Here is a 144,179-nt window from a genome sequence, read left to right on the forward strand (position 1 = left end):
ACGTTTTCATGGAAGCAATCAAACTAACAAAAAAAGTCTGCCATACCACGAGCAGAAAATTCCAACAACCTAACAAAATTTTGTGGTATTCCTTACGCTTCTCAAATGTTCAGCGCGCAACTAAGCTGAATACATAATGGATACAAAAGAACAAAACAATTTGCAACGCATATTCCTGATTTTCTTTCCGGGCATCAAACGAATTCTTTCACACAAGCTCGAGAGGATCGCGCATTCCGAGATTCTCGGAAGGGGAGTGGAGACAAAGGGGAGGAAAGACAGGGAGGTTAGCCAGTGTAAGTACCGGCTGGCTACCCTGTGCTGAGGAAAGGGGTAAAGGGAATAAAAGGAGAAAGAAGAAGAAGAGGGAAAAAAGTAAACCGGAAAATTCACACAGTTACGCGATACTACGCCCTACAACACTCAAAGACGGTCGCACAATTCGCATGTCCTTCAAAACGTCAGCAAAGCCCTTAATGCCTTCAGTGCCGAAGCCCGTCCGGACCAGTGTCCTAGAGCTTTTTCTTCTGTAAAGGAGCGATTGTCCAGTTTTTCGAGCGTGGTCACGAGCACTTTTCTTGCCACTTTGTAAAGGTGCGATCGCGAAGAAGGAAAAATCCGCTAATTTGCCTGACGCACCTCGTAGCTGCAACTTTAGGACAGCAGCCTCCAAGTACTGAGAGAAGGGTACATTCACGGACGGGCGCGCGCACCGTTCGCTTAGGTGCTAGGCAGTTGCCTTTCTTTGCCCTCGCGAGTGATCAGCTCTTGTAGCAGCCTACAGGACGCTTCCTTTTGTCCCTCTGCTTACGAGACGTCCGTAATGCGGTTAAGCGGCGGTTATTACGCCTGAATCTTCGCAAAACTCTCCTTTTCGCGACGTGCGTCACGCCGATCCCCGATCTATGCAAACGCTTAAGCTTGGGATCTACCGTCCTTCGCTTTTTCACAGGCTTCGGCTGGATCCTGACCATCGCGCATTTGCCTCTGTCGTCTTGCCGCTTCGCAAGTTTGATGCTTGACGCCTTGACCGCTTCCGCCTCTCTCTTCCTGGGCCTGTGCCTTTTCTTCACCATCTGTTCTGACCTATTCGAACAGCCATTGGTGGCATTTCCTGGCAGGCTGGCCGAACTTGCCGCCTCCGTACAAACGTGGCCTAATGGGCCCTCCGTTTCTTGTGCTTTTTCTGGCAGGCTGGCTGAACTTGCCATCTCCGTACAAACTTGGTCTAACGGGCACTCCGTTTCTTCTGCGGGAAAACCATCGCTCTCTACTGCCTTCCCCTCGCTTCGGGCTACTAACACGTTTGACTCATCACTGCGGGCAGCTGCCTCGGTAATCGTTCTGTGGTCCTCTGACCGCTGCTCAATAAGGGACACGCCAGTTAGTCTCCGAGTCTCCTCCTGTGTTTATGCCTTGAAGGCTCCCATATTGGAGAAGGGTTCTCCTTGCTCCGTCAGCGCTTGCTCCGACCCATTCGAAGAGCCATAGCTGACTTGCTCTTGCAAGCTGGCCGAAATTGCCACCTCCGTACACACCATGGTTGTTCACTGAAAGCTGTCCCATATACGGCTTCAACAGCTTCAGCTTGTTATTGGAGTCCTCAATTGTGGCAACTACCACCCGCTTCTCACAGCTCCTGGCCATGTGGCCTTTCTCTCAGCAGTTGCAACAAACTCTCTTCCGCGCATCCAACGCGCGTGCACTGTCCGCGGGCGCCTTCGTTTCTTGGGCTACTTTAGGTGCGCCACCCTCTTTATCCTGAGGCGTGCCGGGGGGATTTCAAGTCTCCGGTTTAACATTCCTACGGACAGACTTGTTACACTTTTGCTTCCCGGGAACAACTATAGTTGCGACGATCAGAGAGAGGCACAAGGCGGTATACCGGTTTGTCGCTTTTCTCTGATCGTTGCGGCGTACTGTGGAGACTTCGGCGCGTGCAGAAGTCCTCGGCGAGTTCTACCGCTCTCTCCTTTTGGCCTTCGAAGTCGGCGTGAAATGCTATACCTAAGTGTCTGAACAAAGCCTTCTTAGCCCTATTGTAGTCTCGCGCTTTCTCCTCGGACAAGCAGTTCATGAAGCACTTAGCGACACTAAGCGGGATTAGCGCTGGTAATCTCTCGGTTCACAAATCCCGCCTGACATCCTCTTTCTCACACACTCGTTCAAAACCGGCGAGGAAATTAACGATATTCTCGTCTGCCCGGAAGCTGTGGAGTTGGCATCGCGCTATCTGCCATCTAAGTATCTGACTTTTGCGTTGAAGATCTGCTATCCTATAAGAGCGCGCCGCTGCGCTGCCTTCTGCTCGTACCTCTCGTGCTCCTCTGAGAGAGAAAAGTGGTTCTTGAGAGGGAAAAGGAAAGGTTGACGCTATCTTCTGCAAGACTTGCGGGAGCACGGCTCACTCCTCTGATCCCCGCTTGCGCCTTTCTGCCTGTTCACGTTCGCGTCTCTACTTCTTCACGCTCGCGCCTCTCGCACTCCTCTGCCTATTGCTTTCTTTCAAAGATGGTTTTCCAAGCCTCGCCAGCTTCGACCGTCACATCTTCTGCGTGTATGACGTTGAGAACTGCTTCCTTTGTTTTTGCGCAGCCGGCGGAAATGCCCAACTCCTCTCAAGTTAGAAGGAGGTCCTGCACTTTTAATTTCAACATAACGAATTTGTTTGCTTTCAAAATTCACCCTTCCATAAAACTGATATTCGCTATTTAAAGAAGGTGAATTTCCAAAACAGAGCCCACCTGAAAACACAAACGTACTTTCCCAGCATCTGCTTTCTTGTACTAGCGGGAGTTCTGGCGACATGAAGGGCAAACAATAGGCACTAGCTAGCCCGTCCTTGTCGCTATCATCAGGAAATTACTTACAAAATGATTTTGTCTGGCCTCAGGGGCCTCCCCCAACTCCTCTCCTTATTCTGTAAAAGCTCTAATTGTTGCCTTTTGCCTTTCGCAGGGCCAACCGAAATGTCCGTCTGCTCATGACTTTCAGGGAGTTCTTGGATTTGAAACTTATACGTGCTCACAGCGCACCCTGTGCTTCTTCCCCATTAGTAATCTAGCCCGCAAGACACCCAATTCTTGGTCTATGAGACAAAATCACTAACAACACCGAACATCATTACCAACTGCCTGCGCTAATCAGTCTGGCGAAAAGGGAAATAAACACGTAGAACTCACCCCACCGATGTTGCCAACGCCGACCGATCCCACCGCTGCCACCACTGTTGTGAAAGTCGGGGGTCCGTTCGGGCACGAAAGTTCCATGGATGGCGCCGTGCCAGGTGCCGGGAGAAAGAAGGCTTCTGAGCGACGTTCAAAGAATGAGAAAAGGGATTATATTTTTTTTAAAAAAGCAGACGGTTCAGTTTTAGAAACATGGCTCCAACTATCGGCTCCAACTATCACTACATGCTAACGTCTTTGCATGTCCACCGTCCCCCTCTTCATAGCCGTCCGGATCCGCTTTTTATTGCGTTTATTTCCCTCTTTCCCTTGTCGAGGGAATTCACTGGCCAATCCCAAACGCCGAATCGTTCATCGCCTCCCGTTCCCTATCGCCCACACCATTGCCCAACCTCAACATCCCACTGTAGCCCGCTCTTAAAGGACCACTCTGGCGATTTTTCGAAGCCCACTGATGCTAATAAAATTTCTCTTTCTCTTCTCTTTTGCATTCTGATTATTTGTGCTAAACTATGTGGCTGCAAGTTATTTAGTTTTCCTGAAAATGAATTTAAAAAATTGGTTGCGTTCCGGACTCATGACTTTCTACCCACCCTCTGTTTGCGACGTCAGAGTCTACACCCCACTCTCGCTGAAATCGTCGCTTAAAAAGCCGCTGTCTAGTTCTGAAACTAGACAGCTCCCTGTGTTTCCAGGGAGCTCTGCGACACAGGGTCCCTGGGTCGTCGGGAGACATCATCAGCTTCGCTTGCTTGGTGTTAGCGCCACGTGTACAGCGTGTTTAGCACGCGTTCGGCGTGTTTACATTACGGTAGTGTAGGACCTGACGTCATTCACTCATTGTGACGTCAGACGAAGCAGATACTTGTTTCGGTTTCGGTATCTCGTTTATTTGTTATTTAATATTATTGATGAAGTTTTAAGCAAATTGAAACACCCTGCAGGTGACAGGACCATCAATACCATTTGAAAATGACCGTATCCTAATATGGTGTAAAAAAGAGCCGGAGTTGCCTTTTAACGACCCCCCCCCCTCTTTCCCAATCTCAACATCTCACCGTTGCCCAATACGAGGAACCAGGTGGCAAACTATGAACCCGCTGCTGACGTCCTTTCCCCGGGAGTCCTTAACAATGACCTTGTCATCAATCAGTGGCCTCTTCTGTCAGGATCAGGAGACGGGCCTTCGTGGTAGTCGGAAGGCGACGTTGTTGTATTGAGGTGAATGATGAGTCGTGAACAGCACCCGTGACAGCGGCATGTCTGCCGGTGAAACATCCTTTGCGTCCTGGGATCGCCAGTCAAAACAGCACCCCGAATAAGTGGCCTCTTCGTGACGGTCAGGAGGGGCGACGTTGCTGTCTTGAAGCGAGCTGCCTTGAGTGAACGATGAGGCGTGATCGGCAACAGTGACAGCCTCAGGTCTGCCGGTGAAGCATCCTTTGCTCCGAGAGATCGCCAGGAACAACACTACCAATAATAGAAACAATTCTTTTCTGTGACAGACAGGAAGTGCCGCTTCGCGACACAGATGACTCTGGTCCAATAATTATGTCTCAAGTGCTGCTATTGACAAACAAAAGAAATTTCCGCGCACTGCTAAGGATGAGAGCCAAATATGGAGATGCCACCTTGAGAGTTCATATTGGAACATCTCCGGCCAATGCCCTGTACACGAGCCCAAACATTCAAGATGGGCTGATCACCCTCTGTAGTAAAAGCATATACAAAGAAAGAAAGTTGACAACTTGCACTCAGGTTCATCTTTTTAAATTCTGGCTGACGAGGCCACTGATATATCTCGCAATGTCCACATTTCCCTTTCTGAGGTACGTCGAACACGACGCTTTGCAACTACCCGTCCTTTAAGATTTCGTAAATTTTATTCCCGTGTACTATTTCACTGGCAAAGCACTGGCGAGCACATTCCTGAACAGCCTTAGGGACGATGGCTTTGACCTGCACTTACTTTGCGGGCAAGGATACGACGGCGAGGCGTAAATGAGCGACCACCTAAACGGAGTTCAAGCCTTCATTCGTCAAACCGCTCCCAAAACATTGTACGTGCATTGTAGCGCCCACTCGTTAAACCTTTATCTGCTTCACGCATGCGCACTTCCCATCATTCGCAACTGTTTGGGAACTGTATCCGCAACCTGTGCGTTTGTGAGGCCTTCGCCACAGAGGACGAACCAGCTGCAAGACAAAGTAGAAAACTTAACATAAGCAAGAAAATCACTTCTCTCCTTTTGCCAGACATGTGGAGAGTCATGATGCCCTTCAGCGTTTTCTTGAGCTGTACACACCCATTGTCCGATTTCTCGAATATTTGGAAGAAGAGAGTGTGTCATCTGATACTTTATCCAAGGCTTTTCAACTGCTCAGCGCCATCACGAAGCCTGAGTGTGTTGTTTCGCTTCAGATCAGTAGTGGCCTTTTTTCTTTAACACTGCCACTTTGCAAGTTTCTGCAACAAGTTGACTGGGACTTGTATCAAGCATGCGGTCACGTAAAGAATGTTATAGACAATCTTTTCAGAAAAATGGCGACTTCGGAAACAGAATTGAATAATATTATTCCGAACTCGCTATCTTTTCTGGAAATCACAAATGTTGAGATAGCCTTACCATGCATCACCGGAAGGCAGATGCAAAGAAGCAATGTACCTTCTGCTGTTCCCGAAGAATACTACTGGAGGAATGTGTATATGCCTTTGCTGGTGCACTTAGAAAATCAATTAAGAGACCGGTTTGATGCCCATAGGAAAGTTTTGGTTGGGCTTAACATGCTACTGCCGAAATTCTGCGCATCGGCTAGCCTTCTTGCTATTGATGACTCAGTGAAATTTTGGCTTGACGACATTCCTTCGGCTGATGCCATCGAAACAGAGTTGACGCTGTCAAAACGAAAAAAAAAAGGATCGCCCAGCTTGCGCTTTGCAGGCCTTTGGGATGTGTAACAGCAACTTTTTTCCTAACATCCACAGCCTGCTTTCTATCCTGGCGACGTTACCGACGTCGACCCCGGAACGGACTTTCTCGACACTGAGAAGGTTGAAGAGCTTCCTCCGGAATCGTATGAACGAAGACAGATTAATAATAATAATAATAATATTCGGGGTTTTACGTGCCAAAACCACTTTCTGATTATGAGGCACGCCGTAGTGGAGGACTCCGGAAATTTTGACCACCTGGGGTTCTTTAACGTGCGCCTAAATCTAAGCACACGGGTGTTTTCGCATTTCGCCCCCATCGAAATGCGGCCGCCGTGGCCGGGATTCGATCCCGCGACCTCGTGCTCAGCAGCCCAACACCATAGCCACTAAGCAACCACGGCGGGTGAAGACAGATTGATCGGACCATCACTGCTCAGCGACCATCGAGAAATTCAAGTGACCCCGTAACAGGCCCTCACAGACTTTTGCAAGTTGCTGAGAAAGAACTTCCTCGCTTCAACTGCTCTCAATGTTTCAAAAGTCTATTACAAGCTAGACCCAAATAGCTCAAGCTGCAACCCTTCTACGTTGTCCGCGATTCCGAAGAAACTTCTCAGCAAGCAGCATTTGCGAACGGCAACAAAAGGATCTGAGCGTAGGGCAACTTATTTGTTTGCTTCTAAAGATTCATACCTTTCTTGTATCGCGGGGCATTGTGTTATCATGTCAGGAGCCGTCGGTACACAGGGGCGTATCTCGTCAAAAACAAACAGAACCTTGTGAAACACTTAACATATGCGCAAATAATGGGTCCGCACGCCCTTGCAAAGGGCAAACATGTATCATCACCATTTGCGATAAGTACATGCATTCCTCTACAAAGAAATTGCAACTAGCGTTCGGAACTGCAGCAAAAAAACACATTTCGCTGACGCTGGAAAACTATTTTGCTCAACTTCCAGTATAATAGGCACGGTACACGGTAATCGCAGGGAAAAGGCAGTTAGTTTTCGTTCATGAAACATAGGCTGCGATGTCCCTGGCTTCGGTGGTGTTATATTCCAAACTTATTTCTTGCCTTAACGAGAAATTAATTTTAACACACGAGTTTTCTTTCACTTATTTAGGTACAACTAATTTAAAAGTGCCCTGCAATTATTATACGTAAACAATGTGCCTGATTCATAAGAGAAAATAAGCCAGTATAAATATTTCAAAATGGCAGCCATTCTACACACAACAACCCCCTCAGTGGCTATGGTGTTGGGCTGCTGAGCACGAGGTCGCGGGATCGAATCCCGGCCACGGTGGCCGCACTTCAATGGGGCGAAATGCGAAAACACCCGTGTACTTAGATTTATGTGCACGTTAAAGAACCCCAGGTGGTCGAAATTTGCGGAGTCCCCCACTACGGCTTGCCTCATAATCAGAAAGTGGTTTTGGCACGTAAAACCCCATAATATAATCTAACAACAACCCCCCCCCCCCGCCCCGAAAAAATTCCTGGGTACGACCATGCTGGGCTGCAATGATTTTAGGTTTTTATGTTTTGTGCGCACATTGTTTTTTTCCTGTGCATGGCAACTGATACGCAATAAATACTGGTGTTTAGTCGGCACTCTGTTCGTCGTCAACATTTCGTCTCGTCTTTTGGGCCCTGATCGATCCCCTTCCACAAACCATTTCCTTCAGGAAACTCCTATAGTCATCAGCTTTTCCGAAGCACGCGCCTATGAATTGAATTCTGGGGTTTTACGTGCCAAAACCACGATTTGATTACGGGGCACGCCGTAGTAGGGGACTCCGCATTAATTTTTACCACCAGGAAATCTTCAACATGCCCTCATTGCCCGGGACACGGTCGTTTTTGCCCTTCGCCCCCATCGAAATGCGGCCGCCGCGGCCGGGATTTGAAACCGCGACCTCGTGCTTAGCAGCGCAACACCATATCCGCTAAGCCACCACGGCGGGTGACACGCCTGTGGCAGTCACCTGTGGCAGTCTCCTGTGGCACGCGGCCAAGCCTAACCAGCCCGGCTGTGTTGGTACTTATCGCAGTAGTTCCTTGCAGCGCTGTAGAATATGCAGGAATTCAAGATGTGTCCATCCGCGCCACGTCGTCTGCTCGCCATCCTGCCGATCAGCGCTTCCCGAATCGACCTATGCGTTCATGTAATTAGATTAAGGTGCATATGTCAAAGAAGCTCAGGTGGTCAAAATTAATCCGGAGTCTCCCACTACTGCGCGCCTCTTAAACAGATCGTGGTTCTGGCACGTAAAACCTCAGAAGCTTGTGAGACGAAAATATAATCAACAAGAGTATAGGTTTAAAGCTAAGTTACAACCTGCTTCATTACGACTTAATTAGACCAAGTCCGGAAGTGGGTCAACACGGCGTCTCAAAGCAGCCACGAGGGAAGAGTGACAAAATATGTCACGCTCTTGCTTTTTATCATCAACTTGTTGATATGCGTCGTGCGTGACGCACGTGAAATACTATCGTAAGATTGACTATCACTCGTGCGTTTCGTTCCCAAGTCTGTGGCCGAATGGAAACTTACACGCGTTATGCGACGCGCAGCACACACCACTAGCTCGTGTTGGAACGCGAGAAGCATGCATGCGATCTTGGCCAAATCGATATTTGTATTTTAAAAAAGAAAAAAAGAAAAGAAAGCGAAAAAGATCGTGGCTCAATGGTTAGAGCATCGATTTGTTTTGCTGGGAGGCCGAAGTTCGACCCGACCGTATATTTTTTTATTTATTTCAGTGGCCCTCAACGATACGACACAGAAACCGATATATACTTACCTACCGTAAAGTGTCTGGGATGAGCCAAAGAATGTTTCGCATTAAAAACAGCATGCTGGTGAATCGTTTCCTGACATGTTGTGCTACCATGAACACGCCAAACAAAAGCCCAAAACCACTCAGTATTTTTGCCCCTTTTTCCATTCTACTTATCATAGGTTAGCCACGCGTATCCATGGGAGCCGGAAGCACCCTCACCTCGAAAAGTAAAAATAAACTATGGGGTTTAACGTGCGAAAACCACTTTCTAATTGTGAGGCACGCCGTAGTGGGGGACTCCGGAAATTTGGATTAACTGGGGTTCTTTTTATAACGCGCACTTAACTCTAAGTACACGGGTGTTTTCGCATTTCGCCCCCATCGAAACAGGGCAGCTGTAGCCGGATTTCGATCCCGCGACCGCGTGCTTAGCAGCCCAACACCATAGCCACTAAGCAACCACGGCGGGTGACGACAGAAAGAGAGGAAGGAAAGGCAGGAATGTTAACTAAACTTTGTCTGGTTGGATATCCCATGCGTGGGGAGAGGGATGCGTGAAAGGGAGAAGACAAGAAACCAGATCAATCACGTCCCCTAGACAAGGCGCAGTGTGTCTACAGTGCTGCACTCAAAGACTGTTGCCTTCAGGTACGTACGTATATAGAAGCGCTCGTATGGCTTTCTGGGCTGATCACGCACTTCAGTAAAAGGCCGATTGTTCCGCTCAGTAGGGAGTGTTATAAATAGCGCACCCAACCGTCTTTGGTTACCCAAAGTCCCAAGCCCTGCTTGCGTTATTTTGTATACCCTTTTTGCGTTCTTTTGTACTTCGGGTGGTCTGCGCCCCCTAACTACTATATGGTGTACCAGGAAAACTGGTTTTCGGTGACACCAGTGTTGCTATAATTCTTTGAAGCGTGTCGCTAAAGGGAGCCGAAAAAGTCGCAAAATTTTGCTGCACGGTTAGTGAAATGGTCGCTAAAGCTATGAGTGACATAGGCATTTTTGGAACACTATAATATACCGTAGCATGGCGCAAATCATTTACTGGAACGTCTCACGTTTGTATAGGATCCATCTGAGTGAGGAATAAGCACAGAATTTACCGGTGGTGCGTAGTGGGGCTTTTACTTTACCATTTTACTTTTACGCAACCACGGAAGATGACAGCTGGAATCCGGAATTTATCCTGAGATTGGGAGATTCCAAATGCAGCACGATTAAAAAAAGCACAAACAATCTGATTTTCCTAGCACGCAAAGACACTTAATTTGTCCACATTATCCTTGAAAATGTTCCGCTTCTCGGCGTTCCTGAAAGGATAGCAATATTCTCCAAGACGTACAAAGTCGTATATCAACACTGCGATGACGACGTGACCTTTACGCAAGCCAAATACTACACTTCCGCCTCTTTGTCTACCTGAAGGCTCTTCGCAGTTGACTTCAGTACTGAGTACAGACGCAGTACTGATTTGTCCAAAACCAATGCAATAAGAACGCTGAGTGTTCAGGCACGCGTGCTTGAGCCCAGCCGCACCTATGTATATGCTTTTCAGTAGCCGATCTGTCTTATGATTCATTTCTGCATTTTAAATCTCATAATAAAATTTGTAAGTGTCCACCAGTCGAACCTATTTATCAAACTGCACAACCCGAAACTTTAAAGGGGCCCTGAAACACCTTTTTATACATAGTGAGGCAACGTAGCCGATCTGTCGTGGAGCATGCCGTGAACATGTGAGCCAAATAGTATTGCACTACATAAAGAAGGTAATTCACTATCTCCTGTCAAACAGCGCCAAAAGTCGACTGCTCTCGCTTCCGCAATACCGTCATGAGGTGTCATCGAAAGCAGCTGGACCCGCCATCGCTGCTGGCTGATTTCGTGATCGCGAGGGCATTCTCAGTAAAATATTATTTTTAATTTCGAGTGAAATAAATGAAAAAATATGTATGTCTGCGATCTCAAAAAGACAGAAAAATAATTTCATCTTTGCGCTACGCGTAGCTGCGACTGCTACGCGTGGGCTCTGACATGGCAGCGGCGCGCTGCGTAGCGTTACATAGTAGTAGCGTAGTGTTTCAGCGCCCTTTTAAGACCTATTCAAAACGGTTTCTTAAATATTATAAAAAGAACACGCAAGTTGTGAACGCATCTGTGAATCCTATGAAGGCAACCCTTACTTCATCATGGTGACAGAGCCTACGCGTGATACAGCCAATTTCAGTCGCTCACATGTAGTTTTTTAATATTAAAGGGCGTTCTAGAAGGCTATTTTCGAAGCAACCTTCCTCGTTTCACTAAACTGAAAATTTTGTCGCTAAACCTAGCGACAAAATCTCTAAAATGGCAACACTGGTTGGCACAATGGCTTGTTCGCGGTAGTAAAATAAGTCTGGAAGTGAGATGGAGGCATCATTAGGGAGACCCTAGCATCATAAAGTATAATCTCGGTAAACGAAAATCGTTTAATCGAAACTCCCATTTAAATGGAACAGCCGGCTCGCAATTGGTTGGTGCTGTATTTGAACAATGTAGCAAAAACTTTTTTCAAACGGAACCAAAATGTTTGCAACTCCCTACCACCGCAACTAGAGACAACCTCTAAAAGATTTTTTTACAAAAAAGACAGCTAAACAAAATATGATTTTTTTCAGCAACACGTTTTATGTGACGAAAGTGAGCCTTGCTGGACGCGCGACATGGGCCGAGCGTCTAGTTTTCCTTCACATGTTAAATAACGACACAGTCAGTTACGGGTGACTTCTTTGGCTGCCGTTACGAATGTTCGTCGCTCATAATCAAGCAGCTACAAACAGCGCCAATTCCACGCTCGATTTTAGCGCCAATTAAATGAGGTAATTAAGTGCGGAAGATGACTAGCGAAAACAATTTCTGCTATTATTCGGCTATCGGAGCAGGGCACACATCCCTCTAAGTTGACAGGATGCCGATTTGTTGCATGTCAACCGTACTGTAACGATAGCACGACAACGGTCGAAGCACAGATTGACCAGTTCGCGTGCAAGCATTATGTGCGTGCAGCTACGCGATTCGACATCCTTATTTCTTAATTTCTTCTTTTTTTTCATTGCCACTTGGCGAATAATTAGTGTCACCTAATTTTCTGGCAAGTACGCTATATCTACTCGTCTTTATCGGAACATGTATATCCGGTCCCTTGAGCTTCCTTTTGACGATCGCTTCGTCGGTATTTTTGTTAAACGCTGTCCAACTTCGTAACATTGCGACATAACAAAGTTCCAATGGCGCGTCAGGTTTTTCATAGCCTATGAGATTGTGCTGTTCCGCCGCTTTGCTGCCTTTAATTTTGAAGGCCATGCTTTTGACGTACTTTGATATCGCTGTTCGTCCTCAGGTAAGTGGAACTATCCGCACGCGAGCCTAAATGTCCGGGAAAAGCTGAGCCAATTCTACTGAATTGAATGTACGGTTTAAAAGATGTGGATAGTCAAATGCAGGCCAACTTCCAAACACCCGTTGGTATCCCCAGGTATAAAATACACTTGAACCACAGTGACATCAAAGTAGTTTTAACCTTTCACAGGTGAGATCAAAATTTTAGAAGCAGCAGGTGGTGTTCAAAAATGGCGGTCAGACGTCAGCGGTCCTTTCAGCCACCCACAGTACGGCAAAAGCATGGCCTTCGAGATTCACATTTATTACTTGAGGAAGCTGTTGCTAGTAGTAGAAGAAAAACTATTCTGTCATGCACGCAAATGAAAAACAAAACAGCTGTTTTATAGACAAGAAAGCTTAGAAGGTATCAAGTGGCGCCTAAATTACATATTTTTTTAACAATAACATACCACTTGCACAACACATCCCCCAGCGACGGCTTTCTCATAGGCAATAATTTTGTGTATTTCAGGCAACAAAATGAACGTCATAGACGACATGTATTTAACGCCATCTTTAGGTTTCAGGCACACCTCCAATGTTTTCAGGAAACGTCGTTGGCTTTGCTTCGTTGGTTGGCTTGCATCGGATAGTTTCAGGAAGTGCGGCTTTGCCTTTTAGTTTCGACGGCAAATACAAGGAGGATACACTAGGTTACTCAGCACTAGAAACTGGCTGCTTAGGGAGGCGAAAGTTTTCCTTCGTGTTATAGGGCTCGTTGCGTTCTTTTTCTGCTCTGCCAATGGCTTTTACAGCGTGACTAGCTTCATCTAACCTGAGGTAAGAGCAATTGATGTGCCTGAGCTCTGTTATCGAACGAAGAAACGGCGGCGCCCATTGCTTCGCTGACTGGAATGGAACAGCGACCATTCAGGCCCTGAAAACGGTGTCGAGGAATATCATAGCAACACCACGAATTCGTCCCGAGAAACTAGTGCAGCGCCATTCCGACGTTAAGACATTTGTGCAGCAGTCGCACGTGTGGGGTTCTAGTTGCACCGGCGTTTCTTTTTCTTTAAGCGAAAGTGCGGTTCTCTCTCAAAGGGCACGAGCCCGTGTCTGCTCTTAACATCTCTCGGTGTTCGAATTTGTCTTGACCCGCTCAATTAGTAAAGAGAGAGAGAGAGAGAACTGCATTATTTGCTGCTGGTATGACGGGGCGTGCGTTGTAAATATTTCCTGCGTCGAAGAAATAATGTGCAGTGGTCGGCTTTCCTTGTTTTGCAGCGCGTCTACCTGGTTGATTATCGTTCCATAAAGCCTACGGAGCCTCCGCTGAAAAAAAGAAGAAAAAAAGGTATGCATGAGGTTCATTTTTTCTGTTTCATTTGCATGAAATTTTGACCATTTCTCCTGCTCTTCCTCAATGATTAGCGCGCCGCGTCCTTGGGTAGTAACGGCATTCGCACGACAGGAGGCCTTCACTGAGCTGACGCTGAACGTCTTCTGTCTGTCCGTCATGCGCCCCGATCGTGTATAAACAACAGAAGAAGAAAAATGAAGTGCGATTGCAACTGACAGATTGTTTATCATTTATTCATTGTTGAGGCCACTTTCTCCGAATGACATTGAAGTCTAACGAGTGCTTACATGAACACGCGGAGAAGATAACTTCATTTAGCCTATTAATTACGCTTATAGCGTTGCTACTTAAAACTTCAGAATAATATTTATAGGCTCAATATGTGCATACTTAGTAATATTTTATTAACTGTCGGTAGTGTTGTTTGTCTCCGTATACAGAAGTGCACATGTGATATTGCTTCATTCATTCGCAAGTATGCATATGCACTAAGTGGCAATATCAGCAAACGGTAGGGTGAGTTTTACTCCTTTTTCCTAATTCACAGTGGCTAGGCACTTGTTTTGTCTGTTCCATAAACTTTATTGCTGCTATAAAATCTACGAATGAGAAATTGAAATGCTGGAGTATAGTACTCTTGCGAAATATATAATGTTGGCCCATCATCAGTTGTGGTTGTATACATCTATATGAACTTTATTTATGTAGAGTTATGTGGTAGCACAGAGCTAGTTATTTGTTGTAAAATCATAGTAAACTGGCACACCAAAGTTGCAGTGGCCTAGTTCACACAATTTTTCTTTGTCACAGTGTTGCACTACTGAATGATTTAAACAACAGAACTTTGACATGTCTGGTATATTGAGCAAACAACCTCATAGCTGCATTTTATTTGTATAATTGCTATACTTACCAAATAAAAGCCATATTGACATATAGTTACATAAGCCAGACATGCTACTATACATACAATATGTGAGGACATGGAAAGTGTATGCCTTATACAGGTGCCACATGGTGCACTTTTGATCGTGATCAAGCCTGATCCGGATCTAACTTCAGCCACAATTGGTTCCTTTGCTTAAGCTCTGCAAGGGAGCCAATCGCGGTCGAGAATATCTATCCGTATCAGGCTTGATCACGATCGATAGTGGTCATGTGACACCGGTATTAGTCTGACGCCTAACTGAACACATGATTGAGGTGTCCTCAATTTCCTGATTGTTCCATCTAAATGTCGCTTCATCTGCCTTGAACATGCACAATTAGAGCGTGTTCTACTGCATACAAAAGACTTGGCATATTAAAGCAAAGCATTCTTTACCTCTTCCTTCGACTTTTGCGCTGCTGCTGCTGTTTCCTTGCATGCGGCGGCGGGGGTGGTGGTTCAGAGTGTGCATATGCATAGCATGAGCGTGGCAGAGAAGATAAGGGACGTGCACCACATCGAATGTGCATAATGCCCTCTGAAGCTTCCTGGGGATCGCCAAAATACCCTCTTGACAGCCGAGATTATCTGTGAGCTCCCCCTCCCCCCCTCCCGCAGAAGCATTTGGGTAGAACCAACATGAAACTTTTGGCACTCTTCACCTGCAATTCGCATACATGGGGGGAGGGCAGGAGAGGGAAAAGGCAATGTGAGGAGGAGCGGTAATGCGACTACTTAAGTGCCTCTATGCGTGTGCCCCCGAGGCACCTTAGCTACTACTAGACATCGCAGCGGTTGCGGACGAACTGGATAAATTTAATTTCAAGGTACGGTATGGTATGTTTATGCTGTTTCTGTAAAATAAACACCATGCAAATTTAAGGGACATCTGATGCACGACGTGCAGACTCAAAGCCGCATTAAATGCAACGTAGTGTCTAGGTGATATCGTAGCGCCGTTGTGTCTAGACGTCACACTTCAGTTCAACACTTCTGTGCCCACCATGTTACCCTTGCAGCTATGGTATTGCTCAAGGTCATGCGTACAAACCCAACAGCGGCAGCCATATTTCAACGGGAGCGAAATACAAAAACGCTCGTGTACTAAGGTTTAGGTGCCCGTTAAAGAATTCCAGAGGTCAAAATTAATCTGTAGTCTGCCACTGTGGTGCGCCTTATAATGTGATTGCTGCTTAAGCACATACAGTCCCATAATTCAAGTAAAGTTTAGCACTTCTGCCCCAATACTATGTGCAGTGTGAGGCAATGACAGTACAACCTTCTCGGAGGCTATGAACAGTGGTGCACGACGACGCCTCAAGCAAACGCATCTCACTGTGTGTTCTGTGTACTATGAAGACAGACAGCAGGGATCCATGCTAAGTAACATTTACCATCAACTCGCCACTCTAATATTGTACTAAATGCTGAAGAAATGAAACAGTCATCATCATCATCACTAATTATTATCAAAGCAAACAACACAGAAAACTTTGCCTACATCGGTTCCCGCAGTGTGTGGGATGCGCATAATTTTTTATATTTCCTTTAACATCCTACATTTGTGCACAATGCAGTGGCTGCAGTTTGACTACTGGTAGAAGTCTGCTGATATTCACTACTTCATCCATGCTAATAACGGCAAATTTGCTAGCCTAATTTAACTAATCAGTTTTACGAGCCATGAATCAGTTATGCAAGCTTTTCAACACAACCCTTTCATTTCCTTAGCTTGCTCTTTAACTCAGTAGCAAGCGTAATAGCATCAGCTACATTGAAAATATGTAAATGGCAATAACTTTACGGTTCTTGTTAACTCACACATTTCCTTAAGTGTTACATTTATGCAGAGTTTTTAACTAGAAACTCTTCAACTGAAATAAAGCACCTAATCATACAATTTCTAGAAGAATGTTTTTACCTTAGGGACATTTTTTTGCACTGTGAACAAAATATTTAAACAGTTGAAGGAAAGGAAGATTGGTTGCACAGCACGCAACTACAAGCGCATGAAATAATATGCAACTTCCCTGTGTGCAATAGGATTTTTTATCTTCTAGAATTTATTGTGGCACACCTCAATGAGTCACTTGTGGAATGCTTGATTCTCAGATTATTTTCATGTTTTTTGAGAGAAAACTTCAACAATTACTTTATTTGGTTCCTCCACATGTCATTCATGTAAGCTTGACATTCAACTGGTATCTCTCTAAACCTCATATTGAATAAAAATTTGGCATATTGGTTGCTTAATTGCAAAATGCATAATGTGATTTCTTTGTAGATCTGTTCGTATTTGTCAAAATGTTTATTTGGCTGGGTATACTCATAAAGCACTTCTCGTTTATGCAGCCAAAATTATGTTCACAAGTTCACAAATATGAGTTAACATGCACATAATATTCTGGAACCTCTGGCATGTTTTTGCAATTCCTTCTCAGTACTTGAAGGGCTTAGAAAAAGCATTGTCTTGTCTCTAGTTTGCAGTGATGCAGCTGGACATCAGGTGCAGACCTTGAGGCTGCTGGAGAGACATCATGGCAGCCCCACTCAGTGCGTGTCCGCATGTCACCACTGTTGGGGACTTTACCAAGGAGGATATTGCACGCAAGCAGGAGGTAAGCGTTAAGCTCTTGCTTGCTGGGCAGAACTGGTCTGCTACTTAGTGCTAGCTGATGCTACGTGCTAACTGTGAAATTCTATCTCAGTTCTAGTTCTTAAAACAAGCAGCTGAATCACCATAGTAGCAAGCTGGGATGTGTCATTTCAGCATTTGCCTGTGTAGTGCATGGAAAGGAGAGTACTACTTCAGAAATCCCTAACCGACATTACTTTGCATGTGCAGCAATGGCGCTGTGAATCATGCGGAGCCAGTGGGCCCAGTCTGTGGGCCTGCCTGTACCGGGACTGCTTATATGTGGGTTGTGGCGAGGCATTTAAGGACCACAGCACTCAACATTTCCAGGTGGGCTTTTGCATATGTAGTGCTATTTAGAATGTGTTGAAATCCTTGCATCTGTCTGTAGGGCCAAGCATGCTTTCTAGCACAAGCTTAAGGTTGACTGCTGATAGCACTTTTGTAATGTTATATTTCTAATTGTAGCTGCAGCTGCTGTGTAATAGTGGCAAATTGAAATCACTTGCATTAGCTGAAACAGCTGTGCAGTCCAGGTTTCATTCAAAAAGGCCTGATAGTGCCTGCACAAAACCTCTGCCACATCTTGTGCAAAGAAAAAGTGCCATAAATTGTCTCCATGGCATTGCACTCTTTTCAAGTTAATGGCTCTGTGTAGTTCATGAATTCTGTGCTGAGGAATAGGGTGGCAAAATGCAGGTAGACTTGATAAGTCTGTATGTACTATGCAAGTACAGCCAATAGTTTAGTTCCACTTATGATATGAAAGCAGCAAGTGCATATTAGTCAGCTTTTCCTTGTTCTATTGACATATGCCAAATGCACAGAATTGAGACTTTATCTAATTTAGTGTTTCCACATCCACTCAATGCTAGCACTTCTAGCCCCATATCTAAAACATAATTTAGGCAAAAGATGATCTCAGTGGCAATCTCTGTGCCAAATTATAGTGCAAACAAAGCAATATATCGCAAAGAAACATTCGTTTATATGTGAACAGGCTGCATCATTCTAAGCTTTTTCTGACCACTCTCCTTAATGCTCCTATGTTCTACCATCAGTGAAGCTGGAAGATTTGCATAGATTGTGGTCATTTTTTAGTTGCCAATTAAACCTTAAATACCTTTATGTGTACACAGGTCAAAGCCTGACCTTTTTAGTATGTAAGCTTCATATCTTCTGCCAGAAGTAATTGTAGGGCTGACCACAATAAATTTGATCTATTGCTCAACATGTATCTGTATGTATATTGTGGCTTCTTTATTTCCATAACAACTGCTTTGGCATGACTAGTTGTGGTGTGTCAAATAATTAGTAAGGATGTTCACCTTTGACTTCAACAGGGCTGCTGTGAGCACTCAGTGACACTGAACTTGAGTACGCTGAGGGTTTGGTGCTACCTCTGTGAAAGTGAAGTCTTCCTGGAGAACAATCGACCTCCACTGCTGGGAGCATCACCTCGCATTAGCAATCAACCAGCCGGCCACACACGCAGAGCAGCTGCTGCTACTGCCTGTACCACTGCCGACTCTGATGACGAAGCAGACCGGGAAAACAGCCTCAAACCAAGAGGTCAGCCTCAATTACCTTTGTCACATACTTAAGGCATATTGTACTTGTCATTTCAGAGTGCTCTGGTAGTGCCACAAGAGCTCTCTGAAATAGCAACTAAGCTTTAGAGCAAGCACCAGTGGTGATAATTAGGCCTTATTATTGCTACTATACATGCTTACTCTTGTAATGCAGCTTTAGAACAGTCTCACTACTTTTGTAGCACGGTCAGAGCACCCTGAAACAATCAGTCGAATTTTTAAGCACATCATCAAAACTGTGCATCAGATTAACCTTTACATTTTGCTTTGGTTGTTCTAGTTGTGTGTATGTTATACAGGCTTGGTGAAGAAAAAGTCGGACATTATAGAGGCAGTTTCACGTCGTGGACGTGCCTGCAGTCAAAAATGCAATCTGATAACAAGTGCATGTATGCACATTCATATAGCAGGGCAGGACAGGGCATACAGTGGGCACCTGTCAGCCTTGTTCTTCCACTTCCTGGCAGGAGAGTAGGTCCACATTCGGGTAGATAGCCTAGCATGGGCCAAGCAGTGTGCAGGCAGTGCATGCACTTTGTCAAAAGTATACAGGCTACATTGCCTATTATCACCAGGCTGAGTATAGGCTTTGTTAGGGAGTTCCTGTGGTGTGCCAAAAGTTCTAAGGTCCTGGGGAATGAAAAGAACTCTTGTACTCACCATCCAGAAGTATGGAGTGTCAAGACACATCAGGAACAACACAACGCAGCCAAATGGTGTGTATTGTGAATGCACAGAGTATCTTGTATACGTGTCACAAAGGCTGTATATGCTGTCTAGTAAAATTTTTTTACTTTTACTTTTCCCTTTGTTTTTTTTCCACAAAGACACCAGTATTATGTAAATATTTACCAGCTCCTGGCCCTTTGTGGTAATTATACAGTCTACCCGCTATGGGTGACTCTGTGATATGGCATTCGGCTGCACATGCTTTAAAAAAAAATGAGTCGCGTGCCACACTTCTTCGTCGTCCTCTGTTCCTGCTCTAAACCAACAAATGATGCTTGCAGCCTGTCATTGTTGGATGAAGGCATTTAACCACAAAGTGTGTGCTCATTGCTGAAACTCTGCTCCTTCACCCCCTCCCCTCCCAGGTATGTTGGGTGTCTGTAGACCAGAGTTTAAGAACTGTTGCACTAGAGAGTTGAGTTAAGGCTTTGCATCAAACAAGTGTGCTGCAGTTTTTGCTTATGTTGGCTTATCTACTAGTATGTTTACTAGTAATTATTGTTTTTGAGAGTGAAGTCTCAGTGCTTTGCATATTCTTGAATGCAATTAAGTCACTGAAAAGTGTTCTTTCCTGTAGGACTTACTGGCCTGCAGAACCTGGGCAATACCTGTTATATGAATGCAGCACTTCAAGCTCTTTCAAACTGGTGAGTCTTGGAAGGCGACACTCAAGTGATGTCCCACTAATTTACAGTTTAATTAAGTGGACTTGTAGGGGCTTGTAGTAATGCAAACTGCATCCAGCTAGCTGGGGGGAATCGAGGTGTGTAACTAGCCCTTCTCATAGATGAGGTTGTCATCTCATAGATAAGGGCAAATATGCCCTAAGTGAAGTTATCAGTGAATTCAGTATGTTGTCTGAACATAGGTACCAGCCTTGTGACAGTCATTACCCTAGGCAACAGGCTCATCGAAACATTGCAAAGCCTCATGTGGCTGTAGGCAGAATTGACGTTAGTGATTTGCCTTTCAAAACCACATATGGCAAAAAGTACCAGGTAGGTTGTAGGTGATAGGGCATGCCCGTCATGCTTTACCTATCTTTTTTAGGGAATGGGCTTCCCTTTGGGAGTAATAGAATGTGAAAGGACACTGCGTGGGAAATGAGTCTGCAATTCAGGGCAGCGCAAACTGGATTTCAAAGCAAGTCTATCATGCCATGGCACAGTCTAGTGCCATGGCACAGACTGCCATGCCTCGTGCTGTAATTCACAAGGATTCTCATCATGCTTTATCACAGTGTGTATTTGGATTTTCACATTATGGATGTGCATGGATGCAGTGTGCATGTGTACCTGAATTCACACCACATTTCCTTGTGTCAATGGGAATATCTGTGATGTAAGCATGAGGCTCTTGATTATGTTAACATCAGTAATAGTTGCAAGGCATTCATCTTATACTCACTGCTTATACTGTAGCAGATTGAAGGAGCCCTACAACACTTCTTTAGCATTGCCAAATGAACTTGCTTTTTTTTTTAAACCACCAGCTTCGAAACCTCTTGGTTTTGAGTAACCACACCACTTTCAACAGAGTGCCAAGGAACCCCTGCCCTCTTCCTTAATTGACGTGCGTCTGCACAGCCTCTCAAATGTGTCAATTGAGGGATTACGGTAGGTCCTCACTTGTGGAAATAAGCATGCACAAGGCGCCACGCTTAAGAACATGCACCGCGTTCCAAAGGCTACACCATAATCGCCCTGCAGAGAATTCTTGCCACGAAAGCGCCTTTCACGGCGCATGTATTTAAGAGCGCCACCTTGCACACACCTATTTCTGCAAATGAGGATGTACCTTTACATGCAGTATGCTGTATCCCCTTCAGGCACTGTGTCCACAATTGTACGCACCAAGGTAATGCATCAAAAGCACTAATGAAAATATTTAAGATTCCACGTATATCTTGAAACACTTCTGATTGGACCTGTGCGGCACGCTTGTATATTTGAAGGAAGGTTAAAACTGTGCAAAAAAAAGATGAGAACAAGTGGAAGGCACAGACAACACACCACGAGCACAGACTGCAAACTGTTTACAGTATTCTTGATAATCAAAGCATAGGCTATTTCAAGCAAAATTCCAGGCACGTGACCACATCATCACTCGCACTTGTGCAGATAACATAAAAGTGAATTCTGCAGACTGTGTAACACTGCTTGCACCAAATAAACATGAGGGAAAAGAATGTGAACCAATCTATACTACGCACAAAAAATTGAGCAGACAAAAGAAACGAAGACGGCACATGTCTTAACAGTAACCAAAGTGTAAGTGATAAGCAAGGGAATGAAAAGGCGCGATGTCACCTATAAAACATGGTTAAAACAAGGTCAACATGTGTGACGTAAAAAAGGAGATGAAAGACAATAAAGATGTCAGAATGAAAAAAAAAAAACTATCAACTGAAGTAAAGACAGAAGGTAACATTACTGAAGGCCTGAAAACTTCTGAAAATGGCATGAGGGAAGAGTAATAAAACAATAAGATATGATGCTCAGCCTGAACTTGTAAGCAAATATATTTAGGGAAAAACTGAACAAACTGCATATGAAGGTTACAGATTTTTTCAAGTGGCTTCCCAGAAAAGCAATTTCTTCCTGTAAAAGCGAAACATACTGCATACTGACACACTTGTCGTTAGATTTTATTACGTGAAATGCTTCAACAATCTCCCTTCCAGTCTGGTCTCTTAACCTGAACAAAAAGATTGTGTTTACCAAGATCGGTTTGCCAGGAGTTTTTTGCATACCCTCACCTTTACCTTTGCATCCTGGGCTAAGGTGCCTCCTGCGTTCTTTACATTCCAGTTATATCCACGTGCCCTTTCATTGAAACACCTACCTGTTTGTCCGATATAGAACCTGTCGCAGGTGAGGGGAATTAGATAAACAACTTCCCAAATACACACGGTGAACTGCTTATCATGCTTCGTTGTGCACTGAGGCCTACTCTTACTTTCTTGTGTCACTAAAGGGCACACTCTGCTAAGTTACGCGGAACTGAGAAGACGACCTTAACTCCATAATGGCTCGCCACTTTCTTAATGTTGTGCGAAATGTAGGGCATAACCTGCAGTTTATCTTTCTTGAAAGTCTCTTTGTTTTTTGCAATCTTTAAGTTCCTAATGTTATGTAAAATGCAATGAATGTGTGACATAACCTGCAATTTATCTTTCTTGAAGGTCACTTTCTGTTTTTTGCAGCCTTTAAAGGAGTACTGACACAAAATTTTGATGCGGAGATTACACATGAGACCGATTTATGTGGGCACACATACATCATCTGCAAAATATCAACGGCAAATATAGCTTAGAACATATTTCAAATCAATTTTAAAGTGCATGCATGCAGCCAACCGCAAAACGCAGCACCTCATGGCATCGACATCAAGGAAGGATTGTAAACAACCAAGAAAACGCTACTTCACGAATTTTCATTGGCTGCCATGCTGCTTGCTTGTGCTCTTCTTCTCAGTTGTTGCTTATAGTGGGATGCTCTCCGTGTCTTTTCACCGGCAGAATATACCGTATACACGCTGCTGCTAAATAACATGCAGGCCACGATGTTCAATGCCAATTTGTCGCGTCTTACCATTGAACGTGGCTGATGCGAGGGTCTTGAGGTTCGTCATCGCTGTCGCCAGCCACGATATCCGAGTCTCTGCTTTCTAGTGAGTCGAATTGAAAGTGATTGGCCATGTCTAATACGGCGGCGACTACCGCCTGCAGGAAATCATTGCTGCTGGACGACGAAAACGAGGACGACAATGGTGGTGAGGACATCGCAAAGAGTGCAGCTGTAGCAGACAAACTAGCAACACAAAGCTCACGCGCCAGTGTGCATGCTGGCTTGTGTGTCACAGCATATGTCAGAGGTTTTTGCGATCACGTGCCCAGCTGTGTTTACATTCCCTCTCTGGCACATCTCGTTGCTCTCTGAAACCGAAACTCTGACTGGTAACTACCTGTCGCACTCTGAAGTAAATGAGGTTTCGTGCCGTGATTACTGGGTCATTAGCTACTTCAAGTACTAAAGCAAAAAAAAAACCAGATCGAAATTTTTTGTGTCAGTACTTCATTAAGATTCTTTGTTGTCTTTTGTCCCCCATTTTTACGTCACTCGTGTTGGCCTTGTTTAACCCACATTTTATAGGTGCCATCGCACTTTTTCATTGCCTTATCAGCTACACTTCGGTTACTTTTAAGACATGTGCCATCTTTGCTTCTTTTGTCTGCTCAATTTTTTGTCGGTAACATAAATTGGTTCACGTTTTTTTCCCTCATGTTTATTCGGCGCAAGCAATGTTACACAGTTAGTCTGCAGAATTCAATCTTATGTTATTTGTGCAAGTGTGAGTGACAGTGTGGCCACGTGCCTCGGATCTTGCTTGAAATAGCCTATGCTTTGATTTTCAAGAAAAAACTGTTTGCAGTCTGTGCTTGTGGCGTGTTTTGTGTTCCTTCCGCTTGTCCTAGCTTTTACGTGCAGTTTTAACATTCCTTCAAGTATGAACCTGCCAGTCAGCAAGAACATCCTACGCTTGTCTAATACTAGATGTCTTCCTTTAGCTGCACAAAATTGTTAAAAATCGCCTCTGGCAGGATAGCACGATTGTAACCCTTGAACTAAATTACTTGATGGGGGGCCATTACTTCTATGAAAAATAAAAATTCATTATTTAATAATTCACATAATTACACAAACTCTTTAATTAGCTTACGGCGCATATTTCAATTTAGGAATTGTGGCCGGGGAGTTCTCAGTGCATATCTCCTTGGAACAAATTGTCAGGGCTACAACGGTTTCAGGATATTAATTTTCAAATTGTCCAACAAAATTCACTAGCTTTCCACTTACTTTCATGCTTCAATGCATAAAACATTTTCTTAAAAAATTAAGTGGAACAACAATGCAACAATGCCGCATATTTCGAAACTTGTGCCATCCTCATGATTCGTTCCAAGTGGATATGCCTTGCAAACTCGCTAGCTATGATTTGTAGATTGAAATATGTGCCATAATGTAAATAATTGAAATGTTAATTTATGTTATTATATTAACTAAGTATTTTGATTTTGCATATAAGTAATGCCCGTGTCATTGAGTAATATTGCTCAAGGGCTACAGTTGTGCTATCTGCCTTAGGCAATTTTGAAAAATTTGGTGCAGCTAAAAAACAAATACCCATATATGCGAAGTGATTAAGTAAAATGAGATGGATGGTTGACGTCAGTTGGATGGTTGGCGTCAGTATTGCTTTATTTAAAGGGTTCACTTCATTCATTGTTTTGAACGATTCTTTACATTGGGTATATTCTTCAAGTTGCTGGATAGCTGCTTTCCAAGTATGCTAGATAGCTGTTTTCCAAATAGTTGTTCTTATCTGACATTCCTGCAGAGATTTTTCTGTAATCTTTACAAAAACTGGCCGTCGCCCTGTAGAGCCACTCAGGATTTTTCTTCTTCTGAACACAATAGCCTTGGCCAGATTTCTTTACGTCATAACTAAACAGTGCCATCTGGTAGAACCCATGCCCTATCATATATTGTAAGCAAAAAGCTTTTAGGTTATTGCCTGCACTACATTTATTCAGTCCAAAGATGAATTATGCATCATTTGTATATTAAACAAAAAAGTTATTCTTCATTGAGAAACTACTCAAAGGAAAGCTGTTCAACTTTTTGGCAAATGCAAACCGTTTGACTCCCCTACCCAACTTATGAAAGCAAATGTCACTCCACACTAGAGTTATGAAGGAAACAAAGTTGTACAGTAAAACCTCATTAAGCCGTACCCGCTTAAACAGTAGTTTCGTGTTAAAAGTAGTAAAGTAAAATCCCCGACTCAGCGGCCATTGAACATAATGTGTTCTGTATCCGCATAAACCGTACCAGTTTATTGCATACATATCGGTTAACACATAGTGTTTCCACTTTTCGTCGCACAAACACGGCGTTGCGTCGTCTCCATCGGGTGGCCTGGCAGAACAGCAAGCCTCAGAGATCAGAACGGCCTCCAAGCGCCCTCTGCATTTGCGCGTGAAGCCACATCAACATCATTTCGGAGCCGGGGCAGAGAGCATTGTGGCATCTTGCAAGCGAGAACTCGCGTCATACCGAAACTCGAATAAAAGAGACGCGGGGTGCTCAGCATAAAAGAAAAATTAGACATCGTTCGTGCTATCAAACGTCACATGAAAAGTCGCCGCTGGCACACGACATGGGTCTACTGTTGACTATGGTGTGTGGCATTTGGAATGTGAAGAATTTGCTCGGCAGCGCTGCTGCAACCGCGAAGAGATGTCGGCTACGTGGTTCGACTTTTCGCCATCGTTGTCTCTGTTGTTGTCGAAGTGTCGCCTAGCGACAGTGATAAGGATGACACGGAAAGCGACAGTATGGGCGATTCAGGCCCAACAGTGGCAAAAGCTGCGCGTTACGTCAGCCTCATGAATGCAATCGTCGTGACGAGAACAGCACTCTGCAATGAAAAGGTGCCCCGCGACTTCTGCAGCGCTACCGCGCCTGTTCGTGGAGGTTATGCAACGCCAACGAGGAATCTGCCATGCGAGTGTTTGCCGAGAAGAGGGGGCTGGCTGAAAAGCTGGCTCACAGCTTCAGCAAGTTTGAGGTCACTGTCGTTGCTGCTAGTCCGCCGTGGCATCAAACGAAAATAACATGTTTGTCGCGCTAAGCAAATAAGTACTGCATGTTTTTTCCCCTTTCATCACACTCTCTCAGTTCCATTTTTTGCAGGTAAGTGGGCGATCTCATGCTATTTCAGTTGAGCAATACTACCGTTTAGTACTTATTTTCTGCGCTCCAGCCAACTACGGTTTAACAAGGTTTCACTGTATTTTATTCCAGCATTAGATCTTGAATCGGAAGGTAAATGTATAACTGTGCCTGTGTGTCTAAAAGTCATTAAGCACACGACAACTAGACAAACTCATAAACACTCTTTGCTGCCAACATTCACAAAAACTAATGTTTTTACGCAGCAATTTTTATTTCCATGAACTGTCTCACGACTTCAACCTTAACTCTGTGTATTTTATCTCAAGCTCACTTGGGCCTTAACTGACCTGCAGTATACTGAAATAAATAAAAAGAAAGATACCACGATCACTGCCAATACCAAGGCCTCTGAGATGGGGTGGCAGAACAGAGAGTTGCGCTGCACAATTTTGAGTTCTTGCTTATACAAAACCTTGGCACGATGATGGGCAGAGTATGCTGGGCGTTGTTCCACATGGGCACAGCAGCACTGCTTCCATCATTTGATTGTTTATTGCATTTGAAACGAGTAAAACAAGAAGGGCCACAAGGCCCTTCGCAGTGCCTATACCTATTGCTAATAACTACATTCAAACAAGACATATCCAACATTTTATTCGGAGTGATTCATAGATGACCTTTATTAACCTTCATATTCCACACCTTTCAGAAAGTATCTCATTATGTCTTGCCTGCACAGTACCTGTGGACACCTTGAAATAAGTTTACTTCTCTCTCTCTCTCTCTCTCTCTCCTGTGGTAGCCCCCAACTGACCAACTTTTTCTTGGATTGTGGCTCACTGGTGCAATGTGACAAGAAACCAGGCCTTTCGAAAAGCTACATGCGTCTTGTACGGGAAATGTGGCACAAGCGCAGGTGAGTGCTTCTCTACCATCTTGCTTTCACCCACCAAATAATTCACCAAATAATTCAGTGCCAAATTGAGATTGAACTGTAAGCTGTGCGTCACTTTGACGCACAACCTACGACTTGTGCTTGTTCTTTAAAGAATTTGAAATTTGTTTTCAATTGCTCTAGAGTGTGCTTGCCTTTATTTGTTTTTGTTAAGTTGTAGGATGTTTATTCAATGGCAAAGTGAAGTGACTTACTATAGTCTGCTTCCATTAGGCATAGTTGATTCTTGAGATTAATTTATGCTTAGGAAGTGTTCTAACACTATTTTTTTTTGCTTTACCTAGGCCTAGCTATGTAGTTCCATCTGGGATTGCATATGGAATAAAGATGGTCTACCCGGTGTTTCGTGGCTACAGCCAACAGGTAATTTGTACTTGAACTTTGCCTGGCTAAGCCAGCTTTAGATCCTAGTTACGCACTTCTATTGCATTTGTGGGATACAGTATGGTTAATGCGGGCACTGACTGTTTTTTCAGGCCTAGGGGGGATAAAACAGGACCTGAAAAAAGAAACAGTACAAAAAGTAAATATGCTGGTAAAAGTAATTTTGTGGGACTCAATCCAGTAGCCGGAAATCTTTTGTGCACAAAGGGCTCCAATAGTTTACTGAAATGTTTTAGTAATTGTGAGCTTCACATTTGGTTGACAGTTCAATATGTGTCACAATGATGCAGTTATGTCTGGAGTGATGTGAGCAGCCTCACTTTGTAATGCCAGCAGTTACTCAAAAGGAGGCTTTGTTCACTGCTGGCTTGTGGAAATGTGTGAGCTTTTTCTGTTACACTCTAGGCTCACAGGTATGCTTGCTCCTGCCACTTTTCACCAGCTCCAAACCAGCATGTGGATTTTTTTATAATCTGCCATAAGTCAAGCACGCATGCATAATCTCCCTTGGTATTTGGCACAATCCACAGTATGGCACAGTGGCAACTGTTGTGCTTACAATCATAAAACTGCTGTTGCCCCCTGCAAAGTTTTCAATAAGACAACTGGAAAGGTTTTGCTACTTTTTCCAGTGAGGGACCAAAACTTGCTCCTCTGGTTTAGTGTTAGTTCAATTAATGAGCTTCCAAAAATGGGGAAAATATACCACCTACAACAGCTACATGCGTGCAACACATGACATCCAGAGTTTCAGTTGATGTACATTGGTCCTGCGGAGCATTGGCAGTGCCATTGTGTCCAAATAATTGCGTACCTCTCATAAAATCAGTCAGCCAATGGTATTGATCATTGCCACATAAGCTTTTAGGGCCAAAGTGCAACAAAATTTCACTTTGACCAAATTAGTTCTGAATGAGTAGTATACACCACTGAAGAAATATGGACAAAGTCGCTAGGCTGGTAATCGTATAATTTTCTTACTAGCAGCCTGCAAACAGCCCCTAAGCAGACTGCACATGCACCTGGTGGTTAGCGGTTATGACGCAAGTCCCACCATGCCCCCTCCAAGATTTTTTAGCGCAATCCAGACGTGGACAGCCCAGCAAGCCCGTGAGGCAACCTGAGCCCGGGTCCCGTTAAACCTTGCCGGACGTACAAGAAAGTTGTATCCATCCATCCAGGGAGCCAGCCGCAGGTGCCACCTATCTTGCGGGTCATGTCGAGGAGCCATGCATTCTAGGTTATCCATCACTTCCAGCAAGCAGTAATGGTAGCATTTCAGTTTCGGCAACAGAAACAGCTATTTTTTCTAGCTTTTTGACGCTGTTCCACTCGTATTTCAAATGTCAAATTTTGCACTAGGCTCCTCTATATCTACACTATTTTAAATTAAGCTTTTTACACAGCCGAAATTTCATTCCAGTTGGCCTGAAATAGCGCATAATTGCTGTGACAGTGAGCCAGGTGTCTGCTGCAGATAATTGCTATCAAATTTGTGGTTGGCCATCTCAAGTAATGTTGTGAACACTTGCTGAGCTGTACTAAAAAAGAGGTTATGAATGTTGAACTTAGTGTACGCTAGTATCAGGACATCTGTTTGACATATTTACAGTCTAACATATTTGCAGTTCTGAAAAAATGGAAATGCACACATGAAGATCACACAGTGGGCACTGTCTAGCTTCCTATTGCATGTTTTTGTTTTTTCAGCTCTGTAGATGTGTCGAACTACTCAAACCAACTAGCCCAGCTTTTTGCCTTTCCATGCCAAGGATGAGTCTCACTCATTCAGGCGTTTTTTTCTAATATATATGCCAGTGACATGTCTCACTCGTTCCAAGGATTTCCTTTTGTCTACTAACTGCCACTGATGAGTAACAGTCAGTTTATCATTTTGGTGTGAATGCTGCGCTACTAATAGCATAATAAAAAACTGATATTTTCATATATATATATTTTTTTTGGGTGCAGTTGGCAGAAATGCAGTGTTAGTCTGGCTCTCCTGGGTTTTAAATGTGGGGACATGGAGCTGGGCAGCTGGAGCGACAACCGCCTTTTTCAATGCCGGAATCATCCCGCTTTTGGATGTTCCTTCACATCAAGTAAACGATTAGACTTGGACAACTCTAGTGAGTTGTGTTCAGATATTCAACTTAGTACTGATGATTTCGACGAAGAGTTTATGCCTCTGGCAGCCTCTTTCGTGTGGACGCAGCTCGACAAAAATGCTGTTCCACTGGCAAAGATTTTATTTTATATATATATATATATATATATATATATATATATATAGTATATTTATTTTCCTCACAGCACCAGCTTCTGTTCTACAAAATGTGAAGCTTCATTTAAACTGCTTCTGTGGCCATGCCTATGTGCAGCTCAAAAATATGAAATTGAGAGCATCAGACAACAAATGTACTGCTGCTATTGCAGTAACAAAAGCTGTTCACAATGAATCAGTCAGTAAAAAATTTGGGATATTTTAGTGGTTTCCCGGAAAGGGAAGTTGGCACCGAAAGGGTTAACTAAAAGTACCTGATATCTGCTTGTCAACCTGTAGTGTTTTCTTTCTTTTTTTCTCTCAAGTCCTTTAACAGAATGGAATGGCTTTCTGAGTCATGCTATAAAACCATTAAGCATTGACACAACTGTTTATTTCCAGTTATTGAGAAGGGAATAAATGACATGGATAATGGCAAATGCACTCTTAGTATGGTCCTCACATTCCTATATTTCTTTTCTGTCTCCTACCTAGTTTGGTTCTGGTGTGCACACTTCCATGATAGCGCCACCATGTGATGGCCAAAAAAAGAAACTGCTATAAACATACACCAAATGGCAGAAACATGTGAGAGTGGTCCTTGCACTACAGCGTAAATATTTGAATGTGGAATCGCCGCAGTAGCAGTGCACAAAGTCTGGGAGCCACCCCTCCTATAGGTGGATGTGCACTCCACAGGGCGCTGACAAAAACCCAGACTGAGCAAACCCAGAGAGATGAGAAAATATGCTTCTAAAAATATACAACAGATGGCATACTGTATTTACACGATTCTAAGTCTACTCGAATCTAAGTCGACGCCCCCAAATCGCGTGACAGGAAAAAAAAGAAAAGAGAGAGCATACCCGAGGGCGCATTCGATAACGAAAATTTATTAGTAGCTGACATGGTCACTGGACTACTCGTCTTCACTAGTGCTCCCATCGTCATCGTTGCTGCGGTCCCACAGCACGTCATGGTCCAGCGAAATTTCACATTTGGCAAACGACCGCACCAGGACATCTTGTGGAACAGCAGCCCACGCCGAATGCACCCAACCACACGCAGTCGTCAGGGGGGCTCTTTTGACAGGTCTGGTTGGCGTAATTTCGCGGTCTTCTGCCGCCAGCCGCTCATTGTACTCACGGCGGAGCAGGGCCTTAAAATTAAGGCGAAGGTCCGGGCTTGTTTCATGACCAGGTCGCACTTCACTAGCAGGGACCGATCACGCATTTCAGCGACGTACGCCGCAAGCTTTGCCTGCAGCTCCGGAAAGCATCCAGACTTCGGCACGTGGGAACTTTCTCACTTGCCGTCACAGGTGAAAAATTCGCTTCGCTGCAGTCGCCACTCTCGCACCACCTGTTCAGAAACATCGAAATTGCGGCCTGCTGCGCAGTGATTTGTTTCTTCGGCATAAAGGATGGCAGCCCTCTTGAACGCTGCTGTGAACGAGTGCCGAACGATTAGTGGGCCTGGAGCACTCATGACGACTGTGGAAGCATAGAAGTAGCATGTAGCCGGCAGTCAAGTGGAACACGTCAAACCAATGCCAATGCCTTTCAACAGAGAAAGAGAAACTCGCGAGCAGTGTCAGCTCTTCCATGAACTGCCGATACTCCCCGCAAGCGCCGCCGTTCTGAGGGTGCTGCCGCCATAGAGTTTCTCACTATAACACTTAGAGGGTAATCTGGCGCCACTGTCTGTGGGAGTTTCTTAAGTGGGCCCCGTGCCGTCATAGGAATGATGGTATATGTGTCTGCGAGGCTCGTGTTGGCTAGTGTTGTAAGAGGCTTCGTCTAAAATGTGGATATGGCTATGCAAATAACGCATTCTCAAAGTAAAATCTTCATAAAATGTTTCCATTCACGCATATTACATCTTTACTCACCCACAATGCATGACCAAGCGAAGAAAAGCAAGAACAGACGACCAACTGTTTCAAAGCGAGCGCGAACCTTGTCGTCTGTCCTCCAACTTTAGCGGCCCGCTGATACTTTTTACGTAACATGTAGTCGTACACACAATAACAAATTCTCATAGTTAAACAAAACATGTTTTCGCATAATAATAAAGCTAAAACAGCTTTTCACGTGCTGTTTTAGTAGAAAATGAATCATTGTGACAGACGGAACGGTACTTGCCAAGCGCGTCTTCATGGTGTCCGGTCTCTACGAGAACGATGCCAATCCGAATCCACAATATACCGGCATTCCCATGCATACCACAGCGCAGCAGCGCCAGATTTCCCTCTAGGTAATGTAGTGAGAAACTCTATGGCTGCCGCAAATGGGAACAGCGGCACTTCCATCAACTATCGATCTCCCCCTCCCCATGAGTGATGCAGGCACTGTAAAACTCTCAAAAATGTTGAAAGACCCTTCCGAAAAGCGAACAAACACGCGGGATAGTGAAAAGATACGGGTAGGGCCATAGAGCAAACATAAAATTGTAACTACATTGTTGCTCCCGTTGGTCTCGCTTTTTTGGCGGTGCCATGTTTTGGTTTCGATTGTAAGTTGGCCCCCCAACTTCAGACTTTCAAATTTTAAAAAAGTGGTTGACTTACAATTGTGTAAATACGGTAACTACCTCATAGTTTGCTATATTTGTGTTACTGTGTACATCAAACTGGAGAGAGTGGAGAACATACCGGTACATCAGTGGCACTAAAAGGGTTAAAAGCAAAATAGCTTTTCTATTTCTCTCTCCTTTTTGAGGAGAGGTTTCCGTCATCATCACTTATAAGTGCATAGGCACGAAACCGAAAAGAGTCATTCATAAAGTAACTTTCAAGTTATCGTACTACATATTTTCTGAGGCATTTTATTATTAAAGTAAAATTCTGTATTCCACATTCGTGCACTCTCCTGTGAATAGTTGCTGCTGTGGAATGTGGAATTTGCTGGCTGTTGTTCCCAACCCGTTTTAATAAAACCTTGTTGTATAGGATGCACAGGAATTTCTGCGGTGTTTCTTGGACCAACTTCACGAGGAGTTGAAGGCACCCGTAGGGGCATTTGCACGGTTGCCTCTTGGGCGGCCACGGTCACCAACAGCAGAATCTTCAGAGTCAAGCCTATCGGAGGATGAGGAGGACTTTGAGACTTGCGACTCTGGCCTGAGCAGCGAGAAAAGCTCCTGTGGTGATGATCAAGATCTTCTGCTGCGAACCCATGGTGGACAGGTAGCATACTTGTTCTCATTTCCATTGCGTAAAGTTCTGAGGACAAGGCGAGCGGTAGAAGGATGGGTACCAAGTGTTGTTCTTATTTATGCTCCTTGAGTTGATCCTTGCGCATATAAGCTTATGGCAGCCCTGCATACAATGATTTGTGAATTGGAACCCTGTATGTTCCACAATGTCAACTCTTGGCTTAGTAAATGATCTCAATCCTTGCAATGTTGTGGCTACATGTATTTTAACACGATAGTGTGAAGGACCCCTTGTCGCAGAAAATCTGGCGTCAGTGGCGGCGACGTCTCCGGCCGAGAAAATCGTCTCAAACCATGCATATTGATCCACGCAGACCCTCTGTGTGGCGCATAGGCATTACTGAACCAATTGAATTTCTCAAAGTAAAATGCGTCAGAAAATTTGTAAGGTATGACTTGCACACAACCTACAGACATCATAGCGTTGGATTGTAATTTTGAATATACAAGAAAACACGACTCTGTTACGTGGAAACTCAAACACAAACCCCTTTTAAGGCAATAGCATTCTTCAGCTGCCATTTGAGGTCTGTCTTAGTAGGAGTGGCATGACCCATTCGGTTCCTTGCAACACCATCAAAAAAAGAACCACAAAGCTCACCTTCGAGCATAGCGTTCGCCGCCAGCGTTTCCAGGAAACATTACGGTCACATAAGCTGTAGTTGCCAGGAAGCATGAGAAACAGTCGGGGATCTTTGAATACTATTGTGTTTCACTCCTAAAGGCGAAGCTTGAGCATCCTTCAAAATTTTCTTCACATTATGCATGCCTCAACAGTGCAAGAGCACCACCAAACTGTATAAGGTGGCACTTCTGGCATTACTAGTCAGGCTTGCTGCGCTACGTGAGCACAGCTTCACTGAAAGTACGCAGATTGTGACATGCCATATAAGGCAAAAATAGTGTTGTGAGGATCTTGTGCCACCACTGTGCCACAGCACTGCTGTTCAGAGGTAGCAGCAAAGAGTCAAGCTTCAGTGTTTGCAAACTCTGCTTAAGTAAAGAAAACAATAAAAGACAATCACTCAGTAAAATGGCTGTTGTGTGGAAGCATGCAGTGGCCATTGCATCACCTGGTGGTTGCTGATTTTTCAACCAATACCCACTATTTTTCTTGCTACTTCATATATGCTGAAATGCAGAGCCTCTGGATACCTGCACATAGCTATTTTGCTGACTTTTGGGCTGTTTGCAAGCTACAGCTGCTTGTATTGCTGAGCTTGAATAAGAAAACAGACTCCAGAGCACTCATCACATCATTATCATGTAATGTTTGCAGAAGTCTGAAGTGTTGTCTTCACCAATTTTCTGGCAGTCTTATCATGTTTTCTATTCTAGGCACTTCTAAGTGTCTCGCATGTTTTGTGTAGGGGTTCTTGCTTGTGCAGTAATGTTTTCTTTTTAATTAAGATTCAGTTCTTTAGTGTTACAGTCGAAACCCGCAATAACAACATTCCACCACAACAAAATTCTCGTGACAACGTAACATGTTCATATCCCTGGCGAGTGCCTATAGGATTCAATGCATTTCGTACCTCTCGGCAACAAAATGTTGCTGTACTTCAATCCCGCATCAACGAAATTTGCCGGAACGTAACTCCACATATTACCTACTCTCGTAAGGCTAGCAGGCTCCAAAATGTACTCAAATGCAATTGTTTTGCTCTAAAATTGCGTAAAATACCAGCACATTGCACTTGTATGGCCGCCGCCATTTTTGTTCACAAAAACAACCAAGCGCTGGAAGCGATCAGTGCGCTGGAAACACGTCATGGCCACCATCTTGTTTGTTGATCACCCATTCGAAGCGGCACGCATGTTGCTACCGACATGTGACGACGGTTTTTCCACGCCTACTAGGCGAGATCGTAGACCATTGTTCAAAACGCGCGTTCAGTTTGCGTTCCCCGTGGCTGACGACTCGGCGAGGCCTAGGCTAATTGCGTGACGCAAAATTAAATGCAAACTGAACGCGCGTTTCGAACAACAATTGCCGATCGCGGCAGTGCACTGTGTGATGTGCGCCTAGGTGAGAAAAATGCAGCAAAAACAAAGAAATCCACATCTCACAGACATAGAATGGCTTATGGCACTTGAGATGGCGGTCGCAGCATATAGTGTGTCACACATCGGGCCATGATTGAGCTATCGTCCGGAACTGCGCATCCCTTGCTTCAAGAACACTGGTTTTGGTGCCATCCGAAAGGCATTGCATGTGAATTCGGCAACGGACGTAGATTTGCGCGACAGGGCCGTTGTCTCTATCGTTTGCTTTCGGGTACAAGAGATACAATCACTTTTTGCGCTCGGCACCGGACGCTTTGGCGCCTACGGGCAACAGCGTGCGCTGGAGAAATGCTGCTGTATGCGCTGTTGCTCTGAATCTGGTGCTGAGTTAAGCAAAATCTTGCAAAAGTGATTGCATCTCCGAAAGTAATTGACCGAGAATATTGTGCCATGGCAGTACTGCCACTGCTGATCGCCGCATGTGGCACACTTAGTACTGTCGGCAATGCGGTTCTATATCCTCGAGCAAAGTTTGCCAAAGTAGACTAACGGAACTTCGGCAGTAAAGTATTTTTCTGCGATGCATGACCTATCTGGGCTGTTTCTTTTCGCAACAACGAAATTCTCATGAAAGCGAATTTTATAGCATTTCCCGCTGATTTCGTTATTGTGAGGTTCAACTGTATTACAATACTTAGCTGTGGCATGGTGCTGATGTGCTAGGTAACCTCTGTAGCTGCTGCTGCCTGTAAACATTAACAATGAGGAACAGGGGAATGTTTTTATTCAGCTGTCTCATTATAGAAACATAGAAGCAACAATCCATCAGTTCATATCATCAAGAACATGAATTCATCTTCATTATGTGATAAGATAGAAATTATTGATTGTTATATTTCATTTACTTTTGTGCTGGTCTTACAAGGTACTATGTTCAGAGAATCTAAGTAAATGTTATAGTTTTTGTATCTGCCATTGAGAATTTGAATTGAGATTCCATACACCACCTTTTGTATATTATTACACTTATATGTAGCACATCTTTCTCAAAAACAGATGTCAAAAAAAGCCTGTTTGTACTTGCCTTGCTCTCGATTGCATATATTAACATATCGAGATGTGAAGTGGAGTCCTAACTATATTTATGACAGTTGGTCTGTTGGAGTCATGGGATGCTTTTGGTTTATTTTTCAGCTTCATTATGTTGGCTTAGCTTCTCCAAAATGGACGTTGACAAGGAGACCTGTGCACATACCCTTGGCACATAGCTCTTTCCCTGAGGGAAGCCTCTCCTGAGTGCATACAGGAGGCTGCTGTTTGAGATAGAGTGTTGTTTCTGCACGCCAAGAAAGATGCCAGCTCTAAAACATTCCTCTAAAATGCACGAGTGCAGGCTACCATGTGCATACCTTCACACTGGGGCTAGTTATGTGGTTTCGAATTCACTTCCCAGTGCGAAGTCAAGGTGACAACTATGCTCTGGAGTGTATGTGTCATCTAGTGTCTTTCAATTCAATTTAGTATTCCTTAGGCCAGAAATTCCTTTACTCTCGCCTCAATGATTGGGCACTGTACTGTGCTTGTACTGTATATTCTTGTAGCTTTTCTCATATCTGCTTTGTAGTCCATGCTCAGCATATTTTGTCCAAGACATTCTGCCCTAGAGGCAGCATGCATTTTCTTGGTAACTTTTACTGTAATTATATATTTGCTCTTACATTTCAAGAGAGCACTGTTGGCTTTAAAGGGCCCCTCACCAGGCGACGTAACAAATTTTGGTTATATGCTGGAAGTTTTTACATGCCCTCTAAGGAGTCTTCTACCACAATAATTTTTCAAGCTAGCTCATTAATAGTAGATAGAAATATTTGAAGTGCTGCAAACCCATGATTTTGGGAGGTGAGTGTTACCGCCAAGGTAGACACTCTCTTCGCTTGTCGCCATCTAGCCTACGCAGGTGAAATTCCCTCCCTGTGCCCTCTCATACTGGAGCCATAGGATCGCATGACAGATGTGTCATGGGCACTGCCTTCTTTTCCTATTTTCTCTCTTTCGTGTTTTTGCTGAGTGGCGTACTTCCAGTGAGGGTGTTGCATGCAATCTGTTGCATTTGTCTCAATTCACACAGTGCACAATTTTGAGTGCTCAGCACGAGAACACTGGATTAGTGGTATAAGTCAGTGCCACAATCATGAGCACTGAGGCAGACACAAGTGGATCAAAGAGCATGATCGCGCATGGTAGAAAATGATTAAGATGAAAATGGCAGATAGTTTCATTTTCTGTGCGCACAACCGCATGACATGGGAACAAGCAGATGAAACAGAAATACAATGCGTCCCTCTTGCTACGGCACGGAGTAAAAGAGACTTGCAGACATTCAGTTTGTAGGTTTTATTATTTCTCTAAGCTTTAAGTCTTCTGTTGAAACAACAGGTCAAACAATTAACTAATGTTGCCTTGAATAATCCTCGAAGTCGCATGTCACTGTGAGTGACATCACAGTACTAGAAATTGCCTAGGCGCACTTGTGCGATTGATGTCGGCTCTCTGGCTGGGAGTGCAGCAACCATGAGGAGAAGGCCGTATGGAGTTTGGATTGAAATTTCAGCTCTTTTCACATCACTTAGCGGTGTAATACCTTGCAGACAGCCCATGCAGACGGCCCATGCAGACATGGGCCGGGATCGGCCCATGTATGAAAAATTGTTGGTCTATGTCCATGGAGACGAGATCCGCCAGAACCTAGCCATAAACAGCTTATAGAAAAATTGACATCAGCACACTTAGCTCTGCATGCACTATAGCCTCTTCGTGCACAAGTGGGGAGGGGAGCAGCAAACTTTGTGCCACCTTAATCATGATTCTGGTTGGTATCTGCATCTGACACAAGACCACTCTTTGGCATGCAGTTACATTTTAATGCTATAAGCTTTCTTAGGATACTTTGCCCACTTTCCAGCCTGCGGGTCGATGTGTAACCGTTTTCCCCGGCCTCCAATTTTTAAAAAGATGCTGGGGAAATTTATGCAGTGTAGGACGGAATTCCATCACACGGGTTCCATAAGCAAAGCAACTAGGTGTGCTTTAGTGCACTGCACCAGGTATGCTTGTGGAGAGGGAGAGATTAGCTTCTTTCTAACCGTTATAGACTTGCTGTGAGCACCCTATACAAGTGCATGCCTGACTGACAATGAATAAAAGTTTTACACCTGAAATAGATGCATATGCATTGGTGCCATAGTTCATTTAAAGTCCGATATGCTGAACCCCAATTCTACAGTGCCAGTGCAACAAAACTGGCTGCGGTTGGGAGGCCATATTTAGTGAAGCTTTCTTTGTAGCACCTGACGCTGTTGTCTGTCGGGGCCAGTGGGATAAAACTGGATGCAATTGGGAAGCAGCGTTTAGTGAAGCTTCATTTGTGACACCCAACAGTCTGCATGCTGTGGTCTATGGTGGTGCTGTGGCACATGCATGTGTTAATGGGATTGACATTCTTAGCCTGCTTGCCCCACGACAGATAGTAAATAAAGGCGTCTTGAGCCATATGGTTTGTTGCTACATTGCTTGAATGCTAATCGCATTAATGTCAACACTTGTCATGAGATTGGTTCTGCCCAAATTTTTTTTTTACGGGTCATACTGAATAAGATAGTTCTTCAGAGCTTTGTGGTCATACAATTTTTTGGCAATATGCTTTGCTATTTACAGCAGGAAGGTATTCGATTGATGGCCGCAGTGGAGGAAAAGGCTGGTGGAGACTGGCCGCCTATAGATTCTGCTGCCTCTGGAGGAAGTAAAGGTCACCGGGCGCGCAAGATTGCTGCTGCTCAGCGTCTCTGCAGCATTGTCTCCGATGTCTTTGACGGCCGCATCCTGAGCTCAGTACAGTGCCTCACATGTGACACTGTAAGTGCAATGCTTAATTTTTGCGAGTTTTTTATTCAATGCGTGAAAGTGGATTTTCAGATGATATTCACTACCTGTGTATCTGTAATGAAGAACATGCCTGTATAAGTCTTATTGAATTGTCTTTGCAATATCTAAGCATTGGGGTTCTACCTAGAAATTAAAATTTTTAAAAATAGCTATCCTGCAGTGGGACACAAGTTTTGCACTCTTTCTAGAGCTGTTATATTCTGCCCTGCATTGACGACTGCATCTTTGGACAAAAAGTTGGCTCCCTGCAAGTGGTGCTTCAGACTTGAGAAAAGTTAGGAGTCCAGTGGTGCTAAGCACAGCAAGTATAATGGATATGGCTGTTCAGTTTGCCTCATCCAAAGCATATGTGTGACAGGGCATTGCTGAGAGGAAAAATGACCTTCCTCCAATTTTCCCCATTCCTCTTCCTGTAATTAGCATCTCGCAGTTTCCTTATCAAATTTCCATGATACCCTCCTGTAATAGTGCTACTTTTGGGAAGAAAGTTAACAAGCAGAATGCTTCTTTCGTCCCAGAAAACAGTTGCCATTACTTTTACAGTGGAAGCCTGCACACTGAATTTCTTGAGACATGGTGACTGCTGGTGTTTCCACTGCTTCAACTTTCGTTGTTATGTTTATTTGCATTGTTTTCATGTTCCAATGACATTAGATGTGGTGCCTGCACCATGTCTTCGTGGAGGGCTTTTCTGAATACATAAAGTTCTTTTTTTCACAGCTCTCAAATGATAGCACATTTGAGTTATTATTGTGTTCGCATAGTCATGGTACCATATTTCTATAGTGCCTGTATAGGGAAGTAAATTATCATACGAGGTTTGGCTGAAGAGAAATGCACAGTAATGTTATACCAGGTGTTTCAGCTAACTTTAGCCAGAGTTTAAAAATATGCCGATGCACTCTAAGACAACACGACCAAATGCATGTTGCTCACTTCTGTATGTAGTGTGTCGTGCTATTTTTTTATTTTGCTTAATTAGATAATTAGTCAAGGTTAATTAACCAACTTCTGAAGCAACTAAGTTAGGCAAAAAATTCCAATTTGAAAGTTGTAGAGCACCTTGCAAAACGTCCGATTAAGCAATTTTGAACTTTCTGTCTATGAAGTAGTAGTGTTGTTCAGCTTACTGCGGATGGCTGCGAAATACAAAAGAATACCACATGACATACTCACTTGCACGCTGTGGTTGCTGTGCTCCCAAACTGTCTGCGTACAAACAGAGATAGCATTTAGCAGGGCGTGCTGCCGCTTAAAAGGCGACAGGGCAGTGACAAAGGCAGTGGCTATGTGATTTACGCCTGCGACGTGTTTCGCTCGCGGCGGTTCATGATAGCGATAAGCAGACGCAGAGGCACAATGCGTTGGCGGGCTAGTTGGTGCGAATCCATGAATACTTTGTTAAGCGCAAAAAGACAGACACAAGAAAGACGACAAGACGACATTGAGACGACATTGAGAGTAGCGCCTTGTCTTGTCGTCTTTCTTGTGTCTGTCTTTTTGCGCTTAACAAAGTATTCATAGACGCAGAGGCAGCATACCCGGCTAAATGCTATGTTCGTTTGTGCGCGGAACATTTGGGAGCTGTGCAATCACGACTCGCAAACGGGCACGTCACGTGGTGTTTTTCTGTATTTCACGGGCATCTGCAGTAAGCTGAAAAACACTAATACTTAATAGATAGAAAGACAGAAACTGTTTATTTGGACGTTTTACAAACCGCTCTGCAACTTTCTAATTTGAATTTTTTTCCTAGCGTTGTTGCTTCAAAAGTTTGTTAATTAATCTTGACTAATGATGTAATTAAGCACAATACAAAAATAGTGTGACACACTACATACAAAATTGAGCAGCATGCATTTGGTCACGTCGTCTTAGAGTGCATCAGCATATTTTAAACTCTGGCAAAAGTTTCCTGAAGCACCCTGTATGTAATATTAATAAGACAGACGTCTCAATTCTTTTCAGAATTATGATTATACTGACTCATACTCCATTACAGTGTTTTCATCATCATCATCAGCCTGGTTAAGCCCACTGCAGGGCAAAGGCCTCTCCCATACTTCTCCAACTACCCTGGTCATGTACCAATTGTGGCCATGTTGTCCCTGCAAACTTCTTAAACTCATCCGCCCACCTAACTTTCTGCTGCCCTCTGCTACGCTTCCCTTCCCTTGGAATCCATTCCGTAACTCTTAATGACCATCGGTTATCTTCCCTCCTCATTACGTGTCCTGCCCATGCCCCATTTCTTTTTCTTGATTTCAACTAAGATATCATTAACTCGCGTTTGTTCCCTCACCCAATCTGCTCTTTTCTTATCCCTTAACGTTACACCTATCATTCTTCTTTGCATAGCTCGTTGCGTCGTCCTCAATTTAAGTAGAACCCTTTTCGTAAGCCTTCAGGTTTCTGCCCCGTACGTGAGTATGGTAAGACACAGCTGGGGGGGGGGGGGGGTATAAACTTTTCTCTTGAGGGATAATGGCAACCTGCTGTTCATGATCTGAGAATGCCTGCCAAACGCACCCCAGCCCATTCTTATTCTTCTGATTATTTCAGTCTCATGATCCAGATCTGCAGTCATTATCTGTCCTAAGTAGATGCATTCCCTTACCACTTCCAGTGCCTCACTACCTATCGTAAACTGCTGTTCTCTTCCCAGGCTGTTAAACATTACTTTAGTTTTCTGCAGATTAATTTTTAGACCCACCCTTCGGCTTTGCCTCTCCAGATCAGTGAGCATGCATTGCAGTTGGTCCCCTGAGTTACTAAGCAAGGCAATATCATCAACGAATCTCAAGTTACTAAGGTATTCTCCATTAACTCTTATCCCCAATTCTTCCCAATCCAGGTCTCTGAATACTTCCTGTAAACACGCTGTGAATAGCATTAGAGAGATCGTATCTCCCTGCCTGATGCCTTTCTTTATTGGGATTTTGTTGCTTTCTTTATGGAGGACTACGGTGGCTGTGGAGCCGCTATAGATATCTTTCAGTATTTTTACATACGGCTCATCTACACCCTGATTCCGCAAGGCCTACAGTGTTTTGGTTGGATGCTATTGCCACTTTCGCCTCGCACTACAGGGTGATCATTTTGAAGTTTCATGAAATTTTTCAGAATAGCCTTTTGCAGATAACACAATTCTAGTCCTTGAGCTGGATTCTTCAGAGAGGCAGACATTACTTGCAGGATAAATTGAAAAACATTCAACTAATTAATAAAAGTCCACTAATTATCCTTCGAATTAATTACTTTATGGCACATATTACAATTTATGAATTGTGGTCGGTGAGTTTGCAAGGCGTGTTCACTTGTAATGAATTTTGAGAATGGTGCCACTTTCGAGATATGCGCCATCAAACTTGTCCTAAAAATTCACTGTTCCACTTTTTTAACAAAATGCTCTTTCATGCATTGAAGCACAAAAGTAACTGTAACGCCTATGTATTTTGTTCACACTTCGCGAAGTATCTCGAAACTGATGTCCTCCTGGAAATTCATTTCAAGTGGATACATCTTGCAAGTTCACTGGCTATAATTCGTAAGTTGAGATATGTGCCGTAATGTAATTACGTTAATTAGTACATTTGTTTAATTAGTAGAATATGTGTTCCAATTTCTTATGCTAGCAATGTCCGCTCTTCGAATAATCCAGCTCAAGTGCAAGAATTATGCTATCTGCCACAGGCGATATTTAAAAATGCTAGAAAGCTTAAAAATGGTCACCCTATATATTGTAATGCTCAGTGCCCACCACGCTTAGAGAGTTGAGTTAGCCTGTGTACAATCAAGTGCCCCTGAGTTAAATGGACTAACAACCACGGGGAATGTGTCATGAGATTTTGGTGGTAATGAAATGGCATTGGTTTATGGTGACAGAATTGAACACGCTATTTCTGGTTTAAGAAGTAACTACAATTTTAAATTTGCACAGAAAGTCGAAAGTTGTAAAAAACGGTATGTTGTGCAACACCTTACAGTTGCTGTGGTACTAGGGCCGGATTGTTGGCACGTGACCCCAGATTACTGTACATAAGTTGGCTGTTATTGAGTGCACCATACATATTGTTTAAAATCACATTCTTTATTTTTTTAGACGTTTACGCTTTATTCTATGGACATTACAATCTACAGAAAGTTCACGCTTACAAGTGATGCTGCTTATGCGGCAAGAAGTGCAACAGCACAACCTTGGCATCACTCATTGCATGGTGGCACACATGCTGTTTCACACACCAGTTTGTATGGATCTAAGTTCTGATTGCGGCATTCAAGCACAAATTCCTCACTTCTAGCTCACTTAGTTTTTCAAGAAATGACATGCTTCCGAATGGCAACAAGCTGAACTGTGCATCATGTAAAAATACAGTTCACTATTATGGAAGTGCTGTTTTAAGTTCAAAAATATGGCTTGGCTAAAATGAACTTGGCTTGACTTGTAATGACCAAGGCAGTTGGACAGGAAAGCACAAAAGCATGTAGATATGATTGCACAAAGAATGCAACAGTTCAGGAAGCATGAACCGCATGACCATCAGCTTGATAAACAAAAGATTGATTCTTATGACTAGGGCTACACTTGTTGGTGGCTTCCCACCAAAGCCAGCATACAATCACTGTCGTGTTCACCTCTCACTCTTTCCAGCATAGGGATTCATAAGCGCGATCGTTAGTTTAGATCTAAAAATTGATACAAAATGTTCCGCATTGTTTTCCAAGTTATCACTGCAGTACGACCAGTAAGCTCTCTCTAGCACTAAAAAAAATATGGGTACCATAAATACAGTGGAACCTCATAATGAAGTTGCATTGGACATAAAAATATGTTCATTATATCCTATATGCATCATATAAGCATACACACAGATCGTCGTTTAAAAAAATGTGCAATCAGGCCTATGTGAAATAAACGCAAGTGGGGTGCCTCTGACAGGCCAGGATATGGATTTTGATGACCCGCTGGCATCTTGTTGTGCCAATACAAGGCATGGGAACAACAAATTACATGCACACACTCTGCCCCACCACAAATACGCAACAGTGCGACCGCTGCCAATGCGTAAAATCGGCACGTTGGCTTGCCGACAGAGCCAAGCTGCTGACCAAAATGTTCACACTGCTGACAGACTTTTCGGACATGGAGAGGACTGCATGTAGATTCATGCTGCACCTGACTCTGCTGCTGCAACCATCAGTCTAGCCTGTACACCTTACCTTGTGCTTAACTGCCGACATCTATGAGTGCAAACATATTCTCAGCGAGCTTGCCACGATGGCTTGTCACCAGCCACTTCGCTGGCCACAGTGCTTAGGCCGCTAAGCCTAACCAGTGTCACTTCATCGGGAGTTGGCAACCAAAGTTGAGGTTTTGACAAGAGCGTCTTTCTCTTATTTGCACGAGCATCGTGCGCATGTGTGAGTTACGAGAGAGACATCTGGGGGCTTTTGCTGGAGACTTCTGCGAGATCTAGGGACTCCTTGGATGGGACTTGCTTGTAATGTGTGTTTGCCTGGGTACCTCGAACTCTTGCTTCTAATGTGTGTTTGTCTAGGTACTACGGAGAATGGCGCACTTTACTCCTGTGTAAGTGCTGCTTAAACTTTCATCCTTACGGGATAATAACGGCCGATAAAGAGTCCGTAATGGCAAAGCGGCAGTTGTTTGTTGTCTGTGGTTGGCCAATGTCACTGTGACGCTCATAGTACAATGTTTGCCACTTCGTAGTGCGTCTTTGGTGCTCTGCCAGTGCCACAGCCATCAGCAACAGGAGTACACATAGGCACACTCTGTGTGTTCACCAAGCAGCCGTGAACAAGAACTTAAGTACAACCTGCAAATGAATATTTTACAATAAAGTAATTTGCAGCAACACGTCATTATCCATTGATCTGTGGCTGCTAAAGTGGTATTTACCCAAGTACCTAGAAAAAGGCAGATTCTGGAAAGCGAAAGTCCCTAGCTTGATGCCCATATGATACCCTTGCAACTCACACATGCACATGATGCTCAGGTAAATATGAAAAAGGAGGTCTCCAGAGGGTTTGTGCCAGTCGAAATGGTAACATTATTCATGGCCGCCATGTCTGCAATATCACACATGCGGTGCATGCCTAAAACACCGTGCGGCATCCAAAATTTCGGTTATTATGTTTATACATTGGTGCTAAGGGTATGTGGCAGTGTGGCAGGAATCGTGCAAGTTCAAAAAAATTTGGCATATAAAAAATCGGTCGGCGACTCTTTGACATTTTTGATTCTGGATTATATATATTTTGAGGCACATGCAAATAAAGCTTGCTTCTTTAAAAATGATACCATGTCGGATCTGGCATTTTAGATTTCATTATAGTGGGAGAATGTTTCTTATATCAAAGTCCAATTGTATTGGTTTTTGGTTCCCTTAACTAGTGTACTATGCCATAGAATACAGCATGTGCTTGCATAAGTGGAGCTGCAAGTCTGAATTTTCTAATTTCTAAAATTAACGAGGGGACTCAAATTGGTAATATTTTACTTTACAATGTGCATTTTAAAAATGCAACACAGAGACATCACTACAGAACATCACCACATGTACACTGCATCAAAGTTTCCAACGTGGTCATGCAAAGTCTTAATGCATGATGCTTTTGAATACAATGGCACTTCCGCTAGTGTCTGCATCATGCTTTCATGGAGGTTACTCCCAGATGAACTGTTTGAAAACTCCTTTAGAACAGGTGCAGACAACCAAAGTAAGTGAATTTCCGTGTTACAGGAGAGTGAGCTGAAAAGTAATTACATGCATGTAAAGTCTAGAGCAAAGTAATGTATAAAGTAGTCCATGGTCAATCTTGCAGCCTAATTCTTCCTTTTTGAGCATGCCAAAATTTATTTAAATCTACTTTGCTTGATCTTGGTCAGTAGCCATTGCAATGTAGTGCATGCCCACACTGTCAGTACACTGTGATTAAGTTTTTAGCAGTACAAATAGTGAATCCTGATGACAGCCATGTCATTCTCAAGCAGCTAATGATGATGAAACTGTTGAGTATATTATATCAGTGGGCTATAAAACTTTTTGCCTTGCCTAAGTTCAAGAAATTCTTGGCACAGCCCTCTTCAGAATCTCTACAATGTTCTGGGGTATGAAATCTGTGACAAAGTACCTGGCAGCTGGCCATGACATTAGACTTTGTGCAGTACATTTTCACCTCTTCCCAAATTTATAGACACACCTAAGGGCATTCACTTCTCGATGGATGATAAAGTGAAGGATGCAGTGAGGCCGTGGATCAAGAAAGCACACCAGCATTCTTCTTTGACGGAATAAGACAACCCATTCAACCGTTGGGAGAAATGTCTTGCCTGAAACGGTGACTATGTTGAAAAATAAATGTGTCCTCTTGTTGCCCACATGATGCCTTTTTCATTTCATTCGAATATCCCTTTTCATTTATAAGCTACTGGCAAGTGTGCATTACCTTTCAGCCAACCCTCATAATTTTTGTAAGCTACAATGACGGTCCGAAGTATACTTGTTACAGCACAAACTCAGTTTTGTTCGTAGGCTTGCTATGTGTCAGTCTGCCTTCAAACACTGGTCTATTTACACTGCAGCAAGAGCAAAGCCATTCCTTAAAGGGACACTAAAGAGAAAAATTATTTCACCTGCATTAATTAGTAAATTACCTATCTACAATACCAAGAACGCCACTCTTGCCGTGAGATGAGGCTTGGTAAGCCAGAAAAGGCACAAAACAAAGACTGGTGGCGATGCTACCTTTAGCTCCCACAGCAGCTCACCGTGACATCATGGATTTTGATGGCATCTGCTAGGTCGTAGTTAATTGTTCACCATTAAAGATGGACTACATTGGGTTCAAAAGAAACCATATATTGAACATTGCAAGTTTCAGAAACTTTTAAAATATGACAAAGGACTTTGAAATCCGTGACATCCACTGACGTACCGGTGCTTAGGTTTTGGCATGAAATGCAAGAAATGGAACTCTGACCTTCATATTCTCTTGCAGTAACAAACACAGCACAAAATCAACAAAAAGAAAGTTTTAAAAGAATACTTTAGCAGTCTAAATTGATTTAGTGTTTCCCTTTAGTGGTGCATTTAAGCTTTTTTTACACTTTGGTCATTGTTACAGAGTTCGCCATTTCCATGGCACTGACTTATTTTTCATGCCTTCAGTTCGCATTATGCAAGGCAAATCATTAACTTGGCTGGAAACCATTAAATTGGGTGGTTACCAATATAGTAGATCAAAGCAATTTTCTATAAAACTTGTGGCATTTTCGACTGGTTGCCTCCATGCCCAGACTCAGATTCAGCTGGATCCAGCATTCCTCAAACACAGAGGCAGAGGACAAGTACGCAAGCTGAACATGCGACTCACTCTTGAGCAAAGAAATGGCAGAGGTGAAACCACGTGACTGCAGTAAAAGTGATTTTGCGTAAAAGCCTAGACAAAGGTCCCGGCGCTGCAAGAAAAAAAATGCGGATCCGCCAATGGGGCGGGAATTTGTTGAGACGCCAACATGCCTTGGTCTGGGTTGTGGTGGACCGTTGCCAAGAGCAACGACGACACTACACTAGGTTGGAATCACGCGGAATTGCTCTCAATCTCGACAACTTGTTCGATGACAAGGCTCGTAGTGCCAGAGAGCACTCAATGCAGAAGGAGAGCGATCGAAAAGAACCTGCCGAACACAATTCGTGCACTCTCTTTCAACCAGTCGAAGACCATGCTGCTCACAGAAGCACTCTAGAGTGCTCCAAAATGCCCAGCCGAAGATGCCATTAGCTTCTTGCGAAATTTCCAATTAAATATGTTTGCCAGGTAACAGTATCAACTGATATAAAGTCCTACAGTTGATCTTCTCCGTGTTTTGATATGTACGCCCCTCAATAGCTCTTGCCAATTCATGTTTGTTGCTATGCCTGTATTTGTAGGTCTGCTTGTGTTATGGGGTCCTTTACTTTGTTGCCAGCTCCCCCCATATTATACCCATGTGGAGCTCTGCAGTGAATAAGAAGTAAGATATTTCTGCTGATGTTTTTATTATGGCAACTTAATTTATGGTCAGCCAGGAATGAGACATCAGTAAATTCTAGCAGGCTGTTATAAGTACTTCTGTTCATCATTTGTTTTTGGTGTGATGCTACAATAGTAAATGCATAATGTTCATAATGTCAAAAAAAGGACACCAACCTCTGATTTCTCGACAAGGCATGTTTAGTGTTTTGTATGCACATATAGTGAATTGTTGTCCCTGAATTGTTTTGGGATAATGAACTATCACTTTATTTATTTATTTATTTATTTATTTGTTTGTTTGTTTGTTTATTTTTTGTTTGTTTGTTTGTTTTTATTATTATAATATTTACTTGCTTACTATCAGCACGTTAATTTAAAGCACTCATCAGGAAAAAGTGGATGTAGTGGTGTCCCTCTCCAATGAAAAAAAAAAGCAGAAGTTTTTTCAGCAATGTTTTAGTACAGTTCCACCAACAAAATGAAAACGTATCCTAACAAGTTAATTTTGAATGCACTGATGCTCCTTGACAGAAGAGCATTTTCAGGCATTGAAGCCTACATAAAGATGAGATTACTTAAAAAAAGCCAATCTGTGCATAGTATAGCATTATCTATTTGCACCTTGTCTATCCCTGGTCAGTTCCTGCAAGTTGGGAATCAAATATGCATTAGAACTGACACCTAACTGGTTACTGGAAAGAGGTAAATTTCAGTGTGGCCTCTCCTTGTGCTTAATGAAGAAATGGTGTTGCCAGTCAATAGAGCAGTGTTGCTGGCGGTCTGCAGGTGTCAACAACACGGGAGACATTCCAGGACCTATCGCTACCCATCCCAAACAGGGACCACCTGGCTGTGCTGCATGCAGCTCAAGGCAGTGGCACTACGGGTGTTCCAGGGGCCCACTTACGTGGTGCACTTGAGCCCCAGCAGGGCTGGCTTTCCTGGATCCTGGGGCGCATGTTTTCCTGGGTTTTTGGGCAAGTATTGTTGCTTTTGCCTTTTATTGTTTACATGATATACCGTATTTACCCTTGTAACACTCTCCCTTTCTTTTTCCAAATTTTGCTAGGTGCGGGCCTTACTTGAGGCAGGCTTATGGCTACTCACTAAAGCCTTGAACTGTGCTCAGTCTGATGTACAAAATAATGCAACCGCTGGCGGCCAACAATAAGGTTGCCAATAGATTTTTCAGACAAGGACAGTGGCATGATAACGTCCGAATAATCGCAAGACAATGGCATGATAATGTCCGAATAATCGCGCAATCCGCCCCCAAAAAAAGAAATTGTGGCGGTAAAATCAACTTCATTGTTTTTTAGAGCATTAGTACACCAGAAAATTTCTTTGCAGGCTTTTGTTCAGTGTTGTGTTCCATTAAAATAAAAATTTGGGATAGCCTGCAGCGGTGGCTTAGCAGCTAAGATGTTGCACTGCTAAGTGCAAGGTTGCGGGTTCGATTCCCGGCCGCAGTAACCACATTTCAATGGGGGCAAAATGCAGAAGTGCTTGTATACCGTGCAATGGGTGCATGCTACAGATGTCTAGATGGTCAGAAAGAATATGGGGCCCCCATTATTGTGTGCCTCATAATCATGTCGTGGTTTTGGCACGTAATACCACCAAATATAATTTTTAATTAAATTTTGTGATGGCTTAAGTCGCGGGTATATTTTGTGTTCAGGTTTTGCGCTGCAAATTCAATTCGGAGCTTTATTGGCTTATGCCCACACGCGAGCTTCCTGTCCAGTAAGCGCATACACCAACTTGATGGATCTTCACAATATTTGCCAGCTGATCACTCCTCTGACCCAAACTCCACGTCATGCACAGTTCTCGCACCTGATCTCTGATGTGGTCTACTGGTACAAACATTTTAAGGATGAACTTCCTGCAACAGATACACTTACTGGCCAGGCCTAATCAGCACTGCTTCATTGGAGTCTGCAACCAAAGTTAGTTTGGGGAACAGTGATGATAATGCCATCGTTGGCAGGACTGCTGCCATCTAGTAGCGGCTTGCGGAAATTAACCAGCATGCAGGTATGCGCGTAACATTTAGCAAGACTTTTTCCCAAATTTTCTAACTCCAAAGTGGGGGTACGGACCTTATACAAAGGCAGGCCCTCCACGAGTAACTGCAGTATTGCCTGTGCTTTGTCTGCCTTTTAATATCTTCACCAATGTGCATTGCCAAATTTGTAGCAATGAAATACTGCAATTATTGTTTATGTAATATATTGGATTGTAACTCGTATGAGGTCTCTCTAACAGCTGCAACTCAGACCTCCTCCTTTACCTGCACTTGTTTGAAATGAATAAAGAAGATGAATGACAAAAAATCATTGCTTCAGTCGTGGCAGCTGCATTCCGATGGGGGCAGAATGCAAGAGCATGTGTCCCATACTTTGGGTCCACATTGAAGAACCCCAGGTGGTCATAATTAATCCAAAGCCACCCCTATAGTGTCCCCGATGACCCACTGTGCAGTTTTAGGACATTAAACCCACAATTAAACTTTCTTTTAGGATTGTTACCTTACAACAGTTCTGCTTTCTTTTCTGCAGCACGTTATGAGGCCTAGGGGAAAATCTTTCAGTTGATCTGCTAATTGGTTAGCTTCTTTATTTTGTCATTCTCTTCATAGCCTGCACCACAGTTGTACCATGAAACAATTGTAATATCCCAAGGGACGACCCGTCCCCAAAACATCCCCCAACCACACTTTTCTCGTAAAATATTGCACAAGACATGCTGAAATATCATGCCCACTCACAAAAGCCTTGCAGATCACCTACTACCACAGCTAACTCGTGAAAATTATTGAAGGTTTGCAGTGGCTGTAGCAAAAATTTCTGACCAACGTGTGGTTATCACAGACCATTGGCAAAGGCTCACAAAGCATGGCAGCTTTCCCACCCTTCTTTTTCTGATGAATTGCGTCTACTAGAGGGGAGGGCAACAACTCTGGATATTGTGGTACGCTCATTTAATAAACTTGAAGTATGTTAATACAGTCAACGACTGATTTTTGATCTACAAACGAAATTTTCAGACGCTCAATTTTTCTGACATGCCCGACAATCCACATGCCTTCATGGTACTGCCATTAAGCCAATATTTAACGATGTCTGAAATTTCAGACCCTGAAACCCTTGCCGTACGACTTTCCAGACTTTTTACCGTGACTACAGGTCTGAAACCATAATAATCGAAGCCACCACTACCACTGTTTTATCTTGCAGCATTGAACCAGCGCTCTTGCATGCCAACCTGCTAGCAGCTGCAGCCACCGTGGCAATGCAAAGCCTAGCTGCTTCAATGTTCGCCGCCAAGCTTCCGACTGTTTAGTGCACTGTTTTTCATTTAAAGAATTCATCACTGTCAGCAACGACGCCAACTCCACTGGAAGTACAGCAAGGGTCCAGCATTGCATAATGCCAGTTCCCAAAAGTCAGTTTTGTTGCAATACAGCGATGTTGCTATGCACTCAAGCATATGCACTGTATTGTGGTGAAGCATACCAAGAGTGGAAATGTGCCACTGTCCTAGTACAAAGTATATATTCTTTAATTATACACACATGCACCCGCCATCTCCTGTGACAGTATGTGCACCGATACGCCTAATAAGTATACTGACAGGACTCTGAGCTCTTTTGGACATGCTTGTGGTGACTTAAGCCCTTAGGGGCAGTAAATAACATGCATTCATAATTTCGTACTGCACAATTTTTCGGACGTTTCTGCGGCCACTAGGGAGTCCTAAAAATCAGTGCGTTGATGGTGTTTCAAGTAGTCTACGTTGCTGCTGCGCGTGACTGCCCCCAAATAAATATTTTCTCTAAATGAAGACCATTAAATATGCTGTTTGCATTGCATTTCTAAGGGCCTATTTTGTCTTATGCCCAGGTGGTTATGGGGCCCAGGTGTTGCCTTGCAAGATTGTTTAGCAGCCTTCTTCTCTGCTGATGAGCTGAAGGGTGATAACATGTACAGCTGTGACAAGTGTTGCAAGCTTCGCAATGGCATAAAGTATTCACGGGTGCTTCAGCTGCCAGAGGTGAGTGCAGACTTTCATTATCCTGTTTTTGGTACTTAAAAGGAAAAGGTTTTGTGTATTTTATCACTTTGCCTTATTTGTCTTTGTGTTGATAACATGTATCAACGGTGTAGTATCAGTAACTTTGGAAAAACCTGCGAAGGTTGCAGGAGAGAGTACAGGCTGTAATATTATTTCTTGGGACAATATTGAGTTGTGCAAGCAGTTTAATTGTTATCTTGGTAAGTATCTTCTGAGCAGTGCTGTGATGTCAAATAATCCATAGTGATTGAGACTTGTGTGGTCTTTGCAGGTGCTGTGTATTCATCTAAAGCGGTTTCGGCACGAGGTGATGTTCTCGAGCAAGATCAGCAGTTACGTCTCCTTTCCACTGGAGGGTCTCGAAATGGCGCCATTCTTGCATTCTGGTTAGTAACATCTTGGTGTATAAAGTACTAAAAATCTTGCTTTCTTTTCACATTGTTCCTGTGTCATCTTATGTTTGTGGCTGTTTATTCTAGAATGTTTCGTTTGCTGCACAATTTTTTTTTCTGTGACTCATGCTCTGCCAAATTTACCACACAAATAGCAGGTTAATATTTCTACATTATATATTTAAAAGAATAATAATGTGCTCAGGTGCAGAAACTGCAAATAGTTACAGCACAGTGACCAGGCATATCCACTTATGGCGTGCAACTGACCTTGCCAGTTGTGAAGATGCAGCAGTGCTGCCTTCAATTTTAGTGTAGGCAAGAGAGATAGCCATCCCTGTTAAATGACATGCATGCGTGACCTTGTGGCTATAATTAGCACAATTTCAGCAAGCTCTACTAGTTCAACTTTCTCAAAAGACAAGATTAACACTTGGAAATGTTTCCAAAGGTTATCTCTGAAATTTGTTCAAATTCGCTAGTAGGGAAAGGAAATTGGAGATTCAGTGTATTTGCTTGCACTTTTTTTGCCTACACTGCTGCTGCATCCAACTCGGTACTTTTCTACACTAAATGACGGAGAAATAATAATGCATGCTATGGAAAAAATTGGCTGTTAGCTATTTGTTTACAAACATTAGCTTGTCTGTAAAAAAAGATGTTCAGAGTTCAGCTTTCATAACTTTTGTAAAAGGAGAACTGAACATCAAGAATGAGAGCACATCTCTCTCATGGCTCAAGCCACATGCCAATGCACAGCGCTGATGATTATGAAGACTTGCTGTGATGAAGATGACGCTACAACTGCAAGCTGCGTTGGTGCTGCTGTATTTGGCCAGGCATGTACAATATGCAAGTAGAATAAATACCACCCAAAAGCATACTTAAATAGGAGAAATCAGTAATGTAACCTTTAATCACTGACTTTGCAGACTGTGTTCCTTTGTAAAGTCAAAGATGACTAAAGTCCAAAGCAAACCTATTTTGTGAAATTCTGATAAGCATGTGCTTCAGACTGTCAAATATCATAATTTGCCTTCATTTATTATGCATTTCAGTGAGAAAACCGTGCCACAAACCAGTGTCCATTTTTACCTGGTTCAATAATAAGCAAATATCAGCTCTAGCATATCACCATGTAGCGCCGCCCACTGTCTGTATGCTTACATCATGTTACTGATAAGGCCAGCTGTTTTTCCCTTTTACGAAACAAAACAGATGAACGTGAATTTTTATACCCACTATTTCAAAGTACATAGTACTCATTGAGAGAATAAAGCAGCAACATTTGCCTCAGATAATAGTTGGCGTCGGTGTTCTAGAGTAAATGTAATCGGATATTCATATTGAAAATCTGTTAAGAAGTATTATTATAGTACCCTTGCAACTTTCATAGCTTTAATAGTGTCCACATTTCCAAGTACAGTTAAACCTCGATATAACGAAGTCGGTCAGATCGGCAATTTGCTTTGTTGTATTGAAATTCGACCTTTTATGCAAATAATTAGTCCCCGATAAATTTTTCTTGCAAAGAAAGGGATTGCAGAATTTTCCAAATTATCGGGCAATTGGAAAAAGTAAATTTGAATGAAAAAACAATTCATGTTGATAAATTTCGGAGTAGGCGATAAATGATATGGTTTCAAACGACGTACATCGATGATATCTTCTCGGCACTATGAATTAAAGGGACACTAAAGGCAAATGCTAAGTCGACGTGGATTGTTTAAATACCATTCCAGAAACCTGGCGACGCTTGTTTCGTGCCAAGAAAAGACTTAGTTTACAAGGAATTTGTATCTGAAGGGTCCGAATACCATTTTCAAAATTAAAATCTCCCGCCACCCAAACAGGGGAGTGGTGATGTTGCATACGCCATCACCGCCCCTTGCTGCCGCCGGTGAGTAAAACAGCGCCCGACAGACGGTGGCACCGAGCCAAGACTGAGCAGAGGATTCACCGCTGCAGCTGCTTTTTGGTCAAGTGGCGTAGACCGTTCAGGCATCCCGCAACATCACATGGAAGCTGAATTGTTTGCTACTTGCAGTTTGTGCGAGTTTCGCGAACCAGCAAAACCAGTGCAGCAATACGCGATCAGGAAAGTACTGAAACACGAAAGCGTTTCAGTACTTTTTCAATTTCAGTTTCAGGCGCAGAGTCAAGCGAAAATGAAAGCTTTCGACCACCTGCGTCATTGTCAACGGTATATCAATAAGTTCTTTTTTCTAAACATGAAATATAACTGGACAAGTAGAATTTTATTTCATTTTATAATCCAATGCGAGGATGTTTTTTGCAACGAGTAGTTGAGTACTAGTGACAGATTTTAACTGAGGAGTGCTTTCGTCATCGGGCAAGTGCTTGAATGTCCCGGGGAAGTCTCTAATCAGGTCCTGCATTTACCTCGATTTCTCGAATATTAAGGCTCTGTTCGCTATAATATTGACGCCTTAGAGATTCTCGAGCAGTAATATATCACTTTAGCTTGACTTAGTATTTTCCTTTAGTGTCCCTATAAGCAAAGCCAGCCGCTTTTGCATGCATTCTAGCCCGGTGGCTGATAACATAGTCCGCACTGGGACAACCCTATCAGGAAAAGCACTGGCAGTGGGGAGCAAATGCTTTGTCTGCCTCTCGCTCCAACAGGCCACCGAAACTTGAGTTTATTCAACCTCCAATACTAAACGCACCGCAAGACAGTTTACGTGGTGCCACGCCGACTCAGCATGCCCACTCTTGCACATGCAGCAGATTACTTCTAAAGCAGGGTGCATGGCTGCGCATACACAGCTACGGCCGGCCGAGGCACATGCCGACTTACCCCCCATTCCACCCCCCTCTCCCGTCCCCTCGCGTGCGCTTGATCGAGTTGCTGTGAGTTCGCTCCCTTCCCCCTCTTTCCTTGGCTCACGCGGGAAAGCAGCACTCATGAAGCCACCATCTTTCTTGTCTCTCCATCACACACTTTCATTCGCACCTGGAGCATCCAGTGCACGATAAGATCTTATTGCACTTGTACTTTATACACTTTATACGGAACATGATTCAGCTCCACTTCGGGCGCTCTTGGGCAGTCTTGCCTGGAGGCGGAGAATGATTAGAGAGGTACGTTGGCAAGGAGCCGCTTGTAATTCAGTCATGTGACCATCTGGGTTCGTCTGGAAGTTTCTATTTATTGTCTCGGCATACCTTTGTAGCGGCAGTAAAATTTCGTTATATTGAAATCGCATACAACCACACTTCGTTATATTGAAGTTGAAATCGAGGCAGAAAGGAAAAAGTACTTCCCCTCTGCTTATCTCCTACACATACCATTACACCCAGCATTCTTTCTGAGCAATGAACCCCTTTTTACTTTTCAAACAGTATTAAACTTTTTACCTGAAACTGACACCTTAAATGTAGTTTGGCTAGGCTACTTGTAGCACGGCCTCCAACTGGAGGTCATAGCTGCAATGAAACCATTTTCTAGAGCACATGCCTCCCAGCCCTTGCTTTCAAGGCCTTGCTGAGGCACTAGTGCTACAGCCATTACATATTTTACTGATCATCCATACCTCGTGAAACATCTATTGTCATCGCAGACACGATCAATCACTGTCATTTTTTTTAATATGTATATACTTGCATTTTACGCACTTTAGAGCAAATACACTTAAGGACCTTTTACAGCCACATTGCACCACATGTATATTTTGCACTTTTAGCGTATATTTTTAGGCCTCTATACAGCCGTGTTTCATATACTCCCCGCAACTAACACTCATATATCATTGAGAAGCACAAATCATCGGCTTGGTGCTCTTTGGCCACATCTGGCCCTTGCGCCAATAAACGCTACAAATCAATCAGTCAATCGTTATATTGAAGTTCTAAATACATGTTGTTCTATGGACAAGAGGTTATAAAAAGTTAAATACATACTTTGTTGTATCAATAATTTCGTTATATCAATGCTTAACTGTAATATGGCTGCATTGGTGTAGTTTGCATAGTTTCCATAACTTGGAAAATTTATGTAGTACACTATAGTAGAGCGCACTTTCGCTTGTGTTTCAAGTAACCTGTATGCTTCTCTTGTGTTTCAGAGTGCCCACGATCTGCCACAACATATGACCTAATGGCTGTCATCTGCCACCATGGAACTGCAGGCTGTGAGTATCAGTTTGAGTACTTTGGTTCCCGTTTTATAAAAATATACCTTTGCAGTAACATTCACTGAATATTTAGTGCGAAGCGTCAAAAGAAGCAAATTAGAAAGAGCATCACAGCTGAATGGGTTCCCTTTCATTGCATATTATACTTAGGGTCCTTCATTTTTGGGTTTTAACTTTTTTGAAATTCAGGTGGTAAAAGTTGCGTGTTATTTTTACAAAGGAAAACTAAGAAATCGGCCATTTTGGTAAAAACTGAGGAGAAATTAAGAGTTTTGTGTTGTAACCTAAAATTTCTGGATTTTTTTGGTGACCTTTACAATTATTACAAGAAATGGTTTCCTTTTGGACAGTGTTTAATCAAGCAAAATCACTCACAGGAACATGTAATGGCAAATGAGCTTCTCGCAAATGATACGGTGCGCTCATGTCTACAAATCCCCATTCTCAGGCATTACTATTAAAAAAAATAACCACATTACCAAAACAACAAATAGAAACAGGTTTGGCAAATCCCTTCTTTATTTTGTTCTCTGCACTGTATCAACAAATGAAAAAAAGTACAAAAAGTAGTGCCCACCGGCATGCTTTGCCAGAGGTGTGATGCTTTCCTTCTCTCACAATCCCATGTTAATGTATATTATCATATGCATTGGGAGCGTTTCTGTGCCCAAGCTAGGCCTATCAGGGCTGTCATTCTTGTCTATTGTCGACTTGTCGTCCTGTTTTACTTGCTTCCGATATACACTTTTCTGATAAAATGGATAAAATATACAAACTAGATAAATGAGCCACCCTTTGAGCGTAACGTAGGTGGGTAAACATCCTCTCAGCATCACAGCTATAGTTCACAATGCAGAGGAACATAATTGTGCATTAATTCACTTCATAGTGCATTACCACCGTCTACATGTATGCGACGTGCGGGCAATGCAATGCAATGCACCACTGTCGTATTCTTATAAACGCAGCTACTGAAACAAGCAACAAGCTTGAATTCACTTAACGCTGGCAGTCGCTGAATATTTTATATATTTATATATATGCTGTTGCTTGCTTTAGTGTTAGACAAAAACAAGGCATATACTATATTCGTATAAGTATTATTAATAATATGATATATTGTGATCATTTGCTCACAACAGGTGGGCAGTGTTCGTTAGTTTTGTAACATGTGCATTTATTATTATCCTTTACGACAGGGCAAACTTCGGGTAGGTAACGGGTTTAAGCTGAGTTTTGTCAATTTTGTTTGGGCAGCAAAAATAAGGCGTTATATGGATTTACCCAAAAATTAAGGACCCTAAATATACTTATCTGATGTCCTCTACGTTGATTGGCACTGCTGACAACCTATGGCAGTGTTTTATGGTTATCAAACACACCTTCAGCAGCATTAAACCACCATAAAAACTTCGTTTAACAAAATACAGTTGACTTCCACTGATTTGACTCTTGTTAATTCAATCCCAGTCGAAGGTGTCAGCTGGCACCCATGCTTTTCTGTGGGCCCAAGCTTTCGTTATTTCAATCTTAAAATTGGCCTTCGCCAGATAATTCAAACTTCACCAGTCAGCACACGCGCACCTGACCCCGATGGTGATCCCTTTAGTGGCAGCACCTGTCTAGACAGAGCTTAGGGGGCAGTGAATGTGCTCAACACACATTGTCTCCCATTGAAATTGCCTATTTCTGGAGCTGCAATAACTGCAGCTCACAATGTCTGATTATAGTATTTACCCGATTCTAACACGCGCCTCCTATTTTTTTTTCCTCCTAAGAAAATTGTGCCAAAAATTGTCTGTGCGCTGCAACCAGACCACATACCAAAACCGCCTTTGCGACGTTTGTATGCTTTACCGCATAACAAAAATGTATTGCGGTGAAGCTGACTTTAGGAAACCGGCCGCCATTGTGCAACACATATTGAACCCTCACTCATTTTTCTTGCTAAAAGGTAATGTGCACGTTATATTTCTACTTTATTTAGGAACTTGAATGTCATTTCTACGTTAGTTTTTTACTTTGGACACATAGAAAGTGGCCGTGCGTCTGATTTGGGCGATTGTTAGAATCGGGAAAACACTACCAAATGAATCGGCAGTGTGTTTTGGTGTTCTTTCTGCATCTTGTTTAATTTGATGTGCTGGATAATTCAATTAATTTCGTCAATCCTGTCAGGTTCGAATTAACAGGAGTCGACTGTAGTGCCACTTTTCCTTGGTTTCAGTCATCATGGTCGTGTCATGGTTGTGCTACGGTAACACATTGTCATATATATATATATATAATCTAAAAGACATTACTGTCTACTTTTGTTAATTTTACCTACGTGAGTCCAAGGCATTCGTGAAATTAACCGGCAGGTCATAGTAAAAGGAAAGTCAGAAAAAATGTCCAAACACACCGTTGCTTATTTTTTGGCAGTATTTACCTGATCCTAACGCACTCCCTAAGTTAATGTGCACTGTTTTTTATGGGTTCAAAGTGAAGACATTGTGCCCCCAAATCTGCTGCAGGCACGCTATAAGAATGTAGCGTGTCACCAGTTCTGGGAATCGGGGAAAAAAAAAATATTTGCAGTTTACCTTAAAGAGGGCCCCTCACCAGGCCCAATAGCAAATTTGGTTATACACTGGAAGTTGTTACGTGTCATCTAGGGAGCGTTCTGCTGCAAAAATTTTTTTAATCGGCTCATTAATAGCCGAGATAAAAATATTTCAGTGCCGTGAACCCATGATTTCAGCAGGCAAGCTCCACTGCCAAGCGAGACTTTCCATTCGCCCTGTCTAGCTTCTGCAAGCAAAATTTCTTCCCTTCGTTCTCCCATACCGGACCTTGAGGATCGCGTGACACATATGTCATGGGCCCCGCCTTCATTTTTTTTTTTTCTCCTCGCTTTTATTTATTTATTTTTTTTTTTTTTTTTTGGTGCTGCGCACGAGCTGTTGTGATTGTCTCGTTTCGTGCAGCACACGATTTTGTGCGCTCTGCACAAGGACACATGACTACCAGTATAATTCAGTGCTACACGAATAATGAGGCAGAACAAGCAGGTAGCAGAGCATGATCACGCGCTGGAGCACAGTAGAAAATGGCACAGTTTCAGTCGTGCATGTGACTGCACGACTGTGGGAACGAGCAGACGAAGCGGAAGTACATCTCTCTTGCTTCGGTGCGAAGTAAAACAAAAAATACATAGACATTCCATTTGGGTGTTTTATTATTTCTCTAAACTTCAATTTGTCAATTCAAGCAACAGATCCCACAAATAACAGATGTTTCCTTGAATAATTCTCGAACTCGCGTGTCACCACGAGCGACGTCACACTTCGGACACAAGTACGTAGGCGCAGGGACACTAGTACGTCACTTGGAGCGCAGTCGCTGCTAGGGAAAGGGAAACCGGCATTCGGATTGAAATTTCAGACCTTTCCGCGGCGCATAGCGATGTAATTCTTTGCAAACACGATCGTTAGCGGACATTGTATGCTCTGCGCTTGTTAGCTCAACATGGCCAGACCTGATAAGGAGTCCTTTAAGAGAAGGGAAGTTGATTTACACTTAAACCCTTCCGTGCCGCACTGTTCTGAATTTTGACCAAAAATTGCCAAATTATTTTACCACAGAATCCTTTGTGAAAAACAGTGTAGACAATATTTTAAGCGTTTAGTTATACAAAATTTTAGCAATTTACAGTAAAACCTCGTTAAACCGTACCCACTTACACAGTAGTTTTGTTTTAAAAGTAGTAAAGTCAACCCCGACTCAGCGGCCATTGAACATAATGTGTTCTGTATCCACATAAACCGTACCAGCTTATTGTGTACATATCGGTTAACACGTAGTGTTTTCACTTTTCGTCGCACAAACACGGCGGTGTGTTGTCTCCATCGGGCGGCCCAGCAGAACAACAAGCCTCAGAGATCAAAACAACGGCCTCCAAGCGCCCTGTGCGCTTGTGCATGAAGCCACATCAACATCAACATCATTCTGGCACCCTGCGTGCCACCGTGCCAGAGAGCGTTGTGGTGTCGGGCAAGCGAGCACTCGCATCATGACAAAGCTCGGATAAAAAAGGTGCCAGGTGCTCAGCATAGAAGAAAAATTAGACATCGTTCGTGCAATAATCTACCCATTTCTTGGCCAATCCCACATTGTGGGTAGGAGCCACACACGTGATAGGCAGCAACAACAACAATATCGAACGTGACGCGAAGTCGGTGCTGGCACACGACATGGGTCTACTGTTGACTACGGTGTGTGGCATTTAGAATGCGAAGAAGTTGCTCGGCAGCGCTGCTGCGACCACGAAGAGATGTCGACAGAGTTCGACTTTTCGCCACATTGCCTCTGTTGTTGCTGAAGTGTCGCCTAGCGACAGTGATAAGGATGACACAGAAAGCGACAGCATGGGCGATTCAGGCCTAACAGTGGCAGAAGCTGCACGTTACGTCAGCCTCATGAATGCAATCGTCGTGACGAGAACAGCAATCGTCGTGACGAAGACAGCAATCGTCGTGACGAGAACAGCACCCCGCAATGAAAAGGTGCCCCACGACTTCTGCAACACTACCGCGCCTGTGCACGGAGAATATGCAATGCCAACAAGGAATCTGCCATGCAAGTGTTTGCCAAGAAGATGGGGCTGGCTGAAAAGTTGGCTCGCAGGTTCAGTAAGTTTGAGACCACTGTTGTCGCTGCTAGGCCGCCGTGGCATCAAACAAAAATAACACTTTTGTCGCGCGAAGTGAATAAATACTGCATGTTTTTTTTCCCCTTTCATCACACTCTCTCTGAGTTCCGTTTTTGACTGGTAAGTGGGCGATCTCATGCTATTTCAGTTAAGCAATACTACCCTTTAGTACGTGCTTTTTTCAAGCTCTGGCCAACTACAGTTTAACAAGGTTTCACTGTATTGTAAAAGTGAAGCTTAACAGGTGTATACAAGAAAATTGCAAGAAAATTAATTGTATGAAGCTGAGCTCTTCTTTTACCATTTTTTACCAGAAACTCGTGGACGAGTGCAGTTCATTCTTGGCACAGAAGGGATAATGTTCATTATTGCTTTCGGACTGCTTTTTATGGCTGTGGCCTACGACATGTCGTCCTCTGTGCAGTTCACTGTGTTTGATGTTTTGCTTTTGCTGATTGACTCCGTAATCATTGCAAACGGGATGGTTGGCTCATGCATAGACTAAACACTTTGCCACTTTATCCTGGGACGTGCGCTAGACTCAGACGAGCCTTGGCCAAAGGCACATCCCCATTTTCCACTGCTTAGCGTGTAAAATAACATCTCTGTTGAATGAGGTTTCATAATGAAATTGGTGCATTGTTGTTGCCAGCATATGTGAAAGCTTGACATGTAACCGTCTTATGATGGCAATGGCTCTTATGGCAGGCTGTGGCCAACACCACAAATGCAGTTTTAATTTCATATTGTACTGTAACACTATGTAAACAACTTGGGGCACTGGGTATGGTGCCACTGGGTGTGTGTCCATTCTTGGCCACTCCCTCAGCGTGGATGTGCCACTGTGACATGAGAAGTATGACTCCTTAAATGTGTCTAGATAATTTTCATACTTCTCTGTGCATACGCAACTCCACATTCTTCCCTCGACAAGCACCATATAGTGCCTTAGTCCTCATAACGCAGATTGCTAACAGAACAGTTACAGGCGATGAAGCGGTGCTCGTGTCATCCACTACTGCTGCTACCTCTCAAACTCAATCTTCACAAAATTTAGATTCCAACATTGCATTCAATCTGGGTGTTTTTTTGGTTTTGGGGAGTAATCTTGTTCATTATAACCATTGGCAGGACAATTTTACCTTGTTAAAACAAAGTATTACATACATCGACCTCTATCGGAATTTCAAGGAGAATCGCATTTACTTCATTATATTCTTTATTTCATTATGGCCTGTTGTGTTATAATGATCTTAAGTGAATCTGGCAAGGGCCGACTTCACAATCAGTATAACTAACATTGTGACCCATTTTGGCCCAGCCTAATTTCAGTTGGGATTGAAATAGCTGGAATCGAAATAATGGAAGTCGACCCTATATGTGATCCAGCTGTGTACGTGCCTTTGTTTCTTTCGTGCCGTGTGATTTTTTTATGTGCCTCTGACATTTCTTGTAAACACTCTTCCAGTTGGTCACTATACAACATATGCGTTGAACCACCTCAACGATCAGTGGTACGAGTTTGATGACCAATATGTGACTTCAGTTGAGCCTCAAGTGGTGCAGAACTGCGAGGCCTACGTCCTCTTTTACAGGTTTGTAACCTTCCTTCCTTCGTCTTAGTTTATATTTTGCTTCAGTTATGATGTTTTGTCATATTGCATAAAATTTGAACATCTGTTGATTTTGCTGTGTAGGTATCATTAAGCATTGTTGTTCTCTTGTGGAAAGCTTTATACATGCGTAATTGCACTATGTTTTAGCTCGTTGAGTGAAACACAGGTTTTGGGAATCTTTTTTTTTTTTAATCTGCTGACATGGTTAGAAACTAATCAGTAAACATAAGCAAAATAGCTATAGTGAGGCCTGATAAAACAAGTCTAATTACTAGGCTCGTGCAAATATTCTATACTTTCGAATATTCAATAATATATTATGCTATTCAATATTTTCTTCAGCTCAAATTTCAGTAACACAAGTTTTCAAAGTGTTCAAAACTAACAAATATACAAGTTTTTCCACATATAAGCCACACACCCCAATTACAACACACAACGGGAGAAAATAAAGCGTGTATAACCTGCAGGAATATCTTCATACAATGCCCGAATCTTTGTAAACACAAGTCCCTATTCGCGGATGCATGAATCATCCACATTGTACCTCCAGCCAGTGGCTCCGTTTCCCACTTCTTTGGCGATGTTGATGGTGGAAAACTTTGCCTAACGTTGGTTTCACGGCAGTACAAGCCACACTGCCGTGAAACCAAACCTCGAGGCTAAATTCATGCTGCCGTGAAGCCACACCTCAAGTCGAAATTTGCCTATAACCCAAAGCCCGTACTTGCTGTCAGTTTTAAAATTTTGTATGCTTGCTATATGCGCATATATATAGTAAGTTTTTAAATGCCTCTGTTTCAGTGAGAAAGTTGCATTGCATAGCTTATAGCCCAGAAGACAAGGCAATGACAAATTCTTCGACAGCCACCTACTGACTTCTGCAGCTGGTCAATTATTCATAGATATTATTCAACCATATTATTCGCAGCAGCCAGATTTGTATTGACGCAGCACTAAACCATAACTTTGGTGACCTACACCCAGCAAAACAATACTGGTTAAAGCTAACAGTCAAGGCAGGCACAACGGTGGACGGCAAAGTGTTGCTGGAAGTTTTCCACTTATCAGTGATTGGGCCGTAGATCAAGTGCATGGTCTAAACTGAGGACTGCATAAGCAGCAGCCATGCCTACCAAGTTCACGTGTACACTGGCAGAACAGAATGGGTTAAGCTCACACGTAGACGAAAAGCATCAAGCTGAATTTGTGACAATGAGCAAAACGAGAACAAGGTAAAAGAGGGAGCCAATGTTTCGACAAGTGGAATTGTCTTTTTCAAGGCGGCATATGCGTTCCTCAGGGCAGTATATGTAGGTAGGGTTCTTCTGAAGAGGAGAGGCGGGTGGGTGAGGCAACAACCTGAAGCTGTGTTAACGGTGAAGGTGTAGAATTGAGAATAAAGGGGCACATGGCTGGTGACACAGCCGTGTGTCAGCTGATGTGTCAACGGTCGTGTGCACAGCACCCCTCTATTATCTGCTTCGCTGGAGATCAGTGGGCTATTATCTCTGTGAAAGATATAATAAAAGGAACGGCAGCAAACGCTGCTCATGAAAAAAAATGTTACCAAAATGGAATAAGTATATAAGTAAAAGAAAACAAAAGAAAGGGAGAAAAAAAACCACGAAGCAACCAAATGAAAATAACTAAGTGTTGTTGCCTATCGCTAGAAATTTAGCATAGCGAATAGATTCTAAAGCTCCCTCTGAAACGTTGATTGCAGTGTCTTGAACTTATGGATAAGGTATGATTCTCTCTATTTTCTTTCTCGTTCAGAACGGAAATTTGTCTGTAAGATGTGGAGTTTAAGTTCGCCAAAGTTATGACCTGGTTAGTTGAAAGGCTCAGCGACAACTTTGGGAAGCTTTTTAAATGTGTTGACGCGATGTCTGTTTAACCTGACGTTCATTGATTGTCCCCGTTTCACCGATATACTGTTTCTTACAGAAGGAACATTCAAGCGTATAAATCACATCCGAACTTGTACAAGCAAAGATAGTTTTCACTTCGTGTGTATTACTAGTTGCGGTGCTTTTGATTTTAATGTCACTTTGAAGGTGCCTGCAGTTTTTGCAACTGGGGCGACAACATGCTTTTATTACGGGTAAATGATGTTGGCTGACTTTTGCATGCACTAGCATGTCTTTAATGTTTCTGTTGCACCAATAAGTAACCCTTAGTACATCCGGGAACATTTTTCTCAAATACTCGTTACTTGTTTATATTGGGTGGTACCTCCGTAGGCTGTCGTTTGTTTGGGAGGTCATTTTAGAATATTTTCTTATAAAGGCTGGCGGTCTGTCAGATCTGGTCTAGGCTGTTTCCTAGCCAATTCCAATTGCCTCTCCAATCTTGATGTGACCTCATAAGCTCTGTCGAGAGCAACTTGCGGATAGTTTCTTTCTGCTAGCTTTGCTTTAAGGCCACTTAGGTGGTGGATATAATTGTTGTCTTCGCTGCAGATTCTTATTCGTTTCACTTGTCTGACAAATATTCCTTGCTTGCAGTGCCGTGGGTGACGACTGTTGTAGTCTAAATATTGCTGGCTATCCGTAGGTTTTTTGGTAAATTGTCGTTCTCAGTTTTCCGTTTTCTATGGAGACCATTGTGTCAAGGAAGTTGATTTGACTAGGGGAGTGGTGAGCAGTAAATTTAATACTCAGGTGAAAGCGATTAAATTGGCTAATTGAGTCAGTTAACGCACTTGTGCCATGTTCCCATATTATAAATATGTCGTCAATGTAACGCAGATAGGTGCGGAGTTATAAAGGGTAGGATTTTATCAGGTCTTCTTCAAGCTGTCCCATGAAAATGTTTGCATACGTGGTAGCAAATGGTGCTCCCATGCTAGTGGCGAAAGTTTGCAAGTAGGGAATAGAATAGAATTCAAAATAGTTGAGTGTGAGAAATAACCTAAGAAGTGACAGGTAAACTTCAAGGGTGTGCGCTTGGGGATTGACTGTGAGGGATTTTGATACGACTTGAATTCCTTCACTCATGGGTATGTTAGTGTAAAGGGCAGAAAAATTCAAAGTGACTAGAATAGCGTGGTCGGAAAGGATTTCGTTGGCTTTGATGCTGTCGATAATTCAGAAAAGCACGGCGTGTCTTGAACAAAAGATAGACCATTTTCTGCCACTCCTTTTATTATCTCTTTCAGAGAGACCATAGCCAACTGACCTCCACCGAAGCAGATTATTATAGAGGGGTGCTGTGCACACGGTCGTTGACACGCCAGCTGACATACGGCCGTGTCACTGGCCATGTGCATAGCACCCTCTTATTCTCAATTCTACGCCCTCACCACTAAAACACCTTCAGTTGTTGTCTCACCCACCCGCCTTACTCCCCCCTCCCCCCCCTTTAGAAGAACCTTACCTATATATACTGTACCGAGGAAAGAATACGTCACCTTGAAAAAACAAGTCCACTTGTCGAAACGTTGGCTCCTGCTTTTACCTTGTTCTCATTTTGCTGATCGTCTTGAATTTCCATCTACTGCCTTCCCTGTGTTTAAGCTAAATTTGCACAACCTGGCACAAACTGCTGACGTTGCGCAATGAAGGCTGCACTTCACAGCATCATGACAATGCACGATGGGTGAACACAAAATGCTCCCATGACCTTAACCATTACGAAATTTTAAATAGACTGAAGCACAACACTGAGCAAGCACCTGTAAAGAAATTTTCTGGGCTGCTGGAGCTGTAAGAAATGTTGAACTCTCATTTTTGCATGAAAATATCTAAATAACTGCACTTTAGAAATGAACTGTCTCTAGAGGGGAACCTGTTTCCTTTCTTGCAAGAACCAGGTTTTCTTAGATTTGTCAACATCTGGCTTTTCTGTCAAGGTTTTATCAGTGGTGGAACAGCTGTGCCGAGAGTGACTCTTTTTGCCATTCTATGCCAAAACGGCATTTTAGCGGAAAATTACACCAAGCCTGCACCAAACCATGCATAAAAGCGAAACCCTCCTTCCATCGATGCTTTGCAGCTACTAAAACATAAATAAAAACCAACAGCACGCTGTCATTATCATCGTAGAGGGAAGCAGAGGCCCGTCCATAGAGTTTCTCACTCCATAGTGAGAGTGTCTATGGGCCCGTCAGAATCGTCCGGTTCATCATTTGCGCATTTTTCTCTGGTGGACGTACAATCTAGTGCTGCTGTACCATCTTGCTGGCCCTTTATTTGCTGGCACTTGATGTTCATTGAACCCGAGTGGTACCACAGAGTTTGCCTAAAGAGAATGTCACATTCTAGGATTAAAGGTAAACTTTGTTTATATGTTTATGAATGATAGTGGGGCTTTGCAAAAGAGCCGCTGCAGTCAGAATCACACATGGTGCATAGTTAAAAATGGCATTAGCAAATGTGGTACACGGCAAGAGCCGCCACATCAATGGGTGCCGCCATGTTCATTGACGCAAAACTTTTGCGTAGAGTTTGTGTTGCTGCGCTATTTTGGTGAAAAAGCATCGCAGACGCAAACGCAGAACCGTATTTGCATCTTGCGCAAGTGCAGTGGTACAGATGTTTTTTCTGTTGTTTTTATTTTTATTTTTTTTCCCTAAATTTTCTATGTGCATGGCATAACATGAGTATATTGCATGATGTCATGTTCAGTGCAGGCGCGCATACTCAACCAGTCTTGCGGTGAGCCTTTGCCCACTGCATCCTAGGTTAATAAGCACGCGTTTGTTGACGATCTGTCAATGGTGCCTTCTCTGCACCGTATCAGCAAACCCGGCCGAGCGCCCTTTGTGCGTCACAGTGTGAAGGAGCGTCGCATCCCTTCCTGACCATGCTTGCAGGGTAAGCCTCGCACAGATGCACACAGATGCGTCTTCACAACATGTAGACTATATCAGTTAATATCTGCATGGTATATGGTAAGTGCACGTGCATTGGACCCTGCGCTGAAATTTCTTGCTGCTGTGACAAATTGGCTTTTTGCCTGCACTAGGACCTGCACCGAAAGGTGAAATGGCTGTTCCACCACTGTTTTATGCAAATTCCACAACTATTCCAACTATTCGCTTTGAAGTTATTCGACACTAATAACTATTCGCTTCAACTTTGCTTTGAACTAAGAAACTTGTATTCACACAAGCTTAGTAATTACTGATGCATAATTGCACCATCTAGCGGCAGGAAATAGTACCTTTGCACTCATACCCAAGTTGAAAGTGATGACTGTGAAATTGGGAACATCACTAGCATTACTTGATACAAGCCCAGCTTCCGGTACACTAGGAACTAAAAAATTGATTGCTGGAAAGGCATGTCAGGCATGTGTTTTTTCAATAACTTTTTTTTAATAGCAATTTCCAATAACTGTTACTGTACAATGTGTATTCAAGAGATTCTTGTTTAAAAAAGTTTTTAGTGGCGATGACCTTCAATACCAGACACATTCTACACTTAAGGGTAGTTGCAGGGCCTCTATAATAGCAACTTCTAGGGAGGGGTGGGGAACTTTGACATTTACGAAAATTGTCAAGACATCCTGTTATTAGTGAAAAAGACAGTTATGAACGTGATGTGTAAAAAGATGTGAACATCAGGAATCATTGAAGAAAAAAGCTCAGGTTACAGTGTAATTGATTTCACCAATTCTGTACGTGCTTACGGCTATAGAATTAAGAAACTGACCTTACTTAAAGGACCCTGAAACGATTTTGACAAATTCATACAAACGTACCGAGCATTTAGAGTAGGCCCTTCTAATCATAAAGTGCCACACTTAAGCCCTCTGCGTAAAGTGTGTAATTTGTTGTAAGGTTTTTTTAAGAATGTGGACTGCTACCGATTGCAGCAGTGCCTCTCCCCTGATTTTTCAGCTGCCCCATCTCCATCAACGTAGCGGCGTGCATATGGCATCAGTTGAGCAAGCTAATCAGTTGGCTACCTACGTAGCATCATTGATAATTTTCCAACTTTATGGTGAACAAATGTTCATTATAGTTGGAATGTGGGTAATTGTTTCTAGAGAATACACTACAGTTTATCACTACACTCAAGCACTTCCGGCACACAGCAAGTGTCGACTGCTTGATTTACCATGTGCTTCATGTTGACGCGAGCTGCGTGGTCTGTGTTGGTCTCGAGGACCATCAGTTGCCCTTGTTGCATTGTGGGCTGCAAATCTAGCAATTGACAGCATGTTAAGCTGCGATATTGTGTCCCTCTGCAAGGCAACAGGTGAGCGGAGTGGCTTCAGCGCATCAGACTGTCTGTATTTGATTGGCACTAGGATCTACACATTTGTGGCCGTCACTTCAAATCAAATCAAAAAGGGAATTTTATTACACAATAATATGAAAAGTGCGTACAAAGATATTTGGTCCCATAGCCCAAAGCGGCTAGTGATATGTCCAATACAAAAAATGTTTTGCAATGATTAGCAGTCTTACACAAACAAAACGCGAAAGTATCATACCATAAGCGGTAAATACTATATATAATCACAGAACTGCACTAAAAAAAAACAACAAAAACATAACTCAGGAACGTGTTTGACAAGATAAGAAGTGGCATTTGCATGTAATGTCAAAATTTCTTGAGAGTTTTATTTCAAGAGGAAAATTGTTCCACAGCTTAACACCAGAGAATTGAATTAATCATTCGCCGTACACATTCCAACATAAAGGGAGATGAAGATTACCGTTGCTTGCATGCCGTGTGTTTAAGGACGGAAACATGAGAATGGCACGCGGCAGAGGTGTGTTTGTGTTTATTTTATTTACTAAGCAGGAAATCTTGTAGTAGTCTCGTATGTCAGTAAATGGCAGTATACGCAGCCTCTGAAATAGAGGAATAGAGGGATGATGCACCGAGGCCAGAGGATTACTTCATGCCAGAGGATTACTACCACAAAATAGAGTTTTAGCATGTCCACTATTCTGGTAAATAAAGCAGACTGGACATTTTGCCAGATGGGTGGAAGCGCAAACATGAGCAGCCTGCAGGGTGCAGCCATCTGGGAGCTCGGAGCTCAACCAGACAAACACAGAGCTAATATAGCAGTAACCCAATGTATTCTGCTTGGTTGTTGGTGTAAATTTTTGGCAGCAGCATAATCATGAACACATTGTCTTTTTAAATATTTAAAATGCTTTACACTTGGTAACAGCAATATTTGCTCTGTCTTTGGTTGGTTGAATTCTGCACCACCAGGTGGCTGCACCATTAAGGCCACCATTAAGCCATCAAAATGCCGAGCTCGCCTGCTGTTATAATACCAGACACGTTTGGTGCTGCAACAGAACACTCACAACAAATGCTGCTTGGATAGCTCTCGCTGGGGATCGACGGCCAGGTGGCTAGCGGAGAGGTTGGTGACGCTTCGCATGCTGGCTCCAAGACAGCAGAAGTAGATGTCGCGACACCACGTTGTGACGCATAGCCAGTGAAAGCACAGCTGAGCTCCGATTGCTTGCTGAACAAGTTGAAGAGGAAAAGCATGGCTAGGGAGGAGCTTGTAATTGTCCGTAGCTCACTTCATATGAGATGCTTCACTTAAATTTTGGTGTGAATATTTTACTGTAGCTGTACTTTACGCGTCTACAAAATTTGTCCAAACTGTTTCGGGACCCATTAATTGCTGTTTCACACTGAACAATTATATTACAATTAAGGTTGGCCTAGTAATCTCAAACTGTGTGCAGGCTATGTAGCAACAAGTAGTGTGACAGGCAAAATTATATGCATGTAATAAAATAAAAATTGGCTTTAGCATTCCTTGCCAAAAATTTCCAAGCACTACTGCAACTTAATCCTGATGCATTTGGTATCGTGCAACATTAATTGCCTAGCATTTTTTATTTATTTATTAATATACTGACACATGTACTTTATCTTTTTCGGGTGACCGCTTTTCACTGCCTAACAAAAAGCACAGGGACGCGCCTGCATGTATCAGAAGTTTCTCAAATATTGATGGTTCTATCCGCTCTCTGTTGTCACTGAACCTTGTGTAATCTGATTTCATATATGCGCGACACGAATGGTGTAGAACTTTCTGAAAGACAAGTGGGCACCAGCGATTACTCCGGAACCTTCGATGACTGATGTGTAAAAGCAGACGCGCTTGAGCTGCTGAGCAGATTTCGACGATCGCCGACCATGTTCGCCGCTATCGCTGTGCTTTGAGTGTAACTTGCCTTTGTGAGCATAAGTTCACCCAATAAAAAGTTAGTTTCGTCATTCACAGTTTTGCCACTGTATTATTCACCGTCACGACTACGCGACAATACATTCAAGGTCAGAAGATATTACAAAGGGAAGTTGTTAAACAAGATGTTGCTGCACATCAATAAGAATTATTCTAGAAAAGAACAAACATTATGCGAAAAATAGTGGCAAGTTTAAGTTATACAATGTTTGGCTGTGTAAAACACAGCAGTACAAGTTACAAAATGTAGTTTCCTTATACAATGTTAGCTAATAATTTCATAAATACATTGTGATATTCAGTAGTGGGTAGTGATGCGGGAAGGTGATTCCATTCATTGGATGTATGTGGCATATATGAATTTAATTCTTTCAGGCACTGTGTACACAGTTGTGCATGCCAAGATTGTGCATCAACAGCAAAAAGCAGTGTGTCGCATACATCTTGAAACACTTCTGATTGGAACTGGGCTGCAAGTTTGAATAACATAGGCAAGATATTTCAATAAAACGAGTGGATACGTAGATAGATGGTCATTTTCACTCGGTGTGAGTATGTCATTGTATGCAGCGGGTTCACTCCTTTCATTATTTTTCACAATGTGTTACACCAGGCATGATTATCAAGTGGCTGGATAGGCACTCAAGCCTACTTGACATGAAAGAGTTCATGTTCTCATATCTGATGTTCCTGTTAAGAGTTTTCGCTTGGAGTTTACATTCTGTAAACATAAAACTCACCAATGAATTTAAAATTCCTAATTCTGCAGTTATATGCTTTCAGATTGTGAAAATGTAAGAAATGCAGTGAAAATAAGCTTTAAATTAACAGGATTGGTGCATGAAAGGGTTGAAAAATGCAGTTTCCTACAATGTGTTATACCAACTTCATGAACATGATCAAGTCTTGGTGATATATAGTGTCTGCAAAGAATTGGTTGCTCGCGCAGATCACGGTGACAATACAACCTACAAAAAAAGCACTACCTAAATGCAATATTTTACAGCAAGTTGCTACGTTTGTAAGGTTAAAGGGGTTTGTGAAAAAACAGTCCATGGATAGCATACACTGCTGTGATCATCTCAGCCAAGTTTTGCAGTCGTGTGCGGTGTGTGGAGCTCACAAACGGAGTATGAAATCATCTTTTTCTCAAATGCACTTTTCAACAGAAGCCTGCTGCTCGCTCTTTTTGGATGCTTTATTTCGCAATATAGCAGATTCACATATGTAGCTGCTATTAGTGAATAGCTGACATCAGTCAAGAAGAGTATTTAGATCAATGCACTTCTTGCTGCTGTTAATGCATATATTTATTAACAAAGTTTAATAAACAGGCTGAAGTAAGCAAAAATCAGCTTTTGAATTTTGATAATTACGTACTTCCGCAAGAAGCGGACTATCGTCTGCTCACACTCTGCCGCGGCTGCCCGTGTAAGAATTGAACTTTGGCCACCCTGCTTATCGGTGTCACAGCCATTCGGTCTCGATAATTTCAAGTAATTTTGAACACTCAACTAGCCTCGAACTGCGCAAAGCTTAAGATCAGACCACTCCTGGCCGCTCCTGATAAAACGCCTTGGCAGACTTCTGTCACGATCCACCCCAGGTCGTGAACAAGGGAGGGCTTGTGGCACCCTCCGATAGACGGACGCTCTGCAGCGTGGGGGTGCTGAACGATGACTGACTGGCGAGCAGCCGTGCTCGTCGGTGTTTATTGTGGTGCGGTGACCAATGTTGCCTGCCGAGCTTTTGCAGGCCACCGAGCTTGACGGGCGAACCAAGATTATGCCCGAGGGGGCGTCACATACTTGCTACAACTTCCCTTCGGATTGAGCTATTGATAATGCTTCAAAATGCGCAAGTTGGATCTGGGTACTATCCATCGCTCAAGCTGCTGCAGGACAAAGCCGGTCTGCACCATGTAGCATAGCCAGACTGGAGCATATGAGCGCGAGCATGCACTCAAGCCCTGTCGTGCACAAAACAAATGCTGCGGTCTGGTTCAGCATAGCATAGATACCACGGCCGCCGCGAGGTGCCACGACGTGTCTACTGGCTGAGTGCACTGCGGCTTGCCGAGGACAACCATGTTTGGTGCGTCGTAGCTGCCAAAATTGGAAGTAGTGCTGTCTACGTGAACATTCAAAATCTAATTTGAACTGTACGCCATGGTGGCATTCAGTATCCGGAGCGTTATGGACACGCCCCGCTCCACCGTAGTCCCTGTAGTGCAAAACATTGAAGAAGGAGTGGAAGCACCGCAAACAGGATGTTTGATTGCCAACAACTCTGCTTCTGCTGAATGCATTAAAGTGCTTTTTGCACCAAAGTATTTCTGAAATAGCCTCATTTAACGTCAAATGCATTTCTCCACTTTGATAAAAAGTGGTTCAGGGCCCCTTTAAGGCTTAATTTCATTTGGGTTATACTAAGCCAAATAGTCCTAAATAGGTAGTATGGATTGAACAAAATTTTGCACAAAGTTATTTCGAGTGAGTGGTTTAAATTTGTTTGCCATGGGTCTTGTACTGATGCATACAGATTTTATCAATTAATCTTACGAGCACGAAAAGTTGCAAGCATGAAGTGCTTCTTTATTTGAACATCATCAGTGGACATGGTTTATTTCACATTTCTCTCTGTGCAATGACTCTGATACCTGATGAACAGGGAAGACAACAACAACAAAAGATTTAGTAAAGTTCACCTTTCAGCACCTACGCAAGAGCATTGTTCACAGTGAGACTAAAGAATTTAAATATATTGTTACTGAGACACCTAGTGCTACATGTCTCTCATAGATGTAGTGCTGCTTTGGGATATTAAATCTAATCAATCAATCATTATTTCCTCTGGGCCTTGTTTTACAGTTCAAAAGCAGTGACAAATGTGTGATCTGCCTTTCTGGCTCCCCCCTCTCCACCTCCCACAATCTTCGTTACCTTGCAGGAAGTCTTCAGAGGAAATGCTAAACCGGCGGACTCGAACATACGAGCTCATGGAACGCAGCCGCAGTGAAGTAAGTATTCTGTCTTGCTAATAATATGTTTTGTGCACTGAGCAACATGAAAACTTAACATCTTGGCCTTGTGTATATAGCTGCTGTAAGTTTACGTTGGCACATGACTTGGTTCTGTGTTTTTCGTTTTTTTGTGACTGGAAAATCACTTGCTTTCTTGTGAAGCAGTTTTGAAATGTTGCCATAACATTTGGTTCCAATAAGCTGCACACCTTGCTTTAAGCATAGTATTGCACCTCCCACTCTGCCTTGTACTTCCTTATGCAGCACTGAAAACCCTGAAATGGATAAAGGGTTTAGTTTAGTAAGTGCAAGCCAATTTTCATGTTAGTAAGTATAAACAAGTTTAGAACAAGTAAAATGGCTGCACAACTTTAGTAGGTAGGACATACTTCTAGGATCACTTGCAGATTAGATTTGATCAGAAAAGGATCATGTTCTCAGAATCCAATAACAATTGATACTCGGAGCATTCTTTATAAATTTGCCTTGATTCATGCACTGTATATACTTGCATAATGATCGCACTCGCGTAATGATCTCACCCCCAAATTTTGTCGTCAAAATTCGATTTTTTTTCTTTGCCGTGTAATGATCGTACACCGAACTTGCCACAGCAATATGTCATGTGCCCTTTCTAGGTAATGATGATTGCTCTTACCATCTGTCGAATGCTGTCAAATGCTACGCAAATGACTCAAGACATACCAAGCGGTCTGCACACACCAAACATTCTTAAGTAGATGCCCCATTTTATTCCTTTCATCACTTTCCACACTTCCATGAAAACGAAAAGCTACAACCAAACTTGCCTTGGCTTTATTATTTTTAGGCTTTATAATGGTTGTGGTCAACAACAACAAAAAAGGTGCCTTTAAATTCTTCTCGTCTGCACTCGTGGGCAAGCAACAAATCGCGAGCGGCAACGATAGTAGCCACATTTACACTGATACGCTAGAAGTGTACCCTATTCATACGCCAACGCTTTTAACACAGCTAAGATATTCGTCCACCCTTAGCGGAAACGTGCCATATTAGGATAGTAGTGAAGACAAATGCCGCAGTTTCCACAGCATGCCCGTCATGTGTTTCTATGTCACTGGCAGGTAAGCACGCCCATCTCTGTTTGACCACTCAAAGTGGACATGGCTGCGTTATTGTCGCAGACTTGCTGGTATTAACGATATTATTCATTACTGATATGGAAGAAACTGTTTAAATGCTCGTAATGTACTCGCGAAAAGAAAAAAAACATCACGTTCGGCACGTTTGGCCTGCTCCGCCGGCCGCCATGTTTGTTTTGGTGTTCCGCACTGTTACAGCGGCAGCCACCTGTTTGTTGACTTCTTGTCATCCGACAGCAAATGCGGGATGAAAAAATCTTTTTTCTTTTCGCGGGAAATTTAACCCGCGTAATGATCGCACCCCTGAATTTGCGACAATTTTTTTGACAAAAAAGTGCGATCATTATGTGAGTAGATACGGTAGTACAACTTTTATGGCATTCTGTGACACAAGCAAATGTTGTTTTGACACCTTCAGATATGCCTTTGTCATCAATAAGCCAAGTTGATTTGTTGTCACTATGTGTAATTTGCAAGGTGACAAAGTGCAATATACAATTTAAATCAAAAAGACCATCAAAATGCAAGGAATTGGATCTCACAGCCATTTGTTTCTCATCTGTCACAAAGTTCTGCTAAGTCACATTAATATATTCGTATACTAAATCTGTTGGCTTCTGTGTGTTGCAGCCTGGTCTTCTCAGCTTCTTCGTATCTAAGCAGTGGGTAAACCGGTTCAACACATTTGCCGAGCCTGGCCCCATCGACAATGGGGATTTCCTCTGTATGCATGGAGGTGAGCTACCAGTCCAACCTGCCTGTATGAAATTGAATTCTTGACTTTGCTTTCTTTCTCTCTTTTACTTTACAGAAACCATCGGTTTGTACCTTAAGCTTTGTCAATATGCAGCTGTTTATTGTTCTCATGATTTTTGCAAAGAGAACTTCACTAATATAAGAATTTTTCTGAGAAGGGGTTTGAACCTCATAACGCATGTCTTTGGATATATTATAACTTGCCAAGTACTACTCTGGCTCACTATGGGGTTATAAATGTTCTCACAAAAGGAAAGATCTCATGGTCATTTGCTCTAATACTTTTGCTGGCTTATGGAAACATTATTTGTAATGTAAAAAGCTGAATAATCCATCTTACCACCAATTAGACTGCTGTTAAGCCCCAATCAAACCTGCTCTGTCTAGTTTGTTGAGTTCTTGCACTTATAATCTAAAATTTCTTGCTCTATCAGTGTGTTTTCATCCTGCGAGTTAACTTCCACACTGTGTTCATGTGAGGACCTTTACACGTTTCCCATGCATCAGTCCTTTTTCTGCTGTACCTCAGTGGCATGGGTGGGGCTCCTTTTCTTTTCTGTGTTTTGCTTTTACCCATTGCACTATCCTTTGCTATCCTTTTCCCTTTCACCCTTATGACTTCGGTCAAGGGGGTGATCGTATCCTTTTTGGTATGCATGTTTCATCATCATCATCATCGTAAAACATTTAGTCCATTTCAGTGCTTGCATGTTTGAGCTTGCTTAGCTGCCTGTACGCATTGTGAGCTGTGAGTGTATCATTTGAAGTGACTTTGTCAATATACAATGGATTATTTCTTTGAACTCCCACCTTTCTGACTTGAAATCCACCATTTCCTACAGAGCCAAAGGGCTTGATGAATCCCACAACTGGTAGTTGCTCTGCCACAGCTTTCTTTTGATTTTTTTGAACAAACTTGTTGCAGTCATTGTTTCCTTAAGTCTCTGTTCTTCCCTAAGGGCGTACTGTTAATGCTTAGTCAGCTTGGCAGCACTGCAGAAGTACTTCATGGAGCTTCTGACGTTTTGCTTTGCAGGTGTACAGCCAGCCAAGGCACACATTGCAGAAGAACTCTGCATCCAGCTATCCCAGTCTGTCTGGGAATATCTACATGACTCGTATGTGGCTGCAAACTTGCTATTAAGTTGAATTGCTTGTGCAGATGGAAATAGCATCTGAAGTATGTGTTTCAGTACTGGATCACGGTGGCAAAGAAAGTGGCAGAACTAGTGTGGGAAAATTATATAGAAAGCCCATTTTGTGGTGAAACTGAATACACCCAGCAGCACCTGGCCTTAAATCTGGTGGCCACTTATGGTAGCGATATTATTTAGCTTAGAAATTAACCAGAAACTTCTAATCTCCTTCACTTGCAACATATTCCCCATTACATTTTCTACTACTCTCTTATGCAGCCCACACACCTTTGTGAGATTGCAATGTTGCTATTGCTGTTACTGAAAAAAAAAATTGTTCGACATGCTGTGCATTATAACAGCAGTGCAATCGCACATACATACCTGCACTTATAAAATGGGTAAGTGTGCAGTAACACAAACTTGCATAACATGGAACCAAGACTGCAGAGTTCAGAACTTGCAGTAGGAAAGTGCCCAAATGTGAACAGTTCTGCACTCTAATCTTTCAGGATTCGCAGGATTCGTTGCTGTGTTCACTCAATCTAAGTGCACCTCTTTTTTTTTTTTTTCAGGTTTACTAAAAGTAGTGTGCACAATAGAGTAGTCATTGGCCTGTTGTCATATTGGCATGAAATATGCATTGCATTGAGCACTTCCTGCATGCATTTCTGCAGTCAAAGATGTGCTGTGCCATTGCCAAATTCAAACCTTCCATCCATTGAATGCAGGCACAGGGTGATTTAGCAGAGAAAGCTGAGGCATTTACAGCACTGATGCAGCAACCACTATATGCACCCCACAAATGGTGCCTTCACAGAAAGTAGCTATAATTTGTTTTCTGCGCTAATGCCTCAACTGTGTTTCATTCGGGCTGTAGTTAGGAGTGGTAATTGATTACTCACTACCCAACTTGCCACCTGCCAGTGTAGCCCGGCTGTGGCAGACCTGCATTTAATAAACGACCACCGCACCACTTAGAAATGCCTGGCAGATGAGTTCTGACATGCACATATTGCAAATTAATGTCTTCACACACAATTGTGCAAATGTCAAACAATCGTGCATATCTCACTTGGGTTTAAATCTTTGATGATTTGAATGCATGATCCGTTTCACATTTCTATTATTTCTGTCGACCAAGTTGATCGGTACTGCTGTCATGCTGGCATTCTGCTTCACATTTTGCTGAAGCTGATGTTTCCACTCAGTGCCAGGTTTTATGGCATACCAGTGGCGTTCAGCTGCTGCGTGATGTAGCTTCCATTCTTCTGACTCTTTTGCTGCAGGTGGTCACTTTGGAGCAGTCTGGAAAATAGTTGAGTAGCCTAGAAGTATACATGCCACTGCTTTCTGCCACTCTTCGGCAAATATGGCTTTGTCACAGCGCCTTTTGTAGTTTGTAAAACGGCACTGTTTTCTGTCCTTATGACTTTCTAAAACTGCCACAGCTCCCCTTCTGCTGGTGTTATAGCCATTCATGCTGTACACGATAACGTCGCATCTGATGGCACCTAAAATTGCACCACCTTTTAGGCCTCATTGTAAGGGACACTTTGCAGCCAGACTGGCTCATGATTCAAAACTGGATAGAGTAGGCTAAACATGCTGTTGCATTAAAGGTTTCCTTGGCTTCAGTAGAAGGTGCCACCAACCGAATAACATGCAGGCCAGCATGAAGGCCAACTGACTGATGCCAGCACCCACAATTCTCATTCATAAATTCATCATGCTTGCACAAGTTCAAGAGTATACACTAATATCGCAGCATTTGTCCCTTTTCTGACAGAAAAATTGTTGGCGAATTACAATTATTTTTCTCTTTCTACTCTGAAAATTGGGTCTGCATTGGATTCAATGGTGCGTTAAAATAGAGTAAATACAATTACCCTTGAGTGGGGAAATCGATGTCTGCCTTAAATAGCAAATAAGGAAGCAGCATGCTGCTTTTGAAACTCCTGATTGAGTATTCTTGCCAACAGCATTGTGGCCTTCACTGTTCAAAGGACTTTTGCATTTACTGAGTTTTCAGTTTTTGAACAGTTAAATATTTGTTCACTTGTGCACATTTTTGTGCACATCGTTTTGTGAGCATGTTTTAGGTGTATAACATAGTCATTCCTAAATTCATTTCTTGGGGACGCCTGCATGTGTCTGCTTGAACTTCTGGCAGCAAAAAGTGCTTCAAGGGCCTTCACATGCATGCTCAGCATACCACTGAACTATGTCCTGATTCTTATGCAGTGGCAGTGAATGAGGAAAATATTCAACTCACTGCATTTTGGAGAAAGAAGACAACAAGCAATAGGCTCGCTTTCGAACGCCCGTCTGTAATTTTGTCTTTTTCAGCAAGTGTAGAGTTCATTTTTGCTTTTTGTGCCTCTCTCTCACCGAACGTCTGTCTGGGGGTCACCATCCTGCGAGAGAAGCACATCAAGCGGCTCCCAAAGCCCACCGGACCGAAGCAGCACGATGAGCCTCCGCTGTCGGCCGCCCTTCGTGACGCTCTGATGGCATCCATCGCAAGCAATCAGCAATCAGGCCAGCATGTTCCGTCTGTAGACCACAGAGAAGATGAGCAAGCAAGGAAAAGGCTATGTGAAGATGAGATCGAGACAAGGGAATCTACAGGAGACAATAAAGAGATGGACCAGACAGCCTTCACTGTTGTCTCTTACAAAAAGAAGACCTGCAGATGTTCCTGTTATATTCAAGCCAACTTAGCCAGACAGCAGCTTATGGAAAGCAAACCCAAATCTTCTGGCTTCTGCGGTCGTGACAACAGCCCAAGAAAGGATACTCGGCCATCGTCTCAGCAAGGATGGCACCCTCATGGTGACAGTGTCTACACTTCCTGCAGCTAATCGCCTCCTCACAGTGACAGATCTATCGGGTATTCCTGTAGAAGCTCGAGTTCCATACTCCTACTCTGCCACGTATGGGAGGATACAGGATGTTCCTGTTGAGTACTCAGATGCCGACCTCAAGGAGTATTTGAGCGAACAAGGAGTCATATCTGCTAAAAGGCAAGTTTTGTACATCCATAACGAAGATAGCGGGGTAAAGGAAACCCGAAGACGCTCGGTCATCCTGGAATTCTCTAAGTACGCCCCTTTACCAATCCGAGTGTCGCTTGGATTCTGCAGTTATCCCATGACGGAATACATAGGGTCCACTACTCAATGTTTCAGATGTCAAAGACATAGGTATATAGCGAAATATTGTAAAGCCCCATCCGCTGCAAGATATGCGCTGGTGCACATATAAGGAGTGTACATCACATTCCCAGCCTCGATGTGCAAACTGTGGAGCTGAGCATGCTGCATCATATGGAGGGTGTCCCAAAAGAAATCAGCCACTCTTGCACGGACAATGGAGCAAGTGCAGGGAAAAATGCAGAAACGATGAGAACCACCACTGAACCCGGATGTGATATATACATCTACACACCAAAAGCAACACAACACAGTACAGCGCAGCGACACAGCTTCGAAAAAGTCCTTCACCTCAGTCGTGATAGAAAACCAGCCAAAACCTTCATTTGCAAAGAGTCAATCAAAGCCCTCAAGTGATATAGCTGCAAGCCCACAACAAGTGTCCCCAAGGTCGCAGCAGAAGAACAGGAAGAACCAAGAAAAGCTGTTAGATGGTAGCGCTGTAAATAAGATATCAAGTGTGCTGATTCGCATGATGTTCGCAGCAATCAAAGCTATTCTCTGTACCAGTCCATCGTTTAAAAGCATCCCTGAGGTAGAGGCCGTCCTGGCTTTGGAACCGCTGGTTTCGTCTTCTATCATGGCGCAACGCCGTGATTCTTCGGAGTAGCAGCGATGGCTTCAACAATCGTCTCACAAGTGGTGTCCACCAACAAACACTTGCGCACATGTACTATATTCCAGTGGAATGCTTGCGGCTTGTGCTCGAAGTTAGCAGACCTTAAGTACCTTGCGCGAGTGTACTGATTCCCTTTTATGGTCATTTCCGAGTCTCGCATCGACGAGCAGTTTAGGATAAAGGTTTATTATTTTCATTATTCAAGGCGACAAAACGAAATTAGCCGACTGCTTGTTGGATTTCGCAATGATGTGCCTGCCTCTGTGATTGATGTAACACCACATGACAAGAATGAATATATTTATGCAACCACAGTGATTGCATCTAAAGTGTTTACTCTGATCGGCGCCTACTTGGAACCGGGGTCACCTTTCGACATGTAAAGATTGGAAAACTTGTTGACAAGCACTCAATCTCCACATATTATTTGTGGCGATTTTAACGCACATAACAAGATCTGGAGCAGTGCACATACATGGTGCTCGGAGTGCTAACCTGGCGAAGCTTCTTGCGAGGCACAGTATAGAGCCCTTAAACAACGGCAGCATAACATACCTGAAAAATCGGAAGACTGTTGGCTGCATTAACGTCACATTCACATCAAGTTAAATTGCCCCTATGTTCAGATGGTGTACAGATTTCGAGACTCCAGGTAGATCACTACCCCATCCTAATCTCTGCCCTTCATTTTTCGGACGTCACCCAGAAAAGTGAAACTGAAGTCTGTAGCCTGGGAAGCTTACACAGCAGCCATAGACAAAGGAATCACAGCCTCGACTATGAATGGAGAATTAATACTGACAATAGCTCATTGCTTCAAACAAAGTACCCGCTCTGCCACTAAGCATTGTAATGTACCTACTAACAATGAGGAATTCGAAAGGTTATGTGCCATTCGAAGGCGTGCCGAAAGGAAGGCTCTGCGTACTAAAAATATCGAAGACCTCAGAACTTGTCGACGGGCACAAAGACATATACGACGTTACCTCACCAAACTAAACCGAAAAAGGTGGAGGGACTTTTGTGGGACACTGGACATACGACAACCGCTGAGCAAAATCTGGCAAGTCGTCAGAGGCATTCACAAAGAGCCGCAACAGCTTTATTCTATTATCGCCCTCTCATTACATGAGCGCGCATCCCTGAAAGAGGTGGCAGAGCAGTACTGTAGGCTCCTTTCCAACTGGGCACAACGTTCTCGGCAAATTGCAAGTCATCAGCCTAGCCCACCTCGAGCAACCTTTCCTTACTTAGAATTACAATTTACAATTGAAGAGCTCACAACAGCAATCAGTGGCGCAAACAAGCGATCAACACCTGGCCATGACAGTGTGAGTTATGAAGCGCTTGCAAATCTATGCCACACATCTCGCCTACGCCTTCTGGAGCACTACAACACCTCTTGGATAATTGGGGAGGTTCCTACGGAATGGAAGCTTTCCAAAGTTATTCCTATACTGAAGCCAGGGAAGCAGCTGACAAATTATGCCTCCTTCATATATCTGCTTAGTTGCATGAGGAAGCTATTCGAAAAAAGGATTCACAAACGGCTAAATTGGTTCTTGGAAACTACAAAAATTTACCAGGAGGAAATGAATGGCTTCCGGCAAAATAGGTCCACAATTGATAATGTCATTGCCTTGGTCTCATCAATTGAAGAGGAATTGGTCTCTGGAAACACACCTACTGCATTATTTTTGGATATTAAGGCAGCATATGATTCGGTCTATCATTTATTTATTATTTTACAAGTACTGCCAGCCTTGTCACCAGGCCTTAGGCAGGAGTAGGCATATGAAATAACAAAAAACATATATGAAATAAGATCAAACAAGATAACAGACACTGAACAAGAATCTGCATAAAAAAACAACATAAGAGAAACCTTTCACAATCATGATTTGATTAGTAAAAACGAGAGATGAACGCTATGGTTTATTCACAAAGTGCAGAAAGAAAGGATGAAACCGTTGGACATACGACAGTTGTGGCAGGTAGTGCGTTCCATTCAGAAATCGTGCGCGGGAAAAAAGAATTTTTAAATACGTTAGTCCTGCAGGTAAAATCTCTAACCTTTTTGTTGTGATAAGAGCGCGTGTAACGGGGACTAGCCGGTAGAATATATGCTGTTTTATCTATTCTTAATTATTGATCGTTATACAGTAAGAAAAAAAATTTCATTCTGTCCTGGTAACGCCTTATTGCAAGGTTTTCCAGTTCTGCAGCTTCTAGAAGAGATGATGGGGATGTGCGCCAGCTGTACGAATTGAAAATAAACCTGGCTGATTTTCTTTGGACTTTCTCAATTTTAGTGATGTTGGTTAGTGTGTGCGGATCCCAGACAATCGCAGCGTATTCTAGAATGGGTTGGATGAATGTTTTATATGCTAAGAGTTTTATTTCAAGTGAAGCGTTTCCTATTGATCGCCTTAAAAAGGCTAGTTTCTTCATTGCTTTATTATAAATGTATGTTGCATGTTCATTCCACCTAAGATCTGATGTTAATACTACTCCCAAGTATTTGTATGTGGACACGACTGATAAAGACTGGTTGTTAATGCTATAAGTAGGGGTTAAGGGATTCTTTTTGCGAGTAATGGTCATTGCAACAGTCTTTTTGAGGTTAATACTCATCTGCCATTTCGAGCACCAGGTTTGTATTGCATACAGCGCGGTGTTTAAAGCTTCCTGATCATTTGAATTGTGTATTTTGTTGTACAAAATGCAGTCATCTGCAAAAATCTTTATCTTGACGCATATGTCACTGATGATGTCGTTGATAAAGATAAGAAAGAGGAGCGGCCCTAACACTGATCCCTGTGGAATGCCTGAGTCTACAGTTGCGGGTGTTGAAGCTGCATCATTGACCTGAACACTTTGTTTGCGTAATGAAAGGTATGCTGTAATCCAGTTAACTTTAAAAGTCGTTCTTTAAAATGGGTATTAGTTTAAGAAGTAGTTTGGAGTGAGAGACGCGGTCAAATGCTTTTTCAAAATCGAGAAATATTAAGTCTATTTGGCCTTGTCTATCTAAAGCTGTCGCTAAGTCATGAACTGTTTCTACGAGCTGAGTTACAGTAGAAAAACCTCGCCAGAAACCATGTTGTCTTGCGTCAATTATTGTGTTGTCATTAAGAAAGGCAGAAATGTGCTTAAAAATTATGTGTTCGAGGATTTCTGCGCATGTGCATAGTAAAGATATTGGCCTGTATGATGTGAGGAGAGACGGATTTGCTGTTTTTGGTATGGGGATGACTTTCGCGTACTTCCAGTCGGTTGGAATTTCTGCGCATGACAGTGATTTCTCGAATATTAGGGTTAAATACTTTGAACACCATTCGGCGTACCGGGAAAGAAACGCATTCGGGATTCCATCAGCTCCGGGCGATTTTTTAGCGTCGAGGTTGAGCATAAGTGCTAACACACCTTCCTCAGAAATTGTGGCATCACCAATCGGCAGAATGTGTTCATAGCTAGGGAACTGTGGGCTGATACCGTCGTCACGCGTAAACACTGAGCAGAAATATCGGTTGAGCGCATCTGCGGTTTCGGCACTGTCGGTTAAAAAGGTGTCACCAATACAGAGTTTGGGTGCAGCTTTATTTTTCGGCGATAAGTGCTGCCAGAACTTTTCTGGGGATGAGACGAGAAAATTTTTTAGTGATATTCTTTTATAGTATTCTTTTGCTTTTTTTATTTTATCGGCTAATAATATCGCAAGCCAAGAAGCCGATCGCTTGCGGGAACAGTCGGGCGCTGCTTGAGTTGTTTTCTTGCCTTTTTCAGTTTCTGCTCTATTCATACTATTTCTTTTGTTACCCAGGGATTGCGCTTCCGCAGCACTTTTCACTTCACAGGTACAAAATCACGGACACATTGCAGAACCAGAAACTTGAAGTAGACCCATATTTCATCAATACAATGCTCGTTTGATTCACACATGGTATGAAATTCCGGAAAAGCACCATCTAGGGCGTCCAATACATCAATATCACTGGCACGGGAGAAATCTGGAACAAGTCTTTCTTGTTTTTCAATCTGTGGAGCAAAATTCACTTCGAACGTAAGGTATACCATTTTGTGGTCCGATATACCTTCGAAAACTTGAATTTGTGGGTTGCGGCAGACTACGGCAGTATTTGCAAGGAAAAGGTCCAGAATTGATAGTGTATTGTTTTGAATGCAGGTAGGTTCTTTGACAAGCTGCGAAAGGTTGTGAAGCACTACTATATCTACGAAAGGTTCAGAAGCACTTGAGAGGGGCTCAGGGAAATCGTTAGTCCAATTTACAGAAGGAACATTAAAATCACCCGCAAGTAGCATACTGCAGCGCTTATTCTTATAGGCGCACAAGAACTCGTTCAGATTTTCAAAGAAGGTGGTGTCGCAATTTGGAGGCCGATAGAACCCTCCTACGATTAGATTACACTCGTCAAGAAAAATTTTTACAACACATTCAATTCCTGTAATATCAGGCATCCTAGTAACACTCAACGTTTCTTGGAAGAGAATTGCAACGCCGCCGCCGCAGGAATCCCCCCTGTCATGTCTGTAGATTCCTTAACCGCGAGGTGTTATTTCAGAGTCGGTGATATCACTATGCAACCAGGTTTCTGTTATTATTAGAACATGGGGTTTGTGGGCAATTACAATACTCTCTAATTCGGTGATTTTGTTTGCTATGCTCCTAGCATTTATGTTTAAACACCGAAACATTTTTTTTTTCTTTTTTAACGAAGGAATGGGGTCATTGCAGTCCTTTAGGGTTTTCTTGACGGAAGGTGACAGGTACGCGTTTCATCTGAGCGCTGTCCCATCGATACGTTTGATTGTCAACCTTTATCTTGTCGTACTGAAGCCTTACTTTGGCACCTGCTTTCCTATCGTCAGCTGTGCTGTCCCAGAGGTGCTTCCTTATCTGCCGCGTCTCTGCTGAAAAGTCTTCCGAAATTGATATATTTTGCCCTTTGAGCTTGTGGCAGTTACTCAGCACGGTTGTTTTTTCTCGGTGGTCTATAAATTTTAGAATGATAGGGCGGTGCTTCTTTGCCTGCTTACGGCCCATCCTATGCAGTCTTTCAACAGAAGATACTCGAACACCTAAGTGCTTTAGAAATAATTCTTCATTTAATGTGCTCAATAGCGAATCCGGTGTTTCGTTCACATCTTCTTTAAAGCCGAAGACTAATAGATTGTTTCGTCTGCTCCTATCTTCTAAATCAATTAGTTTCTGTTCTAGATTCTGTATTGTTCTTTGCATGTTCTCAAATTGTGCTCCGAGTTCCGCATATTTGGCTGCTATGGTTTCCACGTTCTCAAGTTTAGACTCAATGGTGTTTAGTCGCTTCTGCATACTCTTTTGTCCATCAAGAATTTCCCTGAGCAACTGTTCAGTAGTGGGCCCAGGATTGGATTCAATATCCCCACTGAGCAGCAGCAACGCAAGCAAAAATATTTTAACGAACATGCATACAGTACTAACGCTGGAAGCAGTACTTGACGCTTTGGAAACCCTTGTTCTTGGAGGACAGCTTTATGCATGGATTGAAGACTATCTTCAAGGATGCCAACTTCTCACGTGTAGCACGGATGGCCTCACGGCACTTTATGCCGTCGAGAAGGGAGTGCCACAAGGAGCTATGTTAAGCCCGGTATTATCAAAATCGCACTGTATGTGGATGACATCTGCATTTGAAGTGCGGCGCTTTCCTGCAGTACTACTCAACATTTCCGGAGAGCGCTGGCAAATATATAGGCCTACCTAAATCCAAGGGGTCTAAAATTGTCCCCCAACAAAAGCGCTGCTATGGCTTTCACACGGAGGTGTGTGGAAAAATACCCTTCCATACATCAAGACAGAAAGGTTTCTTGGAGTGAGGATCGATAGGAACCTCACATGGTCGCCTCAAGTGAAAAAAGCTTTCTGATTTTTTAGCTGGATCACAGTGGGGCAGCAACTGTCGATCAATGGTGCTCCTCTATAAGGCCTACATCGATGGAACACTACGGTGTTACCTCCTGATCCTGCGCAAAATGTCTCCCACAAGCAGGAGAAAACTTGAGGCAGTACGGAACAACTGCCTTTGCATATGTCTTGGCCTTCCGAAGGAATCGTCCCGCTCAAGAACTGTAACAGAAGCTGGATGCCTGCCTCTTAAAGTGCCATCTTGTCAGGAGACACTTCGAATTCACTTCCGACGGTCATTCATATGAAGACCCACTTTTAAAGGATATTTCTAGAACCCGTGCTACATCTAGCTTTGGACAAGCCGTTGGAAGCATATCTGTTTCGATTCCTGCTCAGGTGCCGCAAATTATGCCACGAAACATTTCACCATGGACGCTGACCCCACTGGAAATAGTGCCATATATGTATCCCTGGAATCAGTGCGAAAACGAAAATGCCTCAAGCAGCGACTTGTCAGCTTTGGAATATATGCACAAAGAATACGCAGCCACAGCACACATTTTCACAGATGGCTTTACAACTCCACATCACTCATCGTGCGGACTTTTTGTTCCCTCTACAGGGCAACGATTCTCATTTCGTCTTGAGCGAGCGACATCATCTACTTCAGCAGAGCTATATGGCATTAAGGAGGCGTGTATGTACTTGTGTATGTACTTCGACAGCAGCCACCAGAGACATGGGTGATTTTCACAGATTCAAAAGCAGCCCTACAAAGTATGTGGAACAGGCACAAGCGTTGCAATAATCAACCTGCAGCATTTGACGTTGCTTATCTTCACCACAGGACTAAGATTGCTGGGCATTGCATAAAGTTCCAGTAGATACCTGGTCATGCCGGCATTTCAGGAAATGAAAGAGCGGATGAAGCTGCCAGAAATAGACTCCAATACCGCAAGTTCAAAAGAACATTTTTTACAGAAGCCGACGCTTCAAACATAGCAAAAAAATATGCCTATCGAGAAAAAGACCACATCTGGAATCTGCCGCTTCACCAAGATAACTTCCTACGTTACATTGACCCAGAAATGAGACCGAAAATTCCACGACCACTTCCTCAACACTTAGAGACATTGTACCATCGTCTTCGACTGAACGTGGCATACACGAACAATTATCTACCGCATAGGGCTTACCACTAACCCATACTGTGATAACTGTCGCAACTTAGAGACAATTGAGCACATATTACTAGAATGCCCCGCGTACCGCGACGAGAGACAATTTTTTGAGCAACAAATGGACATGATTTGCCACGAACCGTTAACGTTACTGAGCATCTTAGGTCCAATGCCCCGCCCTTCAAAACAGCGACCGGTTTTGGATTTATTGTTCAAATACCTGTCAGAAATTGGTCTAATAGGAAAGCTTTAAAAATTGCACACTCCATATGCAAAAGCCTAAATTTACCCGCCATGTCACCTGTAAATATTAGTGTCAGGTCCACTTGCACATTTCATATTTACTTTTATTCTCTTTTTCTCCCACTCTCTTCTGGAATCTTTTAATCCCATTCCCCATCCCTATACAGAGTAGCATGCCAGCGGTTATATACACGCCGGCAAAATTCTGTTTTTCTAATAAAGAGTCTCTCTCTCTCTCTCACTGTGTTTCAGCTATTCAATGTTGAATGCTTTGTCATGGATATAGCCAAGGTTGAACCATGTTGGCTGTGATATTGGGAACTGTTGTGTTGTCAAACCTGAAAGGACCTGGGCTTCAAATTACTGAGGAAAAATTACGAACTGATAAGTTTTTACTAATGGCATTGAAAGACTTTATTTATGGCTTGGCAAGCTCCCAGTGGGTTTCTGTGTCATGCATTCTGTGGCACCTTAAAGGGTCACTAAAGGCAAATATGAAGTCAAGCTAAAGTGATGGATTAGTGCTCGAGAATCTCTAAGGCGTCAATATTCTCATGAACAGAGCCTTAATAATCGAGAAATTGAGGTAAATGCAGGACATGGTTAGAGACTCCCCCGGGACATTCAAGCACTTTCCCAATGACGAAAGCACTCCTCAGTTAAATTTTTTCGCTAGTACTCAACCATTTCCTTGTATTAAAAGACGAAATAAAATGCTACTTGTCCAGTTCTATTTCATTTTTTAGAAAAAGGAACTAATTGAAATTACCTTTGACGACGACACGGGTGGTCGAAAGGTTTCATTTTCGCTCGACTCTGCGCCGCCCACGCTTTAGCATTTCACTAGTTTCATTATTGCGCAGTTCTGCACTGGTTTTGCTGGCTCGCGAAACTCGCGAAAACTGCAAGTAGCAGAGAATTCAACTTCCGTATGATGTCGTGGGATGCCTGAATGATCTATGCCACTTGACCAAAAACCAGCTGCAGCGGTGAATCCACCGCTCTGTCTTGGCTCGGTAGCACCTTCTGTCGAGCGGGGTTTTACTCACCGACAGCAGAAAAGGGTGGTGATGGCAAATGCAACATCACCACTCCCCTTGTTGGGTGGCGTGAGATTTGAATTTCGAAAAAGGCGTTCAGACCCTTCAGATGCAATTTTTTCGTGAAGTAAGTCTTTTCTTGGCGTGAAACAAGCGTTGCGAGGTTTCTGGAATGGTAGTTAAACAGTCCACATCGACTTAGTATTTGCCTTTAGTGTCCCTTTAAGCATTCCACAGGTCAACAGTGCCTTGTATACACACCGCGTGGAATCTGAATAATTTTGTTTTTACACAGCAACACTGAGATGAGCTTTGCCATTTCTGCCTGTGCATTAGTCATCTGCCTTTGTATTAATGCAGATTCGGAGGAGGTCCTGCCTGCACCCATCTCTACACCTGTCCCACATGTGCGAGTGAGCGTGAAGCTCTAGAGAGGAGACGCAAAGCTGAGCTGGACACCTTCATCACAGTAAGCAGGGCCCCTTGCAGGGATAGAACATGTCTGGTATTCTGAGCAGCTAATTGCTTTTATAGGTGGATCCAAATAGTACTATGATTTGAAAACTAAATCTTTGAATGTGTTCTTTAAAACTTGTCCTGCATAGTTCAAAACAAATTAGACATGACTGTAATTGCAATTACATTGGAGAAAGTGAGGTCTCTATTTCAAAGCCCTGGATGCCCTCCCCCCCCCCCCCCCCCCCCGTTTTTTCTGCCTTTTGGTGAACGGTCTCGTCAGGATTTAATTAACGGATGTCGACTGTACTGCTGTTTCTGCTTGACTCAGTGGCCAAATTAACTAATGGTCATGCAGTCATAGTCAAATTATTGCACGACGTGCTGTAAGCTGTCCGAAATTTTAGTCGTCCTTATACATTAAGACTGTAGAGCTGGTGGTGGTACCGCGGGGCTGTCCAAATGATTGGTGTCCAAATAATCGGTAGTTGACTAAACCCTTTAGTTGACAGTGAATTGCTCATCTTTGTTTCCTTCCCTTGTCTTTCAGTAGGGCTGTGTTTGTTTCCAAGAACTGCGTCGTGTTTTAATCGTCAGTAGTACACTAGATCTTTTATAACAGAACACAAGGGATAACTTTTACATTATAGCAAGTTTTTCTGTGATGGGAGTGAGTGATTTGCTTCAGAAAATTGATACCATTCATGCTCTACTGTTAAAGCTGTATTAGACATTGTAATGTTTGTATGTCATTATCAACTTTAGTTTTCTTGTGTTGCAGCTGAACCGAGAATTTCAACAAAACCAGGACAGCCCTGGGATGGTCTATGCAGTCAGCATGGCCTGGTTTAAGCAGTGGGAAGCCTTTGTGCGACGCAAGGATACAGGTGGGTGCTTTACTTGGTTTTCCAGCTAGTTGCGGTCTACAAGAGGCAGCTTGCGTGTTTTGCGCTTATTAAATGTTTCTGTACCTCGTGCCAATAAAGGTTGCCACCTGGCTGGTTTTCCACTGGCACAGCGAGTTTTTCCATCATCATGCTGGCTGTCTGTTTGGCCTGCACACCGGCACACCATTTGCCGATATCCCCTAAATTGGCACATGCACTGTAAGCGTTGTCGGGTATTCATACATAGCAAACAACTAAATTGTTGCAAGTCTATTTATTCAAAATTTTATCCGAAGTTATGAGACCGAGTGGTCCATCTTGTCACTTTCATTTTTCTTCCGCGCTTTCTCCTATGAGCCCAAGCACAACTTCTGCTTGTCTCGATACACCTTCTCAGTGTCCATCCACTGTTTGCACTTAACATGCTAGCTGGAACAACCAGTTTCAGACATATGAGGGAAATGAACATACATTAATGCAGCTCTTTGCCCAAACTTTCACCTTAGTGAACATACATCGATTGTTCTCCTGCTAAATGTGTACCAAATTTTATATAAAGCCTTTCAATAGATTTCATTCATATAAAGTTTGTACTGATGTATCGCTACTTTATATTTTTGTTTACATTTTTGCATACAGTGCTTAGTGTAACAAACACGACCAGGCTCTTTGTTTACATGCCCGGGCTTTATTTTTTTTTATTTATTTTTTTTCCCCGAAGCTGACAGCCCTATGTGGCAGGTGTAGATTCAAGAGCAGTACAGCACAGAACTACAGTGACTCCTGAAAAAAGTTGAGCTTGATTTCTGTGGAAATTTTTTTTAATTGAACAGCCTAGTTAAACCTGAGCAAATTTTATGTCAGTACACAGGATGTAGAGCTTACAATTACACTCAATGGACCACCTGCCCTTTCCTTTAGCTTGAAATAGACTACTTTAGATAGGTCAGCACCACCTGTGGTGCCAAGGGCATTATGAGAACTTTGATGGTCAGTTTTAGTTTTTGAGGCCATTTTCTGTGAAGCTAGACACTGCATCCACGGTGGGGTGCCACAAGAAGTTCTCTTGCCTTCGAAACGCTCGGGACAGCCGCATGCTCTGATTAGTCTGTTGGCGATGTAAGCACCAGGTGCGTGGGCATGGTGACAGCTCAAGCTCACATAGCGCTTCAATGCACACAAAATGCCTTGTGTTGTCTGTGCATGCTGACCCTATGCACGATAATGTATAGGGTCAGCAGCCGATATTTAGCGTGTGCCTCCTAGGCACTTGTTCCTGCAGCTAGTGTTGGCGTCAGTGTAACTGAGCGAAAGAGCACAGCGAAAGATAAAAGAGCGAACATGGAGTGCAGCTGGGGATGAAAGACGCGAGGAAAAAAGTGGAGGAGGAGGGTGTGGTGAAAGCATGAGAAGAAAAGGGTAGCACGCATCGTCTCGGAGGTCTGTCCGCTGTGGCTGCTGTGAATAATCTCCCAAGATTACTGAATTCATATGACAGAGCAGGCTATAATTTACAGGATTTATCACTGTCAGAATTTAAAACTCTATTGCGTTCACCCCTTTAGAGTGCATTTATGAATGGTAAAGGGCCTTTGAAACGGTGCGGACAAATTTTGTAAATGCGTACAGTAGAGCTAAAGTTCATCATTCGCACCACAATTTGTGTGAAACATCTCATATTAAGAGAGCTACGGACGATTACAGGTTACCCTCCTCCACAGTCGTGCATTTTCTCCTCAACTCGTTCGCTGAGTGATCGGGGCTAAGCTCCGCCTTCACTGGCTCTGCGTAATGATGGCACGTCGTGTCGACTGCCGGTTCTCTAGGAGCAAGCGTGCGAAGCCTCTCCAAACACTCCGCCAGCTGCTTGGCAGTCGACCCCAAGCGAGAACTATCGAAGCAGCGTGTGTTGCGAGCATTCTGTCACAGTGCCGAATGTGTCTGGTATTCCGGTAACTACAGGAGAACTGGGCCTTTCGACGGATGGCTGGAGGCATAAACTCAAGCTGATGAAGGAACGTACGTGAGCGTCTTGATCGGTCTGCACTGTCCAGCCAACCGTTCGCGCAGAGCTTAACCAGCCAAACAAAGCGCTAATATTGCTCTAGCCAAGTGTAAAACAGTTTAAATATTTATAAAAACAACATGTTAATGATCAAACTCCTGCGAAAAATTTACACCAAAGAATACATTTCGTTACTGCTACTGTGCGTGGTTGAGGTCCGTGCCAGCAAGTGGCTGCACCGTGCAGACCATTCACATTTGCGCTTCTGCTCATCCCGTGGAACAACACTGTCGAACGGCCAGGCCCTGTCCCCTTGCGCTTGCGTTTACCCTAATACCAGACTCATGAAACGCTATTGCCTTAGTAATCTTCCGGTGTAAAGTGACGGCCTCAAACTCTCTAATCCTGGTGCCTGCCAATCGTATAGCGGCAGTCCGATGCGCTGCAACCAGTCCGCTTGTCTGCTGCCTTGCAGAGGGACACGATGTCGCAGCTTGACATATTTCCAGTCGCTACGTTTGCAGTCCACAACGTAACAAAGTCTAATCATAGTGCTCGCGAAAAGACTGAGACCAACCCTGACCGCGGAGCTCTCATCAAAATGGAGCATGTTGTAACACAAGCAGACGGCGCTTGCTGCGTTTCGGAAGTGCTTAAATGTAGTGAGAAATTGTTCTTATGCATTCTCTTTCTGTTACTTTCTTTCTATAGAAACAAATTAACTAACATTATTACGAACATCATTTGTTCATCATAAAGGTGGAAAAATTATCGATGACGTGCCCTGGGCAGCCAATCGGATAGCTCACCCTACTGACGTCGATTGGGTTATTTACGTCATATGGGTAGGGGCGGCTGAAAATTCTGCCGAGCAGTGTGCTGCGATCGGCAATGATGTACATTTTTAAAACCTTATAATAAATTACACGCTTTACACGGAGCAATTAGATGCATCAATTAATGATCAGAAGGACCTACTATAACGACTCAGTACATTTGTCCAAGATCGTCAAAATCGTTTCAGGGTCCCTTTAATAATATATGTTGTTTCTTTTTTTTTATGTATTCGTATGCTATGAAGTGTATATCATTTACTTATTTCATTGCCGCAATATCTTTGTATTATCATTACTTCTGCAAATATTTTCCTTTTTCATATATTGTATAACTGCAATGCTTTATGGCCACTGTATAAATATATTATAGAAGGTGCTTCAAGTGCTATTCCACACAGCCATATTGTACCTAAGCTGGGGACATATTCTCAATGTGCGTCAGTGCAGCTTTTTTCCCTCATCCATCTCCATTTACCACTCCATTGTGTGTGTGTGAGTAAATGGAAACCAATAAATAAAATTAAATCGCGCCCTCCCGTCAGCCACACGCTGCCTTATGCAATCTCCAGATTAGCGAGGCAGTCGTGCAACACTTCGCTCCATTTGAAACATGCCACACAAGACAGATTGTCCGTGCCAGCCAGTATATCGCGAAACGAAAACACGTATCGGGCTGCGCTCATATTTCGCATTAGGGAGCATCATAATTTTTTGTGTCTTCTTTTGTTTTTTTCGTGGGCTCTTCTGCTACACTCGCCAATACAACCACTGTCCTGTGAGAAAAGTCTGACAAGTGCATGAAAGACTTGTAAACATTATCGGATGTCTGTTGCATTTAGTCGGGGTTGTGCAGTGTTTTGTGAATAAATGCGTTTTTGCGTGCTGTTAACACTTGCAGGAGCCTCGTAGCTGTTACCACTGTGCACCAAGGTGTATTTTTCAGCACAGGCTTAGAAGAAAGTGCAAGCAGCAGGCAATGTTTACATGCAGTTTGTTGTGGCCCCTGCCAACTTGTCAAGATGTGTTGAAAGACATTTTCACAAATTACTCTTCAAAGTCAGGGTGTACCCGCCGTGGTTGCTCAGTGGCTATGGTGTTGGGCTGCTGAGCACGAGGTCGCAGGATCGAATCCCGGCCACGGCGGCCGCATTTCGATGGGGGCGAAATGCGAAAACACCCGTGTGCTTAGATTTAGGTGCACGTTAAAGAACCCCAGGTGGTCAAAATTTCCGGAGTCCTCCACTACGGCGTGCCTCATAATCAGAAAGTGGTTTTGGCACGTAAAACCCCAAATATTATTATTAAAGTCAGGGTGTCTACCAACCAGGAAAACCGGGAATTCGCAGGGATGTTGTGGAAAAACTCGGGGAAAACTCAGGGAACTTGTGCATCAATCAGGGAAAATTAGTTGTCATTTTATTGAAAAAGAACGAAAATCGCCTTACTGCTGGCTCGAGTAAAAGAGAGCAATCGTAACAAATCGTCTTTGACGCCGTGTCGTTGGCTGGAGGAGTTGCCAGTGTACAGTCATTGGCCGATTTTTCCAACGCCCGATAATGCGGACGGCTTCGCGGCACCACCACGTACCCCATAGAGTCAATGTATAAAGAACGTCTGTAATTTCAGACGCAAGAACCCTTCGCCGTCTGATTTTCCGGACTTCTTGCCACGACCGCAGGTCCGAAACAGCATTTATCAAAGCCAACACCACCATTTTGATCATCTCGCCGCCTCGAACCAGCGCTCGCACGCAGATACGGTCGCTATTAAGGTTCTTGCCGTTCGGTGCCGTGTTTTTCATTGAAAGAATTTGCCGCTCTCAGTGACGGCACTGACTCCGCCTCTGTAATCCTCGCGATTGGCTTCGAAGCTTAGGAATCATAGCGCGTTGCATAATGCGGTTCCCGAAAGGCAGCTTCGCCTCAGCGCAGCGATGCTACGCGGTGAAGCGTACGTGAAGTATTGCGGTGAAGCTTAACAAGCGTGGGAAGGGGCAATTGTCACGGAAAACAGTACGCATTCCATAATTATACACGCGTGCAGCCGCCGTCTCCTGTCACAGTACGAGCACCGATATGCATAATAAGTGTACTGGCAGGCCTTCAGAGCTTTTTTTGTACGTACCTGTGAGGATTTGAGCCCTTAAGGGCAGTAAAAGACAGGCATTCATTTTTTCGGACGTTTGCGTGGCCCCTAGGGAGTACGAAAAATCGGGCGTTGACTGTACAGCTGACGAAAAGGATGCTTCAAATAGTCCGTGGGGCAAACGCGCGGCGGAACAAGGACAAGAACAGAAATGACCATCGCATTGAGGAATTATTGGGAAAGGAACTCTGCCGCCTCTTCTTTGAAGCAGCTTGAGCTCAAGAAGCAAAGTGTTGGCTGACGTAAAGATGCAGGTGACCCTCACCTAGACTAAAATAAACTCTTGAAAGCAGTGAAACACAAAACAAAGGCATTGTGCGTGGGCTAAGAGTATGTGAGGACAGTTGAGGTTGACTTTCCAACTGCTGAGAAAATCTCACTTATGACAAAGTTTGGGCCTAATACCAATGGTCTTGCTATCACTTGATAGAAATAGCTCATTTTCAATATATTTGCTTCTGTGTGCATCTCTTTTTAATATTTGAGAATATGCGACTCTATCTACAATGGGCTTTATCATTTTTTTTCAAATATATTTTATTTGCTGTCCATTTTACTATCCCCTACCTTCAGTTTCTTATTTTTAGTAAAATAAACACTACTCCTTACTGTTAAAACTGGATTAAGTTTTTTTTTTTTTTTTTTTTTTTTTTTAATGCTTGCTTGAGGGTGACAGCATCGGGCAACGTGGTGTCTGTCTTGACATAAAATAAGGTTCTGTGTCGTTCAGGGAAAACCTGGAAAACTTGGGGAATTTGAATATGTCAATTTGTTAGACACCCTGAAAATAAAATTTTATTCTAACTGGCACGAGGCGTAATCCAGTGTACAGCACACATGGCTAAGAGCCCCACAAGAAACGGTGTACTTACCCAGTCAATTTAAATGTGATTGCTGTCAGAATGTCTCCACGCATATGAGCAGATGAAATGCGACAAGGTACTATTAGTGTAAAACCAACACCATGTTCTGATGGTGTGCCACTGTCTTCTCGGCAGCATGTTGTGGCTGTGCATTTCATGTGTTTAGCAAAAGCAGGTCGCAACTCACAAGCTTGACTGCATACACTTGGCAGGAAAAAAGCAGGTCCCCTCTCCCCCATGCCCTAGCGCGCACTTGCTCGCTTTACCGCAAGCTCACTCCCCTCCCCCTCTTTCCCTTTGCTCGCACGGGAAGGCGACACTCCTGAAGCCACCATCTTTCTTCTCTCACCTTCGCACACCTTCACTCGCACCTGAAGCACACATTAGGGTAGCGATAGGATCTTATCACTCTTCGACTTCATACGGAACATGACGCGGCTCCACTTCGGCATTTGCTCTTGTCATGCAGCCCACGATTTGAGAGGTGCGTTTGCAAACAACCGCTTGTAATTCAGTAATTTCACCATCTGCGTCTGCGGAACGTTGCATTTATTGTCTAAGCATTCCTTTGTGGCGGCAGTGAAATTTTGTTATATTGAAATGGCATCCAAACACTTCGTTACATTGAGGTTCTAAACACGTGGTGTTCTATAAACAAGAGGTTGTGAAAAGTTGAATACTTCGCTATACTGAAGTTTAACTATATCTTTTTTTTAATAAGATATAGCACGAGTGAGCATGCTGGACAGTATAAGGAGTGTCCTAAGCAATAAAGTGATGATCTACATTCACTCACATCCTTTTTAAAACCTACTGTACCTTCTATGAAAGGTATATGTTAAGGTGCAATTTTTTAGCCCACTCTTTCATAGACTTCTAATGGTTTTTTTGCAACTATGGTATCAGAATGCAAGGGGTGTCCTTCTCTCCAAGTTTAGTGCAAGCCCAACAACTTCAAATGAAATGTGGACCTCTGTTCTTGCAGAGGCTCCTGGTCCCATCGACAACTGGTGCATCTGTGCTGCTCCCAGGGGTTCAGGCTCCCTCCAGCAGAGCTTGCGACCTGGTAAGATCTTTTATGTGCCTCCCTTTTGGTAGAACACTGGCACACTGTAATGCAATATCTGCCAGAGTGACCAAAACCTGATAATTTTAGGAAGTGCTTTTAGGCAATTTTGTTTCAACCATCCTTTGTGCACATCCCTAGGGAGTGACTATGGCTCCCTCTCAGAGGCCATGTGGCAGTTCCTGCAGGGCAGCTACGGAGGGGGACCGCAAGTTGTCTTGCACACACGCACTGCAAACCCTCCTAGTCAGCCGGCTCCGCCAGGTGAGGCAAATACTATATTGTATGTAACTAGGGTGAGGGGCGTCTCTATTGATACCTGAAAGGGGCCCTGAAATAGCTTTTATCAAGATCGCGAAATGCATTTGACATTAAAATATGCTATTTCAGAAATATTTTGCAGGAAAAGTGCTTCATGTATTCTGCAGAAGCAGAGTTATTGGCAGTCAGTGATAGACTATGATCCCCTTTGAAGTGCTCCCACTCTTTCATCAACGCTTTCCATTGCGAAGGCTATGGCAGAGCGGGGCCCACAACTCCTGCCGACTGAACGACACCGTGGTGCGCACTTAAAATTTGATTTTAGATGTTCACACAAACGGCTCTGCAGTCAAGCCTACATATAACAGCCCCACTTAAGACAAACTTTTGCTTAAAATGAATGAGAGCTGTGCGACCATCGAAATGTGCATTATTTTAATGGCATAAAATCACACTTATAATGAACGTCTCAGAGTCATGCGAACGGACGGCGTAAACCCGCCTCCACGATGCAAAATAATGACGACCTCTGACCCTTTTGCACGCGCACTCTGTTTTCTCAAGCCTCTTCGGAGGTGAACTGTCCGTTTCGCGCCCCTCTACCCTCTCCTCGCTCTCACACGCTGCCCACGAGTGTCGGCGTGTGGTGTCCAATATCGCCCTCTCGCCTGTCCTCTTAACTCCGCTCCCCTCTCCTCATTCTTTCTTGCACTCCCTCACTGTCTCGGCACGCTAAAGTTCAGAAGTTTTGTTTTCTGGTTGTTACCGCGAAGCAGGCCTCTCCACACTAGTCTCCATGCTTCCTCGCTTCTGCACTTCATTCTAGTCGGGCCCGAGTTGTAATTCAGAATGGTGGGCGGGAATGCCACGCCTGCAGCAGTCACAAAACGAAAAGCGCTGAACATGGCAACGAAGCGAGCAGTTTTGAAGGAAGTGTCTCATGGGGCTAAAAACTGCGAATTGGTGTAGAAGTACAGCGTATCTAAATCAACCATCTCGACGATTCTAAAGAACAAGGAAAAGATCGCCAACTTTGCCGCCGACTCGACGAACAGAAAGCGCCTACGGAAGGTCACCTTTGCGGATGTAGAGGACACCCTGCTTAAAGATACGCGGAGCAAGACATGTATAACACAGACGGACTTGCTTTATTTTATCAGATGTTGACAGACAACATGCATGCCATGAAAGGCGACTTGTGCTGGCAGTAAGCGCAGTAAAGTGCGTGTTACAATACTTCTGTGCACTAACAGAGATGGCAGCAACCGACGTGTGCCCTTTGCCCTTTGTAATCAGACAGAAAATCAAAGAAGCTGCATTGCTTTCGGAGCTGTGTACATGTGCGCTACAGGCGCAATACTAGGGCGTGGATGACACGCAGTTTATTCGCAGAGTGGCTAGGCGAGTTTGACCACGACATGCAGAGGCTAGGAAAGCGCGTACTCCTCGTGCTTGACAACTGCTCAGCGCGCAACGTGCGAACTTCTTTGACAGCAGTTACTCTTTTTCCTGCTACCCAATACCACTTCGAAGTGCAGCTGATTGATTTGGGCATAATATGCGCATTTAAGGCATCGTATAGATGCCACATTGTGGAGCACTTCTTCATCGTCGACTCCGACATGGGGGGCTACGACACTAATTGGGATTACTTTATTTCTGCTGACGCTTGGATTGTGGAACCGTGCACGGACGAGGACATCGCTTGCGTAGTGAGGGCAGAGAGCGACGCAGAGAAATCAGATGATGATGAAACTTCAGAGCCAGCACCCATAAGCATGCCTGTAGCAATGGGCTACATAGAGAGCCTGAGGCAACTTGTCTATGCCAAGGGCCTCGGCGAAGAGCATGCTTCTTCTGCTTTAAATAAACTGGAGACTGCCCTCATCGGATCTGCACTGCAGAAACAGATGAGCATCACAAACTTCTTTGCAAATAAATAATTTTGTGTTTTGACTAGCCACTTTTTTTTTTTCTCTTTTTATGCTGTCATCCGCTTACTACGAACTTCGGGGTATAACGAACAGGCGTAACGCTCAGGTTCATTATAAGTGGACTCAACTGTACTTCCGATTTTGGCACCTCTGAGGCGCCAAACTCGGAGGCTATCTCTCAACATATGGTGGAGTTCACAGTGTCTCCAAAAGTGTCTCATCCCTTTGCTGTGCTCTGGTGTACTAGATAGCTATGCGTAACTGTGTTTTCTCGCACCGAGTGCCATCTTTTGCACTTATCTCTCTGTCAATAACACAATTTCCAAGGGTCGAATGAAACATGTTATTTTTGCTCATGCGAGTAAGTCGAGGGCGTGCACATCGGCGGAGTGAAATAGCCACATTTAAATTGTGAATTTTGCACAGTAGGTCAATATGAAGTGAAGTCTGTCAAGGCGTCTAGCCTGCATCTGCCAGGAGTGCGTGCACGCTGGCAAGCGTACATCTGATATCACCTTAAGTTTCACATGGTTTGAGGCTAGTTGAGTGTTCAAAACTAATAGAAATTAGCAAGGCCAGACAGCTACCACACTGATAAGCCAAAGTGTTGCCAAAGTTTAATTCCCAAGCAGGCAGGCACTGCCGAGCTAGCAGAAGAAGTTGGCGACACTGCGGTGGTTGTACTCTTGAAGTACATAATTCTTTCAAAATTTGAAACACAAGATTTTCGCTTACTTCAGCCTGTTTATTAAACTGCGTCAGCAAATATTCACAGTAACAGCGGGAAGAAGCACACTGACCCAAACACCCTTCTTGGTTGATGTCAACTATTGGCCAGTAGCAGCTGTATATGGAAATCTGTTGTGTGACGAAATATGGCAGTCCGAAAAGAGTGAGAACGGTTCTGTTGAAAAGAGTGTGTTTGAGAAAAAGGTGACTACGCTCCACTTGCGAGCTTCAAGCCCTATGCACAACTGCAAGATTTGGCTGAGATGTTCATAGCAGGGTATGTTATTGCGGCTGTAGTTTTACACCAAGCCTGAGGGTTCATTCAGGACCCTTTTAAGAGTCAGCTTTTTATGTTCTTTCTCAACTTTGATCCGTGTTTAAAGTACAAGTTCAGCTTAACATCAGTTAATTATTAGGGAGTTTTAGAAATGGAGGACCGAAAGTTACGGGACACTATCGGCCAGGCATACAAAGTAATGCAGAGAGAGTACAAAAGAACAACAAAGCCATATTAAGGTGTTCGAGTGTTTGGGTATGCAGTGCCGCTTGGGGGCACTTTTTCTGAAACTCCCTATTCATGCACACAAATCTGAGTTCACGGGGCAACTAAATTTTAGGAGGAGCATATCTTAGTGAGATTCAAAGTAGTATGGTTCTGCAGTAGACCACTTTTCAAGTTTGCGGCATCTCATGGTGAACACTTGCTTTGGTACGACTGGACACACATTCTCTGCAGTGAGAATGTGCATCAAGACTATTTTCTATGCAGTACCTTTCTTCACCAGCTGGACTACTGTCATGTGTCGACTGCAGTGCACTTTTTGTGTTACTGTCGACTGCAGTGCACTTTTTTCTCACAGGCTCGTGATCTCTTCTTGAACTAAACCTGTGCAAGAAAAATTTGTTTATAATTGGAGCAGCTACTAGCAGATGGAGTGCACTATTATGGGTCATTTGTCGGTGTTCTCTCACATTAAGCATTAAGGGCATCAAAACACTGGTGGTTAGTCTTGCTTAGTTGTTTAGGAGGGACATGTTTTAAGCATAAAAGAAAGTGTTTTGATCATACTTTGCACTTTGCAAAACTACAGATTGAAGGAAAGGGAAAAGGAAGAAAGTGTCTCGGAAAAGGAAGGCGTACTGTGAGGAGCAGAAGCTGCAACTGATGAGAGAGCCCTGATTTTATGGCAAAAGCAAGAGACTTCAGGGCCACATGATGGCCCTCTAGGCTGGCCACATCCGCTCCTCATAACTTGGTACCTCTTCCTGGTAGAGGTGCTTCACCCATGTTTCATGTGCTGGCAGTCAGACATCACATTTCAGGTGGTGGGTCGAACAGGTTTCTTGCAGTCTGAGGAGATGTGGGCATGGCTTCTTTGTATATTGTCTGCATCATCACATTTTCGTGGTGTTCTGTAATCATCAAGCTAAGAAATTGTCTTGGTTATGCATTTTTACTCTAGTCTGAAACAAGAAGAATGTGTTCACATTTAGGTGCATTAGAGTCCTGACATACAGGGTGTCCCAGCTAACTTTAGCCAGAGTTTAAAAATATGCAAATGCCATGTAGTTGGACAGAACGAAGGTAATGTTGTTTGCCATCGCTTCGAGATGCTCAAACTATTTTTTTTTTCATTCTGCCTAAGTAGATAAAAAGTGTCAATGAGAAAATTGTAGAGCGTCATGAAAAACTCCCTGATACTGCTTTGTGCTGCTCAATATGTCCTACTTAAGTGTTTTTCCTAGTGTGAAAGAAGCCTGCGAATACACACAAAGTGCCTCGAGCGGCCAGTCACGCAGCAATTTTGCTTGCATATTGTGCAGCACGCATTTATGCAGCAAGTATTGAGCAACAGAAAGCTGTATCGGGAGTTTTTCATGTCGCTCTACAATTTTCTCATTTGACAATTTTCGTCAACTATAATTTGTTAAATTGATTAATTAAGAAGAATTATCTGATTAGGCGGAATTAAAATATAGTTTGAGTATCTCCAAGTGACGGCAAACAAAATTACTTTTTTTTCTCTCCAGCTACGTGGCATTTGCATATTTTTAACTCTGGCTAAAGTTTGCTGGGACACCCTGTATAACAAAGCATGACTTAATAAATTATGGGATTTTGTGAAAGCAGTGCAGCATTCAAAGCTGCATGGCTTAAACATGTATACTGCTTACAGGTAAATGGTTGATATAGCGAAGGAACCAACACTGGGGGTGAGGGGGCCACCATTTATTAAATGAATTTTTTTAATTATTGTGTACTGCTGTGTGGCTTCCTGTACAGTGTAGGTGCCAATAAAAATTTTCATTCTATTCCCAGTTGTGTAGATAAAATTAGCATAACTGTGATCTTCTCTCCTAGGTGCCGCCAAGCAGACAAGCAATGAGGAAACTCCCGAAGAGTCCTTGTAGGCAGCAACCCTTGGCAGAGCATTTTTCTTGTACATAGATGTCCACAATAAATCTACACTGCAGATTCCTCAGCACACAGCAATAAGCGTGTCTGGATTTTCTTTCCCTCCCCTCCGTCTTCCTCCTATTCCTTTTAATGCTTGGTGTGATATTATTGGAATTGAATAACCACCTGTTCATGGCAAACTGATGTTCTTAGTTGAAGTTGGAAGTGAAGAGCTTGAGAAATCCTGTGTAAGACATTGTTGGTGCTGATGGAGACCAAACTGCTTTCTTATTAACTCAAGTGATTGAAGGGGTAAATAAGATTGAGGCTTGTAAAAAACATCTGTCTCTTCTCTGCTCTTAACTGGAGCATGCCGGGGCTGCCCCATATGTAGTCTTTTGAGCGTTCAAGTAGCTTAACATTGTCATGCTTCCACAGGGTGTCTACCAACCAAGAAAGCCAGAAATTCTCAATAATCTTGAATAGTCTGGAAATACTCTGGGAAAACTCGGGGAAATTTGTGCTTCTATCAGGAAAAATTAGCTGTAACTTTATTCAAAAACGAAAGTCGCGATCGTGCTAGCTCGAGTGACAGAGAAATCATAACGTCTTTGACGCCGTGTCGTCGGCTGGAAGACTTGCCAGTGTACAGTCAACGACCAATTTTCCGGAGGCCTGATTTTTGGGACATGCCCGATAATTCAGACGGCTTCGTGGCAGCACCACGTGCCCCACCCATAGAGTCAATGCGTAAGAACATGAAATTTCGGACGCAAGAACCCTTCGCCGTCCGATTTTCCCGGCTTTTTGCCGTGACCGCAGGTCTGAAACGGCATTAGTCAAAGCCACCACCGCCACCATTTTGATTATCTCGCCGCCTCGAACCGGCGCCCTCTCATGCAGATCCGCTGGCAGCCGTAGCCACCACCCCACCAACGCTACTACTACTACTACTACTACTACTACGGCCTAGCTACTTCGACGTTCGCTACTGTTAGCAATTCGCCGCTGTTAGGCGCCCACTCAGCCTTTGTAATCCTCGCCAATGGCTTTGAAGCTTGGAAAGCACGACGCGTTGAATTATGCCGGGTTTCGAAATTAACATTCGCCACTATACAGCAATGTTACGCGGTGACGCATGCGCGAAGTATTGCTGTGAAGCTTAACGAGTGTGGGAAGGGGGCAATTGCCACGGGACCCAGTGTGTATTCCTTAACTATACACGCGTGCACCCGCCATCTTCTGTCCGAGCAGGAGCACTGGTTTGCCTAATATGTGTACTGGCAGGCCTTCAGAGCTTTTTGGGATGTGCCTTGTTATGGTTGGGGGCTCAATCCCATCGCTCGTGATCCGTTGTCAAGATTGGAGTCGGGCATAAATTAGAAGGTAGCTGCCCCATGCCGTCGTCCAACTTATCCACGCTGAGGACGTTGATGAAGGGAAGGACTGCCTTTCATCGAGAACGAGGAATATGGGTTTATTTACAGTATCTACATAAGTCTAGCATGACTGCTTAGAAAAGTACATCAGCCTAACATGACTGCTTGAGAGAGTGTGTCCTGAGCAGCCGCACAACAGCGGTTTAAAAACACTCGGTCCTCCCCCGATACCCAGGTGACGGAAACGGCCGTCCGAGCACCGTAGGGGAGACGAGGCACCGTAAGGGCATTTATTCCCCGAGCTGCAGCGCGCCCGCCGGCTGCCCATTGTCTGGCGTCTTCGTCGGCGCGTGGGAAGGGGTCTCAGTAGACGTTCCCACGGGCTCAGTAACAATAGTTGGTCCGCCGAGCCCGTTCAGTCGCAATGGCGACTTTGTCAAACTCGGCTCCAGCGATGGAGAGTCGAGGACGCACGTATTGTTCACACACAGTCGACTTAGTCATGCTGTGGCTAGAGGTTTGCGGCGGCGCTCCAGGAAAGTTGCCGCCACTGTCGCAACTGGCCGGCAAAACTTGAACTGCAGCTGGCCGTTAACAGCGCCTCCATGGCCCGGAAAATCTCGACTGTCCAGCGCTGTCAACCGCTGGGCAGGAAGAGAACGGCTGGTGGCCAGGGGGTGATGCCTTGGCTCGCAGCGACCACTTGTGTAATGATGTCACCGCCCCAAAACATCCAACAAGAACAGGCAACTGCAAAACTAACCCCACAACACGGCTCTGCGCCGAGATGACGTACCTTGGTTCTCACTTTACACCCGCTAGGCTTCAAAGAAAACAAGTGCAGAAACAAAAAATGCTGCATTTCGCTATGCCAATTTTTGAAGCAATTTCGTGCTGACAAATTGAGCAATCGTGGAGGGAATCCTGCTAAATGAGAGGGGTTCTTGGCTTAACAAAATTAACATTAGTAACCCTAAAATTTTGGCGGGACCCTCAAACGCAGAATTCAAATTAGCTAGCCTGCTCAAACCATCCGCATTGCTATGCAACTTTCCCTTTTTATATCTAAGGGAGAAGTTGTACTCTTGGAGAGTGAGGCTCCATCGGAGCAAGCGGTGTTGCGTACTCCAGGGTAGCGTACCGTACTGCTGCCGAGAAGTAGCGGCGCCTGCCTAACGAAGCTCGACCGACATTACTTATTGGGTAGCGTGGCGTTGTTGGCGGGCTGCAGGCATCCGGTAGATCATGGCGACCAAGCAGGGGCGAGACGATTTGCTAGTGCGAAACTTGCACTGTTTATTCAAAGGTAGTTGAAAGAAAACAAGAAAAGCATGAAGTAAGAAGTCTCAAGTAAGAAATATATCAAAGTACATTTCGGAGCCCCTTAAATAGCTCTCTACAAGTGTGGGCGGGATCTTGCTTCCATCGATGACACGTGACAGGCACGGAGAGAGGGCCCCTCCTCCTGCAATACCGAGAACTGGCAGGAGAGGTCGATCCTCTCATCGACGAATCCGGGGAGAAGGTCGGGTGAATGACCCCTCCGGTGCAAGTGGGCTCCGGTTCAGAGAAGGTCGGGTGAATGACCCCTCCGGTGCACGTGGGCTCCGGTTCAGGCGGGGTAGGGTGAATGACCTGTCGCCACGTGGTGTCAGACGCCAACCCTAACAGCGGCCATTTTTGTGTGACATTTGATTGAGCCACGTCAGACGACAGTGGTCGGTCTCGAAGATGAACTTCGCTCCGTACAAGTAACACGACAACTTCTGGGCGGCCCAAACTAAACCAGCGCATTCCTTTTCTGAAGCGCTGTAGGCTTCCTCTCTTGCATTTAGTTTACGGCTGGCATAGAGGGCAGGATGCTCCTCGTTATCGTCGCCGACCTGACTATGTACCACGCCCATACCTCTGTCGCTTGCGTCGCATTGAACTATGCATTCCTTTGTGTAGTCTGGCGCGCGAAGCACAGGACGAGAAACTAATAGCGTTTTCAAACTTTGGAAAGCGTTCTCTTTGTCCTTATCCCTGTGTACGCTACTCGGTGCTCCCTTTCGGAGGGCGTCCGTTAATGGACTTGCCATTTGCGAGTGATTCGAAATGTACCGTTGATAGTACCCCACAAGCCTCAAAATGAACGAAGGTCTGTTTTCGTGCGTGACTAAGAAAATTATCCAATCGTAGCTATTTTCAGCTCGGCCGGCCGTCTCGTGCCCTGGCCGACAACATGGCCCAGATAAGTAACCTGTGAACAACCAAATCTACACTTTTCCGCTTTCATCGTTAAGCCGGCTTCCCTCAACCGTGAGAGCACCTGTTTGAGGTGCGATACGTGTTGTTCCCAGCTGTCCGAAAAAATTGCTACATCATCAAGATATGGCAAGGCGAACTCCTGCAAGTCTTTCAGGACAATATCCATTAACTTAGAGAAGCTAAACGGCGCGTTCTTCAGCCCGAAGCTGAGTGCGAGAGGGCGAAAAGTGCCTACAGGTGAGATGAATGCGGCATAGCGGCTGGCACTTTCTGAAAGAGGAACTTGCCAGTACCCCCGCACGATATCTATAGTTGAAATGTATTTAGCAGCGCTAACTCTTTCAATTCGTTCCTCAATGTTGGGTGTCGGGTACAGCTGATCCCTAGTGATGGCATTTAACTTCCTGTAGTCAACACACGGACAAGGGTCCTTGTTAGGGGTTTCTATCAGTATTAGCGGTGACGTGTAGTCACTCTCAGCGGACTCAATAACTCTCAACTCTAGCATTCGCTGTATCTCTGCCTCCATAATTTCTCTCTGTCTTGGAGACACCCTGTAAGGCTTTGATCTTACGGGTTCGGTCGACGTCAGCTCTGTTTCATGCGTTATTAGTTCGGTTCTACCTGGCCGATCGCTGAATCTGTCGAGATATTCCCCTAACACCCCTTTTAGCTCATCTAGCTGCTCGGATCTAAGAGCGTGCGAGCTTACCGAATGTTTTACTATTTCTTCTAGGCCGATTTCAGAGTTGGAGGTCGCCCTATACTCCTTAAACTTGGTACTAGTGCCATCCTGCTCTTTGATGGCATAGTTAACGACTCCGCACCGCTCTGTGTACGGCTTCATCAAATTGCAGTGATATATCCTCACCTCCTTCCTGCGACCGGACATTTTCATAGCATAGTTACTATCTGAAAGTTTGTGCAACACTTTAACGGGCCCGTCCCAGTGAACTTCAAGCTTGTTCTTTCTTTCTTTCTTGAAGGTTTGAGGATCATTACCGGGTCTCCGGCGTTAAACGTACGAAGCCTCGCATTTTTGCGTAATAGAATTTGGCGTTCTTTTGAGCTACCCCCATGTTCTTTTCGACTAGTTCTTGGGTTGCGCTTAGCCGTTCCAGCAAATTTAGCACGTATTCAACCACTGTTGGACTCCCCTCTTTCCTCCCACATCTCTCTTAACATTCTCAGTGGAGAACGGAGTGTCCTCCCATACACTAGTTCTGCTGGCGAGAATCCTGTAGCCTCATGTGGAACCGTTCGCAAAGCAAACAAAGTTGCCGGCAGACAGTTCTCGCAGTCCTCCTTGTGCTCGTAACACAGCGCACGCAAAACTCGCTTAAGCACTGAATGCCACCTCTCTACACTGTTTGACTGCGGGTGATAGACGGAACTGTGTATAACTTTACCCCGCACTTTTGCAAGACTGTGGAAGTCAGTGCGCTGGTGAATACTGACCCTTGATCTGCCTGAATTTCGGCTGGAAACCCAACTCGTGCAAACACTGTCAAAAGCGCGTCTACTACTTCGGTGGAGCTGAGCTCTTTCAGAGGGATTGCTTCTGGAAACTTTGTAGCCGGACACAGCATGGTAAACAAGTACCTGTAACACGATTTAGTTTTTGGTAGAGGCCCAACCGTGTCTATCACAAGCCGTCTGAAAGGTTCTGTTATTAAGGGCACTACCTTTAGTGGAGCTTTCCATGTCTCTCCTGGTTCACCCGAGCGCTGGCAGGCGTCGCATGATCTTACAAAGTTTTCTACGTCTTTGAAACAGCCAGGCCAGTGGTATTCCATAAGCAATCTTTGATTTGTTTATGCCTAGGTGGCGGGACCACCCATTTCCATGACAGAGACTCAAAAGGTCCTCCCTGTACTTAGTAGGTACGACTAATTGATCTAGAATCCTACCCTTTCGATCTCTGTAGTGCCGATAACAACAATCCTCCTCTCTCTTGTATCGTCACGTTGCGCCTAGCAATGCCTTCTTTAGCTGTGTGATATAATCTAGCTAAGCTGTCATCATTCTTTTGCTCGGCTGCCAGTGACTCTCTGTCCACACGTAAGAGCTTATCAAAGTTCTTTGAGACCGGTGATAATAACGACCCTGTCTCGCTTACGATTGCGTCAGTTTTTTTAACTCCATGATTGCTGCTTTACTGTTTTGGTTCTGCTCGCTAAATCTAGCTAGGAAAACACAACCTAGCTAACACTCAACAATCTAGCTTCCCTACTGTTCTAAATAGAACCACAAAATGAAACCTAGAGAGTCAAAGCAAGAACCAAGCAATCACCGCAGACACAGCACCATGTCGCAAAGTCCATCTCACCGCTGTCAGCCCGTTATGATTGGGGGCTCAATCCCATCGCTCGTAACCCGTTGTCAAGATTGTAGTCCCGCATGAATTAGAAGGTAGCTGACCCATGCCGTCGTCAAACTTATCCACGCTGAGGACGTTGATGAAGGGAAGGACTGCTTCTCATCGAGAACGAAGAATATGGGTTTATGTACAGTATCTGCATCAGTCTAGCATGACTGCTTAGAAAAGTACATCAGTCTAACATGATTGCTTGAGAGATTGTGTCTTGAGCAGCCGCACAACAGCGGTTTAAAACACTCGGTCCTCCCCCGACACCCAGGTGACGGAAACGGCCGTCCAAGCACCGTAGGCGAGTTGACCAGGCACCGTAGGGGAGACGAGGTACCGTAGGAGAGACGACGAGGCACCGTAGGCGAGTTGACGAGGCAACGTAGGGGAGACGAGGCACCGTAGGGGAGACGACCCGGCACCCTAGGGGCATTTATTCCCCGAGCTGCAGCGCGCCCGCCGGCTGCCCATTGTCTGGCGTCTCGGTCGGCGCGTGGGAAGGGGTCTCAGTAGACGTTCCCGCCGGCTCAGTAACAATAGTTGGTCCGCCGAACCCGTTTAGTCACAATGGCGACTTCGTCAAACTCGGCTCCAGCGATGGAGAGTCGAGGACGCACGTATTGTTGTTCACACACAGTCGACTTAGTCACGCCGTGGCTAGAGGTTTGCGGCGACGCTCCAGGAAAGTTGCCGCCACTGTCGCAACCGGCCGGCAAAACTTGCACTGCAGCTGGCCGTTCTTAACAGTCTGTGGCGATTTGAGCCTTCAAGGGCAGTAAAAGACGCATTGATTTTTAGAACTGATTTTTCAGACGTTTTCGCGACCCCTAGGGAGTTCGAAAAGTCGTACTGTGAGTTGACCAAGAAGATGCTTCAAATGGTCCGTGGCGTGAACGCGCTGCGGAATGAGGACGAGAACAGAAAGGACCGACGCATTGAGGAATGAACGGGAAAGGAAGTGTGTCACCACTTCTTTGAAGGAGCTTGAGTTGAAAAAGCAAAGTGTTGGCTGACGCCGAGATGCAGGTGTACCTCATCCAAACCAAAATAAACTCTTTAAAGTAGTGAAGCGCAACGCTGAGGCGTTGTGAGCGGGCTGAGAGTATGTCGGGACAGTTGAGGCCGACTTTCCAGCTGCAGAGAGCGAATCTTGTGACAAAGTTGGGGCCTCATACCAATGAGCTTGCTATCAGTTGATAGAAATAGCTCATATTCGAAAATATTTGCTTCTGTACGCATTTCTTTTTATTCGTATTTGAATATGTTGGGCTCGATTTGCAGTGGGCTTTACCATTTTTTTCTTTCGAAGATATTTGATTCGCTGTGTATTTTACTAACCCCTCCCTTCTGTTTTTTTTGAGTGAGTGAGTGAGTGAGTGAGTGAGTGAAGACTTTATTTGAAAACAAGGTATTGACGGATGACCTTGTTGTTAGGCAGCCACGAGCCCCTGTGCCCGGGCGGCTTCAGCTCTCTTGATGACCTTGGCCTGCAGGTCAGGGTCGGAGCTGTGCAACACGGACTCCCACTGCTCAGTATTACTTATTTCGTGAGTTGTGTGATTTTCGGCTGTGCACGACCACATAATATGGAACAGATCCGCTTTTTTTTTACAATGCTTATATGTATTAGGTTTTTTTTTTTTTGGTCCGGGTAGTAGTAGTGATAGGCTACGGGGTTGGGGTAGGTGTTCGTCTGAAGTAGACTCCAAGCTACTTCTTGTCGCTTGTTAAGCGATTTGTGTGCTGGCGGGTACACTGCCCTGGCTAACCTGTAGTGCTGAGTTGTTTCCTGGTAACTGACCATGCGATCCCTCTCTGATCCTAGCGTGAGCTGTCCGGGTGCTCGGTTGGCGAGTCCTCGAGCGGCGGTGTGGGCGGCATCGTTGCCGAGCAGGGAGGAGTGTGCTGGTGCCCAAATGATCTGGATTGGTCGTGGGTATTGATTGGTGTCTACTATGTGTTTTACGGGAGCCGAGACCCGATCTTTCGCAAAATTGCGTACTGCTGCTCTGGAATCGCTAATAATGTAATGACAATGTGTGGAGGCTGTTGCAAGAGCGATAGCCGCCTCTTCGAATAAATTAAACACTACTACTTCCTGTTCAAACTGAATTAAGTCGTTTGTTAAACTTACTAGAGAGTGATAGCATCGGACGACATTGTGTCAGCCCGTCTTGACATAAAGCAGTTCTGTGTCACTCAAGAAATTTTGCAAAGGCATTCAGGGAAAACCTGGAAAACTCGGGGAAATTGGAAATGTCAACTTGGTAGACACCCTGTTCCAGCACACTTGGAGGTAAGTTGCAACAAGGAAGCTCCACAGCTACAGTAGTTTTAGCGATCCGTACTAGAATAAGAATGAATTTGAAAGAAACAGGCGTGCTTGCGGTCGTATGTTTTCTATCGATTCTGGCGACGCTGGCATTGCCGTGTACGCCGCGCTAACGAAGTACGGGCCCGCGTTGGCAGGGGATTGAAAAAGCCCATCGGTAGCAGAAAGGTCGGCTAATGAAAGACTGATCGGGGCTGTCACGAAATAGGCGCAAATTCAGAGGCAGCGGCCGCGTACATATCGGGTGACGCGCGTTCGTGTAGACTGCACATCAATTCCTTCGCTGGCAATGCGCGAACGCGCGAGGGCTGTGGCATGGACAGTGGATGATGAAAACATGTTTGACTTGTTGCAGCTCTGCCTCCTCCTCATAGAATTTGTCGAGGAATTAAATAGATTAATCATAACTGCATTGCCGTTGCCAAAGATGCTGCAAACGAATTCTTGAACGCTACGCGATGTCAAGACAAGTTAAATATGTATTTTTTCATAAAAGAATATATTAGTATGTCTAAAAAAAATAGGCCCGAAGTAACCGATATCCATGCTTACATGTTGTCTGCCTATTTAATAAGAAAGTATCACACGAACTTTATAACTATGTCAGTTTGAAACCAGTAAAGCAGTGCATGCCGCTGATATGAAAAATGTAAAGGCCATGAAATGAACAAGTTGAGGACAAATATTTTAATGCAACTTTGTTAACCACCCTGCCATTCTCTCATTTGTATCTCTCGCTCTGTGATTCGAGAAATTGACTACCCCTTCGGGTTATTATGACAGAAAGAGGGACGTGACAAAAATCAGTGGTACTGTTTTTAGAAACTGAATTTGCTTACTGTTGATGACCCTATTCTAATAAGGAACCCAGACGCTTTGACAAACTTTCTCAAAGAGAATAACAAGGGCTTACAAGCTTTTTCAGTCGACATCAAAGATTTATATTATTCTTTACCGCACGACAAGTTGTTGCAGTGTGTTGATGACGCCATTGCTTCATTCGGTGGGACAGCTTTCCAGAATCGCACTGGTGCTCATAAAAGCATCCTCAATAAACGTTTGTCGTTTTACCTAAAATCGGCTTTTGTGTCGTTTAATGACCGGAACCTCATTCAAAACAGTGGCGTGTGCATTGGGTCATGCCGGGCCCCTGTCCTAAATGACATCTACCTTGCTCATCATAACCGGCTGCTAATGAGCATGCTAGATAAACGATGAGATATATAGATGGGATGAGACATATAGGCCAAACTGGTCGCTGCCGTAATGAAAGGCTAAAAGAGCACCAATGTGCACCGAACTATTCAGGAGCTATTCAGGAAAACGAAGAAAATCCTCGCCTAAATGCCCTAGGGACAACGTCGGTGTTGCCCTCCTAGTACTCGACGAGGCTTAGTAGCTCCGGCTCTACTGGTTGTTCTTCAGCGAAGTGTTCCGCACTTTTTGTTGTTGTTGTAGCCTGCCACACGTATGGCTCCTACCCACGATGGGTAGAAGCCACACTTATTGCTCCCAGGAAGGCGTCGTCATCCTCATCATCTTGCGACAATGGGTCAATGGTGGCGCGCGATATGCAATCGGCATCAGAGTACTTCAGTCCGGACTCGCAGACGACGGCGTTGTCAAATTCCTGGAGTCTGAGACTCCATCTTTCGAGGCGACATGAAGGGTCCTTTAATTAAGGCTGCCAGCCAACACAAGGCATGGTGGTCGCTTAGGACTTTGAAGGGCCTGCCATATAGGTAAGGGACGAATTTCGTGGTAGCCGGAATGATGGCAAGGCATTCTTTTTCCGTTGTAAAATAATTGCCTTCCTATTTCGACAGCGACTGGCTATATATAGTGTAAGCAATGACCCTTTCAAATCCGTCTTTCCTTTGGACTAGGACGGCGCCGAGAGCTAGGCTACTTCGGTGTGGATTTTGGTGTCGGCGTCATAATCGAAGTGGGTGAGTATTGTGTCTGCAGATGTCGTTTAAGCTCTTCGAATGTTTCGATTTGCGGCATTTCCCACTTAAACTCGACGTTGGATTTTGTTAGATATGTCAATGGCTGCGCGATGCATGAAAAATCTTTGACAAAGCGCCTGTAATAGGCACGCAGGCCAAGGAATCTATGCACTCTCTTGTCGGCGGCTGCGGAAAGTCAGCGGTGGCAGATGTCTTCTGCGGATCAGAACGAACTCCAGATTTGCTGATGACGTGGCCTAGGAACAGAAGCTCATCGTAAGCGAAGCGACACTTTTACTGCATCAGGGTGAGGCCTGATGACTATACCACTAGTACTGCCCCAAGTCGCCCAAGGTGATCGTCAAAGTTCCCGGCGAAGACAACGACGTCATCCTAGTAGACGAGACAGGTCTGCCACTTTAACCCTGCTAACACCGTGTCATCACGCGCTGGAACGTTGCAGGTACCGAGCACAGTCATGGCATGACTTTGAACTCGTATAGAGGCCGTCGGGTGTGATGAAGGTGGTCTTCTCTCGATCCCTCTCGTCTATTTGTATTTTCCAATAGGCAGTCTATCGACGAGGTCTATCGATGAGAAACAGCGTTGCAGAGCCAGTCCAATGCGTCGTCTATCCGTAAGAGTGAGTATACGCCCTTCTTCGTTATCTTGTTGAGCCGACGACAATCCATGCAGAAACGCCGGGTTCCGTCCTTTTTCTTCACCAAGGCAACAGGAGACGCCCACGGGCTCTTCGAAGGCTGGATGATTTCGTCGCGTAGCATTTCGTCGACTTGTTGCTTGATGGCTTTTCGTTCCTGCGTCGAAACTCAGTACGGGCTCTGGCGGGCTCGAGCGCGTTCTTCGGTTATTATGTGATGCTTATAACAACTTGTTCGTCGAATCCTCGATGACGTCATAAAGCAGTCTTTGTATCGTCGGAGAATACTTTTGAGGTGTTTCTGCTTACTCATGGGGAGACTCGGATTGATGTCGAAGGCTGGTTCGGGAACTATGGCCGTCGAGGCAAATGCGGCAGAATTCGAGAGGACAAACACATTGCTGGTTTCCACAATTCCCTCGATGTATGCGATTGTCGTGCCCTTGCTGAGGTCTTTGAACTCCTGGCTGAAGTTTGTTAGCATTACTTTAACTTTTTTTTTTTTTCTTGGGGGGGGGGGGGTCCATGCAGTCGAGCGACAGCAGTAGATGTCGATTGCCCTTGGCGACGCCTTCATACCTCTCTCGGTGTATTGGTATACCGACGGAAATGTTGATACTAGAGCGAAGTGGGACGCTGACTTTATCTTTAAGCGCACTCAAGGCATGGTGTCTCGAGAGCTCTCCGGCGACATCACATTAAATAATTATCTTCTCAAATATTGTAATCAGAACAAAATTGTCAATGAGAAAATTGTAGACAATCTTGAAATGTTCCTGAGCCATCTTTCTGTTGCTCTATACGTGCTACATAAATGTTTTTTTTTTTTTTTCTAAGCCTGAAGGAAGCCCACAAAAGTGTCGCGCGACTAAGTCGAGCGGTAACTTTTTCGTGTTTTTGCGGGCTTTAACGCTTTTAACACGTCTAAATCTTGAACTTCTCGATTTCATAATGTGGAAGCAAACATTAAGGTCATAATTTATGTGAAAGAAGCAAGAAATTGCGGTCAAATAGCAAGCACCCGCCTCCACGTTACCACCCGACGCAAAAATATCCGAGGTCGTCAAGCCGGAGGCGCGGGTGAGTGAAAACCGAGCACGGTCTTGACGAGGTGCGGGGGAGGGCGGCGGAGATGGGCATCCCCTGAATTCATAGAGTGCTCAAGCGATGGCGCAACGTGTCTAGCAAATCGTGCGACCGCGAATTTCAACATGACTGTTTCTGCTTGCGCTATGTAACACCTTAGAGTTATTTCTAAAATGGAAATTACCATAGTACTGTAAGCACACACTATTTTGCCGTAGTATAGTTGGTTCAGGACCAGTATTTTGGAATAGTCCATTTCACTTTTGCTCCTTTTCGCCCTTAACCCTTTACTACACAATTTTTTGCTTCCTCAAAATATTATTCATGGAGTTGTAAGGGAAGTATAACAGCACCTGTACTCTCACGGAAACTTACTTTAGCGAATATCTGTGGAAACAGGGTATCTTGCATATTTGCAACAATGTGCAAATAAAGAAGAAGTTGAAAGTAAAAGATAGATTTAGTGCGATTCATACTCAGATGCTTATTTGCACGAGACAATCATTGGTGCACCTATGATTTAGTGTGGAACAAAGAGAAGCACTTGTACATGCTTGTGCAGCACAGATGGTTCTCACACTGCGTGCAGTACGTCGTGCGGATTCCCGTGCAGTCAGGAAACAATGCAGTGTTTTCGGGTTATTGTCAAAATGTAGAACATCCGAAGCACAGACGTAAAGCTGTGCCCGTGACGACGTGATACGGCAACGTGCGGAGGCACAGCGTACTTTTGAAAAGAAAAATGGCTGTGGCTTAGCTAAGGTTAAGCCCAGGATGCGAAGCATACTAGCCTTTATTTTAGTTGTTGAACCACTGTTTAGCCTGGTGAACTGCTGTTGCTTGGCTATATTTGGTTCGGCTAGACGAAGAAACAACTCATGCGTTACTCTGCTTCGCCTTCAAGAGTGGAACGCGACAGCGTTCCCGTCGACCCGCCAAGGGGTGTAAGACAAGGCTACGGCGCAGCGACTACGCGCCCCGCATTGGACGCGGTGAGCAACGCAGCGTTCGGCGCGGCAACGAAATGTGCGCCTGAGCAAGCGACGCACGCCTGAGCCTTATAAACAGCTCGTTTCTAAGACAACACCGCATTCACTAGAGGCGCTTTTGTACCGCTTTGAAGCATCGTACTCGTGGCTCAGTGGTAGCGTCTCCGTCTCACACTCCGGAGACCCTGGTTCGATTCCCACCCAGCCCATCTTGCAAGAGTTGAGCCAAAGCCACCCAGAAACAAGCGCGGCTGCTTATATACCGCCGCGACGCCGCGAGCGACGGCGCGAGTTTGAGCCCCGTTTCTCCTCTGTCGTGGCGTCACGGTGTCACGTGGTATTGAAGGCGACACCGCCGCGCCTGATGAGCTGGGTTGAGCTCTAGTAATATGCTTCGCATGAAAAGGAAATTCGACCAGAGAACATCTTGTCCACATATTGAATCGATACGGACTTACACTCGTGGCTGTCCTGACTAATTTAATAGTCACTGCCTTCACTATCAGGAGAAATTGCTGGGCTATACCAGCGTTTCGCAGCCATTTCACTTTTCCGAAGAAAATAAACCATGTACACGTTGTTGCATTTGTGCAACATAGCAACGTTCTCTCACCAGGAACAAACTATTCCGAAATGACAATGTTTTTTTTTTTTTTGAACCTACAGAGTCAGAAGGATGTGGAGCATAGCGTAAGAATTTTTTTTGCGCTTCGTCTTATGGAGAAATACATTTACAATTTGTAAAACTTACCTATATCACTGCTCGCGGGCGCGCGCAGCCTCCGCCACGTTTGTTTTTGTAGAAGATGCGAAGGATTAGCACAGATTGCAGCGCAAGGGGGCGCTTTTACAGACCAATGTTGCGGATATGCAACAACGTGTACAGGCAGCTCCAAACTGACTTTGCTTCGGTTTTTAACGCCGTTCATCAGAATGTTGCGTAAATGCAACAAGGTGCAGTAAAGGGTTGATTATGCCGCCGTGCCGCCATTATCGTCAAGATGGGCACGTTGGCGGAGCGGATGATGAGACGAATGAAAAATACAAAATTGGGCACCAGTGCTAATGTTCTGCTAACCTACACGTGCTTTATGACACGCCACTGGAATTTCACCAGAATGTTCCAGTGGGTCTCTAGCATTTGTAAGCGCGAGTCATTCTCGATACCTAATTTTGTTCGTGAGATATGACTTTTTAAAGCGAAGCTTTCTTTGCCTCTTCCTTCGACTTTCCCACTGTTGCTGCTGCTGTGGGCTGCTGTCGCGCACACCGCGTAGAGGGGTAGTTCAGAGCGTGTACATAGATGACAGCGCGAGTAAGAGAGAAAAGGTGACGGGAGAAACTCGTTTTCACCCCACCACGTCGAATGTGCACAATGCCCTCTGGAACTCCCTGGCCGTTGCCACATTAGCCGCTTGACAGCTGTAATTTTGTATACTTTTGTATAATTTGTATACTTTCCTTTTCAATGATAACGGTAAGCTTCCAGTCAGTAGCTGAGAATGTCTGCCGTATGCGATCCAACCCGTTTTTATTCTTCTATGAATTTCCTTCTCATGATCAGGGTTCCCTGTGATTAATTGACCTAGGTAAACGTACTCCTTCACCGACTCTAGAGGCCGACTGGCGATCCTGAACCTTGTTCCTTTGCCCGGCTATTTATCATTATCTTTGTCTTCTGCATATTAATCTTCAATCCCACTCTTACACTCTCTCTGTTAAGGTCCTCAATCGTTTGTTGTAGCTCGTCTGCATTGTTGCTGAATAGAACAATGTCATCGGCAAACCGAAGGTTGCTGAGATATTCGCCGTCGATCTTTACTCTAAGCCTTCCCACTTTAATAGCTTGAATACTTCTTCCAAGCACGCAGTGAACAGCATTGGAGAGATTCTGTCTCCCTGTCTGACCCCTTTCTTTATAGGTATTTTCCTGCTTTTCTTGTGTAGAATTAAGGAAGCTGTAAAACCTCTGTATATATTTTCCAAGGTATTTACGTATGCGTTCTGTACTCTTTGATTACGTAATGCCTCTATGACTGCTGGTATCTCTACTGAATAAAACGTATTTTCGTAATCTATGAAAGCCATATAGAGAGGCTTATATTACTTTGCGGATTTCTCGATAACCTGAGTAACGACCTGAATGTGATCCATTGTCTTCCTGAAGCCAGGCTGTTCCCTTGCTTGACTAAAGCCCAATGTTGCCCTTATTCTATTGGAGATAATTTTGGTAAATATTTTATATAATACTGGGAGTAAGCTAATGGGCCTATAATTTTTCATTTCTTTATCGTCTCCCTTTTTGTGGATTAGTATAATGTTTGCAAATTTTTCCAGTTTTCTTGGACCCTTGCAGTCGATAGACACTTCGTATAAAGAGCCGCCAGTTTTCCAAGCAGTATGTCTCCTCCATCTTTGATTAAATCGACTGTTATTCCACCTTCTCGTGCCGCTCTTCCTCGTTTCATGTCTTGCAAGGCCCTTCTAACCTCATCGCTAGTTATAGGAGGAGTTTCTGTATCCTGTTAATTACTGTTTCTAATGGAGGTATCCTGACTCCTCTGGGTATTGTACAGGTCACTATAGAATACCTCCGCTTCTTTTACTGTATCTTCGAGACTGCTGATGATGTTACCCTGCTTATCTTTCAGTGTACATATCTTGGTTTGTCCTATGCCAAGTTTCTTTCTCACTGATTTCAGGCTGCGTCCATTTTTTACGGCTTCTTCAGTCTTTCTCACATTATAGTTTCGAATATCACTTATTTTCCCCTTGTTGATTAGTTTTGACAGTTCCGCGAATTCTATCTTATCTCTTCAGTTGGACACTTTCATTTTTTGTCGTTTCTTTATTAAGTCCTTTGTTACTTGGGAAAGCTTGCCTACTGGTTGCCTTGGTGCCTGGCCTCCCACTTCAATTGCTGCCTCTGAAGCCAACATAGTTACAGTCTCATTTATTATCTCTATGTCATCATCATCTCTCTGTTGTAGGGCTGCATATTTGTTTGCAAGTACCAGCCTGAATTTGTCTGCTTTTACCCTTACTGCCTATAGGTTGACCTGTTCCTTCTTGACAATTTTTGCTCTCTCTCTCTCTTCAAATTAAGGTGAATCCTAGCCCTAACTAACCTATGGCCACTGCACTTTACACTATCTATCATTTCTACATCCTGCACTATGCTGGGATCAGCAGAAAGTATGAAGTCAATTTCATTTCTTGTTTCACCATTGGTGCTTTTCCAGGTCCACTTTCTGTTGCTACGCTTCCTGAAAAAGGTGTTCATTATTCGAAGCTTATTCCTTTCTGCGAATTCTACCAGCATCTCTCCCCTAGCGTTCCTAAAATCGACGCCGTAGTTGCCAATTGCTTGTTCACCAGCCTGCTTTTCCCCCACTTTTGCATTGAAGGCCCATTACTACAATATACTGAGTTTGCACTTTTCTCATCGCTAATTCAACATCTCCATAAAACTTATCTACTTCCTCATCATCGTGACTGGATGTTGGAGCGTAGGCTTGTACTACCTTTAATCTATACCTCTTATTAAGTTTGATTACAACTACAGCTACCCTCTCATTAATGCTGTAGAATTCGACGATGTTGCCCGCTATGTCCTTATGGATTAGGAATCCTACCCCGTATTGCTTCTTATCTGGGAGACCTCTATAGCAGAGGACATGTCCGTTATTCAGCAATGTATAAGCCTCACCAGTTCTTCTAATCTCACTAAGGCAGATGATATCCCAAATTATGCCTGATAGTTCCTCAAAGAGGCCTGCTAAGCTAGCCTCACTCGAGAGGGTTTGGGTGTTAAACGTTGCAAGGGTCAGTTTCCATTGGCGGCCTGTCTGGGCCCAGATATTCTTAGCACCCTCTGCTGCGTTTCAGGTCTGACTGCCGCCTTGGTCAGGTGCTCCGCAGCTGCTGGGGACTGAGGGTCATTGGGTAATTGAGTGAGTCATTTGGGAGGGAGTGGCCGAATACTGCACCATGGAGGCCAATTGCTGTTCTGGTGAGGAAGTGTCTTGTCCAAGCTTAGTGGGCCTTCCTAATTTGGCTGTACCTGGATTAGTATAGCCTCGCTTTCGGCATCTTCTCGGCATCTTTTGCTGGTGACAGGCGTCACTCCAAGCCTGCAGATGTTGTACACTGTAGGAGGTGAATTTCAAGCTCACCATCGTAAAAAAATTTTATAGAGGGATTCGAACTTCCGACTATGGCAACCCAGCATTCGACTTAGCTCAGTCAGATAATCCCATTGGCGACAAGGCTACCTTATCGCCGACAAGTACAGCCCAGAGGGCCCTACATGCCTAAAAACTTATTTGATTTATCCGCGATAGAAGTGCTTTCCTGATCGCTATGGGTAACTCAATATAGAACAATTTCTAAACGGTTATGGCCTCGTAGTTCCGGAATCGCATGTGCGCAGACGTAGGGCCGTGAACCCGGCTAGGCAAACCCTACAGGCGTACCGACGACCATTCACAGTTGCGAATACATGCTCGTGATCTACAGGAGTACAAACGGAAACCCGCGAAAACGAATATAAGTGCAAATGTAGACGAAATAACTGGACGCAAACTACCACTTTTTGATGAAAATTATTCCTTATTGTTTCCGTGCTACTGCAAACCTTATCATCACTTTTTCTCTTCCTTTAGCGTTGCAATTTTTTTTTTGGGGGGGGGGGGCTCTCTTTAGAAAGTCAGCGTGAGGCATGTCGGCACTCCAGAGTCAGTTTAAGTCCATTTAGTATCTGAAATGCCTGAAAACGTGCTTGGATTGATGATCGCGGATTGATGATCGCGGCAGGTGGCACGTCATAGTATTTCTCAATGGTTCTAACATCGTGGTTTCGGAGTCTCCCGCATGCAAGCGGCCATGAACGCGGCTAGATACACGTTATATTTTCGGCGGAATTGAGCAGCACTTAAAAGTAGTGTGAAAAAAAAAGAAAATTAGAAAGTGAAAAAACTTTCAGCGCTTACCGCGAATTCACTAGTCGCGTCTGGAGGGAGGCTAACTAATTAAAGTACACCGCAGGGTCCAGGAGACACTACGGAAGCGGTCAACCGTCAAATCAACACTTCTGTGGCGGCCGCGTTAGCTTTGCGGCTATGGCATTGTTAAAGGTCGTGGATTTGATCCCAATCGCGGCAGCCGCATTTCGACGGGGGTGAAATAGAAAACGCACGTGCACTTGGATTTTGGGACACGTTAAAGAACATCACGGTGTCAAAATTAATCCGGAGTCCGCCACTACGGCTTGCCTCATAATCCATGTGTGGTTTTGGAACGTAAAGCCCCATAATTCAACTCAAATTTAATACTTCTGCCACAATGCGATGTGCCATGTGAGGAAATGACAACGCTCAACCCTCTCAGAAGTTAGAAAATATGGCGCACAACAAAGCCTCAAGCAAACACCTCTCCCTGTGTGTTCTGTGTACTACGCAGACAAACAGCAGTGGTACACGCAAGGTAACGTTTAACATCAACTTACCACTGTAGTGTTAGCCTAAACGTTGAAGACATTAAGCTTTAGCTGTCAACATTACCGCTAATTATCGTCAATCAAAGAATCCAGCACGGAAAGCTTCGCTTACATCGATTCCCACAGTGCGTGGGATCTGCATAATTTTCCCCCCATTTAATTATGACGGGGGCGCATGGCCGCCCCGCCATGGAAATTGTCTCGTATGTTCAACATTCCCGGCTATGATACCTAGTAGCCCCAGGGGGCATACCATATTGGTGTCAAAGAGGGTCATTGAAGAGCAGTGGTGTAACAACTATTTCACGAGGGGAGGGGGCAAACCGTGAGCCATCTGATCATCTCTCTCTCTCTCTCTCTCTCTCTCTCTCTCTCTATATATATATATATATATATATATATATATATATATATATATATATATATATATATATATATATATATATATATATATATATATATAACGATCGAGGTATTATTGCATGATAAAGTGCGTCTCTCAGTTAATTTTGCAATTGCCAGCCATAAAAGTGCTTATCACTCACACATAGTGAACCACGCGTGAACCAGAAAATTATTTGAATATAATGCCTGCAATTATATAAAATCTCATGCTGATGCAGTGATAAAAGGCAATGAGTGCCTGACAGAAGGCCCTGACCCCGCACAGTAGCAACAGTACAGCGCAAATAAAACTACAATAAAGCTAGACATTTGTTAAAATTTTTATACTTCAAAAACTTTGGGCCGTCCAGCGAGCCAAGGAAGCCGCACGGGAGCAGCAGCTCCCAGTGGCCATCTAGGCGGCCCCAGGCCCGGGCCTCCCAATCGCCGGATTCCAAATAAAGTTATCACACACACACACACAAAAAGTTACACTACCTGGTGTATAAGTCTACAGCACAAATTAATCGCTGGTTAAGACATTGGGTTAAGGCATTAAGGCATTAAGTATTGTTGATGTTAACGCAACAAAGTGCAGTCAACAACAAAAAAAAACCTTACAATATTCACAGAGAAAAAAAAAGTGAAAAAATCATGAGCCATTCGACTCTGTGAAGGTGGTTGACCAGTGAAGCTGTTTAGCACACGACACGTCACATAATTATGTTTTGTTTTCATAGGTTGTTCTTTCGAACAGTTGAATTAAGAGTTTCAGTTTCCTCTAATTCCACTTTAAAATGTTGCCGGTATATGGTGGTTCCGTTTGAAACCTTGCCTGCATGGAAGGAACACTTATTGTTAGGAAGTTTTCAAAGCCAGTAATACATCAACATACATTTTACTTCGCAAGAACATTAGCCATATCCCCGCTCTCCCCCCTCTGTTTGCTAGATATGATCTCGGTTTCCAAAGGAGCGAGATAAATTATGCTTTGTTCGTAAAGCACCCTGATAAAGCTCCGGATCGCTTGCCATGTGTAATTTGCTGCAAATGACGTAATTTGTCCTCTCACTTTGAACTTAGCCTACACATTACCCATAACGCGCCCCTTATTTTTGCCAAATATATATTGCCCACAGTGCCTTGAATATTTCACCGAGGACCTAGGAGAAACCAACTATGAACGTCTTATGACGCATTAAAATAGAAAAGGGGCGGAGGTGGTTTAGTAATTATTTAGAACACTTCTAACTGGACTAGGAACGCAAAAAATGTTGTCAGACATCGCACTTACCATAACTACCCTTCCCATTTCCACGAAATATAAACATGTTGTAACCTCAGTACAGCTCTGTCAGGACATACAGTGGGATGCAGCAGCGGTCGTATCACGCGTTCTAAAACTTGATTAAGACATTTTTTACAATGTATGTGCTTGATCAAACTCATTTACATTCGTACAGAGATTTTTCATAGCGTTCCGCCCATTTCTTTTTTTTTTTGCTAAATTTGATCTCGGGGGCATTTGTAGTTCCGCCAAGGCAACGGACTAAGTTCTGCCCTATTCTTTAGGCGCAATCATAACGCTCTATAGAGTGCTTGGATACGTAATTTATTACTACAGCCTCAACTACCCACCCACCTAGAACTTTGCCTACACTTCACCCATTACCTCGGGCTTAACTGTCACGAAACGTAAAGAAGCTGTCGCGTTTAGTTCAGTGAGGACACCAGGCGAACCAAATTTACGTATCATGCATAAAAATCCCCCCAGAACGATGAGTCGTGATTATTCGTAACGCTTCTAGTAAGCCAGTAACGTCCCGAGACATTCCACTTAAGCTGCGGTCATATCTTCTAAGTATAAAGTTTGTGAAATGCAGAGCTCTCTTGAAATTTTGGGAAACGTAGCTCATAACGGCAGCTTGACACTTTCGACCGCTTGCTTTAGATTGAAAAAAAAAAAAGAATTCCCGACGCTGTGTTTGATAAACACACATTTCAAATTGCACACAAACTTGGCGTAGCGTTCCCCCCAATGTTTGCGAAATTTGACCTCGGTTATACGTAATTGTAATTACGCCAGGGCATCGGTGTTTTACGGCGGTCGTAAACCACGCTGGTAACGCCCTGGACCACTTGCATACGTGATCTATTGTAAAAAGACGCTCGCATACTATAAACATAATCGCGTATGCACTGGTTTGAGTGGAATGAAATGTAAAGTTCAAGCTAAGTTTATGTATTCAACTAAAGAGTGATTCGATTCTGGGGTTTTATTTGTCATAAGCACTGCTTATGAGGCACGCCGTAGTGGGGAGCTGCAGATTAATTTTGGCCACCTGAGTTTTTGTAACGTGCACCCAATGCATGGTAAACAAGCGTTTTATAGCGATAGCTCTACTACTCCAGGTACAAACCCAGAAAACGACTGGTTCCGTAAAGCTGACCTTCAAGCTCAGCCAAGGTCACACTGGAACGCGCAGAGTGCCGTCGGCGCCGAGCAGCGTTTGTGTGGTTCCCGTTAATCTCATCTCGCGCGCCATCGAGAGGGGACACCTGCAACGCTACTGGTACGCTCATCACACCAGCCTCCTAAGACGCCTTCAGTGCTACGCTAAACAATGCTATCGCTTTCAGTGCTTCGCCTTCGGGTAAAACTGACAATTTTTGCATTCCGCCACCATCGAATGCGGTCGCCGCAGCCGGGATGGAACCCGCGACGTCGAGCTCAGCAGCGCAACGCCACTGGGCCACCGCGGCGGGTTTTCTGTCACTGCGGTTTTACCGCTGCTCTCGCCCTCCATCGAGGTGAGATGCCTGAAGCGTCACTGGCGGCGTTCCTCGTCAGACCAGCGTTGCAAGACGCCTTGTAGATACCAGGCGCTGTTCTTTCTGTCCAGCCGCAGCTGGCTTGCGTGATGCGTTGCGCCAACGTGTCGCACCTGCGCATAGAGAACCATCCGAGTAGTTCGAGTGCAATGCTAAACTTTGCTATGACTATCAAAGCTTCGCCTTTAGGGCGAAACTACCATTAGAGCGAATCTCATAGGCGTCCGTCCCTGCGGCGAGCGTCGGCATCGGCGTTCCTCGTATCCGAGCGAACGAGCACAGCGAATGATGAAAGAGCGAACGCGGAGCGCAGCAAGGGATGAAAGACGGTGATAGCGAAGAGAGCGCGAGGAGGAAAGTGGAGGAGGAGGATATGGCGAAGGCGTGACAAGAAAAGCGTAGTGCCGCGCAAGACGGGCTCTGCGGCGACGATAGCTACGAGATGACGCCAGAGTAGCGGGTGTCGTCTATTCACCGATGACGCAATCGATACTACGTATGGAAACAAAGCGCTGCATGAGCGGAGGCCTGTCTGCAGCGGCTGCTGTGAATCGCGCCCACGCGTCACCCACACGCTGCCTCTTGCGTCCTCCCAATTAGCGAGGCAGTCTTCGCTCCGTTTGGAACGTGCCGCACGCGACAGATTGTCCGCGCCAGCCTATATATCGCGAAATGAAAACACGTATAAAAAAAGACTACACGCCACGCTCCCTACGCGTGCTATCGAGATTCCTGCCCCTGGTGCGGCGGAAGTCCTACACTTTTTCACATTGCCTGAGGCTGAACACTTGAAAGACAGATATTTGGCCGCACAACACACGTTGGAGCAGTTGGAGGCGCGACTATCCAGCTCTGACCTGGCCAACCAGCAATCGCTGATCGACCAGGTTGGACGGGCGGCTAAGGCCAGTGGGGCTCTCGACTAGGGCTTCCGCATGAGAATAAAATTGTCAGTTTTATCCCAATGCGAGGCCTTGAAAGCGATAGCATGGTTTAGCGTAGCACTGAAGGCGGCTCAGGAGGCTGGCGTGATGAGCGTGATGGTAGCGTTTCAGGTGTCGCCCCTCGATGGCGCACGAGATGGTATTGACGGGAAACACACAGACGCTTCTCGGCTCCGACGGTACCCTGCGCGTCCCAGTTTGACCTTGGCTATGCTTGAAGGTCAGATTTACGGAACCAGGCGTAAATTTGACCACCTGAGTTCTTTAAAGGGACACTAAAGCGAAACAATAAATCAGTTTAGACTAATGAATCATTGTTTGAGGACCCTGCAGGTAATCATTTAAAAAAAATAGTTTGATTATTAGATGAGAAAATGAAGGTCCAAGTATCAGTATTTGAATATCGCGCCGAAACCCCAGCGCCGGTACGTAAGCGTGACGTCAGGGTTTCCAAAGTATGTTTTCGCATTTGGGCCGCGTTGGCTGAATAAAGGTTCCCGAAACTTGCCATGTTTGATATTTGGTTCCTTTAGAACACAACGTAGCCAATCTGTACCGCTATATACAATTAGTAGGTACTAGAAGATGCCATCAAAATCCAAGACGTCACAGCCTCCAGGTGCGGGAACTTAAGTAGGCGTCGCCACCAGTATTTCGTTCTTGCGCTTTTTCTGGCTTACCAAACGTCTTATCGCTGTAGGAGTGGTGTTTTTGGTGTTGTAGAACGGTAATTTACTGATTCAGAAGAAAGCATTTTTCACTTTAGTGTCCCTTTAACGTGCTCCCAATGAACGGTACGCGGGCATTATTGCATTTCGCCCCATCGAAATGTGGCCGCCACGGGCTGGATTTGATCCCGCGAGCTCTTGCTTAACAGCGCATAGCCATAACCGCCAAGCGTTACCAGACAACTCAGCCCAGCTGTGCGCCGCCTCGTGTTGCCTATTGGGGGCGAGGACTTACGGAGTCGCCATTTGTCAAAAGCGCCTCCCTTGCGTAGTATGAGGTATCATGCGGCGCGCTCCTCATAGGTTTCGCTTACGGCGCTCAATAAGAACACCACGCGGCAGCTCTCCTGGACATTTATGCAAGTATCCTCTCAAAACGAGGGAAGTTTTTGACTGCATGTCGATATAATAATCCTGTATGTTACCAGCTGTATCCTTCCCAGGTAGCACACAAAGTCTTGAAAACGTCGCATTAAGGGATTCAACGTCTGAAACGGATTTTTGACCAAAATCGACGCATCAAAGACGTTCCAAACAAGATAGCTTAAAAACGAGGGGTGAATACGTTTTGATAACGTTGGAAGCCAGACAGCTTAAAAACGAGGGGTGAATACGTTTTGCAAACGACTCAAAACGCCACCGCCACGCCACGGCGCGTCAGCCTCTTTAGCGGCTTCTAAAATATTCAACAACCCATCAAAGCGATCCAACCTTGCGCAAGGTGGCGATACCGTCGTCCAATCATGTGACCAAGGTGGCCACGTGATTCGTGATGCCGGGCAGCCGGGCGAGCCGGGGCATAGTCGCGTCGTCATGGCGTCGTCGCGTCACCGCACTCGCATTGCGCTGTGGTGTGTTTGCGGCTGTTCTGAACGTGCTGCCGCTGCCCTTTGCTATGTAAGTGTTGCAGTGTTTTGCTGTCAAGAAAACGATATTCTGTGATCAGTTTGGGTTGTGCGATATGTTTGTGTGGTTTTAATTTGGAAATCGGTAGTGTTTTCAATTGTTATTTGATCAAGGCGGCCACGTTATTCGTGAAGCCGGGCATAGTTACGTTATCGCACTCGCATGGCACTATGGTCTGCGACTTTTCTGAATGTGCTGCCGCTGCCCTTTGTCATGTAAGTGTTGCAGTGCTTTGCTGTCAAGAAAACGACATTCTGTGATTAGTTTGGGTTGTGCGATCTGTTTGAGCCGGGCATAATAACGTTATCGCACTTGCATTGCGCTGTGGTATGATAGCGGCTGTTCTGAATGTGCTGCCGCTGCCCTTTGTCATGTAAGTGTTGCAGGGTTTTGCCGTCAAGAAAACGACGTTCTGTGATTAGTTTGGGTTGTGCGATCTGTTTGTGTAGTTTAATTTGGAAATCAGTAGTGTTTTCAATTGGAGGGCGCGGAGTGCAGGGCACTAATCAGCTCTTCAAGTTCACTCTCATGTTATGTGAGGCGCCTTTTCACTGACGCTGTAATTAAGGCGTTAAGGGCAGTATAAGGACGAAAGTTAGAGGGACGAAATCGTGCCTGTGTGTCCCTAGCGTCGGGGTCGGCCGCTATGCGTGATCCTAACAAGAAAGCATTTTGCAGAATGCAAAGAAAGGCGGCAAAATTTCTGTCTGTGCGCACCTTGCCGATCTCCGCAATAGAGCCATCATCGTGGTATTTTAGTCTCCCGTTTAGCAAGAGTGTTGCAGACAAGGGAACTGGTTCAAACAGGCTTTTTTTTAATGATTCACTACTAGTGCGGTATCCCAAAAGGTGAGGTCAAGTGCTCACCCTATTTTCTTCCCTCGCGCTACAGCGCACTGACAGAATTTTGCGTGCACCATACCGTGCTTTTATCGTTTGCGCTTCAGGTTCTCGATTGTGTTTTCGCCCCCTTTACCCACGTGATGGGTATTTCATGGTATTACCGTGTACCACATGTGTCCATATATTGTGTCCAATATATGAAACGGCCAAATTCGATTTTATTTGACGCCTCAAATGGTAGTAATGTATTGAGTCCCTTGTAGCTTTGTGCTTGTTATCAATTTTACTATTTGGCGAATGGATACAGCATGTACGCTGCATAACTCGCTTGCGCATACTGCATACGTGAGTCGAGTATGCCCTTGGTATAAAATAACTTGTATGCTTTAGGTAGTACGATTGTTTGCAGTTTGGGACATGTGTCGGAATGTACGCTGTGCGCCCTTCGCGCTTTACGGCGGCCTGCCGAGTTCGTGCGGGTGCCATGTGTGCGCATGGAGTTCGGGAAGCGCTCTCGCAGTTTTTTTTAATATATATATACATGTGTTCTGTTCGCGCGCTTCGCACAACAGGGCATGTCGCAGTTCTTTGTCCTTGTGCAACACATTTTCCTAGCGTACGTCTGTGCATTATTTGGTACCGGTTTCACACGGGGCTCTTTTAGCCGCTATCCAGTCCGTTACAAATCGAATTTCTCGGTCGTGATGGCTCCTCTGCGCAAGCTACGAGAGTGAGCCAGTCGCATCGATAATTTCGATCCGGATCGGGCTTGATCGCGATCGAGAGTGTTCGTGTGACACCGGTTTTACACATGGCTCCCACATAGGGAACACTTTAAGTTCAATGCTACTGAGTGAAGAGCAAGTGTATATATATGCCAGTGGTGGTATGTGGGCAAGTCTTTCTGGTGAAGCCAATACTTGTGCATTCAAAACATTTCAATTACCAGCGTAGTGCATCAATGTGTCTACTTCGACAAAATAGAGCACCAGTGCAGATATCTGAACATACCTGTCCAGGGCAGCAAGTGTGTCTAGATTGAAACCACTACCAGCATGTGCGGCAGTTCTATTTCCAGCAGCGGGACTGCACAATAATCAGTAGGGTGCTCTCAAGCTGTTTATCTATGAAGCTCTGCCTGGACTGTGTGCCAAATATTTTTGGACGTGAAAGTGGGAGTGAATTGGTAAACATCAGTGGAACTGTGCCTGGACTTTGTGGCAAATGTTTTTGTATGTGAAAGTGTGAGTGAACTGGCAAAGAATTTGCTCTGGGCTACATGTTTTAAACGTTTTTCTCATTCAGAGTGCTTTTTTTTACTTTAGGAGACTGGAGATGTGCGCAAAGTGTTGCAACTTTATTTTTGCCAGAGAGGTACAACTTTGCCTCTTGTAAAGGGCTTTTTAGATAAAACACTTACTATTTATTATGACCATTGCTTCCTTTGTTACACAAATGCAGCTTCCAGTGCATTCCAGTTTATTTCCATGTTTATGTAAGTTTCTAATATGAGGCTTGCATATTCATTTCTCACGTTCTGGAGTGGCAAGATGCAGCATTACTGTCTCATCGTTCGCTGTACTACAGTAGTGTTCACTTGTTACACTGAATCCCCCGTTTAAGTATTCTGTACTAATTTCACTTTATTGCTTTTTTGTTGTATGGTTATTTTTTTCTCGCCATTACCTTCTTTGATATATCCTAAAGGCAATATTTCCAATTTTGCATTGTTCCCATTTTTTTTATTTCTGCCACAGGATTGTTTTATGATGGTATGCGGTGGTATTTCTTTTTGTGCTCTTTTCAAGCTTCTAGATGATTGGTAACATTGCTTGGAGGCAGTTACCATCCAATTCATACTCTTGCATTTTTCAGTCTACTTCTTCCATTCGCTCCGATGTCACTTCTGCATAACTCTAGTCCATCTAATAGCACGCGCACTTTACTATGATAAATTAGACACTTTAGTACACTCCAGGTTTTTCTGTTCATTTTTGTATGTGTACTTGGAATTTTGTTTATGTGCTAGTGAATGTTCACTTTCGAGTTCATTACGAATCCTTTCTGCGACTTTTGCCATTGTTGATGTACTTTCATTTCTATTTGCATTTCTCACACATTTTGTTCGAACCTTGCATAAGCATTACATTTTAATAAAGTGTTCTTGCTTTGTCACAATGTTCTCATTTCATGCACTCTTGGCATGAAGGGCTTGGTCTGGCCACCTGCCAAGACGTGGCCATTTGTTCTTTGCAGGATGTCATTCCCATTGTGGTTGTAAGCATGGTAGCTTACTAAAGGCGGTATTAAGGATTTATTATTCCTAACAGGCTCATTTTCGTGCGACTTGGTAGAGGATGCGCCGGCCATGCGGGGAACAGTGCTTGGCACTGCGCCATGGCTCTTACAGTCAACAGCGACGCTTCTACTCATCTGGGGCGCGATTCGAGATCGTTGTTCGAAACGCCCGATCAGTTTCACCTCACGCGATTGGCCTAGGCCGTGCCAACGGGTGCGGCTGACGACGTCTGCGCGGCATAGGCCAGTCGCGTGAGGCGAAACTAAACGCGTGTTTTGAACAACGATGTCTGATCGCGCCCGTCACCCGCGAAAATTAGCTTCAGATGATCGTAAACCTTCCAAGACCACTTCTAGACCAGCTTTTTGATAACGTCCTAAAAACGTTTAGAAATTGGTTACGAATAGTTTTGGCAAAGGGATTACTTGTGTCTTTCCCAATCCTATTTCTAGACCAGCTTTTCGAATACGTCTTGCAGACCGTTCTAGATCGTCTCAAGAAAGTAATTAAGCCGGACATTAGCAGAGATATCCGACGTTTTCCCGCCGAAGTTCTCTCATTCGTGTCTTCTTTAACCCGTTTTTATCGTCTTGGATAAACGCTACGAAAACGTTACGTATCTCTTTTGTGCTACCTGGGTTATTAATCAGGAATCCGACTGGAGAACTAGGAGTCGGATTCCTGATTGATAAGGATATAGCTGGTAATATACAGGAATTCTATTGCATTAACGAGAGGGTGGCAGGTCTTGTCGTGAAACAATAAGAGGTACAAATTGAAGGTCGTACAGGCCTATGCCCCTACATCCAGTCATGATGACCAGGAAGTCGAAAGCTTATATGAAGACGTGGAATCGGCGATGGGTAAAGTCAAGACAAAATACACTATACTGATGAGCGACTTCAATGCCAGGGTAGGCAAGCAGCAGGCTGGAGACAAGTCAGGCATAGGTTCTACGAATAGCAGGGGAGAGTTATTAGTAGAGTTTGCAGAATGGAATAATATGCGGATAATGAATACCTTCTTCCGCAAGCGGGATAGCCGAAAGTGGACGTTGTCAGGATTGGGGGCTCAATCCCATCGCTCGTGATCCGTTGTCAAGATTGGAGTACGGCATGAATTAGAAGGTAGCTGGCCCATGCCGTCGTCCAACTTATCCACGCTGAGGACGTTGATCAAGGGAAGGACTGCTTCTCATCGAGAACGAGGAATATGGGTTTATTTACAGTATTTACATGCAGTTCATCAGTCTAGCATGACTGCGAGAGAAAGTACGTCAGTCTAACACGACTGCTTGAGAGAGTGTCTCAGTCTAACATGACTGCTTAAGAAAGTGACTCGAGCATCCGCACAACAGCGGCTTATAAACACTCGGTCCCCCCTTGATTCCAAGGGGACGGAAACGTTCGTCCAGTCATTGTAAACACGCCGCCTCTCCCCGGGACGGCTTACACAAACACACACACACACACACACACACACACACACACACACACACACACACACACACACACACACACACACACACACACACACACACACACACACACACACACACACACACACACACACACACACACACAGGTGCATGGTCCGGAGCCGACGTCAGAGGGGCTTCGTAGAACTCGGAGCTAACCCGTGTAGCGCACCCGGGTAACCATTGTCCTGCGTCTTGGCCGGCGCGTGGGAACGGGTCCCCGACGACGTTCCCGCGGCAACTCCCCCGCTCGCGGCCGATCCGGTTGGCGGTGTCGTGTTGCGGCACAAAGCCTGCTTCGTCGAACTCATTCAGTCCCAATCACGATGAGGCCGTTTAGTTACAATGGCGACGAGGTGACGCTGTGGCACGACCTACTAGGTCGTGCGCTGTGGCTAGAGGTTTGCGGCGGCGCTCCAGGTCAAGATGACGCCCGTTGGCGCAACTGGCAGGCAAAACTTGCACGTCATCGGGCTGTTCTTAACAACGTGGAGGAGCCCGAATGGCGAAACCAGAAATGAAATAGACTTCATACTCTGCGCTAACCCTGGCATCATACAAGGTGCGCTGCTGTGACCATAGGATGGTAAGAACTCGAATTAGCCTAGACTTGAGGAGGGAACGGAAGAAACTGGTACATAAGAAGCCAATCAATGAGTTAGCGGTAAGAGGGAAACTAGAGGAATTCCGGATTAAGCTACAGAACAAATATTCGGCTTTAACTCGGGAAGAGGAGCTTAGTGTTGAAGCAATGAACGACAATCTTGTTGGCATCATTAAGGAGTGTGCAATAGAAGTCGGTGGTAACTCCGTTAGACAGGAAACCAGTAAGCTATCGCAGGAGACGAAAGATCTGATCAAGAAACGCCAATGTATGAAAGCCTCTAACCCTACAGCTAGAATAGAACTCGCAGAACTTTCGAAGTTAATCAACAAGTGTAAGACAGCTGACATAAGGGACTATACTATGGATAGAATTGAACATGCTCTCAGGAACGAAGCAAGCCTAAAAGCAGTGAAGAAGAAACTAGGAATAGGCAAGAATCAGATGCATGCGTTAAGAGACAAAGCCGGCCATATCATTACTAATATGGATGAGATAGTTCAAGTGGCTGAGGAGTTCTGTAGATATTTATACAGTACCAGTGGCACCCAGGACGATAATGGAAGGGAGAGTAGTCTAGAGGAATCCGAAATCCCACAGGTAACGCCGGAAGAAGTAAAGAAAGCCTTGGGAGCTATGCAAAGGGGGAAGGCAGCTGGGGAGGATCAGGTAACAGCAGATTTGTTGAAGGATGGTGGGCAGATTGTTCTAGAGAAACTGGCCACCCTGTATACGCAATGCCTCATGACTGCGAGTGTACCGGAATCTTGGAAAAACGCTAACATAATCCTAATCCATAAGAAAGGGGACGCCAAAGACTTGAAAAATTATAGACCGATCAGTTTACTGTCCGTTGCCTACAAAGTATTTACTAAGGTAATTGCAAATAGAATCAGGAACACCTTAAACTTCCGTCAACCAAAGGACCAGGCAGGATTCCGTAAAGGCTACTCAACAATAGACCATATTCACACTATCAATCAGGTGATAGAAAAATGTGCGGAATATAACCAACCTTTATAATATAGCTTTCATTGATTACGAGAAAGCGTTTGATTCAGTCGAAACTTCAGCAGTCATGGAGGCATTGCGGAATCAGGGTGTAGACGAGCCGTATGTAAAAATACTGAATGATATCTATAGCGGCTCCACAGCCACCGTAGTCCTCCATAAAGAAAGCAACAAAATCCCAATAAAGAAAGGTGTCAGGCAGGGAGATACGATCTCTCCAATGCTCTTCACAGCGTGTTTACAGGAGGTATTCAGAGACCTGGATTGGGAAGAATTGGGGATAAGAGTTAATGGAGAATACCTTAGTAACTTGCGATTCGCTGATGATATTGCCTTGCTTAGTAACTCAGGGGACGAATTGCAATGCTTGCTCACTGACCTGGAGAGGCAAAGCCGAAGAGTGGGTCTAAAAATTAATCTGCAGAAAACTAAAGTAATGTTTAACAGTCTCGGAAGAGAACAGCAGTTTACAATAGGTAGTGAGGCACTGGAAGTGGTAAGGGAATACATCTACTTAGGACAGGTAGTGACTGCGGATCCGGATCATGAGACTGAAATAATAAAAAGAAGAAGAATGGGCTGGGGTGCGTTTGGCAGGCATTTTCAGATCATGAACAGCAGGTTGCCATTATCCCTCAAGAGAAAAGTTTATAACAGCTGTGTCTTACCAGTACTCACGTACGGGGCAGAAACCTGGAGGCTTACGAAAAGGGTTCTACTTAAATTGAGGACGACGCAACGAGCTATGGGAAGAAGAATGATAGGTGTAACGTTAAGGGATAAGAAAAGAGCAGATTGGGTGAGGGAACAAACGCGAGTTAATGATATCTTAGTTGAAATCAAGAAAAAGAAATGGGGGCATGGGCAGGACACGTAATGAGGAGGGAAGATAACCGATGGTCATTAAGAGTTACGGACTGGATCCCAAGGGAAGGGAAGCGTCGCAGAGGGCGGCAGAAAGTTAGGTGGGCAGATGAGATGAAGAAGTCCAGGGACAACATGGCCACAATTAGTACATGACCGGGGTAGTTGGAGAAGTATGGGAGAGGCCTTTGCCCTGCAGTGGGCATAACCAGGGTGATGATGATGATGATGCCTACAAAGTATTTACTAAGGTCATCGCCAATAGAATCAGGAACACCTTATACTTCTGTCAATCAAAGGACCAGGCAGGATTTTGTAAAGGCTACTCAGCAATAGACCTTATTCACACTATCAATCAGCTTGATAGACAAATGTGCGGAATATAACCAACCCTTATATATAGCTTTCATTGATTACGAGAAAGCGTTTGATTCAGTCGAATGTTTAAACTTAAGATGTTTAAATGTTTAAAATGTTTAAAACTTATAGAAACAGTCTTGCCAAAATATTAAGGCAAGCCAAACGTAATTATCACTTTACTATCTTCGACGGTATCATAGACACCAAATAAATGTGGAAAATCCTAAACACAATTATATTTTCACGTAAACAAGCGCCCCGCGTCAACGAACTTAAAATTGACAAACATGTATTTAAGGGAAAAGCGCTGGCCAATAAATTTAATGACCACTTTAGTTCTTTATCGGACAGTACTCACGATGGGAATGCGTTAAGTTATTTACCCACGCCAATAACACCCTCGATATTTATTTGCCCCACAGAACAATCTGAGGTTACAAATGTTTTTATGAAGCTTAAAATAAGTAAAAGCGAGGACATTGACGGCATAAAAATGGAACCGGTTATTTTTGTCCTCGATTTATTAGTACCTTGTTTGACCCATATGTATAATCTTGTTTTAAACACAGGTCTGTTCCCTCAGCGTATGAAAAAAGCCAAGGTCGCAGTACTTTACAAAAGTGGCGATAAAAACGAAATGAGTAATTACAGACCAATATCGGTATTGCCAGTATTTTCAAAGGCTCTGGAAAAGATTATTTTCACTAGACTTTCAAAATTTTTGGACATGCATTCTGTGATTACAGCGGCACAATAAGGTTTCAGGTCAGGTGTATCGACAGAGACAGCACTTCTACATCAGAAAGAGGTCATACTAGGCAACATTGAAGCAAGAAAGCTCACACTAGGCGTATTCGTAGATTTCACAAAAGCGTTTGATAGGATTGATCACCAAACATTGTTAGAAAAATTGCCCTATTATGGCATCAGAGGCGTTACACTTGACTTAATGACTTACAATGACTTGACAATTTTAATAAGGAGCTATCTTAGCGACCGGTACCAGTGTGTGTCAATATATAGGGAAATATCTATGCCCCAAAAAATCAAACGTGGTGTACCGCAGGGAAGTATATTAGGCCCTCTTTTATTTAACCTTTATATTAATGATATTGTAAACATAGATCGATCGATAACATACATTTTCTATGCAGATGACACGAGCTTATTTTTTACAGGAGCAAACCTAGATGAGTTAATTCAAGCAGCTAATGAAACTTTACATAAATTATCTGAATGGTCTTGTCGTAATTCGTTACCAATCAACAGCTCTAAAATCAAGGCCGTTCTTTTCCGCGCGAAAGGAACGGCTTGCAAGTACTCGCATAAACTGCTACTAAATAATTTTGAACTTGAACTTTCAGAGACTGTCAAAACATTAGGTATTATCTTTCATCAACATATGCTGTGGGATTCTCACATTGAAGAATTATGTATTAAACTAAGAAAAGCCCTAGGTATGCTAAGGAGGTGTCAGTCGTTTCTGCCGGTTCCCCAGAAACTTCATATTTTTAATGCGCTTTTTAGTTCCCACCTACGCTACTGCCAGCTGGTATGGGCATCTGGAACTCAAACATTAAAGAAAAAGATATATACACTTCAGAAGTGTGCTTTGCGGGCTGTTGCCAATTTAGGCTATAGAGATCCTACATCTAATTTATTTATGAAGTTTAAGGTTTTAAAATTCAGTGTTGCCTATGAACATCAATTGTTGTTGTCTTTAAGGTCAGAAATTCGTAGAAATAGCCTAAAAATAAGAGGTTTAGCGCAATTACAGCCAAAAATTTCATTGCGTCCCATCAGAAATTCTGAACACTGGCACATTCCCCGAACGCGAACGAACTACCGTCTCCAAATGTTAAAATTCACCATTCCACACGTACTCAATACGTTCAAGCTTACCGAAGATCACTTGCGTGTCCTTTCAGGCAGGGAGCTATTCAACATGTTTACATAATCCGCTACAAGCCTAGAAAAATTCTAACTAAAGCCCTCCTTTCTGTTTACAGTATGTCTTACTGTTATGTTACCTTGCAATAATTTTCTTGTCGTTGGTTTTGGTTTTTTGTGCGTGAATGATTCATGTACTTTTAGGCACCTAAGGGCGCATGTATGTATACTTGACAATTATTGTACACGTTTTATTTATTTCTTTTTCTTTTTCTATCATACGTTAAGACTGTATGAAGTTTGCTGTGCTGTCGTTCTGCTGCCTTGTACGGATGGGAGGTGGGGCTAGTCAAGCTGCATTAGCGCAGCTTTTTTCCCACTTTCCACGCCCACAACTGTTCTGTGTAAAAACACACTGTACTGTTGGTGGTGAGAATAAACTTCAACTTCAACTTCAACTTCAAACCTCAGCAGTCATGCAGGCATTATGGAATCAGGGTGTAGACGAGCCGTATGTAAAAATACTGAAAGATGTCTATAGAGGTTCCACAGCCACCGTAGCCCTCCACAAAGAAAGCAACAAAATCCCAATAAAGAAAGGCGTCAGACAGGGAGATACGATCCCTCCAATGCTATCACAGCGTGTTTACAGGAGGTATTCAGAGACCTGGATTGGGAAGAATTGGGGATAAGAGTTAATGGAGAATACCTTAGTAACTTGCGATTCGCTGATGATATTGCCTTGCTTAGTAACTCAGGGGACGAATTGCAATGCATGCTCACTGACCTGGAGAGGCAAAGCAGAAGGGTGGGTCTAAAAATTAATCTGTAGAAAACTAAAGTAATGTTTAACAGTCTCGGAAGAGAACAGAAGTTTACGATAGGCAGCGAGGCACTGGAAGTGGTAAGAAAATACATCTACTTAGGGCAGGTAGTGACCGCGGATCCGGATCATGAGACTGAAAAGATCAGAAGAATAAGAATTGGCTGAGGTCCGTTTGGCAGGCATTCTCAGTTCATGAACAGCAGGTTGCCATTATCCCTCAAGAGAAATGTGTATGACAGCTGCGTCTTACCAGTACTCACGTAGGGGGTAGAAACCTGGAGGCTTACGAAAAGAGTTCTACTTAAATTGAGGACGACGCAACGAGCTAGGGAAAGAAGGATGATGGGTGTAACGTTAAGGGATAAGAAAAGAGCACAAATGGGTGAGGGAACAAACGTGAGTTAATGACATCTTAGCTGAAATAAAAAAAAGAAATGGGCATGGGCAGGACATGTAATGAGGAGGGAAGATAACCGATGGTCATTAAATGTTACGGACTGGATTCCAAGGGAAGGGAAGCGTTGCAGGGGGCGGCAGAAAGTTAGGTGGGCGGATGAGATTCAGAAGTTTGTAGGGACAACATGGCCACAATTAGCACATGACCGGGGTACTTGGAGAAGTATGGGAGAGGCCTCTGCCCTGCAGTGGGCGTAACCAGGCTGATGATGATGATAATAATAATCTTGGGCATACTGAAAGTACAGAATCGTTTACAGACGCTGTTTCTTTGCCGAATACGTACAGTGATCGCCACTTCGCGCGGTTGCCGCGATGCAGTCTCCCGAACCGGCTTCTTGCCTGAAAGGTAGGCAAACACTGAGAGTGAGCTATGTGAAATATGTTGTTATAGTGTGCGGTCTGTATAACCAAATGAAGCATAACAGAATGAAGCCTTAATGCAGCGATCGCATGGGTTCGCAGCGACCGACTGCGCGTCGGCATGCATGTCCGCGCACAATGTTTTCATTTCGCTGTGAGCACGTTTTCGAACCTTGCCGTGAGCTTCAGACAGCAGCATATGATGCATATGATGATTTGATGATATGATCATTTGACAGTACACTAGCAACCATTGTTGCATGGACGCTATCAGAACTGTTCAAAAATAATCGTTTAGAGACATCGACGCCTACGGCGACTGTGATGTGCCGTCGCGACGATTCAATCTTTTTTTTGTCTTTTAAATTCTTGGACATTTCAATATTATATTTCTCAAGTATGTTTGTATGTACTGTATGTTTATCGGTCTTCTCAGCGTGCGATTTCCCTCGGCTTTTTTTTCGTAATCCGGTGCATTAATTCATAACACGAACATGACCATATCCCATGCCTTTTTTTTTAATGTGCGTCTTATCGCTCCCTTTCCGTTCCAGTGAACTTGCCAGTATCTAGCATCAAAAAGTTCATAGACCAAACCGTCATGCCATTAGCCGGGAAGCGGGCGCGGGCGAGCGTCTCAGTGCGCGTTTTCTGCTACTCATCGAACATCGCGCAGTCCCGGCGCCGTAGCAGAAATTTTCCTCGCGTCTGTGCTTGTTGCATATCCGAGTTGTAGCTGATGGCTGTCTGCCGGTTCTAAGCCCCGGATATTCAGAAATGCAACTTAAGTTGAAGCCCATGCTTGACTTGATCTAAGTGACGCCTATCGTGAACACGCCGAAGGAAACGCAGTGAGCGACTTTGGGCACGTTAACGCCAGGCGTCATATAAATCAAGTAAAACATGCGCTTCGACTTAAGTTGCATTTCTGAATACGGGGGTTATAGTTTCGTGAGCCAAGCTTCATGGAGCTCCTTGTCCTGCGGCTACGTGTGAATAAGGCTGACACCGGCTCCGTTGCGTACGTCCGGCACTGCGGCACCGAGCGGTAGCCTACCATGCTGCACGCCTCCAAAGGCAGCCACTACCTATTATAGTAGTTTCAGATGTTGTCAAGCAGACACCCAAGGCGGTAAAGCCGCACCACTTAATCAGAACCGCGGCGCAGGTGCGACTTTAAACTCTCGTTTTCAACTCGACTCGTTAAGAATTTCCTGCCGCCTTATACTAATCCATAACAAATCCGCTCCAGGTCAACGCTCGCATCCATTCACCAGCATTCGCTCGCGTTTGCACTGCCATCCACCCGCATTTAACGCTATAGATATATAGTCACAATTGGTGCGGTGATGGTGAACAATCTCCTGCCGCCTTTCCTCTTCCTTAAAGTAATCCATAACAAATCCGCTCCAGGTCAATGCTCGCACCCATTCACCAGCATTCGCTCGCGTTTTACCTGCCATCCACCCGCATTTAACGCTAGTCACAATTGGTGCGGTGATGGTGAACAATCTCCTGCCGCCTTTTCTCTTCCTTAAACTAATCTATAACAAATCCGCTCCAGGTCAATGCTCGCACCCATTCACCAGCATTCGCTCGCGTTTTACTTGCCATCCACCCGCATTTAACGCTAGCCACAATTGGTGCGGTGATGCTGAACATTCTCCTGCCGCCTTTCCTCTTTCTTAAACTAATCCATAACAAATCCGCTCCAGGTCAATGCTCGCACCCATTCACCAGCATTCGCTCGCGTTTTACCTGCCATCCACCCGCATTTAACGCTAGTCACAATTGGTGCGGTGATGGTGAACAATCTCCTGCCGCCTTTCCTCTTCCTTAAACTAATCCATAACAAATCCGCTCCAGGTCAATGCTCGCACCCATTCACCAGCATTCGCTCGCGTTTTACCTGCCATCCACCCGCATTTAACGCTAGTCACAATTGGTGCGGTGATGGTGAACAATCTCCTGCCGCCTTTCCTCTTCCTTAAACTAATCCATAACAAATCCGCTCCAGGTCAATGCTCGCACCCATTCACCAGCATTCGCTCGCGTTTTACCTGCCATCCACCCGCATTTAACGCTAGTCACAATTGGTGCGGTGACGGTGAACAATCTCCTGCCGCCTTCCCTCTTCCTTAAACTAATCTATAACAAATCCGCTCCAGGTCAATGCTCGCACTCATTCACCAGCATTCGCTCGCGTTTTACCTGCCATCCACCCGCATTTAACGCTAGTCACAATTGGTGCGGTGACGGTGAACAATTTCCTGCCGCCTTTTCTCTTCCTTAAACTAATCCATAACAAATCCGCTCCAGGTCAATGCTCGCACCCATTCACCAGCATTCGCTCGCGTTTTACCTGCCATCCACCCGCATTTAACGCTAGTCACAATTGGTGCGGTGACGGTGAACAATCTCCTGCCGCCTTTTCTCTTCCTTAAACTAATCCATAACAAATCCGCTCCAGGTCAATGCTCGCACCCATTCACCAGCATTCGCTCGCGTTTTACCTGCCATCCACCCGCATTTAACGCTAGTCACAATTGGTGCGGTGACGGTGAACAATTTCCTGCCGCCTGTTCTCTTCCTTAAACTAATCCATAACAAATCCGCTCCAGGTCAATGCTCGCACCCATTCACCAGCATTCGCTCGCGTTTTACCTGCCATCCACCCGCATTTAACGCTAGTCACAATTGGTGCGGTGACGGTGAACAATCTCCTGCCGCCTTTTCTCTTCCTTAAACTAATCTATAACAAATCCGCTCCAGGTCAATGCTCGCACCCATTCACCAGCATTCGCTCGCGTTTTACCTGCCATCCACCCGCATTTAACGCTAGTCACAATTGGTGCGGTGACGGTGAACAATTTCCTGCCGCCTTTTCTCTTCCTTAAACTAATCCATAACAAATCCGCTCCAGGTCAATGCTCGCACCCATTCACCAGCATTCGCTCGCGTTTTACCTGCCATCCACCCGCATTTAACGCTAGTCACAATTGGTGCGGTGACGGTGAACAATCTCCTGCCGCCTTTCCTCTTCCTTAAACTAATCCATAACAAATCCGCTCCAGGTCAATGCTCGCACCCATTCACCAGCATTCGCTCGCGTTTTACCTGCCATCCACCCGCATTTAACGCTAGTCACAATTGGTGCGGTGACGGTGAACAATCTCCTGCCGCCTTTCCTCTTCCTTAAACTAATCCATAACAAATCCGCTCCAGGTCAATGCTCGCACCCATTCACCAGCATTCGCTCGCGTTTTACCTGCCATCCACCCGCATTTAACGCTAGTCACAATTGGTGCGGTGACGGTGAACAATTTCCTGCCGCCTTCCCTCTTCCTTAAACTAATCTATAACAAATCCGCTCCAGGTCAATGCTCGCACCCATTCACCAGCATTCGCTCGCGTTTTACCTGCCATCCACCCGCATTTAACGCTAGTCACAATTGGTGCGGTGACGGTGAACAATTTCCTGCCGCCTTTTCTCTTCCTTAAACTAATCCATAACAAATCCGCTCCAGGTCAATGCTCGCACCCATTCACCAGCATTCGCTCGCGTTTTACCTGCCATCCACCCGCATTTAACGCTAGTCACAATTGGTGCGGTGACGGTGAACAATCTCCTGCCGCCTTTCCTCTTCCTTAAACTAATCCATAACAAATCCGCTCCAGGTCAATGCTCGCACCCATTCACCAGCATTCGCTCGCGTTTTACCTGCCATCCACCCGCATTTAACGCTAGTCACAATTGGTGCGGTGACGGTGAACAATCTCCTGCCGCCTTTCCTCTTCCTTAAACTAATCCATAACAAATCCGCTCCAGGTCAATGCTCGCACCCATTCACCAGCATTCGCTCGCGTTTTACCTGCCATCCACCCGCATTTAACGCTAGTCACAATTGGTGCGGTGACGGTGAACAATTTCCTGCCGCCTTCCCTCTTCCTTAAACTAATCTATAACAAATCCGCTCCAGGTCAATGCTCGCACCCATTCACCAGCATTCGCTCGCGTTTTACCTGCCATCCACCCGCATTTAACGCTAGTCACAATTGGTGCGGTGATGGTGAACAATTTCCTGCCGCCTTTTCTCTTCCTTAAACTAATCCATAACAAATCCACTCCAGGTCAATGCTCGCACCCATTCACCAGCATTCGCTCGCATTTGCACTGCCATCCACCCGCATTTAACGCTAGTCACAATTGGTGCGGTGATGGTGAACAATTTCCTGCCCGCTTTCTCTTTCCTTAGACCAAACTATAACAAATCCGCTCCTGGCCAACGCTCGCATCTACTCACCAGCACTCATTCGCGTTCACGAGAATCCAACGCTAGTCACTCGCGCTCAGACTCACATTCATTAGCCCCTGCCGGCACTTGCTCACGTTCACATGCACGTCCACATACGTAATTAGCGGTACTCACGTTCGCACTCGTAGCTGACAGTCGCGCTGTTCGCGTAGCCTTTTTCTTCCTCCATCACATTAATTTCAGCTCTCACTAACCGTTTGAGATGAGTGGCCTTGGAAGTTTCATTTTCTGAGCGTAAAAGAAAAAGGAAACGTAGTCCACATGAATACGCTAAAATCAGGAGCACAGAGGTTTGCTGTGGGTGGTGGGGAGGGAGGAGGCATCTTGTGCCGCAGACAAGTCGGGGGCAGCCGGGCTATTCTGAGCGGGGGAGCCATCAGCAGTCGGCTTTTCCGGGCGATTCCAGCTTCAAGTACCGATCAAGCATAACGCTGCATAGCTTTAGTGGCATGGCCATTCTCGCAGAGCAGTCTCGTTTACATGAACGCTACGCGTGCTCATCGAGTCAGCTGAAGTTTCAGGCAAAGTCTTTCCAACTTGCACGTGCCGCATTTACACGAATCCGAGTTTAGCAGGTCAGACGGACGCACGTACCATTCCGCGTCGCGACGGGCTGTAAGAGACCGAGATTATCCTCGGAGATGGCGGTCTACGCGCACTGCCGCGTACTCGAATGCCGCAGAGCAGATAGAAAGATCCGCTTCCTATGTCCTCGCGGTAACTTCCCGGCCGCCTTGCTAATGCAACCGCGTTTACATGCATTTTGCCAAGCGGGTCGAGCCCGTCAAACCACGTACTGCAAGCCGGTTGACTCAACAGGCCCGACGTTCTGGTCCCACTAGCGTTTACACGAAGCCGACGACCAGATAGCGAACAAGACTTAACCCGATTTTGTCGGGTTCGTGTGAAAGAAGCCATGTAGGAATCGACCCCAAATACGCTCGTTGCACAAGGACGTCATAACGAAAAGTATTACGCCTGAGAGGACGGGCTCTATATAGTTAACGAAATCATGTTGCTTGTAAAATAAATAAATAAATAAATAAATAAATAAATATGCTTATTGAACAGCAAGCATACAATGTTTTCACCACGAAATCCATGCAAAATACTTGAGTGTTTCGAAAACATTCCCGTTATCCACTACACACAGTAAACAGGACAGAAACAGCGTCCTCAGTGCGAAGTTTTGCCCTATTTCCATAACTGCAAATTGGAATATTTACGCAGATCAGTACAGGTTCTTTTATGTGAATATGCATGGTATATACACGGCGTAAATAGTTGACCTGATATGTAAAATATTATGCGGCGAATAGTATAGCGGAGCGACGAGTAACTTAGGACGGAATAAGAGATAACAATGTGTGAAGTCTGAAAATAATTTGCTTGTAACTAACCTTCTGTGTGCGATATAAAAGGTTGGTTATAGATGACATGTACGAAGTGTACGAGATGTGGAAAACGAATATACATGCACATAATTTCTCCAAAGGCCTCCGGATACGTAACATCATGCAAACTACCGAGGAAAGCGCGATCCGTGGTAGAAGAAA

General features: G+C 44.3%; 1 protein-coding gene across 3 annotated transcripts; it reads left to right on the forward strand.

Annotated features, from left to right (window-relative positions):
- The first annotated feature begins 12,930 nt into the window (after positions 1 to 12,930).
- Usp20-33 (Ubiquitin specific protease 20/33) lies at positions 12,931 to 103,108 on the forward strand. 3 transcript variants are annotated; one of them, XM_075698288.1, is made up of 23 exons: positions 12,931 to 13,116; positions 13,564 to 13,633; positions 17,048 to 17,185; positions 17,413 to 17,532; positions 18,546 to 18,774; positions 20,101 to 20,170; positions 27,066 to 27,179; positions 27,503 to 27,581; positions 32,816 to 33,052; positions 38,806 to 39,000; positions 48,856 to 49,046; positions 51,978 to 52,128; positions 52,421 to 52,535; positions 56,630 to 56,695; positions 62,860 to 62,986; positions 74,138 to 74,207; positions 75,962 to 76,067; positions 77,124 to 77,205; positions 89,790 to 89,898; positions 90,667 to 90,772; positions 97,607 to 97,687; positions 97,829 to 97,951; positions 102,974 to 103,108. In XM_075698288.1, exons 3-23 carry the CDS (start codon positions 17,105 to 17,107, stop codon positions 103,021 to 103,023), a joined length of 2,502 nt encoding a protein of 833 aa, XP_075554403.1. In that variant the 5' UTR covers positions 12,931 to 13,116; positions 13,564 to 13,633; positions 17,048 to 17,104; the 3' UTR covers positions 103,024 to 103,108. The 3 variants fall into 3 exon arrangements, with proteins under 3 accessions (XP_075554403.1, XP_075554396.1, XP_075554389.1); XM_075698281.1 differs by having other exon boundaries at positions 12,933 to 13,116; positions 13,564 to 13,632; positions 17,046 to 17,185; positions 38,803 to 39,000; XM_075698274.1 differs by lacking the exons at positions 12,931 to 13,116; positions 13,564 to 13,633 and adding an exon at positions 15,825 to 15,950 and having other exon boundaries at positions 38,803 to 39,000.
- The last annotated feature ends 41,071 nt before the right edge of the window (positions 103,109 to 144,179 follow it).

Source organism: Dermacentor variabilis, chromosome 1 (assembly GCF_050947875.1).
Source record: "Dermacentor variabilis isolate Ectoservices chromosome 1, ASM5094787v1, whole genome shotgun sequence".
Lineage (NCBI taxonomy): Eukaryota > Metazoa > Arthropoda > Arachnida > Ixodida > Ixodidae > Dermacentor > Dermacentor variabilis.

Bases quoted from the DNA above. Each gene is read 5' to 3' on its own strand.
- Usp20-33 (XM_075698281.1), top strand. From the start codon at position 17,105: ATGGCAGCCCCACTCAGTGCGTGTCCGCATGTCACCACTGTTGGGGAC. The intron at 56,696-62,859 runs GTGAGTATCAGT...ACACTCTTCCAG, and splicing joins CCACCATGGAACTGCAGGCT to TTGGTCACTATACAACATAT. The intron at 76,068-77,123 runs GTGAGCTACCAG...TTTGCTTTGCAG, and splicing joins TTTCCTCTGTATGCATGGAG to GTGTACAGCCAGCCAAGGCA.